Raw genomic sequence first — 144179 nt, 5'->3', positions numbered from 1 at the left:
AAGAAGAGGTCAACCATCCCTACCCCAACCACTTCCTCACCCTCAGAGGAGCCTGCGCCACCAACAGCACCTGTCGTCGCCCTGGGAGGGAACTGCATAACCGAGCAGGTTTCGGATGGTTTCACATTGCCGAGAAAAACCTTTCGCCAGCCAAAGCTTCTGGCGGCCCAGGGAGTAGAACCCAACCCAAACAGGTTTCAGGTAGTGGCCGATGAGGCAGAGACACTACATGAACAAATGAAACAAAAGCACGATACACACCACCTCCCTCCAACCGTCGCGGAGTTTCCCCATAACTGTGAGGAACTCCACAACATAATAGAAACAGCTATTAAAGGCAACAACTTTAAAGCTAAACCAGCTGGAGGAGACAAAATAAAAATATCACTCAACAATATCGGGCATTACAACACCATCAAAGACCAGACAAGAGCATACAACACTACACGTTCCCCACAACCAAAACTAGAAACAAGAACATAGTCATTAGGGACCTTCCGAGACGGCTGTCCCCCCAGGTAATCAAAACAGAATTGACTGCCCAGGGGTACATCGTCAAAGCCGCCGAAGAAATGGCAAACCTGGAACAGGCCTCACAAGGGAATTGAAGCGTCTCATATAGCTTCTCCTTCCCAAGTGGATCTTTCCACCTTCCCGTAGTGCCAGACGTTAAGCTCGGCATTTCTCGGGCCCACCCGAACGCTGCCTTGCGACAAAAGGGAAGGCTGCGACCTAGCCCAATGCGAAAGCTAGGGTGCGTGGCACAGGGGAGCTGTGTCGAGGGACCGAAGATCTGTCCCTTGGGAGGGAGGGTTGAGTGGGGCTGCTAGGCTGCAGGGGGTGTTGCTCGCTTGTTGCGATCGCTCTGTGATGGGCGGCTGCTGCTTCTCTCCCTCTCTCTTCTCGCAGGGCACAGACCAGCAGGTGCTCTGCATACCAGCGACCTTGTTTGTCGGCGTGGAATTTCGGTGCGAGTCGGCAAGGACACTTTGCCGCGCCCCTGGGTAACCAGGGCGTGTTCTGCCAAACCCAGGAGCTGGTGACATCGCCTGGGCCATGTTAGCTCGGTCCAGACCGCTTAACTACTGGGTGACCGGCCCACCACCTTAGTAGGAGTGGTTCCTTGGCCGAGAGGTTGAAGCTCGGGCTGGTAGGCGGCGAAGGACAAGAGGTGCATCCACCTCTCCGGAATGCGGACTGCACTTGCCAAGGAGCGTCGAGAGAAATCATCGATGACGGGGCCACCAAGGGGGACCAGTACGTTGGCGACAGCGTGCTGAAACCGGCAGCTCAGAAGTGCCCTTGGCCTTGGGGCGAGGTCGGTGGGCGAACTGCATCTGTCCATCCCCCCCCCCCCCCCCCATGCCAGAGGAGCCGGTCCAGGGTAAGACACGGGCTCTCATTTTCTTTCACTCATCACAAATATGGCTGGCCCAGGGTCGAGTGAATCGAGTGCGTTTTCAAGGCGAGTATGTTTGCTGTTCCTACCGCACAGGAGGAAGTGGGACAGAATGATTAGAATGTATATGAGAGACACATGAGAATTAGCCAGATCCTAGATACTAGTGTTAGAAATGGTAAGATCAGCCATGCTGCAGTCCTGGCTATAAAAAATGAACTTGCTGCCTGGGCTATCGCAAGTTGGAAACTTGAGGGGCGACTTGAAGAATTAGAAAAGGAAAATGAAAGACTAAGACAGCAACCAACCAAAACGTGTGCTTCAGTGGTAGCGCAAGCAGCCACAAAGGCCCAAACTACAAAAGAGACGATACCGAAAAAGTCATGGTGGTCTTTTTAAGACCACTGCCTCGCCAGACCATAAAAAAGATGCAGGAGATCTTTACAACCACCAGTGACTCTGCTAAAGATAAAACTAAAATTAATAACGTCAAAGCAACGAAAAATGTCGTAGCAGTAGATGTAGCAACCGAAGAGGACAGGGACAAAATTCTGAAAAATCCAAATTAAACAAAGCGCAGTTTTCCGATGACCACTGCAAAGTCCCCTCTATGGTTCAGTGGCACTCAAGACGACAGAAGGGAAAAGGAAGAAGAAACGATCACGGCACTGCAGCTTGTGGTCGGTAACAGCAAGAGAACCCTCCCCCCCATCTACTCTGCCGGAGGGTTTTCTCTGCCTCGTGATGACTGGGTGTTGTGTGACGTCCTTAGGTTAGTTAGGTTTAAGTAGTTCTAAGTTCTAGTGGACTGATGACCATAGATGTTAAGTCCCATAGTGCTCAAAACCATTTGAACCATCTGCCGGAGGGGCGGAAGGTACAAACATTGACATTACATTAGTAACGCTAAATCTTGCCACAAAAATCACAGACTGGATAGAGTATGGGACAGGATAATGACAAGCGACCACAATTTAATAACCTTTACTATAGAGGACAGGGAGTGCCACTGGGATGTGGGGTGGGAGATACAGCTCAGTTACAATAAGACAAACTGCAGCCGCCTGGCGAGGGGATGCGACATCCCGATATTGCCCGATGGTGATGAGAACGTGGAGGAATAGGCCGAAGAACTGGTACAAGCAATTACCAGGGCGGTACAGGCAGCTGTACCAACCAGGAGGAGAGCTGTCGTGACCTCCCCCACTCGATGGTCTGCTGAACTAGGGCACATGTGCCAGACTGTAAGGAGGGCGAGGAGGTATTACTAGCACAGTGTCGTCTGGGGAGAAAAGCAACGATGGCTGCAAGTTTATAGAGAGAGCAAAGAGCAATTTCAACAGGAGCTCAGGGCAGTCAGGCTGAGGAGTTCGGAAAATTATGTGCAAAGCCAATTGGCTACTGACCCTTTGGGTGTCCTGTATAAACCTGTAAGGGAAAAAATAAGATCACCTATGGCGTTATCCACCGTCAGGGACGGGGACCAGATGACGGGCACTTGGCGGGAAACTGCCGAAGTCCTCCTCCGGGTTCTGTTGCCTGACGATTGAGAGGAAGACAATTAAGAAGAACAGAAAACAATCAGAAGAGAAGACCGAAGGTTCTATGAGAACAACAACATGATCTATCCCTTCTCCGAAGAAGAGGTAGCTGTCCAAATCAAGACCCTTAAGAGGGGTAAGGCTCCTTGCCCAGACGGCAATACTGTGGAAGTGGTACAATTCCTCGCCCCCCAGCTGGTGGCACCTCTCACTAAGTTGTACAAGTTGTAAATTCCCAGCAATTTGGAAAAAAGAAAATTTAGTAATAATCAAAAAGGGTCTAGAAAAAGATCCCACAGAAATTAAGTCAAACAGACTCATCTGTTTATTGGACCTACTGGGCAAACTTTTTGAGAGGTTGCTAGCAGACAGACTGACAGCACACTGCGTACTGTGCGGGATGAGTGACAGACAATTCGGTTTCTGGTCTGAGCTATCGGCGTCTGACGCAACTGCCATGGCTACGGATGTCTCTGCCCCACACAAGTATGTCGTCGGCATCATGATGGATAACAGTGGCGCCTTTGACAGCCTGTGGTGGCCCTCACTCTTCTCCTGCTTGCGGTAGAAGGACTGCCCAGGGCCTCTATATGGCTGTCGTAGGAGCTGTTGTGAAGATAGGGAGGTCTGGCTACCTGTCCCTAGCCGCAAAGTCAGTAAGAAGATAACCAAAGGATGTCCTCAGGGCTCTGTCCTGGGACCTCTCTTTTGGGATATCAATATGGAGGCACTTCTGGAAGACCTAAAGAAAAGTGACGATGTGCTAGAGGTCACAGCCTATGCTGACGAACTCCTCCTGCTAGTTGGTGGATGGAGCCATGAGGACTTAGAGCCCAAAGTAGAGAGAGTTATAACTATTCTGACTGCGTGGTGCCACAAAGTAAAAATGACAATTGCGCCTAGTAAGTCTACATATTTTTTACTCAAGGGTAAACTTGCTACAAATCCAATCATAAGAATTAACGGCTCACCTGTTCTTCAGCACCGTGAGGCCCGATATCTAGGTGTAGTCATCGACGAGAGGTGGAACTATACATCACACATTAATACCGTATCACAAAGATCCCTGGTATTGCTAAACAACCTTATCAGAATAGGTCACAAACGTTTCCATCTGCCACCTGACCTAATTAAGCTTTACCAAAATAGCATCCTAATATCGATAGTAGGATATGGATCATGGCTCTGGGCATACAGGCTCATGAGCGTCATGCCTGCCATAGCTGTAAGAAGGGTGCAGCGAAATATGCTCCTGCGTCCAGTAGGAGCATATAGAACAACTCCTGGTGGAGGGGGGGGACGTCTAGTGCTAATGGGGATCTGTCCACTAGATATCAAAATTAGGGAGCAAGCTGCCTGGTATTGGCTGAAGAAGGAGAGGAGGGAAAAAATAATGGAAATAATAGGGGTTTATGTTGGGGACAAGCTTGAAATAAAAAGGAGAGGATTAGAACTATGGCAGGATCAATGGAATAATGTGGAAACAGGACGCAGAGCTTATGAGCTTCTGCCAGATACAGAGGAACGTTTAAAGCTCACATACCTCAGACCTACGAGAGGACTGCTGCACTTCCTTATCCGACATACCTGTGTCAGTTTGGAAAGCGGGCTGCACCAACGTGTGACTGTGGTGCTGTGAAGGGTACTCCAGACTATGTGATGCATGAGTGCCCCCTCTTCGATGACACTGCAAACCAGCTCAGACAAGAACTTCCAAACAATGATATGCACAACCTGCTTAGGCAAGAGGACACATTCAATGTCCTTAATAAGCTTTCAGGTGAGATCCTTAGGGAATTTCTGAGGAACAACCAGTAAATAACCACACCGATTTAGACTCCGGGCACCTTCCCTGTTCCGGCGGGGCCTGCACTTGGCCAGCCTCTTCGTGGCTGGGATCTGCCTTGCCTTGGATTAGGGAGGGGAGGGTGTGCATTATCTACCGATCAAGACTCTCACCAAATTAGACGATAGATATAAGAAATAGGTTAGTTGTAGAAAGGTAGGATAAAACTTGTTAGCATAGCACTGTAGCCAAACTAAGTCATCGGCCAGCCCAGTGCCAGGCACGCCCACTGGGGTTAGCTTGGTGGGTAGGGCCAACAGAACTAGGTTTATAGATTACTGGCACACCTGTAACGCTACAGGTAACATAGGTTTAGTAGAACATGTTAGATGTATCTTAATAATAGGATTCAGAGAAAGATATAAAATAACCAACACTTAGACATAGGTAGAAACTGAACAACAGACGATTAGAAATCGCTTTAGTGGTAGAGCAATTAAGAAGTACTTACCTGTAGTGTAGAAACAAAAGCTGCAGAAATCTATAACATGAAATTAGGACCCACTAATGTATTTAGGTAGTGGGTTAACATGTATAATTACAACAATTCTGAATAAAGAAAGACTCTCCGTTCCCGCAGCATTACAGGCTGATTAGCCTCTTGACAACTCTCAGCAGCCACAGAAGGCTTCAACCACAGAGGCTGCTGTGGGATAGTGCTACTACACGTAGCCAAAACCTTTGACTCTAGTATGGCACAGGGAGCTACTCTACAAGTTATACACACAAGGGTTCCCCAGGAGCAAATCAAAAGATATCTCAAGGACAGAAATTGCTCTGTTGAAGTAGGGACAATCACCTCCACCAAAAGGCGTATCCGTGCTGGGGTGCTGCAGGGATCGGTTCTGGGACCCGTTTTGTACAGCCTGCACACTGCAGACACACCAACGGCCCCCTGCTGCGCACCGCACAAAATGCAGATGACACAGCCTTCCACACACATAATGCGAGCAAGGACCTGGTCATCTGTAAGCTACATGGTTTTAGATGACACAGAAGCTGGTACATCAACGTCAACACTGAGAAAACACAGGCTATGCTGATTAGTCGAAGGCTCGGAAGGCGCGCACTCCTCAACCCCCTCCCCACCCCACTCCAACTTCATCTAGACGGAACCCAACTCCCCTGGCGCAGAATCACCAAGTATCTTGGCGTAACCTTTGACTCTCATCTGACGTGGAGGCCCCACGTAGACGAGATCTACGGGAAGGCCTGTGCCAGAATGTGCATCCTATACCCAATCCTCAAGACAACCAGCTCCCTTCCCTTCTCTGTAGGGGTGAATGTGTATCAGGCACTTATACGGTCGGTAATGGAGTATGCATGCCCTGTTCTGGGGATATGCAGCGAAGCAGTATCTGGACAAGCTCCGGAGGATTCAGAACCACGCCCGCTGGAGGGTACTGCATCTACCTCTGGGATTCCCCACTCACGATCTACACGCCGCAGCTAAAATCTCCTTTCCAAAACAGCTTTTCCAAGAAATGGCAAGGGTCTTCTATGAGAGTTCTTCCAAATCTGGAAAGGACCTCATTCGCTCCCTGGGTCTGTATGACATGTCCTGCGACAAGCACAAACGCCTAATGACAATCTTCGACGACTAAGTCGAAGGGAAAATCCCTATCTCCAAATCCTAATCTTGTACCCTCCCCTTAAAATCAAACACCTCGCCAACCTCAGGCAACTACCAGACACACACAGAACGTTCATCACGTTACACAGACATCCAAAAATTATAGAAAAAAATCACACACCCAAACAGACACTTGGAATAGAAGCCAAGAGGCTACAAACTTCTCAACACACTTCCCCAAAGAGGGGAAGTATCAGATGAGAATGATGATGATGAATTTTCGAAAATGCCGTTTTGGCGGTTTCACACCGAAAAGGAGCAGGAGAGCAAAGTATCAGAGTTTTCCTCGCTGCAAGCCATATTAAACACGGTTCCTGTCTTTCTTTCCGTGTTCGCAGTTAAATTATAGGACATAGGTTCCACCTTTTTGCAAAAATACTGAAATCCAGCAATCCAGCAATTGTCTGTACCACAAACTTAGCGTTCTCGCATCCCGCGCACCGGGTCCCGGGTTCGATTCCCGGCTGGGTCAGGGATTTTCCCTGCCTCAAGATGACTAGGTGTTGTTGTGTCGTCTTTCTCATCATCATTCATCCCCATTATGGTCGGTGGAAGGATATGGCAAACTGCCTCCGCATTCTGGAAACCACATTATTTAACATGTTAAAGGAACTTTACAGAAAGGCAACACAAAAAGCTAAAGGAGCTTACACACACACACACACACACACATTCAAACACCCACACATACATCAGAGAAAAGCAGAAAGAGAGAGAAAAAGTAAACAAAATTCAAATTCGGCGCCAAACTCTCTCGGGAACAAATGAACGCCGACGGGGTTAGGAAACACAACATAGTGCTCAACGCATTTTGCGAAGCGAAAAAGCGTTTATAAAAAACGAAATTACACAAAGTACATTAATAAGTGTGTTCAGTGTCCTCAGGACAAAAAAGAAGAAGGATCAGTCACAAAAAAACGTGAGTAAAAAAAAATATATACGCAAACCGTTTTGCCACGCCAAAACCACGTTTTTTAATCATCAAGGGATGTGGTAGCACGCCGATTAAATTCACGCTTGTATCGTTCGGTTTGCTGATGATAAGCTGACAGTGCAGGACAACATACAGATGGTCATGCAAAGCTGTTGTTGTTGTTGTTGTTGTCATTGTTGTTGTTGTTGTCTTCAGTCCAGAGATTGGTTTGCTGCAGCTCTCCATGCTACTCTATCCTGTTCAAGCTTCTTCATCTCCGAGTAACTACTGCACCCTACATCTTTCTGAATCTGTTAATGTATTCATGCCTTGGTCTCCCTCTGCGATTTTTACCCTTCGCGCTCCGCTCCAGTACTATAATGATGGTTCCTTGATGCCTCAGAACGTGTCCTATCAACCGATCCCTTCTTCTAGTCAAGTTGTGCCACAAATTCCTCTTCTCCCCAATTGTAATCAGTACCTCCTTTAGGTGTAGCGTCTTTGATTCATAATCAAAACGTCTTCGGTCCCTGGTTCGAATCCCGCCGCTGCTTAAATTTGTATTAATAATCACCACTGGCGGCCGAAGACTTCCGGCATAAGAAGTCAGCCTCACTCTGCCAACAGCCTTGTCAAAGAAGGCGGAGGAGCGGACAGAGGTTCAGAGCACTCCCTTGTCCTAGGAGTGGGAAATTGCCCCTAAAGGCGGAGGAATCAGCAATGATCAACGACATGAGGATGCTAAAGGCAATGGAAACCACTGCATTAAAGACACGTAACGTGTATCCACAGGACATGTGGCCTGTAATTGAAGAAGTGTCACGATGATCTCTCCATCGGCAAAAGATTCCGGAATAGTCCCCCATTTGGATCTCCGTGAGGGGACTGCCAAGGGGGAGGTTACCATGAGAAAAAGATTGAATACTCAACGAAAGCAGAACGTTCTACGAGTCTGAGTGTGGAATGTGAGTAGCTTGAACGTGCCAGGGAAACTAGAAAATCTGAAAAGGGAAATGCAAAGGCTCGATCTAGATATAGTAGTGGTCAGTGAAGTGAAGTGGAAAGAAGACAAGGACTTCTGGTCAAATGAGTATAGGATAATATCAACAGCAGCAGAAAACGGTATAACTGGAGTAGGGTTCGTTATGAATAGGAAGGTAGCTCACAGAATGTGTTATTGTGAACAGTTCAGTGACAGGGTTGTTCTTATCAGAATCGACAACAAACCAACACCGACAACGATAGTCGCAAGCTTAAGATGAAGAGATAGAGAAAATTATGAGGATATTGAAAGGGTAATACAGTATGTAAAGGGGGAAGAAAATCTAATAGTTATGTGGGACTGGAATGCTGTTGTAGGGGAAGAAGTGGAGAAAAAGGTTACAGGAGAATATGAGCTTGGGACAAGGAATAAGAGAGGAGAAAGACTAATTGAGTTCTGTTACAAGTTACAACTAGTAATAGTGAATATTCTGTTGAAGACTTACAAGAGGAGGAGGTAAACTAGGAAAAGGCCGGGTGATACGCGAAGATTTCATCATTGTCAGAGAGAGATTTCAAAATCAGATACTGGATTGTAAGGCATACCCAGGAGCAGATATAGACTCAGATTACAGTACAGTAGTGAAGAAGAGTAGGCCGAAGTTTGAGACATTAGTCAGGAAGAACCAATACGCAAGGAAGTGGAAGTACTAAGGATTGGCGAGATACGGTTGAAGTTCTCTAAAGCTATAGATAGCGCAATAAGGAATAGCTGAGTAGGCATTACAGTTGAAGAGAAATGGACATCTCTAAAAAGATGAATCACCGACGCTGGGAAGGTGGTGGTGGTGGTTAGTGTTTAACGTCCCGTCGACAACGAGGTCATTAGAGACGGAGCGCAAGCTAGGGTTAGGGAAGGATTGGGAAGGAAAGCGGCCGTGCCCTTTCAAAGGAACCATCCTGGCATGTGCCTGAAACGTTTTAGGGAAATCACGGAAAACCTAAATCAGGATGGCTGGAGACAGGATTGAACCGTCGTCCTCCCGAAAGCGAGTCCAGTGTGCTAACCACTGCGCCATCTGGCTCGGTCGTTGGGAAGGGAAATGTAGGCATAAAGAAACCATGAGTAACAGAAGAAATACTTCAACTACTCGACGAAAGGAGGAAGTACAAAAATGTCCCGGGAAACTCAGGAATACAGAAATACACTCCTGGAAATGGAAAAAAGAACACAGTGACGCCGGTGTGTCAGACCCACCATACTTGCTCCGGACACTGCGAGAGGGTTGTACAAGAAATGATCACACGCACGGCACAGCGGACACACCAGGAACCGCGGTGTTGGCCGTCGAATGGCGCTAGCTGCGCAGCATTTGTGCACCGCCGCCGTCAGTGTCAACCAGTTTGCCGTGGCATACGGAGCTCCATCGCAGTCTTTAACACTGGTAGCATGCCGCGACAGCATGGACGTGAACCGTATGTGCAGTTGACGGACTTTGAGCGAAAGCGTATAGTGGGCATGCGGGAGGCCGGGTGGACGTACCGCCGAATTGCTCAACACGTGGGGCGTCAGGTCTCCACAGTACATCGAAGTTGTCGCCAGTGGTCGGCGGAAGGTGCACGTGCCCGTCGACCTGGGACCGGACCGCAGCGACGCACGGATGCACGCCAAGACCGGAGGACCCTACGCAGTGCCGTAGGAGACCGCACCGCCACTTCCCAGCAAATTAGGGACACTGTTGCTCCTGGGGTATCGGCGAGGACCATTCGCAACCGTCTCCATGAAGCTGGGCTACGGTCCCGCACACCGTTAGGCCGTCTTCCGCTCACGCCCCAGCATCGTGCAGCCCGCCTCCAGTGGTGTCGCGACAGGCGTGAATGGAGGGACGAATGGAGACGTGTCGTCTTCAGCAATGAGAGTCGCTTCTGCCTTGGTGCCAATGATGGTCGTATGCGTGTTTGGCGCCGTGCAGGTGAGCGCCATAATCAGGACTGCATACGACCGAGGCACACAGGGCCAACACCCAGCATCATGGTGTGGGGAGCGATCTCCTAAACTGGCCGTACACCTCTGGTGATCGTCGAGGGGACACTGAATAGTGCACGATACATCCAAACCGTCATCGAACCCATCGTTCTACCATTCCTAGACCGGCAAGGGAAGTTGCTGTTCCAACAGGACAATGCACGTCCGCATGTATCCCGTGCCACCCAACGTGCTCTAGAAGGTGTAAGTCAACTGCCCTGGCCAGCAAGATCTCCGGATCTGTCCCCCATTGAGCATGTTTGGGACTGGATGAAGCGTCGTCTCACGCGGTCTGCACGTCCAGCACGAACGCTGGTCCAACTGAGGCGCCAGGTGGAAATAGCATGGCAAGCCGTTCCACAGGACTACATCCAGCATCTCTACGATCGTCTCCATGGGAGAATAGCAGCCTGCATTGCTGCGAAAGGTGGATATACACTGTACTAGTGCCGACATTGTGCATGCTCTGTTGCCTGTGTCTATGTGCCTGTGGTTCTGTCAGTGTGATCATGAGATGTATCTGACCCCAGGAATGTGTCAATAAAGTTTCCCCTTCCTGGGACAATGAATTCACTGTGTTCTTATTTCAATTTCCAGGAGTGTACAAGTCGTTGAGAAATGAAATAAATAGGACATGCAGGGAAGCTAAGACGAAATGGCTGCAGGAAAATGTGAAGATTTCGAAAAAGTAATGATTGTCGGGAGGACAGACTCATCATACAAGAAAGTCAAAACAACCTTCGGTGACATTAAAAGCAAGGGGAATAACATTAAGAGTGCAACGAGAATCCCACTATTAAGTGCAGAGGAGAGAGAGCGGATAGGAGGAAAGAATACATTGAAAGCTTCTAGGAGGGGGATGATTTGTCTGATGTGTTAGAAGAAGAAAAAGTAGTCGATTTAGAAGAGATAGGGGATCCAGTATTAGAATCAGAATTTAAAAGAGCTTTAGAGGACTTAAGATCAAATAAGGCAGAAGGGATTGATAACATTCCATCAGAATTTCTAAAATCATAGGGGGCAGTGGCGACAAAACGACCATTACGTTGGCGTGTAGAATGTATGAGTCTGGAGACATACCATCTGACTTTCGGAAAAGCATCATCCACACAATTCCGAAGACGGCAAGAGCTCACAAGTGCGAGAATTATTCCACAATCAGCTTAACAGATCATCCATCCAAGTTGCTTACAGGAATAGTGTACAGAAGAGTGGAAAAGAAAACTGAGGATGCGCTACATGACGATCAGTTTGGCTTTAGGAAAAGTAAAGGCACGAGAGGAGAAATTCTGACGTTACGGCTAATAATGGAAGCAAGGCTAAAGAAAAATCAAGACACGTTCATAGGATTTGTCGACCTGGAAAAAGTGTTCGACAACATAAAATCTTGCAAGCTGTTCGAGATTCTGAAAAAAGTAGGGGTAAGCTATAGGGAACAACAAGAGGGAATAATAAGAGCGCACGATCAAGAACGAAGTGCTCGTATTAAGAATGGTGTAAGACAAGGCTGTAGCCTTTCGCCCCTAGTCTTCTATCTGTACATCGAGGATGCAATGATGGAAATAAAAGAAAGGTTCAAGAGTGGAATTAAAACTCAAGGTGAAAGGTCCGCTTGCTTAGCTGGGTGGTAACGTGCTCGCTTCCCATGCAAGTGGGCCCAGATTCGATTCCCGACTGGGTTGGAGATTTTCTCCGCTCGGGGACTGGGTGTTGTGTTGTCATCCTCATCACCGGCGCGCAGGTGATCTAATGTAGCAGCCCAACTTCCCCGACCAGAGGCCTCCCGGCCAACGATGCCATACGCCCATTTCATTTCCATTTCAAGGTGAAAGGATATCAATGATACGATTCCCTGATGACATTGCTATCCTCAGTGAAAGTGAAGAAGAATTACATAATTTGCTAAAAGGAATGAACAGTCTAATGAGTAGAGAGTACGGATTGACAGTAAATCGAAGAAAGACGAAGGTAATGAGAAGTAGTAGAAATGAGAACAGCGAGAAACTTAACATGAGGATTGATGGTCACGAAGTAGATGAAGTTACGATGTTCTGTTACTTAGGTGGTAAAATAACCAATGACGGTCGGAGCAAGGACGACATCAAAAGCAATGGCAAAAAAGGCATTCCTGGCCAATAGAAATGTACTAATACCAAATATCGGCCTTGACAATCTGTTCTGAGGGTGTACGTCTGGAGAACAGCATTATATATGGTAGTGAAACATGGACTGTGGGAAAACCGGAAGAGAAGGGAATCGGGGCATTTGAGATGTGGTGCTACAGACGAATGCTGAAAATTAGGTGGACTGATGAGGTAAGGAATGAGGAGGTTCTGCACAGAACCGGAGAAGAAAGGAATATTTGGAAAACATTGATAAGGAGAAGGGACAGGATTACAGGACATCTGTTAAGACATCAGGGAGCTGTAGAGGGCAAAAACTGTAGAGGAAGTCAGAGATTGGAATACACCCAGAAATAATTGAGGACGGAGATTACAAGTGCTACTCTGAGATGAAGAGGTTAGCACAGGGGAGGATTTCGTGGCGGGCAGCATCAAAGCAGTCAGAACACCGACGACAAAAAAAAAAAAAAAACACCACATTTCGAAAGCTTCTATTCTCATCTTGTCCAAGCTACTTACGGCTCATGTTTCACTTCCATACATGGCTATATTCCATACAAATACTTTCAGAGAAGACTTTCTGACACTTAAGTCTACACTCGATGTTAAAAAATTTCTCTTCTTCAGAAACGCTTTCCTTGCCATAGCCAGTCTACATTTTATATCCTCTCTAGTTCCACCATCATCAGTTATTTTGCTCCCCAAAATAGCAAAATTCATCTACCACTTTCAGTTTCTCATTTCCTAATATAATTCCCTCTGCATCACCTGATTTAATTCGACTACATTCCATTATCCTCGTTTTGCTTTTGTTAATGTTCATCTCTCATATCCTCCATTCTAGGCACTGTCCATTCCGATCAACTGTTCTTCCAGGTCCTTTGCTGTTACTGACAGAATTACAGTGTCGTCCGCAAACCTCAAAGTTTTTATTTCTTCTCCATGGATTTTAATTCCTACTCCAATTTTTTTCTTTTATTTCCTTTACTGCTTGCTCAATTTACAGATTGAATAAGATCGGAGACAGGCTACAACCCTGTCTCACTGCCTTCCCAACCACTGCTTCCCTTTCATATCCCTCGACTTTTACAACTGCCAAATGGTTTCTGCACAGATTGTCAACAGCCTTTCGCTCCCTGTATTTTACCCCTGACACCTTCAGAATTTGAAAGAGTGTATTCCAGTCAAAATTGTAAAAAGCTTTCTCCGAGTCTACAAATGCTAGAAACGTAGGTTTGCCTTTCCTGAATCTATTTTCTAAGATAAGTCGTAGGGTCAGTATTGCCTCTCGTGTTCCAACATTTCTACGGTGTCCAAACTGATCTTCCCCGAGGTCGGCTTCTACCAGTTTTTCCATTTGTCTATAAAGAATTCACATTATTATTTTGCGTCCGTGACTTATTAAACGGATAGTTCGGTAATTTTCACACCCGTCAACACTTACTTTCTTTGGGATTGGAATTATTATATTCTTCTTGAAGTCTGAGGGTATTTCGCCTATCTCATACATCTTGTTCACCAGATTGTAGAGTTTTGTCAGGACTGGCTCTCCCAAGGCTGTCAGTGGTTCTAATAGAATGTTGTCTACTCCCGGGGCCTTGTTTCGACTCAGGTCTTTCAGTGCTCTGTCAAACTCTTCACGCAGTATCGTATCTCCCATTTCATCTTCATCTACATCCTCTTCCATTTCCATAATATTGTCCTCAAGAACATCGCCCTTGTATAGACCCTCTATATACTCCTTCCACTTTTCTGCCTGTCGGCCCTCAGTAGCTGAGTGGTCAGCGCGACAGAATGTCAATGCTAAGGGTCCCGGTACTATTCCCGGCTGCGTCGGAGATTTTCTCCGCTCATGGGCTGGGTATTGTATTGTCCTAATTATCATCATTTCATCCCATCGACACGCAAGTCGCCGGAGTGGCGTCAAATTGAAAGACTTGCATCGGGCGAACGGTCTACCTGACGGGAGGCCCTATTCACACGACGACCTCTCATCTTCATGGGCACTCTGCAAATCACATTTAAGTGCGTGGCAGAGGGTTCCTCAAACCACCTCTCTGCCATACCTTCTTTGCTTAGAACTGGTTTTCCATCTGATCTCTTGATATTCATACAAGTGGTTCTCTTTTCTCCAAAGGTCTCTTTAATTTTCCTGTAGGCAGAATCTATCTTACCACTAGAGATATATGCCTTTGCATCCTTACATGTGTCCTCTATCAATTCCTGCTTAGTCATTTTTCACTTCCTGTCGATCTCATTTTTGAGAGGTTTGTCTTCCTTTTTGCCTGTTTCATTTATAGCATTTTTATATTTTCTCCTTTCATCAATTAAATTCAATATCTCTTCTGTTACCCAAGGATTTCTACTAGCCCTCGTCTTTTTACCTACTTGATCCTCTACTGTCTTCACTACTTCATCTCTCAAAGCTACCCATTCTTCTTCTACTGTATTTCTTTCCCCCTTTCTTGTCAATCGTTCCCTAATGCTCGCTCTGAAACTCTCTACAACATCTGCTTCTTTCATTTTATCCTGGTCCCATCTCCTTAAATTCCCACCTTTTTGCAGTTTCTTCAGTTTTAATCTACAGTTAATAACCAATAAATTGTGGTCAGAATCCTCATCTGCCCCTGGAAATGTCTTACAATTTAAAACTTGGTTCCTAAATCTCTGTCATACCATTAATTAATCTATCTGAAGCCTTCCAGTGTCTCCATACCTCTTCCACATACACAACCTTCTTTCACGATTTTTAAACCAAGTGTTAGCTATGATTAAGTTGTGCTCTGTGCAAACAGGCGGCTTCCTCTTTCATCCCTGACTCCCAGTCCATACTTATCTAACGCTTTTTCTTCTCTTCTTTTACCTACTATCGAATTCCAGTCCCCCAAGACTATTAAATTTTCATCTCCCTTCACTATATGAATAATTTCTTTTATCTCATCATACATTTCTTCAATTTCTTCGTCATCTGCAGAGCTAGTTGGCATATAAACTTGTACTACTATAGTAGGCATGGGATTCGTGTCTATCTTGGCCACTATAATACGTTCACTATGCTGTTTGTAGTAGCTTACCCGCACTCCTATTTTTTTATTCATTATTAAACCTACTCCTGCATTACCCCTATTTGATTTTGTATTTATAACCCTGTATTCACCTGACCAGAAGTCTTATTCCTCCTGCCACCGAACTTCACTAATTCCCACTATGTCTAACTTTAACCTATCCATTTCCCTTTTTAAATTTTCTAACCTACCTGCCCGGTTAAGGGATCTGACATTCCACGCTCCGATACGTAGAACGCCAGTTTTCTTTCTCCTGATAACGACGTCCTCTTGAGTAGTCCCCGCCCGGAGGTCCGAATGGGGGACTATTTTACCTCCGGAATATTTTACCCAAGAGGACGCCATCATCATTTAACCTTACGGTAAAGCTGCATGCCCTCGGGAAATATTACGGCTGTATTTCGCCCTTGCTTTCAGCCGTTCGCATTACCAGCACAGCAAGGTCGTTTTGGTTATTGTTACAAGGCCAGATCAGTCAATCATCCAGACTGTTGCCCCTACAACTACTGAAAAGGGTGCTGCCCCTCTTCAGGAACCACACGTTTGTCTGGCCTCTCAACAGATACCCCTCCGTTGTGGTTGCACCTACGGTACGGCTATCTGTATCGTTGAGGCACGCAAGCCTCCCCACCAACGGCAAGATCCATGGTTCATGGGGGGAGGAAAAGGTTAATTAGAAAAGCAATTTATGCACTGATTAGTAACAAAGAAGAAAAACTATGATAAGTGGTACATACCATAGTTGCCTACAAATATACGAACATCATCAGTTAAGTTAAAAGGGAATAGCAATGTTAAACTATGACCCTGACTAATTTGTAACTAAATTAATACCTTTCTTCAATCTCTTCGTCATCTGCGGAGGTAGTTGGCATATAAACTTGTACTACTGTGGTAGGCGTGGGCTTCGTGTCTATCTTGACTACAATAATGCGTTCACTATGCTGTTCGTAGTAGCTTACCTGCGCTCCTATTTTTTTACGCATTATTAAACCTACTTCTGTATTACGCCGAATTGATTTTGTACTGCAAAGCTATATAATGTAAAATCACAGTAAAAAGCAAAACGAACAAAAACTTGCTTTAGGTCTCACTTTATTAAGTATGTTCCCTTTTTACAGTTTTCAATGAACAAATCCCACTGATGATGGCACAGAGGTACTGAAACATGTTTGGGTAAAAAGAATAAAAATTCTTTCTTGCCAGTAGGCCGAAACTATACCCTACAACAAAAATTCTTCGCTGGATGCCACAGCAGACGAACTTGCTCGTCGAGAGGACAGGAGGAGGCAATTCGCGAGTTGGCAGACCACACCATGCTATCGTGCGACTCCACCTGCAACCTCACCGTGCGTCTTCATGCGCAAACGATGTGTCACAACAATGGCGTACGAAATTCGCACGAGAAGGCAGCCATATCGGTTCAGACTGATCAGTCAGTCACCTTTCGGCCATGATTTTACTTTTTGGCGTTCTATTCCTCTTTACTCGCTCACATTCCGAGACAATCATCACCAACACTTCAGTTTCACGTTTAGCAGTCAGTTAATACATATTCTTGTTCGTTCAGTCTATTTTATGGGAGCTTCTCCAGTCCTTTTCGTCTTGAGATCCACATTTATCACTCGCTCATATGTGTATATGCACTCATTCTCCCGCGGTGAAGTCGTAACAATAAACAAAGGTTGAAAATACCACCTCAGTTGTAAAACCCCGGCGATCAGGGACCACAGCACAGCTACGATACCTGAAGATGGGCTTATAACAGTCCGAAACCGGTCGCGTGAAAATAAAGAAATTTACAACTGGAGCGGTATTTTCAACCTCTGCCAAAATGCTCATTTGCGGATGTTATTCCAAAAGAATTGTTTGTAACAAAAAATTTGCGTGTATTGTTACCCTTGTTTCGTTATAGTAGCTGATGGTCTCTATCACTAATGAGTAATTATTAATGTTTAATCGGGCCAACAGCTGCAGCCTATGTGTTAGGGCCAATTCGTTCCTTCCGTTTCCGTGTGCACAATTTCTTTACACACACCTGGACTATAGTGGGGGACTTGCATCTTGAAAGGGGATACCCAGTGCATGTCAGTGGCAAAATAGATTGACTAGAGCCATACCTTGGTTGCACCTTGCGAAAGGAAAATCCTCAAAGCAGAAATGACGGGAAGATAATAGCACGGGTACAAATGGATGAAGAGGGAGTAAAATTCCCGAGGAAGAAAGCAGTTTCTATACAGTTGATTTCATTTTCCTTACTATAATAATTTTGAAAGATCTATGTTTGATGGCTTTTTACGTTTGTCCACATATGAATTCTTTGTAGTAAGAGTGTTGAATTTTTTTGTTTACCCACAGATTAGTTCTATGCAGAAAAAGCAATGGTTTGGTGCGCCGCAGGTTAACTAATGGAATGTAACTGCTTGATTTGAAGGTTTACTATCTTCTTGGAGAAATAGCATGACAATTCTGTCACGATAATAATAAATTATGAATGCTGTAGTGTATTAGACGGTTATGGGAGAGCAGATAGAAGCGTAACTGCGGCAACATTTCAGCTATGAACGGAATTTGAGTGCTGATGTATCCTAATTTTGCTTGTAACGCCTGTCTGCAATAAAAACTGAATGTATCCCCATTTATTGCAGAGATGTATAGGGATTTATGATATAGTTTTGGCTTTTTTTGGCAATTTAATGATTATTTAATACTGTTAAATAGGGTAGGTATCTCAGTTGGAAATTGGAAATTTGTGGTAAGTTCCTATGGCACCAAACTGCTGAGGTCATCGGTCCCTAGGCCTACACACTACGTAGTCTACTCCCTAGACTTACAAATTACTTAATCTAACTTAAACTAACTTACGCTATGGACAACACACACTCCCATGCCCGAGGGAGGACTCGAACCTCCGACGGGAGGAGCCGCGCGAACCTTGACAAGACGCCGTAGACCGCACGGCTACCACCGCGGCCATCTCATTTGTTTTATAAAGCTAACAGGGTAAAGCTAGTGAGAAGGAAGTCTGTATTTTTTGTATGTTTATTAGAGCAGTATGCGATATTAGGATTGTTTTTTGTATGTTAGAACTGACTAGGGAAACACATGAGTGAGAAGGGATTGTCTTTCTCTCCCCCCCCCCCCCCTCCCCCCCTACATGGTCGACCAACGGAAGCCGGAGTGGCCTATTATGGTGACGAGTCAGAAGAGCGCGCCTGCCGATTTAACTAGGGCTGTTTATAAAATATCGCTGAATCGATAGATTTGCAAATAAAATGTTATATATCGACATTAATTGTCCCTTGGTATATCGATATCGAGAAGGCAATATCGAGTCCTAATATTTTTATTTTGTATCACGTTTTTTTCGCGATTTTCAGTAAATATTTGAAATTGTTCTTTGGAAATTGTAGTAGAACATAGTTTTAGTTTCACTGTGTGGAGGTGTCTTACTACTAGTTGAGCTTTCATCTCGTCCTGTCTTTCTCTTTGACTGTGTGAAGAAAGTATATGTGACACAAAAGTCCGATAGCACTGAGGTTGGGGGGGGGGGGGGGGGGGGGGAGATTGGTTGGCGGTGTGTATGGAATAACAAGATTTCCGTTATGAAGAAATAGTACACCATTTGCATTAAGAAACAATTTGTAACTCAACAGGCGTGCTATTTCTTCACATTGGCATTCTTCAAGGGCAGTTGATGAAAATGGAGAGCAAAAATCTAAATGACGAGATCGGTCTTTGCGGTGGGCGGAGACGTGTGACGGGAAATGGTGACGTAATCGGCGCTCGGCGCTACCAACAGAAACTACAACGCTTAACTGCACCACGCAATTTTGTCACTACGACTGCTGTGTCGCTGGCGTTTGCAGAGATGAAAAAACAGGGTTGTCGAGATGAAGTGTTCCGGAGAAATCCGATATGTCACTAAACCGAACGAGGGACCCATCGAACACCTTTCATTGTGATACTTACTTGTAGTTACCATTGTTAGCAAAGTGGTTATCGCCAAGCGTGAACGTCCATAGTTTTCCTTTCAATTCTTGCTCTAAAGCGGATAATCAGTTTGCTAGTTTGTTCATTTACAAAATATATAATTGTAAATCGGTACTTAATCAAGAAGCTGTTAAACTGTCACTGTATTTACAATGTGCAGCCGATATTTTTATAGGCCGTTACGTCAATATTTTTTCATTACATCGAGCGCCTATGAGGATATTTATTTAAATATCGATATATCAGATTCCCGATATTTTTAAAAATATCAACAGTCCAAAATGTAACAGCAATAGGCGATCTGGAAAACTCTGTGCAAATGAGAATGATTCTTGGCTGGTTTCAGTCCACGTGTCCCCGTACATCCACAGAGCTGCGTGACAACCTATTACCCAGTACAGCACATCATTAAGAGGCGGAGTTGTTTACGCACGACTCTGGGCGATGCTAAGCACCTCAGTTTGAAATCTTTATGAAAACAAGAATAGTAAAGGTAAGCACCCATGAGCTCCGGGCAGGACTCAATTGCTACACACTATAGCATAAGAAGAGTCAACACCTGAATGCCGGTACCAGTATCAGGATTAAGTATGGTCTATTCTGTCATTAGTGGAAGAGAGTAGCCTGATGACGAGGTGAAGACAGCTTCCTGGTGCCTGTAATGGCCATTATCGAGCAGAAATCACAGCGGCTGACATGTCTCATGTGCCTGTCGACATTGTAAGTAGGCTGTTTAGGTTTTCTTATTGGTAACGCCACATAGCGCTCTGTATGGAAAATCACTGGCTGTGCTGTGCGCAGTCTGTGGCTGGTTTGCATTGTTGTCTGCCATTGTAGTGTTGGGCAGCGGCAGCTGGATGCTAACAGCACGTAGCGTTGCGCAGTTGGAGGTGAGCTGCCAGCAGTGGTGCACGTGGGGAGAGAAATGGCGGAGTTTTGAAATTTGTAAGAATTGATGTCATGAACTGATATATATATATTATGACTATAAAGGTAAATACATTGTTTGTTCTCTATTAAAATCTTTCATTTGCTAACTGTGCCTATCAGTAGTTAGTGACTTCCGTAGTTTGAATCTTTTAGTTAGCTGGCAGTAGTGGCGCTCGCTGTTTTGCAGTAGTTCGAGTAACGAAGATTTTTTGAGGTAAGTGATTTGTGAAACGTATAGGTTAATGTTGGTCAGGGCCATTCTTTTGTAGGGATTATTAAAAGTCAGATTGCGTTGCGCTACAAAATATTGTGTGTCAGTCTAAGCACAGTAGTGTACAATTGTTAAAAGGGGACGTTTCATATGGTGACCCTGCCAGGATACCTCACTGGAATTTTCTGATTTTTTTCTTGTAGTTTGTGTAGTCAGTGTAGCCTTTGTTTATTGCTAGCACGTAATCATAGAGAGAATGTCCTTTGTAGTTGCAGTCTTTCATTGTTGTACAGTAAAACAGTTGTAGCATGCATGTAGAGTTGCACCAAGTATTTCGCAGCTGCGCTTGCAATTAACTAGATATTATTTTCTATATTAATGTATTCTCTTATTTTTGCTCTTCAAATTGTTTTTTTCTGTGTTGTCGTGTGAAATATTGTGACAATAATGGTGTGTGAAAAACGAATACTAGGCTCCAAAGTAAACTGAGAAATGACAGTCAAGACGAAAGCAGTGTGTTAGCGCCACCAAGTAACGAATTAACTAATGTTCAAAGTAGTAATTTGGTAATCGTACATAGGGAAATGGAGCGGGCTGCAAACAATGGTGTAGACAGTGAAATAAGTAGTGAACAGGGAACAATTATCGATCGATCAGTCGGCAACAGCTCGCCTCAGGATTCCGAAATGACAGGACACATTCTTGCAAATACTGTAGATTCAGGTTTTGCGTCCTCACCGTTTTCTCAAATAAGTCAAGACACATTTTCTGTTTCTCAAACTGCGAATATTGCCGGTTCAAATGCATTGCCGAATAGCACTAAGGAACATGTTTCAGACACCAGTGCATTGTTATTACAATTAATGCAACAAATGGGACAAAAGCTTCAAAAGTTAGACACAATGGAACAAAATCAGAGACAAACACAGCAAAAGCTTCAAAAGTTAGACACAATGGAACAAAATCAGAGACAAACACAGCAAAAGCTTCAAATGTTAGACACAATGGAACAAAATCAGAGACAAACACAGCAAAAGCTTCAAAAGTTAGACGCAATGGAACAAAAGCTTCAAAAGTTAGACTCAGTGGAACATACACTTGAACGAACACGTGAATATTTAACTACTGAATTACATAAAATCGAATCGAAATGTCAAAAAGTCTGTAATGACGTAAAAACACAAATTTGTGAGCATTTCCAACCTATTTTTTCGCGATATGAAAATGCATTACAGAATCACGAAGCAGCCATAAAAGAACTGCAAACTATTGTTCATGAAAATCATGAGACCTTGCAAGCTAAAATTGACTCAGTTGCATCTACCGATTCGGTTACGCAACTTGCAAAAACTCAAGAAAACTTAAAGGACACAGTAGATACTCTGAAAATTGGTTCAGAAAGACACATGGAGGACATTAGTTCATTATCAGAGAAAGTAGTTGAACTTTCGGATCAGCTAAATAATTTATCTACGAAGGTAGATGATAATCTGAATGACACAAAACCGGTAGTCTTTAATGACACAGAAGAGTTCGAACAAATTAGGAAATTCAAACAAAATCAGAATCAAATTAATACACAACACCAAAGAGAAATCCGGGAAGTACAAGATCAGATGACACAGGTAATACAAGAATTACGTATTTCAGAGGACACTCGCACTCCAATACGGGAAGAGGGACATAAAAATACGGAACTGCCACAAAATAATAACACAGGGCACTTTGGAGATTATGAAAGAAATTGACAAAGTACACCGAATTTTGAGATGGAACCGCCGAAACGACGTAACAATGACCGATATGCGACCCGCCGACACGATGATTTTGACTATAAGCTGTTCATTACTACACGTAAATTCAAAACATTTAAGAATTCTGGCAACGACATTCATCCACAAGCGTGGCTCCATCAGTTCTCTCATTGTTTTCCTCCCAACTGGTCACTATAGCACAGATTAGAATTTATGTGTGGCTACTTAGAGAATGAACCAGCTGTAAGAATGCGATCGGTCATTCACGATTGCCACAGTGAAGGAGAATTTTACCATGCCTTCCTCTCAGCATATTGGTCCCAAGCCACACAAGACCGAGTAAAACATGGCATCATGATAATGAAACATTTCGAACAATCTGAATTTTCCAGTCTTGTGAAATATTTTGAAGACATGTTGCACAAGAATCAGTACCTGTCAAACCCATACGGCCCGTCAGAACTCATCCGCATTTGCTTAATCAAATTGCCTGAACATTTACGGCATATTATTTTGGCAGGCCGTTGCAAAGACGACATTGAAGCTTTTCAGAGACTCTTACAAGAATTAGAAATTGACACTGACAATCGCGGAACGCGAAAACAGGAACACAACAATTACAGGTCACATCCGTCGCAATTCCGCGATGAAAGAAATAATAACTGGACACGACAAGGCTATTCTCACAATACAAATCGTGACCAAAACAGACACCACCCGTATGACAACCGTTGGCAGAGTAGTAATAATTACAGGGAAAGGTCACCTCTCCGCGGTAGTGACTATCACAGAGACAATCAGAGAAACAGACAATATGGAAACCAAAATAATTATTATCAAGGGAGACAGAATAACTTAAGATGCAACGGTCCAGTTACGATTCAGGGAGAAATTCTCCACCACGTGACCGACAAGAAATTAATTACAGAAATTACCGACATGACGACAGACGATATGATCGTAACGACAGACCTGAATTGCATCAGAACTGGCGAGCTTCAAACAGGGTAGGGCCCTCTCGGCATGGTGAATTTTTAGAAGTTAGGTCTCCTATTGCCAATAACGGCGCGCGCCAACAAAGAGACAGACAATGACTCGCACCGCAGGCAGCCGCGTGCGCCCGCTGGCTCAGAGAAAAATAACAGAGACGCTAACCTTCAGAAAAAATTTTAGCATTCCGTGCCGACGTATACAACATGATAATTACTTGGAAGCTGAAACTCTGCGCACTAGAAAGGATAAATGATTGCACCACATTTCACATATAAAACCGTTTATTGAAAGATAATCTGCTTTTTAACTTTGTCTTTGCCATAAAATTTTTCACTTCACGCTACTAGAACAATTTGTCGCACTTAGAAACTGTTAACATGTGCTATGTTTGAAGTTTACTATCCAGTCTAGAACCTACGGAACATATTTAGACAGTATTTACGAGTGCATTGTTATAGTGAACAGACATCACAGTGTTATTGCGTGTGTACATTCTTGCTTGTTAGTTGCACGATTACGTAACGACTATAAGGCTCACATACTTAGAACATTTACCAGTACTGTTAATGAGGTTTTAATGCAACATTTTGGTTCAGTTGAAAAGACATTCTTTATTTGAAGTACTTTCTGTGAGATTAAAGATGACTTAGCGTTTGGTTTCTTTGATAGCTACACGATTATATCACGACGCTACTAATGTGTGACACAATTTACATTGTGCTTTTGCGGTGTATCTGTTTTATATCTGCATAGTTTTTCTGAATTCTTCTGGAAAGGAAAACATGTTTTAGTAGTAACTTTGTGGTATAGATACAATGAGACAGCCTTTTCTGTAGCACAACAATACGTTACAGTACAGTACTTACTTCATCACGGCAATAAGCGTGGTAACTACGATATCTATACGCAAAGCATTTCACTTTTCGTTTATCATGAGGTAAGTACATTGACTTCTGCAGAACTTAGCTTTCGGAGGACAATAACTACGACACTTCCACAGAGATTGTCTTACAGCAAGAAGCACATTTAGCGCTACAGGACACACATTAATCCATTTATTTTTCAACATATTTGAATTACAAAGAAATTTTTCCGTGATACATTTCATTCCATTGCTGTAATCTGTAACACCTGAGGATATAATTACATTAATCCTCAGGGGGGTACACGCTTACTTTGTGTACCATGTGTGTGGCAAGCACAAGGAGCCCTAGCTAATATGGTATTTGCTTATACAACTTTACACATCGGTACCATATTTCTCTAACACATAAATTACACAGCTATCTGGTCATTTAACTGAGAGAAACAAACATTTATTTTACTTCATCAGTGACAGATGTTTATGTAATTACACCGTTGGATAACGTCACACTTATGAAATTGTATTTGTCTGTACTTTGTGAACTGTTCATATTTTTTCGGAACCATTGTTATACTATGAGAGCTTTGAATGATGTATTTGGTATGGGATCATGATTTTTAAAGTACGTTTGAGGTAGATGACACTTTTGACATGAGCAGAGAATTTTTTTAGGTTTTGAAATTAGTGCAGGAAACTACGACGATTTTGAGAATTTGACTGAGGTGTTATGATGTTGTTATTACGACAACGATGTGAATTATGCTGCTGAAGTATGTTTAAGCTGATGATATATGAGTTATTTGGTTATGCTACATATCTGTTATGATGAAATATTGAAGAAGTGTCGACGAATACGTATATGTGTAATAAGGTAAGGAATAATGAGTACTGGTTAGGGACTCTGGTTTGTGAAAAAGGATGTTGGAAACCGAGAATCGTACTTTAAGATTTATGAAATGTGTGTATATGCGTGAATGTATCACTATGCTGGTGAAAAGTTTTTGGACACTATTACATTTAAAGGATTTTGTTTCTACAGATTTCTAACGCAAATTCTCAACCTGTGAAAATATTTTTATATGAGACTGTCACTGTAGCGGAAACTGCTGTCATAAATATTTCGGTAAGAAAGTTAAGTGACCACCTGCACGTAATGCGTCGTGGGCACCCAGCTGCGCGACAACCACCTGACAAAAAGAAAGCCATTAGTTTGTGCCTTTCAGAGACGTTTTGCCATTCGTGCACCCAGGTTCGTCGTTGAGTACATCATCGCAGGCGCTCCTGTCTGTGATGCAGCTTCAAGGGTAACCGCAGCCATGGTCTCCGAGCTGATGGTCCATGCTGCTGCAAACGTCGTCGAACTGTTCGTACAGATGGTTGTTATCTTGCAAACGTCCACATCTGTTGACTCAGGAATCGAGACGTGACTGCACGATCCGTTACAGCCATGCGGATAATATGCCTGTCATCTCGACTGATAGTGAGTGATTTAAAATGGAATGATCATGTAAAGTTGATCGTCGGTAAAGCAGATGCCAGACTCAGATTCATTGGAAGAATCCCAAGGAAATGCAATCCGACAACAAAGGAAGTAGGTTACAGTACGCTTGTTCGCCCACTGCTTGAATACTGCTGAGCAGTGTGGGATCCGCACCAGATAGGGTTGATAGAAGAGATAGAGAAGATCCAACGGAGAGCAGCGCGCTTCGTTACAGGATTATTTAGTAATCGCGAAAGCGTTACGGAGATGATAGATACACTCCAGTGGAAGACTCTGCAGGAGAGACGCTCAGTAGCTCGGTACGGACTTTTGTTAAAGTTTCGAGAACATACCTTCACCGAAGAGTCAAGCAGTATATTTCTCCCTCCTACGTATATCTCGCGAAAAGACCATGAGGATAAAATCAGAGAGATTAGAGCCCACACAGAAGCATACCGACAATCCTTCTTTCCACGTACAATACGAGACTGGAATAGAAAGGAGAACCGATAGAGGTAGTCAGGGTACCCTCCGCCACACACCGTCAGGTGGCTTGCGGAGTGTGGATGTAGATGTAGATGTAGATGTAGTGATACGAGGCCGTTGGGATCCAGCACGGCGTTCCGTATTACCCTGCTGAACCCACCGACTCCATATAGAGATCGCTATGATTTTACGTTTGGTGCATATTACATAATATGTTGCTGTGTATGAAATTTAGCTAACATAGTGAATTTTTCGTAAGGCTTGGGCAGAGGTGTCCATCTGTCACGAATCCCTAGAACAATGATGGGACGTAGCAGACAGACTTGCCATCGTGCTGCGCCAGCGATAACGCCAGAACGTAATATCCACAGCATTCCTCATATTTCATAAACGCTTTCAGTTATCGAAATGAGCACGCAAAGAGAAGAGTATTTATTATCTACCTTGTTATTCCAGTAACTACAGAGGTTTTCGATGAACGAATGTCATTTTTAAGGACCATTGACAGCTGGTGAAACTAGAAATGCTATGGATTTTGGAACGACGTAATTGAAGACATTACACGTTTTTTTTGTACCGAGTGTGTGGTTCTTCGTAAGGTACTGACCTTACTTTCCTTCTCTCGCAATTGTGTCCACACAACAGGTTAGTGAGGTGGGACTGTGGAAACTCCTCCATCTTTTCGCAAAAGAAGCAAGTTTTAACATGACAACCAGAGAAATGTGTGGGTTTTTCTCAAAATTCGTCGGACGTGATGCTTCTCTGAAAGTTACAAATGGTTAACAAGCCAGGTGAAAATAAACCGCTGCATTTTCGGCAGGATATTACGAATGAGACATTTCGCAGTTGGACAACGTTGTTGTAGTAAAACTTGAAGATGTGATATAGATTGAGGTCACAAAAACCGTGGAGCTCCTCCTAAATTCGTGTCGGACCTTGGTTCAAATGGCTCTGAGCACTATGGGACTTAACTTCTGAGGTCATCAGTCCCTAGAACTTAGAACTACTTAAACCTAACTAACCTAAGGACATCACACACACCCATGCCCGAGGCAGGATTCGAACCTGCTACCGTAGCGGTCGCGCGGTTCCAGACTGAGCGCCTAGAACCGCTCGGCCACCGCGGCCGGCCGTGTCGGACCTCCTTTTGTCGAACGTAGTGAGGCAACTCGATGAGGCATGCACTCGACAACTCGTTGGAAGCCCCCTGCAGATATATTGCCTCTATAGCCGTCCACAACTGCGAAATTGTTGCCTCTGAAGAATTTTGTGCATTAACTGACCTCTCGATTATGTCCTATAAATGCTCGACGGGATTCATGTCGAACGATCTGGGTGGCTAAATCATTCCCTCAGGTTGCCCAGGTTGTTCTTCAGACCAATCGCAAACAATTGTGACCCGGTGACGTGGTTCATTGCCATCCATAAAAATTTCGTCGTTGTTTGGGAATGGCTACAAATCGTCTCCAAGTAGCCAAACCTAACCATTTCCAGTCAATGATCGGTTCAGGTAGAACAGAGTACCCAGTACATCCCATCCAAACACAGTCCACACCATTATGGAGCACGACCAGCTTCCACAGTGCCTTGTTAGCAACTTGGGTCCAAGGCTTTGTGGAGACTGCGCCACACACGAAACCTACAACTCCTACCAACTGAAATCGGGGCTCATCTGACCAGGCGACGGTTTTTCAGACGTTTAAGGTCCATCTGATATCGTCACGAGCCCAGAAGAGGCGATGCAGACGATGTGTTGTCAGCAAAGCCACTCGCGTCAATCGTCTGCTGCCATAGTCCACCATCACTGTCCTGACGGATAAGTTCGTCGTACTCACCACATTGAATTCTGCAGTATTTTCACGCAGTGTTGATTGTCTGTTAGCACTGGCAACTCTATGCAACCACCGCTGCTCTCGGTCGTTAAGTGAAAGCCATCACTCACTGCGTTGCCCGCAGTGAGGTGTAATGCCTAAAATTTGGTATTCTCGGCGCACTCTTGACTCTGAGGATCTCAGAATATTGAATTTTCGAAATGAAGTGTCCCATGCGTCTAGTTCCAACCACTATTCTGCGTCCAAAGTATGTTTGAACTCCCGTTATGCGTCCATAATCACATCGGAAACCTATTCACATGAATGACTTGAGTACAACTGACGGTTCCGCCAGTGCACTGCCCTTCACACCATGTGTATGCGACACTACCGCCGTATGTATTTGTGCACATCACAGTCACATGATTTTTGTCACCTCGGTGTACATCGTCGTTCCACGAGTGAGCCGTCTTTTTGCACAGATACAGGGTACAACATGACGATCTCTAGCCGCCTTCCAATGTAAATATGGCTTTTAGCGCCGTAGCCTCCAAAGATATGTTAGTCTCGTCTTCAACGCAACTCAAGCAGAGAGGCCGCATCTTTATGGGAACTAGAATCTGCCGGGAAAGTAATGAATTCAGAAGGAATGGCTGTGGCCTATAGTAAGGGACGAACTGCAGCATTTGCCTAAATTGGAAATGAGAAACCACATATCACCATTTTCATTGTTGCCAGCAGACGGGTACGAACCAACTCGCCTCCTGACTCCAGGAATTGCTACCCTCGTCGATGGCAAATCTGGAAAAGCTATTTACTGTGTATTGTTTTCAAATAAAATAAAATTCCTCACAACAAAAGAAGGAAACCTGATATTGCATGTTTTTCCTTTAATTTTGCATGTTCCGTCATTTGATAGTGTATGAATGCATGCGTATGTGAAGATTTAATTGTGCAGGAAATTCGTTGCTCAATTACCAGAGCGTAAACACATTTTGGTCAAATTGGGAACGAGTAGTCAGAGTGAACAAATTCAAGCAGCCCGCTGAAAAAATCCTTTAGAAACGAAAGAGCTGTAGAACGTGCTGTCATCACATACCCATTGCGCTATCAACAAACCCTTCGCCATCCTTTCGTATCCGAACCGGTTTTCATAACTGAGTACCGCCCTGCTGACCAGATTGGGCGATGTTTTGCCGTTTGGGCCAATAATGATAGAATTTTGAGCAAAGTTTTTAAAGAAATGCAACCATCGTCGTTAGGGCGATATTTTTATTGATCAACGTGATTTTTGGGCGACACAGGCAAATCCAAGAGTACTTTTATGTACTGATTTTACTTTAATGTTATTTGATATGATCTTTACCGCTCCGCTGTCTTGTGAATTACTAGAACCTCAAAGATCTGTAGGTCTCCAAATAACGACTCCTGCTACAGATCGATAATTAGTCTATTATAATAGTGAGTACGTACTTTTAACTTATCGTAACGCTAGCGGACGTAAAAAAATCAGCTTTCCGCTTATTTCTTGTTACAAACTTGTCCAATTATCAGAACAGCACACAGAACAAAAACATTAAACGGCATCACTTACGTTAAATTCAACTACAAGCAAGTATTGAACTGACTAACAAAACAACTGAACTCAACTGACCAACAGTGTACAATAGTTCATCTTCCCTAAGGTAGGAATAAGGAAAGATAATAGTGCTATCGATGTGTCGATAGTTTGAATCTATCGATGGTGTTGTTGACTATCGTTAGTGCATATCCCCTTTGACTGAAAATTACAACGTAAAGGGCGAACAAAAGGTTTTCTTTAGAAGGCCATACAGTACAGAATTAAAACGCCACTCAGCCAAAATAGCCGTGGGCATTGAGGCAATTGTCCCACCCAAGCGCCGGGTTTAAATACCCGTTTAATACACCGTGCGATGCTGTGTAGAAGTCCGTAACTGCCTGCTACACATCCTTATCCGTCAGGAATTATCCTTCCTTCTAGGCCTTTTTTACGGCGTCAAAGGTGTGACAATCGCATGGGAAGGAAAAAAAATGGTTCAAATGGCTCTCAGCACAATGGGACTTAACATCTGAGGTCATCTGTCCCCTAGACTTAGAACTACTTAAACCTCACCAACCTAAGGATATCACACACATCCATGCCCGAGGCAGGATTCGAACATGCGATCGCAGCAGCAGCGCGGATGCGGACAGAAGCGCCTAGAGCCGCTCGGTTACAGAGGCCGGCTTGCGCATGGGGAGAGATCAGAATTATAGGGTAGGTACTCTAGTGTCCCACAGTTAACGTGGCATATCTCATGCTTAACGACACATTGAGTGTGGGGACGTGCGTTATCATGGAGCAGCGGCACCCGTTATCATACCATTCTACTGCAGCAGTTTTTGACAGACATGCTACTCCATACACATTCTTCGTTCTCCTATGGCTTTCTGCTGGTGTTTGTCCTTCGACAGCGAAGAAAAGAAAAACAGCACGTTCGTCCCGTTTGGACGCATTTGGTAATAACTTCGCCCCAGTTCACGTTTCCGCATGTACCGCAAGTACGTCGTAAAGACACCAATGCCACACTAATCCCTTGCCTTCATTTCGATGATTACATACCTTCAACAGAGTCGCACTATGTTGCACATACGCTGTAGCAACGCCCTAGAACGGAAACTTTCGATCGCCCCTTTTATCTTTCAGCTTTTCACTTTCACTACACGGCAACTAGATGTTGCGTAATTTAGTTTAGGTGATTCGCAGGGGGGAGGGCGGATACCTTGGATCCCCCCTCCGGCTACATCCTTGATAAGCGAGTATGCTAGTTAAGCTACGTTAGTCATTCTTTTAACAATATTTACTGCCAGGAATATTTGGAAATTTGTGGTAAGTTCCTATTGGACCAAACTGCTGAGATCATCGGTCCCTGGACTTACAAATTACTTAATCTAGCTTAAACTATCTTACGCTGAGGACAACACACACACCCATGTCCGAGGGAGGACTCGGACCTCCGATGGGGGAACCGCGCGAACCGTGGCAAGGCGCCAAAAACCGCGCGGCTACCCGGCGCAGGATTGCCGGGAATAGTGTTGCAACCAGACTCCACTGTCGTCGAAACACCTGCAGCTTACTTGTAGGCAAGTATTCACCTGACGCTCACGTGTAAGTCTACAAAGAAGAACTGCATGCGGAAACAGAATGGGTGATGATCCTTGTGATTCTGAAAACGGCATACAGATCAACGAATGTTTCGATGGAAGAAAATGCCGATGCAAGAAGAGTTTGCGTCGACTTGAAACGAAAAGCAAAAAGTGTAAAAAGGAACTCATCATTGATTGCAAAAACATACTTGAGGTTTCGCTTTCAAAAGTTAATGGATTGAAAGAATACGAAGCTGCTGAACTCTGCAATGAAGATATATCTCACTTTCATCATCTTGTGACGTCATTAAATAAAATGGAACAAGATAAGTTTTTGTTAAAATTTCTTAATATTTCTTCATCCCACAGCAGAGTAGTAGACACCCAGAGTGCAAAAAGCAAGAAAAAGGAATGGTGAAGCAGGGCCTGTTTGTGCTGCCACTTTCCAAGGAGTATTTGCCATGTCAAAGGGTACATTATCCCATCTAGCAAGCAGGTTCCACGAGGAAGAAGGCTGCCAAAGGGTAGAAGAGCAAGCAACAAAACAGAAAAGGATTATATGCAAGAAACTATTGTCATTAAGAATAAGATAAAAAATATGAATGCAGGGAGAAACATCATGGTAGAGGGAAGCCTATGAGAAGTTATTTTCCTTCAGATCTTAGTCAATAAAATGTTCAAGAGATTTTGAGAAGAAATGAAAAATTTAGGACTGGATCAATGCTCCTTAGCAAAATACAAGCACATATTTTACAAACATTTCAATCTATCATTCAGAATACCTCATATCGATACGTGCTCTACTTGTAAGGTTGCTGTAATGGAAATAAAAGTAGAAACATGTCTGCAGAACAAAAATAAACTACGAAGTAGACACAGATTAGATAAAATTCGTAAAAAGCTGTTTTATACTATAATGAAGGAAGATAATCCAACTGTTATTAAGATTTGATTTGACGTGCAGCAAAACCAGCCTATTCCAAAACTATCACTGAGTGAGGTTTTCTATGCTAGACAAATATGGTTATACAATCTGTGCACCATGATCGATATTAAGGAGCAGAAAAAGGAAAGTATCGTTTCCACACCTGGCTGGAGACAGTGTCCTCTAGAGAATGCAGTCAAGCTGCTTCAGCTTTGCTATATTTTCTCTCTGAATTAGATAATAATAAAAAACAAAAGATGGCACCCAAACTGCGCACCTATTCTCAGGATCTTGCTGCAGCCAAAATAAAAACAATTGTATGATGGCAGCGCTCACAAAGTTCTTGGAAAAGAGCACTAAATTCAGTACTCTTCGTCACTTGTTCCCTGTTCGTGGCCATTGATACATGCCTCCAGAGAGACTGTTTCGTAAAACTGACAAGACTTACAGCATAATGTCTCCTAAAGAATATTATGATATTTTATAAGAGCAGGGCACTCTCAAAGTTTTAAGAACAGACTGGATCGTTAAAAATCTAAGAGACAGTACACAGAAAGTACTAAAATCTAAGCTATCAATTAAAAATTATCAGTCAACGGTGTCATCTCGTACAACAAAGCGAAGAAAATTGGCATTGTGTCAGTAAGTGATAAATACTCTCGAGACCCAGTACAAGCTGACATCCTGAGACGAAGGAAACCATGTCATCCGACAGTAAGCAACGAAAAGAATTACAATGTGTCCGCCTTGAAATTCCAGATGATGCAAAGGAGTTTTACAAAGACGCCCTAGACAAACAATGTATAGATGTAAGAGGGAAAACTTGTCAGCAGCAATGTGATTGTAACGTGTAATACTGTTTGAGTTACTCTTTCCTTACTTCATGTGGTATTGATAATAATGACCTAAGCTAAAAAATTATGTTAAAATATTTATTAGTACTATTACTGCATAATGCCGCTGTATTTCTGTTATTTTCGTTTGTATTCTCAAAGTTAAAAACTATATATTAAAAAAATGTTATGTATAATAATAGGTGAAAATATGTATTTTACAACAATGTGGGCATATAATGAACACTACAGAACATAAAACAATTAGTTGTGGAAAAAATACACGGAAGTAAAGAAGGCAACGTAACTGATACCAGCAATGATTGTAAGCATTTGTCAACTTTTGGAACAAAAAAATTGGAAAAATCACTGCTTATCTCTATTCTTCATCATACCACTCTTCATTTCTAGGTCACCACGTTTACCCCAGTATTTCATGTGTTGTCGTGAAAACGGTCTTTTTAATGGAATCCTTTTGTTTGTCTTTACGGTCTCTGCCACCTTTAGTTTACAGCTCCTGTCTCAGTCTGTTCTAACGCTCTTGAGCTATATCTTCCAGTTATTCTATATTCCATTTCCTTATTCGGGTACTATTTCCTTTGGCAGCTATGGTGGTTTCTGCCTCTTGTTGCCCCTGCTAGGTAATGATCAGAATCGAATTAGCTCCTCGGAAAGTGCGCACGTCTTCCATATCAGATGCCCACATCTTCGATACCAATGTGTGTTCTATTTAGTTTGCTTCATATATATATATACTTTTCCCTATTAAAACATCCTTCTGTTAATTGTTTTCAGAATACAATTTGAAATAATTTTTAAGTACGAAATTCAACTGTTTTTATTGTCTGATGCGATAGTTTCATTGTTAATTAATCCTTCGGAACACTCAGATATTAATGGAACGTTACCATATCCCACTTCGAAGGTATTAGCAATATAACTTCCTACTGTGATTACTCTAAATGAGCACATTGCTATGGAAATCTTTATAATATGAGGAAATTGTCAGACTATCATACTTAAATATCACCTGCAGATGAACATTCATCGTAATGTGCATATTCCCAACAGATTCACTGGCAATATACTTCCATAATACGGAATTTATCTAGTACCTATCTCGTAAATATATGGTCATATAGAAATAGACATTAGACCTACGACATTAATTCCTTATTACACTACGTCTCGATATTTTTTAGCGCATGAAGCTCCTATACTGGTATGGTAACTGCAACTATACCTTTGCGGTAGTTACCACTAACATTAACACTTCCTCACCTGACGTATTTCCAGGACGTCAAATCAGGCACCTTTCAGCAGTCTAATTTGAAACTGTTATTTTATTGGGGTACCACTTTCGGCGATTTACTACGCCATCTTCAGGCCCCTTGACGGAATTGTAGAAAGATTCCAACCTCGGTTCCGGTCAAAGTAGGGACCAGCATTAAAGTACTGGTATCTACAGATTTCTGCTTGATACAGCGATCACTTTAACCGTGCGCCGCGGTGGCCGAGCGGTTTTAGGCGCTTCACTCCAGAACCGCGCGACTGCTACGGTCGCAGGTTCGAGTCCAGCCTCGGGCGTGGATGTGTGTGCTGTCCTTAGGTTAGTTAGATTTAAGTAGTTATAAGTTCTAGGGGACTGATGACCTCAGATGTTAAGTCCCATAGTGCTCGGAGCCATTTGAACCATTTGAACTTCAATCGTCCTGTATCCTGTATCGCTGTGTCAATCAGAAATCTACAAATGCAAGTATTTGAATGCTAGCCCCTACTTTGACCGGAATCGAGGCTGGAATCTTCCTACACGTCGGTCAGGAAGCCTGAACATGACGTAGTAAATTCCCGAAACTGGTAGCCAAACAAAATAACAATCTGGAAATTAGACGGATGAAAGGTGTTTGATTTGACATCTGTACCTAACAGCCGAGTCCCGCAACCTTCTCTGAAAAGATGAACATTCAGAAACTTGACGTACGTCTATTTGCACCCGTAACACGGCAACTACAAGAGCGTGCTGAAAAACAACACCTCCGATTTTTAATGCGAATCTCTTAAAACTTTTTAAATAAAACAAACTTTATTAGTATTCTACATCTTTATTTTTCATGTCGACTCTGTTTCTCAACACAGTCACCCTGGCGATGAACATATTTCTCCCAACGAGAGATCAGTTTGTTGATACGTCACTGTAGAACACTTACTGAAGCCAGAACCTCACCTCCGCTTGCACATCCTGTCAGGGTGGCCGAGCGGTTCTAGACGCTTCTACATCTACATACATACTCCGCAATCCAACATACGGTGCGCGGCGGAGGGTACCTCGTACCACAACTAGCGTCTTCTCTCCCTGTTCCACTCCCAAACAGAACGAGGGAAAAATGACTGCCTATATGCCTCTGTACGAGCCCTAATCTCTCTTATCTTATCTTTGTGGTCTTTGCGCGAAATGTAAGTGCGATTCACGAAAAGAACGCCTCCTTTCCTCTAGAGACTCCCACCCGAGTTCCTGAAGTATTTCCGTAACACTCGCGTGATGATCAAACCTACCAGTAACAAACCTAGCAACCTGCCTCTGAATTGCTTCTATGTCCTCCCTCAATCTGACCTGATGGGGATCCCAAACGCTAGACCAGTACTCAAGAATAGGTCGTATTAGTGTTTTACAAGCGGTTTCCATTACAGATGCACCACATCTTCCCAAAATTCTACCAATGAACTGGAGACGACTATCCGCCTTCCCCACAATTGCCATTACATGCTTGTCCCACTTCATATCACTCTGAAATGTTACGCCCAAGTATTTAATCGACGTGACTGTGTCAAGGGCTACACTACTAATGGAGTATTAAAACATTACAGGATTCTTTTTCCTATTCATCTTCATTAATTTACATTTATCTATATTTAGAGTTAGCTGCTACTCTTAACACCAATCACAAATCCTGTCCAAGTCATCTAGTATCCTCCTACAGTCACTCAACGACGACACCTTCCCGTACACCACAGCATCATCAGTAAACAGCCACATTGCTATCCACCGTATCCAAAACATCATTTATATAGATAGAAAACAACAGCGGACCTACCACACTTCCCTGGGGCACTCCAAATGATACCCTCATCTCCAATGAACACTCACCATCAAGGACAACGTACTGGGTTCTATTACTTAAGAAGTCTTCAAGCCATTCACATACTTGGGAACCAATCCCATATGCTTGTTTCTTAGTTAGGAGTCTGGAACCGCGCAACCGCTACGTCGCAGGTTCGAGTCCTGCCTCGGGCATGGATGTGTGTGATGTCCTTAGGTTAGTTAGGTTTAAGTAGTTCTAAGTTCTAGGGGACTGATGACCTCAGATGTTAAGTACCATAGTTCTCAGAGCCATTTGAACCATTTGAATTCCTGTTTAAAGAATGACGATACTGCACAGTATTCTAACTTTCATTTCATAGATATCCCTACTCTACAGGGTTGTAGACTAACAGAATCATCAGCAATAAATGAAATTTCGTGAGGAGTATTCATCATATTGTCAGCACTGTTTCTGTGGAAGTAGTTCAAGTGATACTTAATATCTCTGCTTGTCCTACAAATAACCAAGAAAGCAGATATGAACAGGTTGAAGAGGAATCACCATAACAGCGTTCAAAATATCATAGGGGTGTAGGTCACAGACAGAAAACCGCTTAGAAATCGGGTCTCCTTTTTCTGGAAGGAACGTTTAAATAATCTGAAAAGGGAAAGATCCACCTTCGACTTCTGACGCGTTAAACAAAGGTTGGGTTTACGCCACATAAACCCCCAGAAGGGCTCACCAATTTGCTGACGGGTCTCGGTCCACAAGCAACGTAGCTGCACCGAATCAGAACATGAAGATTACGACCAGTAAATATGAAAGGAATAGGAGAATTAGGTGGTGCAACAAGGAGAGGCTGCCCAGTCCCATGAAGTTTCGAGTCTTACCGTGCAGCAAGCACTCCAAATTCTTCAGCCAGTGCTCGAGCTGCGTCATAGGAATTGTCTCTCTCCTGGTGAATTGTCTAAAAGATTTTGTGGAGCATTTAAACTGATACCCCTACAAGATTTAGAATGAGCACAAAATGAATAACCAAGACAGGCTACAGCGCCGTGATTTCGACTTTCCTTTTTCGGCAGATGGATGACATGTGGCTGGCGAATATTCTTCAGATGGATGAGGCACTTTTTACTCTGTACAGTGCCTTGAATACCAGAACTGTCGCACATAGAATTCTACTTCGCCACATGTTGTGCGGGAATATACAGCGCACTCACCTTACGTGAATGTGTGGTGTAGTTCCATGAGCTCTTTCATTCTCGGTCCAGTTTTCTTCACGGAGAGGGTAACTTGCAGGCCTGTAAGGTGTGCAGTGACATCTGCAAGCTGTAAGGATCTCCTTGTGTAACACGTAATTCCAACTTTGCAGGAACGCAACTGTGCCCACACAACTACACACATCAAAAAAAGTTTTGCAGTATCCCAGTTCCCAGAACTCCTGAAGACAGACGTGGACTGGGATATTGTATCACAGACACAGTCCCTTTGACTGTTCAGAGATGTCACTAAACGCGACCAAAGATGTAAACAATCATGCGTGATTAGCGCCAGTTACTCGGAGGGGTCCGACAGCCGATCAGTGGCAGTCATTCCACCAGGAAGGGGGTACATGGGTCGTGTTGCCTGTAGCTCAACCATGCCTAGATGGTCAATATCGCGGTCCGATCTAGTCTGCATTGTTACTTTGTGCCAGAAAGGGCTATCAACAAGGGAAGTATCCAGGCATCTCGGAGTGAACCAAACCGATATTGTTCGGACATGGAGGAGATACAGAGAGACAGGAACTGTCGATGACATGCCTCGCTGAGGGCTACTACTACCGCAGTGGATGACCACTACCTACGGATTATGGCTCGGAGGAACCCTGACGGCAACGCCTCCATGTTGAATAATGCTTTTCGTGTAGCCACAGGACGGTGTGTTACGACAGAAATTGTGCGCAATAGGCTGCATGATGGGCGACTTCACTCCCGAAGTCCATGGGGAGGTCCACCACTGCAATACCGTGCAGCACGGTACAGATGGGTCCAACAACATGCCGCATGGACCGCTCAGGATTGGCATCATGTTCTCTGCACCGATGAGTATTGGATATGCCTTCAACGAGACAATCATCGGAGACGCGTTTGGAGGCAACCCGGTCAGGCTGAACGCCTTAGACACACTGTCCAGCGAGTGGAGCAAGGTGGAGGTTCCCTGCTCTTTTGGAGTGGCATTACGTGGGGCCGACGTATGCAGATGGTGGTCATGGAAGGCGCCGTAACGGCTGTACAATACGTGAATGCCATCCTCCGACCGGTAGTGCAACCATATCGGCAGCATATTGACTAGGCATTCGTCTTCATAGACGACAATTCGAGCCCCCATCGAGCATATCTTGTGAGTGGCTTCCTTCAGACGGCCGTTGTGGTCGAGCGGTTCTAGGCCCTTCAGTCTGGAACCGCGCGACCGCTACGGTCCCAGGTTCGAATCCTGCCTCGGGCTTGGATGTGTGTGTTTCCCTTACTTAGTTAGGTTTAAGTAGTTCTAAGTTCTAGGAGGCTGATGACCTCAGACGTTAAGTCCCATAGTGCTTGGAGCCACTTGAACCATTTTGACTTCCTTCAGGATAACGACATCGCTCGACTAAAGTGGCCAGCATGTTCTCCAGACATGAACCCTATCGAACATGCATGGTCTAGATTGATAAGGGCTGTTTATGGACGACGTGACCCACCAATCACTCTAAGGGATCTACTTCGAATCCCCTTTGAGGTGTGGAAGGGATCTACGCCGAATCGCCTTTGAGGTGTGGAACAGTCTGGACCAACAGTGCATTGACGAAATTGTGGACAGTATGCCACGACGAATATAAGCATGTATCAACGTAAGATGACACGCTATTGGGTATTATAGATACTGGTGTGTACAGCAATCTGAACCACCACCTCTGTAAGTCTCGCTATATAGTGGTATGATATGCAATGTGTGGTTTTTCATGAACAATAAAATGGCCGGAAATAATGTTTATCTCTATTTCAATTTTCTGTACAGCTTCCGGAACTATCGGAACCGACGTGATGCAAAACTTTTTTTGACGTGTGTATTTTCATGCACATGTCGCTTGTCAGGTGAAAGATTTGCTTCAAGAAATCTTCGGTAACGACCTCATCATCTCTAAACAATTTCAAGATGTGTAGGCTTCCAGATCCCCAACCGAAATCGATGTGACCTCTGGTTGTGCGGGTATCCGAAAGATCGTGTCTGTCCTGATCTGAAGGATAGCATACGACGACATGTCGCTGTGATTACACCAGATATGCCGCGAAGAACTGTCGACTGAGTCATGTTAGGATGCAGCATGTTGCGGAGTCAGGAGGCCACAGTCTACTGACCACATATTGTAACTTGTGACCATACTCTAATAAACGTGCCAGAACTACCGTTATGTGTTCGAGTATAATGACTTTTCTGAAGACTAGAAATCTATTCTGTAGGAATCAGCATGGGTTTCGAAAAAGACGATCGTGTGAAACCCAGCTCACGCTATTCGTCCACGAGACTCAGAGGGCCATAGACACGGGTTCACAGGTAGATGCCGTGTTTCTTGACTTCCGCGAGACGTTCGATACAGTTCCCCACAGTCGTTTAATGAACAAAATAAGAGCATATGGACTATCAGACCAATTGTGTGATTGGATTGAAGAGTTCCTAGATAACAGAACGCAGTATATCACTGTCAATGGAGAGAAGTCTTCCGAAGTAAGAGTGATTTCAGGTGTGCCGCAGGTGAGTGTCGTAGGACCGTTGCTATTCACAATACATGTAAATGAGCTTATGGATAACATCGGAAGTTCACTGAGGCTTTTGCGGATGATGCTGTAGTATATCGAGAGGTTGTAAAATGGAAAATTGTACTGACATGCAGGAGGATCTGCAACGAATTGACTCATGATGCAGGGAATGGCAATTGAATCTCAATGTAGACAAGTGTAATGTGCTGCGAATAGATAGAAAGAAAGATCCTTTATCATTTACCTACACTATAAGAGGTCAGCAACTGGAAGCAGTTAATTCCATAAATTATCTGGGAGTAGGCATTATGAGTGATTTAAAATGGAATGACCATATAAAATTAATCGTCGGTAAAGCAGATGCCAGACTGAGATTCATTTGAAGAATCTTAAGGAAATGCAAGTCCACTGCTTGAATACTGCTCACCCGTGTGGGATCTGTACCAGATAGGGCTGATAGAGGAGGTAGAGAAGATCCGAACGGAAAGCAGCGCGCTTCGTTACAGGATCGTTTAGTAATTGCGAAAGCGTTACGGAGATGATAGATATACTCCAGTGGAACACTCGTCAAGAGAGACGCTCAGTAGCTCGGTACGGGCTTTTGTTGATGTTTCGAGAACGTACCTTCACCGAGGAGGTAAGCAGTATATTGCTCCCTCCTACATATATCTGGCGAAGAGACCATGAGGATAAAATCAGAGAGATTACAGCCCACACAGAGGCATACCGACAATCTTTCTTTCCACGAACTATGCGAGACTGGAACAGAAGGGAGAACCGATAGAGGTTCTCAAAGTACTCTCCGCCACACACCGTCAGGTGGCTTGTGGGGTATGGATGTAGATGTAGATGTAGATGTAGATATAGATCGTTCCTCTTCTTTTTCTGAAGCCACACCACTTTCTGCCTCCTTACAGCATCATATTGTTATGTGGTGGCAGAAAGTGGAACTATTGTGTTTCGGCATTCTCCATTAGAACACGATGTTTCAGCGTCCTGCGGTGTATACGTCCCAGACCAACACTCGGAACACCGCCAGTTTAATTATAACCATCAGATATATTACTTATCTCTGAATCGAACACAAGAAGAAATTACTCTTCATTTGATTATTGGAGGCTATGATGATTTACCAGAAAGACAGCAAGATTTATTCATATACTAGGACAATGGACAGCAAAGCTTTTATTTTAGTCAGTGCGAAAACCAGATGGAAATAGTCAGATGAAGTATGGAAGAAAATTAATCAGAAATTAAATGCCTAATAAAAGAAATAAACCGTGTTGCAATGAACTATAATTGCGATCGTGGGAATAAATTACGACAGAAAGATCCGTCGTTATAGACTGTACCAAGAGACGACGGTAGATCGCGGGACAAGAAGAACCAGAAGACTGAGTCGAGATTGCTAACTTTTGATTAGCTAGTCCAGTCAGATAACGAAAATTAGGGGAAAAGATTCGTGTGGCCGCAAATCTTTTACAGTGATAGGGGGAGTGTAATGAATAACACGACCAGCGGGGCGTGAGCGTGGGGATTGGGGAAGGGCGTTAAAGGTCGCTTTTTTATGTTTCTTTTTTTTTACTGTCTAGAAGAAGTGCGGCTTCTAGCAAGAGTGTTTTCTAGTCCAAAATTTAAGCAAATTAAATTTCCTAAAAAAAAGGCCGTATTCGTTTTTTCTCTGATGCATTGCAGGGGATGGAAAGCGCAACGTACTCCAACGTGTCATCTGCGGTAATTCGGGTAACGCTGTCTCTTTTGAGTGAGTCATACATGTACAGAAAGTCGGTGCTGGTAGGCTCCCACGATTACCTGTCAATCGTGATACCCAATGATCTGGTGATACCTAACTACACTCTGACCCTTAGAAAAGGAGCCAAAGCATGCAAGAAAATTAATTGTGTGTTTTGCATTGTGTCTGTGCAAAACATATACTGAGAAGTTATAATAAATAAATATTTTTTTCTCGTTCTGTTATTTTGTTACATTCATTATATTTACTACTAACACATTACATTCAAATGTTATATTTATTTCAACATAAATGTTTTATGGGTGTCTGTATGATCTTTTGCTGTAAGAGGGCCTGTTTCGATTATCGAAATTAAACAATCGAGCGGTAGTGTTTGTGGCGTAATACGCCAATTGTTGAGGCCGTGGTGTAGTTTTCGTGAGTGGAGACATGTATAAATGAATATGCACATTACAGCAGTGTGAATTGCAGAAAGATAGTGATTACTGTTGTGTAATTTGTGAACTGTGCGCCGCCCTTTTATTGGTGGATGAACTATTAACAGTTTTTGCGTTTGCAATGGACGTAAATACGTGGGTCAGTGGTGAAACAATGCCTGTGCACGATAGTTGGATTTGAATATTTTAAGCACCATGATTTGATGGGAATAAGCCTTGAACTGTGTCTATCACTTATTGGACAGAAACTGTTTCTCGGATGTCACGGAGTAGGACATTGTGTATACAAATATGGGTCAACTACGTAAATATGGCTGTGTGGCGGATTTCAAACTGTGCCCACTGGAACTGCGATCCAACGACATCAAGTTCAATACGACTGCTGCCGCAGTACAACATTATTATTACCTGTACCAACAACAGGTACAACATAATGCATCTGGACATTGCGGGTGTTTTCAACGCAAAATCGTCAAATACCACCATCGAGCGCCATCGTCACCATGCTATCCTGTAATCCTGCAACGAAATGAGGTAGGACTAAGGTCTAAGCAGGGAGTTTTTGAAACAGATTGCTACTATATAAGACCAGGCTCTCAGTTGCAAAAAACCTCGTGTATTTGTTCCTGTTGTAATATTGCCTTTGATCGACAGCATTGTCACCACAACAATATGAAAGACATAATTCAGCATATGTTATTGAATTTAACGTATACTAAAATTCGGAACAAAGTGAGGAACTCGTATTCTTTAGTTTGGTCCAAAAAGTTCTTTCCTCGAGATAGGAGGCTACCAAAGATGACACGGTGGGCGCTTTTAAATTTTTTTTTCCAAAATTCGTCTTCAAACTGGTATGCGCAGTGTCCTTTGGAGGGCTGTATCTCGGAGCAAAATTTTTTTTGGAGAAAATAAAAAAATTACTTGTTCTTTACTTAGTTCTTCCTGTTAACATGCTAAATTCAATAACATCCAAGACTATGAAGGTAAGATTTTTTTCTAGCTTGCCTGAACTGATATCTCTGGAAGAAATCTAGATATTTTGTTGTTTTTTTTTTACTTGAAAGACAATTGCTTTATGATTACAAAGAAATCCTCCATTTGGACTTAAAGTTTTTTAACTGTAGAGTTCTGAACTTCTTAATAATGTATGGGAAAAAAAATTATTTTCACTAATGCCAATCAAAACCTTGTTTTTTTTCTGTTGATTAGTACCATATAGTTCTACATTTCCAGAAAAAGGAGAGCTTCCACATACAGATTGTACAGGTTTTTTTAAACAATTGAAATTTTTCTCATAGAGAAAACCTGTTTGATTATCATACTAACAGGTATTATTCAAGAATGTTTGCCTATCGAAGCTACGGGCTCCAAACTATAGATATCGCAAGTGGATCCTAAATCGATCAGGGGACTGTGGTGGCGGGCGTTGTGAGCACGCTTATAGTGGTCACTACAGCAACGACAAAAGAGTGTTACTAAAATTGTTGTAATAACAAAGGAAACGACTTATCTCACTCGTTGTCGTCATGAGAAAGTCCATTTGATGTGTATGCTACGGCAAGTTTTCCCTGGATAGACTCGGCCAGTGTCATGCATCCACGAGGATCTCCTCAGCATGGATCTATGGAACGAAAAACTAATTTAATCTAATCATGCAAAAATATTGGTAGAACATGACGTTTCCGACAAAAATTCTAACTATGTTCAACATTGCATCAGCATGGAATTAGATTTTTCCACGTGAGGCAATCGGGAAGAAACGTTAACTATACCAGTCATCCCACTCACTACCGTCTTAAATCGTTTGGGTTTTCCTAGCATCTCACAAATAGATTACTACAACGTCAGCCATCACAGTCGTGTGATCGATTTGAGTCGCATGTTCAACAACTATAGTTTGGAGTTCGCGGCTTCGATAGGCAAACATTCCTGGAATTACCCATTATCACATAACAGGCTCACATAAGTTTGGAAGGTAGGAGACGAAGTACTAGCAGAAGTAAAGCTGTGAGTACCAGGGGTGAGTCGTGCTTCGGTAGCTCATGTGGTAGAGCACTTGCCCGAGAAAGGCAAAGGTCCTGAGTTCGAGTCTCGGTCGGGCACACAGTTTTAATCTGCCAGGAAGTTTCATATCAGCGCACACTCCGCTGCAGAGTGAAAATCTCACTCTGGAAACATCCCCCAGGCTGTGGCTAAGCCATGTCTCCGCAATATCCTTTCTTTCAGGAGTGCTAGTTCTGCAAGGTTCGCAGGAGAGCTGTAAAGTTTGGAAGGTAGGAGACGCGGTACTGGCGGAAGTAAAGCTGTGAGTACTGGGCGTGAGTCGTGCTTCGGTAGCTCAGGTGGTAGAGCACTTGCCTGTGAAAGGCAAAGATCCCGAGTTCGAGTCTCGGTTGGGCACACAGTTTTAATTTGCCAGGAAGTTTCAGGCTCACATAAATCAAAACATAGCGTTATTTAACATAATTTTAGTTTTGAAAAATGAGTAAGAGACTCATTTTTCAAGTATTTTAAATAGTTCCAAAAGGTATGTGAAAGGACCATATACTTAAAGATTTCAATTGAAACAACTTCCGTGCACTCTGTTTTGTACTGAAATTAGCCAGTCAATGAACTAAAATTGTGTTCCATTGCTTCAGTATCTTCCTTTGAATCTTCAAAACATTGTGAACAGGAAGTGAGTACTGGTGGTGTTGTTGCTGTCCTTCATTTTGAAACCTATTTCCAGCAGCTGGTCCAAGTGGTAGCATAAAGTTCACTACAGTTTCGTTTAACTCATAACTGGTGTCTATAATCTCTGCAATCCACCTGTCACATTCATACACACACACCACAGTTTCTTCTTCTCAGGTTGTGATTCTGAATATTACCCTGCTATTTCTGAGGTGCTGGCTAAACGAACGATATTTCTTATTTCTTGCTCTTTCAAGTGAGCGTATTATGAGTTTGCCCATCACTTTGAGTCCAAAAATGTGTGGTCTGAATTCCTGTCACAGGCGTAGTTTGTTTGGTCCATTCTTTTTTCTGCCCACAGAATTCTTCGATTTTCTCTTTGGACAAAAGAATGAGCGCTGTGGATGTGTAAGATTTCACGCCTCTGCTAAAATCCTCAGCATTCTTATTTGAAGCTGTATTTGGTGTGGAAAGATAATGTTTTGTAGCATGGTGCTTCAGCAGGCCTCCTATACTGTCATTAGGCTCCCTCCCGTGACCAGTAGCACTGTATACCAAGTCAGTTGGTACAAGCTACTTACTCAATTCAAACAGCTGGTAACGATTTTTAAAATGACTAGGAGCAGCATCTGAAGTAATGACGATCTTCTCTGCCCCTGTTTGCAGTCGAAGAATTTTGCGCGTTGCCAGTGAAGTATGTGCTGAGTCATGTCCTGTTTCACCACTTATAACTGCAACACTTGTAGTCTTGTTTTGAAAATGTCACTCTGGGATATTCCTTCTATAGTAGCACACAATTATGATATTTACAAGTTAAAAATTTGGTAATTTTTATATATTTTTTGAAAAGGCTGGACTTTTTACTGAATGGCAATAATGCCTTTCCTCCATAATTTGTAGCCATTTTTATAATTCCATGTTTTTCATGTGATAAGAGTGTGAATTTTTGGAGATTTTGGACCTGTATTTCAACTATTTTGCAGGTAAGAGGTAGCATATGGTTATTTATATTGCTGTTGTGCACCCTAATGTATTGCATAAAGAGTATAAAACTGAAGTAGGTAAATTGTAGGTTGGGGTAAATAATGTAATACAACAGCATGAACTTTCATGTAACTTGAGTCACATTCATGTAATTAAGTTTTTATGCCAAGGTAGATGTTAGAGACAACTTTATCTTGTTCCATAATTTACTTCTTAGTGTAAAAAATACCAATACTAAAAATTTCACAATGTCAACCAATATTGTAAAAACAGAAAATTAAATGTGTAATGTGAGTCATGTAATTGAGTCACAGTTCTGCCCCAAAAACCCAGCAGAAGCAGAGACAAAAGTTTTTATAGTTGAGTCAACATAAGCAAGGACTGGTATTAGAAGAAAGAAGAGCTAAAAATGTGGAGAGAGAGAGAGAAAACATAGGCAACATAAGATGCAAGATCAGCAACATAGTAAAGAAAGTTTGTTACCGTACAAGTCGCATAGCGCTCTTGATAAAACCATGACTTCAGTGCTGCAATTGCTTTCATTAACAACGTATTTCCAGCTACACCTGAAGGTGGGTTCAATCTGGTCCGATGAACCTGCCTTTGTATATTACTGCTGCTGTACTGTCATTTTAAAATATGGAAATCTATAGGAACTTATTTGCTAGATCCTATGGTAAAGGAACCATAGACAGTATTGATGCATTTGTGGAACAGCTAGTGGGGAATACAGTAAAAAAGTGAATAGTAGGTGACACATCAACTTTTGCTCAGGTAGCTGCAAATACCACAACAGGTTTTTCACATAGCGTGATGAAATTCAAGAAATCACTGTGAAACTTAATCTGGTTCAAATATTTTCTTCTTCACCATCAGTACCAAACAAGTATTCAGTGCTTTTGCTACAAGAAAGAAGCACTACAAACATATCTGCTGTCTCCAAAGAATTTTGCTTAGTTGCAGATCATGATACTAAAGAAACTATAGAAAGTATGAAAATTGGAGACTGGTGGACAAAGTGGACTATGACAGTAAATTCAATGCTGGAGAAGTATGTGCAGTTTTGGAAATACTTACTTGATCAGCGAAATGAAGTGTGGCAGTCACTGTTGGACATGGCCTGTAAAATATGATGAAATTATAAGGAAAATTAATCCACTTGATGTTGTCAATGAAAGAGGATATGTTCAGTTCTCTTACTTTTAATTGAATTTACAGTTTATTTTCCCAGGTGTCATGCTCTTATAATTTTTCATAGTGTTTGAAAAGTGAAATGTTAATGTTAAGTTTATCTTATTTGGCACATAATTTCAGATTTTCATTTATCTGCTTGCAGGAAAAAGTTTTTTCAGCAAAGTGTTTTAGCAAGTAACATGAGTCAAGTAACATTGAGTCACGCACATTTTTCAATATATTACACATGGTATAAATATTTTTAGAAGTCTGTAACTCTGTCATTTGAATGCCAACTTAATATGCATTTTCTGTGGTGAAAACCACATCCATACTCCTAATAGTTTGAGGGCACCTAAAATGCATGTTAGGAATAGGATGTCCCAAATTTGTAACATGAGCCACAACATAAATTGCATTCATATTCTTTAATTTTAATGCTCTTCCCTGCTTAAACAACATTTCAAGGTATTTGCCTAAATAACACAATTTATAATGATGATTTACAAAAGAAAATACGGGTTTATAGATTGATAACAAATCAACATAATAAAACACTGATTTCAAAATGTAACGTGAGTCACCATCAAATCTTCCCTTCTGTAAAAATTGAAACCTGGTCATTACTCTGATGATACAATTGTACTTCCTGTAGGATATTTACAGACCAGTTCTCAGCAAAATTACAGTGAAGTACTAAACATATTTCAGTTCTTCAGCCTATACACACTCTTTCTTCTGTAATGTGTTGTTGCAATTTCTTCATGTGCTGGTGAATTGCTGCTTTCACTGACCATTTACCAAGTTCATCAATGAAACTGTCAAAGGCTACAGTTTTCTGGATTAGTTCATTTTCCTCCCATGTTGCATATGTAGTTTTTGCAGAGTAATCTGCTATGTCTTCCAGGCCAAGTGTCTGTAAAGACAGTCCTCTCTTTCCAGGGCTTGAAACAAAGAAGTCTCTCACTTTACGTCACAGGCTACTAATGACTTCACACACCTAACTAAGGTGTCATATGTCATGTGCTCCAGTAAGTTCTTCAAAGTTACCACACAAAGTTCAAAATTTGTGCAGTACCCACATAAACAAACATCTCTAAGTGGGTGTGGAACTACCCACTTCGGTCATAGTGCATAAAATTTTGATCTTCCAGTATGTGAAGATGTAGCTTATATATTTTGCAAAAGTTTCTTTAATACTGTGAGTCATGTACCTCTTCACTTTCACAACCTTTTGACCTTCAACTGTTACTGTTATAGTGTCTTTTTTGTTGGCACTCTGGCGAGAACAGTCCCATTTCTCTTCCAGATAAAGTGACTTCATTATTTGAACTTGAGCTGCTTCTACAGGATGACCATAATAGGGATCTGGTCTTTCAAAGACTTCTTTCACAGACCTCACATTTCTTGATTTGTCTACCATGTACTTTGATACTGATGGAACATGGTTCAAAATTGTTTTCTTTGAAAATATCAGTGGAATAATAATTAAAACTTGCACCTTCTCACTGTAGGATGCACAATATTCATCAGCTGAATTGATATTTGTGAAAAATTCCTGACAAGAGGTGCAAGAGTGCTTTGGTTCATTTTCGTCTGAAGATGGAATTTCTACTTTGAACAGTGTGGTCAGTTTAGCTGTAATGTATTCATCCCTAGCATTAGTAGTTTCTCTGAGTTTATGACTCGACTTCAGTGACCACCATTTCTTAACAAGATTGACACCTACCTCTTTAGTTGACTGATTCAGGGTACTCAGTTCTTCCTCTATTGATGCAAAATCTGCATCATCTGTACTATGGAAGACTTCATCTTAGTCAGATACTATCACTGTTGTTATTCTGTCAAAATATTTAGAACACAAAAAGTCGTCACTGGAAACATCTTCACTTTGAAACAGTCTTCAAATGAGAACACTTATTCTCAACCTGAACAAAGTCTGTTTTTTTGTTTGTGTACTATATCACTTTTATGGATATGAAAATAGTCAGCACACTTCACTCTCCTGTGGCTCCAGTCACAAGACATTTCAAACAGTCCTTTTTTCAAAACACACTGCATGCAACTGTGTCAACTGGCAAATTTCTCACAAAAATACAGAACTCATTGGGTGGTCTTAGAAGTCTCTTGAGCAAACAAATTTGCATTGAACAACTACAATACAGAGACCTGCAATGGACAACCATGACAAAGAAACTACAACAAAGTGTTAGAAATATCTACAAAAATGAAAGTGAAAAGAAATTACTACAACAAAGAAACTGATAAGAAATAACTGCAACAAAAACAATGGAAATAAACATTGTAACAAAAAAATTGGTAAGGAAAAACATGAATGAAGTCATACATTACCCTTGGGAAAAAAAGAAATAAAACCAGTCCAACTTAAAAGTGGAAGCTCTTCTGTACTGAGGATATAGTACTGCATGGTACTAATCAACTAAAAATTTAACTTTCCTCGATTGGCATTTTAGGGGGGGGGGGGGGGGAATAAGAAAAAAAACACTGTAAATTTAAAAAAAGATTCAAAAGGTGATAGTAAAAGAACTTTGAAAGATATGTCCAAACAGGTAATACCATTGTAATCATAAAGCAATTATCTTTTGAATAAAAAAGACTTTGAACAAAATATCTAGAACTATTACAGAGATACAGCAGTTTAAATTTTTTTCCAAAATTTGCATCTTTAAAATTGTGTGTTCAGTGTCATCTTTGGAGGCCTGTATTTCAGGACAGGAATTTGTTTGGAGAAAACAAAAAAATTTGCGGTTCTTACTTACTCCTGAATTATATGCTAAATTCAATAATATCCGAGACTATGAAAGTAACTCCCCTGCCTCAAGTGATACGGATTATACCAGTGGTAGTAGTAACAGAAATAAAGCTGCAGTGAAAGAAAAAAAAAGAAAATGGGCTGCAGGCTAACTTAAATAACAGAAACCCAATTTTGTGTTAGAAGTCAGCCACCTTGAAAACTTCTATACTATTTACTACAGAGCAGGAGAAATAATTTTCAACACTTCTGACCGAGGCCTTGTGCACTTGTCCCTATTATTATGGATAATTCAAATTTTTGGAGAAATCACTCTAATCACTTCACCAGGAAAATGTTTTCCTTCACATGTGACAGTGGCCCATTTCTGAGGTGCAATATTTGGAACAACTTGCACAGAGGCGTTATGTCACTACTGTTTTAAATTCTGACTCACCCAAAGAATAAACTTCATGTATTCTTACTCTTTTTTTTTTTTATTTTGTCTCTTTCTGAGTACAACACGTAACTATTTCAGGTGCAGTTCTTTCGCAACCAGTAAATGTGCATGTCATATAATTAGTCTGAAAAAGTGGCTGGACTGGACTACGGACACATCTGACATTGCCAGCTACTGACTAGACACAGTCAGGTCATTTTCAGATACTGATTCTCTTCTTGCAAAAATAATGGAGATATCTCTTCATTCTTCTTTCACACAGTCAAAGAATTCCTCTGGATTAGAAATTCTTTACAGATGAGACTTCATACATGATCAAGCCTTTCTTTCAACATACCCATCAATTCTATTCCCACCAATTCCATCAACTGCCCCTTTTCCATGGGATGTTGCAAAAAAGTGCCAGTGGTGCTCTGTACCAAAGTCCTTTTTTGAATAGCATAATGGGCTCTTGATAAATTTATTTTCAAAATTTTCCATTTTAGAAGACAGATTGTTTTTAGGTTGGGTAGTTTTTCTTATAGATTGTATGTCACATTGTGCAAGGCGGTCCAGATTGCATATTTACCATGCTCAGTGTGAAAACTAATTATTGTAAAAGGTTTTGCTCCTATAGCAGTCCAAGCACAAGCAGTGAAGATAGACACAGAACCACCTCAGGAAACAAATGAGTAAATTTCTGCAAAATATATCTGCAGAACACATTCCGTTGCACTGGTATTTGTCTTCTTCTTCATGAATTCTACAGTTTGTACTTAAACAAGAGTGGTTTTCTTGAATAATGGAATCAGATCTTTATCATTTTTCCTCTTCCACTGCATTCATTTCACTGATTCTTGGGTCATTCCACATCAAAGACACCAATATTTAAAAAGTGCCTCCACTTGACCATCTCCAAGTCTAATAAAATTTGGTGTAAAGTGTCTGTATGGTCTTTGGCTAATCGTCTTCATATCACATATGTTGGTGTAAATGTGCAAGTTTGCAAATGCTTTTTCAAAAGTTATAGCAGATATTTGGTCATTTACTTTAAAATTCATAAAAAAAGCACTGCACTTCATCTTCAGGCCACGAGTGGCCTACCGGGACCATCCGACCTCCGTGTCATCCTCCAAGGAGGATGCAGATAGGAGGGGTGTGGGGTCAGCACACTGCTCTCCCGGTCGTTATGATGGTACTCTTGACCGAAGCTGCTACTATTCGGTCCAGTAGCTCCTCAATTGGCATCACGAGGCTGAGCAACAGCGCAATGGCGGCTGGATGGTCAGCCATCCATGTGGCGGCCACACCAAATAGCACTAAATTCGGTGATCCCACGGGAACCAGTGTATCCACTGCAGCAAGGACCTTCAAAATACATAGACAGCTTTTTATTCTGAATCACACCATGACAAAAATTAGTCACACCTAAATACAGATAGAAGCCTCTAAAGTGGATAAAAAATTTATCATGCCATTCTGAGAGTCAAGATTTGACCAACAACTGCTACTTTTCATATTAACCAATCACACCAAAACTTTAAATGGTTATTCCTACCTATGATGTCTGTATAAGGATTAAATTAACATTGGATGCTTATATGGAAAGATACACATCTGCAAAGTTTGCCAAAATTTTCTACATGCAAATTTATGTGTAATTTTTTTTTTTTTTGGGGGGGGGGGGGGAGTTTATATCTCAACTGTGTCTTGTTCAATCCCTCTTTTCTTGATACATGTGGGAAGAGCATGCTTTAACCTTACAAAGCTATATTGATTAATTTCTGGATCTTGCATTTTGATGAGTAAGAATACCTAAAAAAATGTAGGGAAAATGTATCTATGCAAATAAGAAGTGTTATTACGTTATTTTACAGTATAGAATATAAACATAATAAAATTTCATAAAATGCTCTAGAAGAACATAATAGAATGCTATGTTGCTTTAGAACGTGTTAACCCTAAAATGCATGGTGGTGCATATATATGCATTGCCACTCAGTTTCCATCGACATTATAAAGCAGCACTATCCTTACAGCAGTGATACACTGCTGAACCACTACTTTCAATTGTTGCTTTTGTTATTGGCAATTTTGACGGTTTCAGTCGTCTGTGCAGTGTAATCTTTGGCGATGACATTGTACAATCTTAGTATTGATTATTTAGTGTTTGAATATTGAACCCCGTTATGGACCAAGGTATGTGATTTTAGATCTTCATGTAGATCATTCTTATTGCTAGAATTGATACTATGTATTGAGCTATTAGTTGGAAACAGAGATATGTTATTGCATTAAATTTCATTAAGGAATAAATATAGGCCTACTGAATATAATACTTAGTATCCTAATCATTTGTCAGCAGATTGTCGAAATAGGTGAATACAGTGCGGTAAATGAGAGCGGCTAATATTTACAGAATTAACACTCTGTCAGAATGAAACATTGTTATGCACTATTAATAAATTTATCAAACACAAAATACCTAATCTTGACTGTTGTGACCAAGTGCTGTCAAAGCTGAAATCTAACAGACATTTTTACCTATGCTGGCTTGACAGTCTCAGTTCAGATATTTGTCTGTAGAGTAGAAAGAGTTGCCTATCAAAAAGTCTTTCAAACTTCGTTTAAATCATGCTTTATCTGAAACCAAGTTTTTAATGGTTGTGGGAATTTATTGAAAGTGTGTCTTCCTGAATATTTGGCCCCTTTCTGGACCAAGGTAAGTGATTTTAGGTCTTTATGTAGCTAGTTCTTATTGCTAGAACTGAAACTATGTATTGAGCTATTGGTTGGAAACAGAGATGTGTTACTGAATTAAATTTCATTAAGGAATAAATATACTGAAAACCTGTGGTTAGAATACAAAGTTCCTTGAACAGGTTTCCACATGATGTTCTTGAATTTACACCACAAATTATTCTTATTACGTGCTTCTGCACCCTAAAACCTTTTGCTTGGTTTGATTAGTTGCCCCTGAATATGATCTCATATGACATGATAGTATGAAAGTAAGAAAAGTATGCAATTTTTTTTATATTTATATCTCCTACATCTGACATCATTCTCACTGCAAATACAGAGTTGCTTTCGCACTTAAAGTATTTCTGTGGTATACCATTCATAACCAAATTTATAATCGAGTTGTAATTCCAGAAATTTAACACTGTCAACCTCTTCGATCTGCATGTCTTCACATGTTACACATATGCTGGAAGAAAATCTTTTACAGGTACTGAACTGCATATAGTGGGTCTCAAGTTTAATGACAGTGAATCAGCTTTAAACCATTTATTAATGTCAGTGAAAATTTGATTAGCAGCTATTTCTAAATCTGTACTTGACTTGCCATGTATTACATTGTTTCTATCATCTGCAAACAAAACAAACTTAGCATCTGGCAATGTAACAGTTGAGAGGACGTTACTGTACACATGCTCAAATACAAATGGAAGACTGCCAAAACTGTTCATTGAAGAACTTAAAGAGTAAGCTTCAGACTTGAAAGCAATTGCAGTAAAGTGTAAATTTTGAGCCTGGCCCCAAACAGCTCAACTATTGAAAAAACAGTTAAAGAATTTGCCGTTTCAACTACAGTGGTGAACAAGGCTAGGAAATTATAGATGGAAGATGTGATTTTGGTAACACCTGCAAACAGAAAAGGGAAAAAGCTGAATGATGAACTAAAACAAAATGTCTTCACTTGTTCTGAAGATTTTGTGGTTTTTTGTTTATACCAGGCAAAAAGGATTGTGTTGCAGTAACAACAATTGGAGAAAAGATTCACAAGCAGAAACATCTGCCCCTTTGTAAGATGAAAGAATGTTCATTGTCTATTGTAAACAATATGGAAATCAACTTAGCTTCTCAAAATTTTGTAAGCTCAGTACAAAGTGATGTACTACAGTTGGTGCTTCTGGGTCACTTTCGATATGTGTATGTGCAGTACATAAAAAAACCAACATCCATCCAAAATGACTACAAGGATTTGATGGAAAAATTGTATGCAGTTTGGAATCAGAAGATCATATGCTGCAATGTTGTGAGGAATGTCCAGGAAAAATGCAACTAGAGGCTTTTCTTGGAGAGGCTTTTAAAAACTATGACTCTGAGGGAACAATGCAATACAAGCAATTGGTCCATACACACATTAGAGACATGTTAAGAGCTGTTGAAGATTTCACGCTGATTTTGAAAATTACCTGATTAAGAAGCTATCACTTTTTGCCAAAACACCATCTAGCTAAAAAGAAATCTTGCACAAAATGAATTAATTATATTGATGGATTTTGCTGAGAATTATTTGTTTGTTGTTCAAAATGCTGTGCAAGGATTTCATTGGAAGAATAGTCAGATCACATTACATACCGTTGTTGTCTATTCTGGTGGCAAAGAATGCCAAGAATATTAGTATATGTATGATCAGTGACCAGTCATGATACCATTGTTATCCATGCCTTTCAAATAAAGTTAATAGCATATTTAAAGACAAAGATTGAAAACATTAAGGGGAGTTGGAACGCCCTATCCCGACAACGTTGAATTTAGTGAGTTGGCTTCCCTGTATTTCAGGAATCACTGTAGCCATTGACACAAAACTTGTACAGAACATTAAACTGTATGTTCTGGGTCTACTGAACTACAATACTTGCATTTCAGCCACTGCTTTCAGAAATATTTTTTTTTAATTACACGGTTAAAATTTTGTGTACTTTTTTGTATATTATATTAAATAAATTTTAATTATATATAGCATTATGTTCTTCTTTTAGTTCAGTGGAGTCAGGGTATGTATGTAATTACTCCCTGAAATTTTTAGTACTCTACTTGAAGTGGTTTCTGAGATTAGGGAAAAATGCAACAGAAAATATAAATTTTCAGGAACAGCTTGTAAAGTTCCAAAAGACTGTAACTCAATATATGCTTAATTTTTCATTTTTAGTCATGCAGAAGCACCTTGCACCATACTGTATATCATCTTCTTGATTTTTTTTCCAAGTTTTTTTCTTCTATTCTTCTTTCTTAGCTCTTAGTGGCCAACTGTGCTGCATACTCTGTTTCATCAATGCAAATCTTGTCCACCCATTCAAGTTCTGTGATGCAGTTTGCTCCAGGATTAATTCCCATATGCTGTAGCACTTTCACCTTACCAATGTTGCCTTCAGTAATTCAGAATTTGCCATGTCTCTGTAAATAGGTTTTATTATATTCATCACTTCTGGTGGTATGGAATGTTTATGGCTGTATGAACTGTTTGAGTACTGGGCGCTGTGGTAATTGCACCATGAATTAGGTCCAGCAGGGCAAAGGTGGTGTACTGGTTTTCCATCAGTTAGTCTGTGGAAGAAGGTAGCCCATACTGCCTGCTTCATTTTCAACAAATCTTCAGTATTATGTCTAATGGTCATCCCATAATTCTGTTGTAGTTCACCAATCATTTTGTCTGTCATCTGCATCTATGGCTTTTCCATCAGAAAGTTTCTTGTCTCTCACACTTTGTTTCAACTTACTCAACCTGGTGCCCATCCTCTTCTAGACATGACCAAGACATTCACGTTTTGTGATTATCTTCTCACCATAAGGCTGAGCAGCTATGTAAATTTTTTTTAACATTTTCAACTGGTGTAGATATATTTGAAATGTAAAATAAAATACTTCCCATGTGAGTTTATAAGTGATATATACACAATTTTATTCAGAAAATTGCAAATTTTATAGTGAGATAAAAATCTGAAAAGGTGGAAATAACTTTTTTCCATTCTAACTCCCTATAAGAACATTTGTTACTTTAGTGATGGTTCTGCTGCTCAGAACAAGAATTTCAAAAATTTCGTCTTTATGTCTGCACAAAAAGAATTTTGGCATCACTGCTGAATGGAATTTCATTGGAACAAGCTGCGGTAAATCACCTTGTGATGGCATTGAAGAAACAGCAAAAAGACTAGCAGCCCGTGCTAGTCTGCAGAGACCCTTAGATAGCCAAATATTGACACCTTATGATTTGTTCAAATTCTGTGATGATAGTAATCCAGGCATAAATGTCTTCTATGTATCAAAAGAAGAAACATAAGATTCAGCCAGATCAAGAAACAAGGTTTGCCATGGGACACACAATATCTGGAACAAGAGAGAATATCATTTTAACCCAGTTTATTGTAATCATCTTCTAGTAAGCAGAGTTTTCAGTGATGCTACAGCATTCGCAGTTGATGCCTTTAAAGCAGGTGAAGAAATTCCAGAAATCTCAGTTGCAAGGTTACTACATGGGCAGTGTGTTGCATGTGTGTATGACAATTTTTGGTGGGTTGGAAACGTGTGTGAAGTTTCACATGAACAACAAGATGTCCTCCTCAACTTTACACACACACAAGGTTCTGCTCATTCCTTCCACTGGCCAACTGCTAAAAAGCAACTCCTAAGCAACATATTTTCATGACTTCAGGAGAACCATCAACATCATCATCAGGTAGACAATACAGTCATCCACAATCTGTCTTCACAAAATTTTAAAACTGTTTAAGCAACAATAGAATTGACTGTTTAGTATTTTTTTCACAAATTTTCTGTGTTGTGTATTATATTTATTTTTATGGTATGTGTTAAATTAATGTTTGAAACTTATTTAAATACTCGAATAAAAATATTAATTATTGGACTTAATGAGCCAAATATTTCTCTTTTCAATCTTCTCGAAGTGCTAAAATAACAACTTTTGAAATTTATTCGTACGCACCTAAATGCAATTACCAGAAATCAAACAATATAGCTTTAGCATGCTCTTTCCAGCTGTGCCCCCCCCCCCCCCCCCCCCCCCACAAAAAAACTGTAAAATTTGCACATAGAAAATTTAGGTCAACTTTGCAGATGCATATCTTTACATCTAGGCATTCATCACTAATTAAATTTGATCCATACATAGACATCCTAGATGTCAATAACCGTCTGAAGGTTTGGTGTGACAGATTCATACGAAAAGTAGCATTTGTTGGTCAAACCTTGGCTCCCAGAATAGTATGACAAATTTTTAGCCACTTTAGAGGCTTCTATCTATCTTTAGGTGTGGCTAAGTCGCCAGTTTTTGCCATGGTGTGATTCAGCATAAAAAGTTGTCTATGTATATTAAAGCAAATGACCAAGAAAAGACTATCAAACTGGCACATTTGCACCAACGTATGTGATGTAAAGATGAGTAGCCTCTCAACTGCTGAAGATACTGGACTGAAATTTTGTACATAACCATCAAGGACCTTAACACCAAATTTCATTTGATTTGGCGATGGTTGAGTGGGGACCTCTGGTCCCCTTGACGTAGTATGAATGTCTTGGTCAAGGTCTATAGTCTACTAAGTGGAATGGGTGATTTGAGTGAGTTGTTAACATAGGTTTTATACACCTTCAGGGAGAAACTGATAAAAATCACAGGCATTGTCACAAGTATCACAATCTCCTAACATAAGGTACTCTTTCTCTATGTCTCAAGAAACAAGAAGATGCAAGTGTCTCCCCCTACAAGGAAAGTTTATGTGCATGGTAATTAAAGTTAGTCTGGTATTGGCTATCACACACATTATGTATCTGAAACAGGCAGTACGTACTTTGGTTGAAGCTGGTAAAAGAGAGACTTCTTTATGCAACTCCTGTCTATTGTTTGAAGATTTCATATGCCTCTTTAACAGTAAACATCTTATATATCTTCTGTTGAACCTCATGTTTCCCCTTCCCTTTCCTGCTGATCATGCAGTAAATATTATTTTTAGGATACAAATCACGAATCACCTGCTTTATTTCTTCAGTGATCCTGGGCTTGCTTCATTTAGTTTCTTTGGCAGTTGACTCTGAAAACAGAAAATTGTTTATTTGTTAATTCTGTCATATGATTGTGGAGTACTTTTTTAAAATTACTCTCCTTTTTTGTAGGACTCATTGTCAACCCTGACTGTATTCTTTTTACGGCCTTCCCCATGCTTCGAGAACACTTACAGGACCCTAAATTTGTAACTGTACTTGACATTTGAAAAAGCCATCATGTTGAAGACTCCACACAAAAAATATAAATAAATAAATAAATAAGTAAAAGTTGGTGAGGCACTGTTTCTGGTGCACTTTTCTGCTTGCTTTTTAAATAGATATTTCTGCTTTCTAAGTGTTTCGCTCTCTGTTTTCATTTTCAAAGCTTTCTTGTTCTTTAAAACAGCCTGTTTTTCCTTAATCCCTGCTGTTTTCATTCTTTCTCAGCCCTTTTTCAAATATTTCCTTTGACAGACCTAATGTGATTTCAGACAATTATGATAAAGATTTGATCTCACCTTATCCTTCATTTTTTTCACTTAAATGAGACCAATTATAGCACTGTTGAAAAAACTAGATTTATCATCAACTTGTAATCAGCAAACCTATTATTAATTTTGACTAAGGTTTTACACGTAATTCCATATTAACACTTCCCAAACAGCAAAACTCATTTACGGCTTTTAGTGTCTCATTTCCTAACCTAACTTCCTCAGTATCACCTGATTTAATTCAGCTACATTCCATAATCTTCATTTTGCTTTTTTGATGTTCTATTTATATCCTCCTTTCAAGACACTATACATTCCATTCAACTGCTCTTTTAAGTCCTTTATTGTCTGTAACAGAATTACAATATCGCGAGCAAACCAAATAGTTTTGATTCTTTTTCCTGGATTTTAATTTCCATTCCAAATTTTTCTTTTGTTTCCTTTGCTGCTTGCTCAGTGTTATCAAACAACATCAGGGATAGGCTACAAGCCTGTCTAGCTCTCTTCTCAAGCACTGCCTCCTTTTCATTCCCCTCCATTCTTATAACTGCCATCTACAAATTGTAGTCTTTTGCTCCCTGTATTTTACTCCTGCCACCTTCAGAATTTGAAACAGAGTATTCCAGTCAACATTGTCAAAAGATTTCTCGTAATTCTAGAAATGCCGTAAACATAGGTTTGCCTTTCCTTAATCTATCTTATAAGATAAGTTGAGGGGTCAGTATTCCTTCGCATGTTCCTACATTTCTATGGAACCCGAACTGATCTTCACCGAGGTCAGCTTCTACCAGTTTTATATCTATCTGTAAAGAATTCATGTTAATATTTTGCATCCATGGCTTACTAAACTGATAGTTCAGTAATTTTCTCACCTGTCAACACCTGCTTTCTTTGGAATTGGAATTATTATATTCTTTTTAAAGTCTGAGGGTGTGTCATCTGTCTCATACATCTTGTACACCAGGTAGAAGAGTTTTGTCATGGCTGGCTCTCTCAATGCTATTAGTAGTTCTAATGGAATTTTGTCTACTCCTGGGGCCTTATCTTCACTCAGGTCCTCCAGTGCTATGTCAAATTCTTCACACAGTATAATGCTTCCCATTTCATCTTCATCTACATCCTCTTCTATTTACATCTGAATCTACATGGATACTCTGTAAATCACATTTAAGTGCCTGGTAACGGGTTCATCAAACCACCTTCACAATTCTCTATTATTCCAATCTTGTACAGCATGTGGAAAGAACAAACATGTATATCTTTCCCTGCAAACTCTGATTTCCCTTATTTTATTGTGGTGATTGTTCCTCCCTATGTAGGTCAGTGTCAACAAAATATTTTCACATTCAGAGGAGAAAGTTGGTGATTGGAATTTTGTGAGAATATTCTGTTGAAGTGAAAAATGCCATTGTTTCAATCATGTCCAGCCCAAATCCTGTATCATTTCTCTTCCATATTTTTTGATAATGCCTTTCTTTGAACTTTTTCAATGTACTCTATCAGTCCTGTGTAGTAAGGATCCCACTTGGTGCTGCAGTGTACTAAAAGAGTATGGACAAGTCTAGAGTAGGCAGTCTCCTTAGTAGATTTGTTACATTTTCCAAGTGTCCTGCCAATAAAATGCAGTCTTTGGTTAGTCTTCCCCCTTAAAATTTCCTATGTGTACCTCTTGATTTAAGTTGTTTGTAATTGTAATTTCTAGGTATGGCCATGATATTTGACTGATTTATGGTGTAACTGAAGTTTAACTGATTCCTCCACTCATGTGGATGACGTCACACTTTTCATTATTTAGGGTCAATAGACAATTTTTGTGCCATTCAGATATCTTTTTTAAATCGTTTTGTCCTCAAGTACATAGCCCTTGCATAGACCCTCCATATTTTCCTTCCACCTTCCTGCTTTTCTTTCTTTGCTTAGGACTGGTTTTCCATTCTAGTTTTTGACATTCAGGTGGTTCTCTTTTCTGCAAAGGTAGTTTGTATCTGTCTTACCCCTAGTGATATATGCGGCTATATTCTTACATTTGTCCTCTACCCACCCCTGCTTAGCCATATGCATTTTCTGTCTATGTCATATCTGAGTTGTTTGTATTCCTTTTTGCATGCTTCATTTACTGCATGTTTATATTTTCTCCTTCCATCAATTAAATTCAATATCTCTCCTGTTAGTCAAGGATTTCTACTAGCCCTCATCTTTTTACTTAATTGATCCTCTGCTGCCTTCACTATTTCCTCTCTCAAAGCTACCCGCTCTGCTTCTACTGTATTTCTTTCCCCTGTTCTCGTCAATCGTTCCCTAATGCTCTCTCTGAAACTCTCTGAAACCTCTGGTTCTTTCAGTTTATCCAGGTCCCACTTAAATTCCCACCTTTTTGCAGTTTCTTCAGTTTTAATCTACAGTTCATAACCAATAGACTGTCATCATTCCTATTTACTTTATTCATTGTTAAACCTACTCCTGCATTACCCATATTTGATTTTGTATTTATAACTCTATTCACCTGACCAGAAGTCTTGTTCCTCCTGCCACTGAACTTCACTATTTCCCATTATGTCTAACTTTAACCTATCCATTTCCTTTTTCAAAATTTTCTATCCTTCCTGCCCTATCAAGGCATCTGACATTTCACACTCCCAAGTACGCCAGTTTTGTTTCTTCTGATAACATCGTCCTTAGTAGTACCTGCCTGGAGATCTGAAAGGGGTACTATTTTACCTCCAGAATATTTTACCCAAGAGGATGCCACCGTCATTTGACCATACAGTAAAGCTGCATGCCCTCGGGTAAAATTACGGCTGTAGTTTCCCCTTGCTTTCAGCCATTTGCATTGTCAGCACATTAAGGCTGTTTCGGGTTGATGTTACAAGGCCAGATCAGTCAATCATCCAGACCCTTACCCTTGCAACTACAGAAAGGATTGCTACCCCTCTTCAGGAACCACACATTTGTCTGGCCTCTCAACAGCTACCCCTCCATCGTGGGTGCACCTACATTACAGCTATAAGTATTGCTGAGGCATGCAAGCCTTCCCACCAACTGTAAGGTCCGGGGTAACTTCATTATCTCATATAAATCATTCCATCTGTCAGAAGCAGCATGCCCCATCCGCATTGTTTTTTCATATGTAAACAGTTTGAACGAAAATATAATTATACACAGTTCAGTAATTCTTGAGCGTGACTTAGTGAAATAAAAGTATTTATTTACTGTCAAAAAATTAAGCATTCAAACATAATACAATGCATGATTTTAGTGAGGGTGAGACAGCTTTTATTGTAAAAGATAAATCTAATACTAAAGAACTTAGGACATGCTTACAAATTCTCGTGTCTTCTAGATGTTTAGTAGAAAAACTGCCCTACTGAAACAAATCTGCCAATGGACTGTTTGTCAATAATGATGGGCAATCATGCCAACTTGACGACCTACTTTCTATTGCTACCACCCATGAGTGTAATTTATCTGTGTTGATGGTGATAAACAAAAAGAAAAAAAGTTGCAGAATGTTTCGAACCTCTGCGTGTAATTTCAGTGCCTTAGGATTTCTTGAAGCTACTCAGCCATAACTTCCAGATTTTTAAATTGCCCTCATAGACTCATTCACTCATGGAAACATAACTTCTAAAGAGTCATCTGAGACTATGTTTTCCAGACCAGTTGTTTGTAAAATGAATCCTGGTCGTTCGGGAAAGCCACTGTAGGAATGTTTCTTACTTAGTAACAAGCAAAGTTACAGTCACATAAACAGGAGGTTGTCATGTAGCTGGACTAAGACAAACAGCCTCAGGTAAACCAGCCAGTTACTTGAGACATGAATGTACTAACCAGGCACACTGGTGGGGGTGAGGTTGGCATGCTATGGTGGCTGTTGTGGACAGGGAGGACAGCATCTCATGCACCCTGTCAGTGAGGAAGAGGTCAGCATATGATGGCACCACTGTCTGTATTGGGGCTGGGAGGTGAGCCAGCCAGCTGTTATAAAGAATACTATCGGAGACCCTGTGTAGCTGCTCTGTTAGACTTTGAAGTGACACAGGAATTGAGAGGGTTGCTGGACCCCACAATGCCCAAGGGAAAGGAAGATCTGGATGCACTGCATCTTGGAAGAGGTGAGTTGTGTCACGAGGTGATGTTGGAGTGTCTTGTAGCAGTTGGTGGCTGGGGCAACGAGATGATGTCACAGACTTCCATTGTGTATGCAGGCTCATGCTGGCTGATCACCATGGCAAACTTTGTGGTGTCCTGGGAGATGCTGCAGTCAGTGAAGACATGGTCTGTAGAAGAAAACCATAGGTGCGAGTCCCATGGGTTGAAAGGCAGCAGATGAGCCATGGCATAGCTGGACAGATTGGTGGCAAGGGCAGTGGATCAGATGGTGGCTCTTTGAGACCACGACGAGCATTGGTGGCTGAGGACGGGGCTGGTGCAGGTATCAGTGTGGAGTCCGGTGTCAAAAGCTGGGCTTCTGGCAGTCGTGTCACCGCGAGTTGTGCATACATGTCAGCGTTGGTGCAGTCCAGTTCTGTGAGGCACTAAGTCAGCTTGGAGATAATGTCATGCACCACTGGCATGGCAGCTGCATGTTGTGGGGCATTGGTTGGGCTGGTGGCAGCAGCTATTGGTTGTTAGGTTGCACAAGATGCGGCGAAACATGTGTAAAGGAATTAATTCATGGTGCGAAGCACACTAGCATCTGTAGCACGCAAATAGAAGTTCCTGTCTGCACACTTGCGGGAGTTGGAGTGTGCATCTAATCAGGTGAGGCGTCCAGTAACATGCTGAAATAGAATATTAAGTTGACTGAGTTCATAGTTGAGTCACCAATGAAGGAATGTTCCTTACTTTATTGAACGAAGTAACACGCAAAGTTACAAACATGTGGCTTGAGTAATACATACTGTTTCAGGTTCAAAATGTAAATCAGTCACTCACTCGAGATGCTAATGCAGTAGCCAGGCATGGTGTGGTAGGTACGGTGGAGATTGAGAAATTGTTGCCTTGGCCCAGTGTTCACTGCACAATATCTGCACTTACAATACCCGCACCAAGACGTGTGAAGTGAAATTTATAGACTGCACAGGAGCGCGATGCAAAAACACATTATCCTCAACAATTGCATCCCAGGTGTAAAGATGGTGTGGCACAGGCATCTTGCAGTCTCACTAAAGCACCAGTGTCAGGTGCATCACCACATTGCCAGTTCCTCATGGTGTGGGTGCAGAGCAGCAACCAAAGTGGACGCTACAGGGGACAGACAGAGTGGTGAAACTTGGTTGGCAGAAGCCTTGCTGGGGCAGCTATTTTCTGGACCAGTAGTTGACTGCAGCGGCCCAGATTGACAGACGTGAATGGAAGTACTGTGTGAGGTGTGTAACTCGCTGCCTTAGTAGGTGGCCATAGCGAGTTGTGAGCATACAGAGCTGCTAAAAAATCTGTGCATCACCGTATTCTTAAAACAAATAACTCTCTTGCTGTACATCACAGACTACTTACAACTTCTCACATCCAAGAAATGTCTCATATTTATGAGTCACCATCATGATGCAGGAAAAATATGATAACAGCTTATTTTTTTTTTTAAAATGCTATTTGCAATTCTGCCAAAATTGCAATGAGAAATATTCTTCATTTGGGGTGACTAGTCTATTATCAGATCATCACAGATGTCATAAGTGTCGAAACATAACACAAACAGTACATTTGCAAACAGTTATCCGAGTGCTGTTGTAGCAAGAGGACTGATAATATATTGTAGATGATTTTGCACATGTTACTCATGATTGTCAATGGTGGCTGTTTGCAAACATTATGATTGTATTGTGCTTCAGTACTTAAAATTAAGGTGATGATTTGATAATGGATGTCGTGTCCGAAACTCGTCACTGCAAATGAGGGACCTTTATCATTACAACATCAACAGAATTACTGATAGTAGTTTTAAGGTGTCATATGTCACATGTTCAATTAAGATTCTTCAAAGTTATTGTCTAAAGTTAAAATTTTGCACAACATACACATAAACAGACCTTTGTATGCTGGTGTGAAACCACACACACATTCATAATATTTTGATCTCCCATTGTGAAATATTGTATATTCCTTCTTTTAGATGGAGAATGTTTCTTTAATACTGCAAGTTGTAGATCTTTTCATTTTAACCAATTTTTATGCTTCAACTGTTATAGTGATATCGTCTTTGTCGTTGGCTTTGGTGGAAAACGGTTCCACTTATCCTCCAGACAGAAAGACTGTGCAATTTGAATATATGCTTGTCTTACAAGATGACCATAATAGCGATGGTTTTCCGAACATTCCCTTTGAAGATCTCACATTCCCTTTTTTTTTGTCCAGCATGTATTTTGGTGCATATGTAATATGGTGCAAAATTGTTTTCCTTGAAAAGAACTCTTGGCTAATTGTTATAGCTTGCATCTTTGTAAGATGCACTCAATTCAACAGCTGAACTGATGTTTGAGAAACTTCCTGTGGAATTCTGCAAGTTTCCTTTGGTCCGTTTTCTTCTGAAGAATTTCTTCATGGAATTTCTACTTTGAAGAATGTGGTCAGCTTTGCTATGGTGTACTCCTCACAATTTCAGTAATTTCTCTGCATTTTCTTGATGCATACAACTTATGACTTGACCTGCTGACCATGGTTTCTTGTTAGGACTAACACCAATCTCTATAGTTGGCCAATACAGGGAATGTTCTGCTGACATGATAACTTGATGATTTTACTAGTGCTGCCAGGAGTTGAAAATAGCGGCACTAGTAAATATATTCATTTGTCCCTATAAATATGTTTATTTATCTCTGAGCACTGCCAATGTTAAGCTGCACCTAGACATGAATTATTACTGTGCACATTGTAAATGGCAACAATGCCAGGACTGCAGAAAGCCGACAGCACTATCTTTACCTCATCGCTCCTCTCCTTTTGGTAGTATTAATGCGGTAGTAAGGTAAGCCTGATGTCTTTTCTGACAGCCACCATGCAAATCATCAACACCACAGATGCAAATTCTGCACCATGGTAAACATCTTCATGTTCAGTTGCTGTTATTGTTCATATTATGTCAGTGCATTTAAGAACACTGAAAGTCACCACTGAAAACAACTTGATTTTGAAATAATCCTGATATGAGCACACTTATCCCTAGCCTGAAGAAAGTCAGAGGACATTTCAACAAAACACCCTACAACTCAATGAGCAGAATCCTCACAAAATCTCATAGGCACTACTGGAACACAGATTTGTTAAGCTGCTGTCTTCGTCTATTAATAAAAGAATTGTGAATTCATGTGTCCTCCCTTTCATATGCTATGCCAAGCATAGTGTTATGTGAGTGGTCCCAGATTTGCTACAGTAAAATAATTAACTGTGAGCAACTGGAATAAGCTGACAACTGCAATAAGAAACAGCAATAAAATCTGCAGTAAAGAAATTAGCCATGATTAACATTTCTTATAAAATCTGTTAAACTGAAAAGTGGAAGTCCTCCTTTCCAGAAATTTATGGTATTCAAACGTTTTGGGTTTGGAATTTTTTGGATAAAGTTTTTTTGTGTAATTTACAAATAATTCAGGAAGCTAAAGCTAAAGCAAGGGAACTTTGACGCATATACCCAAACTAAGGAGGTCATTGTAACTATGAAGTTATTCTCTCCCTCTCCTTTAAAATAAATAAATAAGTAACTACAAAAAAAATTTAAAAACAGGACTACAACTGTTCCACAGATACAGCGTTTTAAAATTTTTCCCAAGAATTATATTTGCGAAATGGAACATCATTGGCGGCCCTTACCTCAAGCCAGGAATTGTTTTGTCTTACATTGTAATAATTCAACAACATCTGAATTGATACAAATTATGCAACAAAAAAATATAGTGATTACTAGAATGAGATTTTCACTCTGCAGCGGAGAGTGCGCTGATATGAAACTTGCTGGCAGATTAAAACTGTGTGCCCGAACAAGACTCGAACTCGGGACCTTTGCCTTTCGTGGGAAAGTGCTCTACCATCTGAGCTACTGAAGCACGACTCACGCCCGGTCATCACAGCTTTACTTCTGCCAGTATCTCGTCTCCTACCTTCCAAACTTTACAGAAGCTCTCCTGCGAACCTTGCAGAACTAGCACTCCTGAAAGAAAAGATACTGTGGAGACATGGCTTAGCCACAGCCTGGGGGAAGTTTCCAGAATAAGATTTTCACACTGCAGCGGAGTGTGCACTGATATGAAACTTGCCCGTGAAAGGCAAAGGTCCTGAGTTTGGGTCTTGGTCGGGCACACAGTTTTAATCTGACAGGAAGTTTCATAGTGATTACTATACATCCCTCTCCAATTGCTGTCTATTTGTGAAATTATGTCCACAGATACTGACATTCATTCAATGAATTTACCGTGTTTGCGGTTTTGATTTCTCACATGATGAGTAAATAATTTTGTGAACTGTGAAAATTTGTAAATCGCCATGTAATGCATCTGAATGCGTCATAATTGTGCTTTGTTCTACTTGGTTGAGAACTGCACCATTTGCTGTATTTGGGATTGACAGCTGGTATTCATATTTTTGATGTTGGTTTGTTAACATGGGGTGTGTATATAATATTTCAAGTTACTGAGTACATTACTGTGTTCATGCATAGTGTTCTTATTATCCAGCAACATGGGTACAGTATAAACGTGGCCACTTTATTTAACACCAGAGACTGATATATAATTTTTGATCCTGGTTTAACCTGTTTGAATAAAGGTACAATACAAGTTTTAGTGTTTTTGAGTTGCACAGTAAATTTAATTTCATTCTTTTCATTTTACAATGCTGCATGTGAAATAATCACTCTTATTAACATATGTAAGCCCATTCCAGGTAACATAATCACCCTGGAAAAATTCCTGTGGTAGTTGGTATTAGAGCAACACTTTTTTTTTTAGATTGAAGTCCGCCGTTAAGTATACCTGCTTAAAAGAAGTCCCTCTAACTAGGGGATCACCTTGAGAAGATGTCATGTTTCCAAGTAGAGGAGGAATTAGCATATTTTGCCAAAATATAAGAGGTATTAGAGATAAAGTTAGTGAACTGCTTATAGATGTTGACTCTGAAATTATTGGTGTATCGGAGCACCACTTAAATTATTTAACTATCCAGGGGTTTCCTTTACCAGGATACAGGTTAGTTGGGTGTTTTTCAAGGAGTTCCTTGCGGAGTGGGGGAGTGGCCATGTATGTAAGAAACAGTATTCCATTTGAGTCCATAGACCTATCATGACACTGCACTGAACAGATATACGAATGTTGTGCAGGGGCAGTTGAATTTAGTAAAACTAAACTTCTAATTTCTGCTCAAGTTAGAGAGGGTCGTTGATTCACTTTATAGGAAGTACCACAAATTAGTTATATGTGGTGAATTCAATATAAATTTTGTGTATGATGGTGCTAAAAAAGGATATTGGTAGTTCTCCTAAATTCATCTGATCTGATGCAGATTGATTTTTTTCCAACTAGGGTACAGGGGAACAGTGGCACAGCCATTGACAGTATTTTTATTCATTTTTCATTACTAGATGGTCATTCTGTTCGTAAAATGGTGAATGGCCTTTCGGACCATGATGCACAAGTTTTAAAACTAAAAGGCTTTTGTACTCAAACAAATGTCACATATAATTACAAACTATGTAGGAAAATTAATCCAACAGAAGTAGGTGGGTTTTTAAACCTCATCAAGGAACGAGAGTGGCAGGATGTTTATAGTGCCAATAACATAGATGACAAATATAATTATTTCCTTAACATATTTCTCTTGCTCTTTGAGAATTGATTTCCATTAGAATGTCCTAAATTGGGTACTAGCTGTAGAAGGCAGCCCACGTGGCTGACTAGTGGGATAAGGATATCATGTTGAACAAAGCAAGAATTACATAAAAAAGTTAAAACTAGTCACAATCAAGCTACAGTAGCCCATTACAAGCTGTACTGTAAGGTGCTTAAAAATGTTATTAGGAAAGCAAAGAGTATATGGTATGCAAATAGAATAGCTAATTAACAAGATAAATTTAAAACCATATGGTCTGTTGTGAAGGAATTGTCTGGTCAGCAGCACAAGGTTGACGATATAAAGTCAATTTGTAGTAAAAATATTTCTTTTCTGAGCACTGCTTGTGAATTAAATAAAAATTTAATTTCGACAGGGAATCATATAACTCTCTTGGAAAATGCCTTTCCGAGATTGGAGTTGGAAATATTCCTCTGTGATACTGACAAGGGGGAGATTGACTCAATAACTAAATCACTGAAGACTGTCATGGCTATGATGGAGTGCCTAGCAGAATATTAAAGTACTGTGCTGCACATGTTAGACATGTATTTAGTCATATTTGTAATTTTTCCATTAGGAATGGTCAGTTTCCTGAATGATTAAAGTACTTAGTAGTTAAGCTGCTTTATAAAAAGGGAGAAAGGGATAATGTAGACAATTTTAGACCTATTTCTATGCCATTAGTGTTTCCTAAAGTTATTGAAAAGGCTGTGTATATAAGGATAATTGATCATTTTATATCACACAGTTTGCTATCAGATGTACAGTTCAGCTTTAGAAGTAATTTAACAACTGAAAATAATAAATTCTCTTTTCTCTGTGAGGTATTGGATGGTTTAAACAGTAGGTTTTGAATTTCAGGCATATTTTTTGATTTAACTAAGGCTTTAGAGTGTGTTTATCACAAAATGTTGCTCCAGAAATTGGACCATTATAGAATATGGGGAGTAGCTCACAATTGATTGACCTCGTACTTTAACAACAGACAGCAAAAGGTCATTATTCAGTGTTGGGAATGGCTGTGATGTGGTGATGTGGGGTCTGAGTGGGGTACAGTCAAGTGGAGGCTGCCGCAGTGATCAGTGTTGGGGCCACTCCTGTTCCTTATTTATATAAATGTTATGCCATCTAGTATTACAGGTAACTCTAAAATATTTCTGTTTGCCGATGACACTAGCTTTGTAGTAAAAGATGCTGTGTGCAACATAGGCTCAGTTTCAAATAGTGCAGTTCGTGACATGAGTTCATGACTTGTAGAAAATAAACTAATCACAGCAAGACCCAGTTTTTACAGTTTCTAACACATGATTCAACAAAACCTTATGTTTTAATTTCACAGAATTGGCATATGATTAGTGAAACTGAACAGTTCAAATTTCTGGGTTTTCAGTTAGATGCACTGCTGGCCATTAAAACTGCTACACCACGAAGATGATGTGCTACAGATGCGAAATTTAACTGACAGGAAGAAGATACTGTGATATGCAAATGATTAGCTTTTCAGCGCATTCACACAAGGTTGTCACCGGTGGTAACACCTACAACGTGCTGACATGAGGAAAGTTTCCAACTGATTTCTCATACACAAACAGCAGTCGACCAGCGTTGCCTGGTGAAACATTGTTATGATTCCTCGTGTAAGGATGAGAAATGTGTACCATCACGTTTCCGACTTTGATAAAGGTCGGATTGTAGCCTATCGCGATTGTGGTTTATCGTATCACGACATTGCTGCTCGCATTGGTCGAGATCCAATAACTGTTAGCAGAATATGGAATTGGTGGGTTCAGGAGGGTAATACGGAACGCCATGCTGGATCCCAATGGCCTCGTATCACTAGCAGTCGAGATGACACGCATCTTATCCACATGGCTGTAATGGATCGTGCAGCCACGTCTCGATCCCTGAGTCAACAGATGGGGACATTTGCAAGACAAGTTTACAACATCATGATGGTTGCATCAGTGTTTGGCGGCATCGCAGTGAACACACATTGGAAGCGTGTATTCGTCATCGCCATACTGGTGTACCACCCGGTGTGATGGTATGGGGTTCCATTGGTTACACATCTCAGTCACCTCTTGTTCGCATTGACAGCACTTTGAACAATGCACGTTACATTTAAGATGTGTTATGACCTGTGGCTCTGCTCTTCATTCGATCCCTGCGAAACCCTACATTTCAGCAGGGTAATGCACGACTGCATGTTGCAGGTCCTGTACAGGCCTTTCTGGATACAGAAAATATTCGACTGCTGCCCTGGCCAGCACATTCTCCAGATCTCTCACCAATTGAAAACATCTGGTCAATGGTGACTGAACAACTGGCTCATCACATATGCCAGTCACTACTCTTAATAAACTGTGGTATTGTGTTGAAGCTTCATAGGCAGTTGTACCTGGACACACCATCCAAGCTCTGTCTGACTCAATGTTCAGGCGCATCAAGGCCGTTATTACGGCCAGAGGTGGTTGTTTTCTGGGTACTGGTTTCTCAGGATCTATGCACCCAGTTTGCATGAAAATGTAATCACTTGTCAGTTCTAGTATAATATATTTGTCTAATGAATACCCGTTTGTCATTTGCATTTCTTCTTGTTGTAGCAATTTTAATGGTCTGTAGTGTAGTAAGCTGTCACAGAAAGCCCACATTCAGGATCTTGTTCAAAGACTTAATGCTGCCATTATTACTATTCGAACTGTATTTGAAGGTAGTGATTGTTCGACACAAAAATTAGTCTAGTTTGCTTATTTTCATTCGCTTATGTCATATGGTAATATATTTTGGGGTAACTCTCCCATTCTAAAAGAATATTCTTGGCTCAGAAACAGGCGGTTCATACAATAAGTTGTGTAAGTTCACTAAGCTCTTGTTGATCCCTGTTCGCGAGTCTGAGATTTTGACATTGGCCTCTCAGAATATATATCATGTACTGTCATTTCTTGTTAACAATATTAGCTTATTCCCAAGAGTAAGCAGCTTTCACTTAGTTCGTACTTGCCAGAAATCAAACATGTATTTGGATCACACTTCCTTAACTCTTGTGCAGAAAGGTGTGCAGTATACTGCTACATCCATTTTCAAGAAGCTACCACAAGAATTCAAAAATCTTAGTAGTAATCCATGCACTTTCAAATTGAAACTGTAGAGTTTCCTCACGGGGAACTCCTTCTATTCTGTCGAGGAATTCTTTGAAAAATTAACCTGATTCTTGTTGTATTGTTGATTGCATTTACTTAAACTTATGGCTTGACTTTTTTCAGTTTCATAAACATTTTATTTTATATGTTATTACTTTTATGTTGTAATTTCATGTACTGAAACGTTCCATGACCTGGGAGATTTGCTCCTCAATTTGGTTCTAAGGAGCTTGATATGTAAATAAATAAATAGGCCTAAATATATAATGAAATTAGGTCATTTGATTACTATTTACATTTATGTTGACCATTCTGTTGTGTTATCAAGTGAGTGTACAACTTCCAAGATCCTTGATATAGGACTTCTGCGTGAAGTGCATATATCTACTTTACAAATATTCTCACTGTTCACTTCTGCTGAATAATCACTTCATTTATTTTACGTGCACTGCCAATATCTGCTAATCTGCTGTAATACTTCAATGACTACATGTGCAAATACAAAAAGCAATGCATTTGTTTATCACCATACAAATATGCATACTAGATTCAGCGTACCACAATACTGAAATGTGGGCCCAATATGTAGCAACAACTGAAAATTTGTACTAAACTGGGAATAAAAGCAGGATTTTTAGCTTATGGCTAGCAGTCACCTTAACCTTTAGGCTAGCATAACATACTCCAGATCTTACTCAAGCTTTCATTATCGCTAATGTAGGACAGGGTAGATTGCTACTTACCATAAAGAAGACATATTAAGTTGCGGACATGCACAATTAAAAGACGCTTACACAAAATTTTCGGCCACAACCTTCATCAGCAAAAGAGAAGTACATACTATTCATACACTCAAGCAAGCACACCACACACACACACATGAGTGACAACTCTAGCAGCTCAAACCAGAATGCAACTATCACAATGGATGGCAGTAGCAATCTGCAGGGGGGATGGGAGCAGGATAGTAGTGTACATGTGGGGGGGGATAGAGGAATGCTGTCTGGCAGTGTGTGCAGAGACTAGAATGCCAACAGGTGGCATTTCCCCTCATACCCCCAATCCTGCCAATATCCCCAAGAACTGGCCACAAATGAGTGGCCCCCCTCGTCACCCAGTACCTACCCGGACTGGGGCAACTGAACCATATCCTTTGCCAGGGCTTTGATCACTTATCGCCATGCCCTGAAATGAGAGACATCCTATGCGAGATCCTACCCACCCCTCCTGAAATGGTGTTCCATCACCCACAAAACCTCCACAACATCCTAGTCTAACCCCATGCCTCTCCCAGTCCCAATCCCTTTGTCACAAGGATCATATACCTGCAGAAGACCCAGGAGGAAGACCTGCCCAGTCCACCCACCCAGCACTTCCTATCCCAGGCCTGCCATTGGTATGTCTTACCCCCATCAGGGTCTGGGGGACCTGTGAAAGCAGCCATTTCATTTACCAGCTCTGTTGCAACCATTGCATGGCTGTCTATATTGGTATGACTACCAACCAGCTGTCCCTAGGATGAATAGCGACTGCCAAACTGTGGCGAAGGGGAAGAAGTCCACCCTGTGCCACAACATGCAACTGAGCATAACATGCTTGATTTCAATGGCTGGTTCACTACCTGAACCATCTGGATCATCCCCTTCATCACCAGATTTTCTGAATTGTGTAATTATCCCAGTCTCAAGCTGTGGTAACATGCTGTCCCCACATCCTACACCGAATAGTTGCCACCTTTCACTTCTATCATCTTCTCCCCATTCTCGTCTTGCAGCCTCTTGTTTGCTGCTCTCTGCCAACACATCTGCCCATCATTTCCCGCTCCTGTCCTTTTTGCTCCTTTTTTCCATGGACCTCCCTGGCCCATAATCTCCTGATGCTGCACCTGTTGTCACACTCCACCAGACATCGTTATGTACCTCCCCCCCCCCCCTTACACTACTCTAAAGCCCATTCTCTGCCCCCCCTCCAGATTGCTGCTGCCATCCCACATGATAGTATCATTCTGAATCAAGATGACAGAGTTGGTACTCATGTGTGCATGAGGTGTGCTTGCTTGTGTGTATGAATTGTGTGTTTCTCGTGTGCTGATGGAGGCTGTGGCTGAAATCTTTGTGTGCCCGTCTGCAATTTAACATGTCTTCTTTACAGTAAGTAGCGATTTGTACCTTTTCCTACATTACAGATATTCCTACATTGAGTTTCCATTGTTTCATTATCACTGACATTCCGCAGTTTTCAGTTGCCTCTGCATATTCATTACTTTGCTGGTTCATAATATCTGAAAAGTTTGCACTGATATCACTACATGCCATTAGATCTTCAGTGATTTCAACGCCATCCACTTAATCATTCCATTTCAGTGCATTTAATTCATTTCACATTACAATATGACATTCTAGAACTTACGTACCAATTTATAATATTCTTTTAGAATTAAGAGCATACATACAACACCACAGTGTTCCAACATTGCTTCAGTCTGTACTCCATTTTGACCCACAATTGTCCCAAAGTGTCTGCCTTGATGTCACTGACAACTATCATGATATGTCTTTCTTTAAAAGGACATCATGTTTCCTTAAACTTCTGTACCCACCCATAAATGTTGTAGTGGACCCTTGTTAAAAGTGGTCCCTAATTTCCAATGCTTTGCAATTACAGACTCATTTGTGCAGAATTTCATTGTGCCATACTGCTTCTAAGTTTGTTTGACATCTCTGTTGCTGGAATAACTGTTTTTTCTTTTCTTTTTTTAAAAAAAGCTTTGTGAGTTTCTGTATCTGCAAATATTACAGCCTACCTCAATACAACCATTTTTTACAATTTTTATCATTTTTGAATAATCCTGTATATATTTTGTGACACCAAATGTAAAACACTTTTTTAATTATTGAAATGTACTGATCATTTGTTAATTAAATGTTTCTCTCTTTCTGCAGAGGAGTACTACAGCTACTGCTGAGTCGTCATGTCACAGGTATTGTGGCCACCTGTCAAAAGTCTGAATAACCACTTTTTGCAGCATTAGACAGGAAGAGAGTTAGTGAGGTTCTGTAAGGTACTGACAGAGTGGTGGAGCCAAGCTGACTCCAGTGCTGTGGCCAGTTGCACTAGGTTCCTTGGTGGAGGATCCAACAGGAGCTTTATATGAATATGAGGGATACTGCACTATTCATTGGCAGTGCTTGTAGGTAAGTCTGAAGCTGAGGATTATAGTATTATCTTTTATTATGACTCAGTTTTCAGCAGGACCATCACATTATATTAGTCATGTACTTGGATTTCATGGAAATGAGTCTTTATATATGGAAGCAAGTACACTGTGTGCGGGAGATGCAGACAAGTTGATGACATTAGCAGTTAATCATTTTTAATTAATTTGTTTTAGGATAGGGTTTGGTTATCATCGCATGTAAAATTTTTATTTTAATATCACCACAATTATTTTGTCAATCTTAAAAGTTAAAGCAAAAGTGTTGTCACGCCTCATTAACTGTTGTTATTTATCCTGGACATTTTACTGTGCACAAACGACAAGCAGATTGCAGCACTGCAGACTTGCATTTGTTAGCTGATGGCAGCACTGCAATAGTAACACTGCATGCATGCATGATGTTCTTTGAGGCATACTGCTTTCTTATTGTTACAGGAGAGACGAAGGAGAAGTCAGAGGTGAGGAAGAAGAGTGTGGACAAGTTCAAGGAATCCAAGAGGAGAAGTCATTCCAAAGATTGAAGAAGATGAAAAATATCAAGCTGTTTGGAGTAGCTTTATATGCTGCTTTCCCCAGTTTTCCATCAACAAAGCATCCTGGTTAGCTTGTAACAGCCGAGAGTGGCAGATGAAAAGCTTAGCAGAGCTTTGCAGCAATACCTCTGAATGGTACTGTCTTATCATAGCCCTTACATTCTATGTGGCATTGTTCAGAGATGACATATCAGTTAGCACAGTTACATTTTAATATAGTTTCACTGACATAAATTTAAAAAACAGTTCCTCCATATTGAAACATCGTTCAGTGAAAATTCTCCTTTAATAACTACCAAATTACTAGAACTCTAAATTGTGTTATTTTATAATTGTTGGTCCAAAGACACAGTAAACAATCCATTCAAGTTGATAATAGTGAGTTGCAAATGACCGAAAGAAGACAATGGCATGCTAATGAACCAGTCTGTTTGGTTAATGATGGTTTAACATCACAGCAAATCAACAAAGTATATCTTATGAATATAAATGCAAAGAAAAAAATTGATATTAAAACAAAGATAGTTGCTCTGCTCTGTTACATCATCCCCACCTGGTTAATCTCCAGCAGTACACCAATCTGTACATACCTCTTAACATTTATTTCATCTGGGGTGACAGTTTAGACTAGTTGTCATAGGCCAGTTTGTAACTTTTGTACCCTGCCCTTATGGCACATGTGGTAGGGAAGGACATCATCTCGTAGGAGGACAGTGTCTTCAGTCTGGAACTTCAGTAATTTTTTTCAGCACTTCCAGAAGTTGTCAACTTCCTTCTGATGGAATATAAATTCCTTGACCAAATCAGAAGCGTTTCGTGGCTTACACACTGTGGGTAGCATAGTATATCTATCTCCATCAAATACACTGGTTAGACCTGCCTCAGTCATGCTGCAGCACCCTAGAATTTTGCAGAGGTATCATTTTGTGGAGTCAACCATCTGCTCCCACCATCTTCTTTACCAGCTGCATATAGTTCTATAAATTTCCATGTGATGCCGTGTTTTGAGAAGAACTACCATGTTCTATCAGCAGATACAGCAGTCCAGACTTTTGCTAGTTCATGATCACCTGTATGAAATGTTTAGGTATTATCACTGTAAGTGCTGTGTTTCAAGATGAATATGTGAGTTTTAAGGCTTTGCAACATTTATTACATTCAACTTGCAATTATAAATAATACAACAAATGAAAGAATTACTTAAACTGTTTGCCTTACAAGTATTCAATGCGAGTACCATTCATCACACATCAAGTTGATAGGCAAGCTCCTCTAGAATCATGCTTAGTGTGTCACGAGTAATTGTTGCAACAGTGCTGTTTCTAAAGTGGGATAGATTAGCTGATAGCGGAGGCACACACACATGATCCTTTGTGAACTCCAAAGGTGAAAAATCAATGTTGTCAGATCGTATGTAAATGTGGTCATGCAAAACAAGTAATGTTACCCAGCACCTTACCAGCAATCCAGTGGACAGGTACAGTCAGTCTTCTTTCTTTTCTCCACAATCTTCACACTCCATCTATTCTCAGCCTCTGTCTTGCCTCTGCTCCTATGTGATTTATTGTGAGGGTACTCAGGCAAGTGGCAGTTTGCTTGGCCAAATTATAGAAGTCATCTGAGGGATTATCATCTTGAGGTCCGATGCTGGCAGTTTCTACACCATATTGGGACTGCTCACTGAGTTATGCCAGTGAGGCAGTGCACTATCTTACTGCCATGAAAGTTCTGTAGTTCTGCTTCTTCTAATTGAGGGAAGAGCTGTAGCTGTGGTGCATCAAGATAAAGAAACATCAGTTAAAGTTGCTTCCCTGAAAAAGGAAGATTCATAAATATTCTGTTGGGATATGGCACATAAAATATTCAATTTCGGGGAATCTCATTGCAGCTGTACCATTTCATGGGGATTTGTTGACTTCCAGATGAGTACATCATGTGTGTTCCCATTTCCATTTACATGTAATGTTGATTCATCACTGGAGACCAACTCAATCCAGAAAATCTTTATCTTCATGCAGCAGAATTTTGTCTGTATTATTTAGAACTTGTAATAACTGCAAATGATAAGGACTTAGTTGTAAGCATCTACTTAAAAGTCTCCACACAGGTGTTGCTGGAATTGCTGATCCATGACTAGCCTTTCGAACTAATTTTTTGGGCTATATGTGACAGACTCTCACTCATTCTTCAGTCACTCTTGGTGATTCTATACTCTTCCCTTTTCACACAGATATACAAACAAAATTATTTCAGTTACTCTTTCATTTGATGTATTGTTTGTATGTGTAAGTTAAATTAATAAATGCTAAAAAATAAACCAATAAAACGAAACTATATTTAATAATGAAAATTTAATTAACATATAAAAAAGTTACATAGTTAGCACTACACAAATTAAAAAGAGCCATCATATTTATTGAAGGCAACATTTTCTGTCACAAGAATTTATGTGTTAACTTTTCTTGCAGTATAAGAAAAACAGCTAAAAAACATTTTAACTTCCAGAAAAAAATGTTAAACTGGATGTGAAATCACAGTGACCAAGAATTACAGTTAGCCCTTTCTGAAAGCAAGCAGAAATTTATAGATCTTCACTAATCTCTCAAATCTTTTCTAAATTATTTCTTAAGTTTGACAACAAGTGGAGAAGATTCTCTCAATGCATGCAGTGCTGGCAGCACAAGAAATAAGGCTTTTCACAAAAGTAATAAATCTCACTGGTAAGTTTCTTTTTTTGTTGCTGTTTTCAGGTCTGTTGTCTTCCACCATTTTTTTTTTAGGTGAAGCTGTGTTAAAATTGCATCCAAAAACATGGTTGAAGGAAAAGAGTCAGAATGAACAATACTAAAAGACACAACACTTGCAGCCCACTCTGGATGCATCTCTATTAGCCAATTTTTTGCACCTTCTTCTTGCTCAGCAGTTAATCTTGTCTCTCTGAATCTTGGCTCTAACATATTAGCAAGATAGTGAAATGGTTCTAGTGCTGTTACTTTCATTTTTAAATTATGTTTTTTTAGAGTTCCACACCAGGATTTTCTAAAATATCTATCCACAGTTCAAAAATATCTGTCCAAAAGAAAGAAAAAAAAAACAAGTTAACCAAATGTTTTTTTTCTCACCTGCACATAACACAGGTTTTTCTCAACCCTGGTTACAACCGAGTTGAATAAGACAATATTAAACACTGCCCATTGTTAATTATAGGGGTTCTGCTAATTCTATTCTAGAAACCTCAAATGGCTTGTGAGATTTCACAACTACTGCTGTAAATACGGTTTTCATTAGTTACATCCTGATTTTACTTGTTATGCCTCTGCTGGTACTTGACCTGATTGTTCCAGAGTCAAGAGTTAACCTAGATGAACACCTCTGGCATAAGGGGATTCTGTAGTTGCAATTCCTCAGTTTTACCTTACTGTTATACTGGAATATTGTACTTAAGTATTTCCCCATTTCAATAATTTTTGTTTGAGGTTGTTAGGTGCCGTATTTGACACCTTTAATTCCACTAGTGAAAAGTCACTGATGCCATAAAGGAATCTTTTTGCCCTTCCACAGCATGAAATTTTGGGTAGAACTTGTGTATAGAGTTTCATGAGATGTATAGAGTCTTATGAGAGAGTCAGAGGAAATCAACATTGTGAATGTTGAAAGTACAGGGAATAGTTAGTTTGTTAGTATGGAGTTAATCTGCAGATTTTGGCATATAACCTTTTCTTCATGCCATGTGCACATTGGCATATGTAACTGAATTAATTCTACTTCAACTTTGTTCCTACCAGTATTAACAGGTACCACCGGTATAGTCTATGAACAGCAGCATTGAGTTAAATGCAGTTTCCTGATAATCATTATAGAGATAAGTATTCCTAGGGTCTTGATGTTTACTTCCATGATAACTATAAATGGCCCCATCTCCCCCAAGTCTTTAGATTTGCAACCTGAAACATGTACAGGATCAATACTTGCTATGTAACTTAAGTGCACTGGTTGCCATGTAATTAAAATATGATCATTCATTCATTTCCATGTCCAGTCAGCATTTCCAGGAGGTAGCAACTCTAATGGCCTTGTTGTTTCCCTCAGTCAGGTCCTGTGTTGTGCAGAGTTGTTAAAGTTGAGGACAAATTGGCAGGTGGGTCGTGTCTTGTGTTCCGCACTCACAGGATATATCTCCACCAGCTGGAAGAATGCCCCATCTTTGCATGTTTGTCTTGCAGAGAGGAACGCCAACCATAAGACAATTGAGTGATCTCCAAAGAGGGTAGGGCAAGTAATTTCCATGAGCTAGTTCTTCCTTTACAGGGATATTAGGTGGAAGCTTGCTCTTTCACCTGGTGATGCAGTTAGACTGTGGTGTTCACTCTAGTGGTTGAGTCTTGGCAGTGAAGCTCTTTCTTGACTTCAGCCTGATGATCATGCAATGGATGTCAGAGATCATAAGTTTGCTTAGCCCTCTCTACCTCAGCAGCAACATCCCTTCTAATAGTGGGGTGAGCTATTCCAACAATCGTGTAGATTTTATCGACTGGAGATGGCTTCATACACCCCAGCAATATTCGGATGGTCTCAGTGATTGCAATATCAACCTGTTTGGTGTGAGTGTATGCACTCCACCCAGGTGTCGCATACTCTGCAGTGGACACATGCAAAGAAAGAGCTGAAATTCTCAGGACAGGAGGACTTGCTCCCAGGTAGTGGATGTGAGCTTCCTCAAGATGATATTCCATGAACTAACTTTCAGCCTGGTGTAATGGCAATGTTTCTTGAAGGACAGAGTTCGGTCAAGGGTAACACCTAGATACATGATGTTGAACAATGCCTTGCCATATAACGTTCAGTGCCAGCTGAGCTTCTCTATTCTCCAAGTGAAATGTGCACACCTCAGTCTTGTTGGGATTTGGCTTTAGGTGATTGGCTTTGTAGTAGGAGCCAAGCATATCTAGCACAGAAGTCAACTTTTCCTCTACTTCTACAAAGGTCTTTCCTTGAGCAGCCACTGCAGTATCATCATCATAGATGAAAAGCCTGGAATTTTCTATTATGGGCTGGTCATTAGTGTAAACACTGAAGAGCACAGGGACGAGCACACTGTCTTGAGGTAAGCCATTCTTTTGTATGCGCCATCTGCTCTTCTTACCACGGAGAGAGACTTTGTCTCTTCTGTTCTGCCGGAGAGTACCAATAAGGGATGTTAGTTGGTAATCCTTGGTGAGTTGGTAAATTTTCCTCAGCAACTTCCTGTGGCTGATAGTGTACGCAGTTGTTAGGTCGACAAAGGCAACTCCTTTTATCTTATTCTCTTCAAAACCACCTTCAATATGTTAAGTGAGGTAAATAGAAAAATCTTGTTCCTCAAGTTCTAACTAACTGACAAGGGAAACTCTCCATCACATCCTCTCAGATTGAGTGGTAAGAGTATCCAGTGGATAGTCCAGACAAAACAGAACACAGATCAAGCATGAAAACAAGAAGAAGGTGACTGATCTCTGGTGAGAGGGGGGGGGGGGGGGGGGGGGGGGGGGGAAGGAACAGTGAAAGGTCCAAGGACCAGGAAGTGCAATAGAAATCAGCATGAAGCAACAGTGGCGTTGTCGTTAAGGAGTCACTGTGTTGAACTGCCATACAGGTGAGCCGTGTTCAGACCTCCCCCGTGGTAATCCTCCCCCCACCCCCCACCTCACCCTCGGTTGTATTCAAATTTGTGACTGAGTCATGCTTTAACGTCTTGCAAGAGCAAGGTGTAAGGAAGAGACCTATAATGACAGTTGATTATGCACAACTACTATATTAGCAGCCAAAAGAAAGTGGCTTTTGAATGGGAACTGCAAACATTTGAGAAAAAGGTGACAAGTCCACTGAATCCTCTACTGGAAACCACGTCTAGTGTGTCATACATGGCATTAGTGACAGTACACGCGTCATTTGATTGGAATCTCTCTCCAATGCACCTCATTTGTATGCCTGGTGGAAAACATAATAGTTTGTCACATAAGCAGCAACAAATGAATGTAACAGTTTCACATTCACACTGTTTCTCTGTTCTCTGTCAAAACATACGTTTTTAATATATATGAAGTTGCATTCTGTTTTTGATGCGGGAATTCCTTTGATGTAACATAGTTCACACCTGTTTATTTGTTGTTTTCATTTCTGTGAGATTTCTATGTGGTATCTCACCTGTTCTCACTATTCATCAAGTTTTCTTGCGACGGGAACATATTCTTACAATGCGACTCATATTCTACGACCAGTGTATAGCATGACAACTACCAAGACTACAGAAAGAGAAAAAACATTTCAGTGACCATATACCATATTTATTCAAATCTAAGCATCACCTGAAAAATGAGACTCGAAATCAAGGGAAAAAAATTTTCCCGAATCTAAGCCGCAGCTGCAATGATCTTTTGTCAATAAGTATGTCATTTATTAATCAAATTAACTAATATTTGGAGGATATACTATTTGGACAAGGGTACATCTGTTGGCGTTGTCAGTGCTTTGAAATTTGAATTTTTGATTTTTGGTGTTATGCTGGACGCGTGTACTAGCCTCACTAGGTACACGCGTCCATTAGCTAGTGGGGCCGAGCCCCCTAGGACCCCGGTCCAATGCTGTTGCAATGTCAAGATGTGTTTATGGAGTTGCTTTTTCGTCGTTCAAGACAGACAGTCTACAAGACCATCGAGAACATCGAATTCGCTACAACAGCTGGAGACAAGAAGAACCGCATTCCAGTTAAGTCTGTCGCTGCCCAAGCCCTGCTCGATGGACCAGCTGTGTTCATTAGTTGCAGACTTAATTTTAGTCTTGATATTAATGATTCTTTTGGTCATGGTAATGGATGGTTCACCGTAGCTGTTGTTCGAGCTGTACCTCCTCCTCCTCCTCGAACAACAGCTGGTCCATCGAGCAGGGCTTTTTCCATGTTCCATTATAGCTTTTTCTTTCTTATGCAAATCAGCTACATTCATCCAGCTACATCCTGGTACCTCTATTATAGGATCCCTTTTCATCCTCTTTTCCGGTACTATAGCTCCTGCATCATCAGTTTCATCTTGTCCTTCTCTCTTCAACCAGGTTTTTGTACCTTCTATGAGTTGCTCTTGGTTTGCTAACAGTATGCATGAGGTTATATGTGACATCAAAAGCTCTTTTCCTCTTCCATTGAGAATGGGCCATTTGGGATGCTTCATGCCAAACGTCGGCACAATAGTTTGGTTGTATATTCTGCTGTGGTATAGAATTTGACTGTGTGCTTCCATTTTATGTAAAAGCCAATAGGGGAGTGAAAAGTTTTAGACCACACCTCCAAATTGAAACAACATTGGTCCAGTGTAACATGAGACACAATTTAGGTCGAATGGATGAAGATACAGTAGTTTGGTTCGGGTCATAAGCTTAACAGTTAAGCTTTACCAAGTAGCCATTGCTATGTGTCAGGTGCTCCATCCGTATTTATACGGATACCCTTCCTTCTTCACATGCTTCGTCTACTTTGAATCAATTGCTTATTTTGCTTTGACCTGATAAGTGCCGTTCTTTTTGTTATAGGTGTTTACGTCACTCTAAGCTGAAAATGCATTATTGTACTGTGTCATGCACTGTTTCTCACATTCATATAATGAGTGTATATGACTTGTTGCCGCTCGTGGCTTGGCTTATTTTTGTGCGGGCTACCGCGGCTTACAAGAAAGAAAGAGAGGAATTGTCTCATAAGCGAAACAATGGCAACAGACTGCTATTTGTTGTTACATTTTTTGATAATGATCAACAGGAACCAAATAATAGACTCTGTATGATAGAAGATGTTCTGAACGAGAGTTTAGTGAAAATGTGAACATGACTCATCCACTTTTACAGTCCAACACCATGGTCACTAAACCACAATGCTGCTGCGATTCACTTACCTTTAATATTGCACTTGACCTGTTTGTTGTTTCTATTTTACCTTTTTTTTCAGAGTTCAATACACCTTCTTCCTGATTTCATGCTTGATATTTGCTGAGATTTCGATGGGCTCTCCACTGGGCCATCTTATCACTAAATCTGAGTGGTGTGCAATGGGAGTTTCCCCTGTAATTTTTAATTAAAGCAAAAGAAAATATACTTGGTTGGTTTTTCCTGGGTATGCAGTATTGTAAAAAAGAGATTTTAACTTCCTCACTCTGCAAATTGTTTTAATTTTTGAGGTAAGAAGATAAAAAGAATCTTTCTAGAATGTAATTATTCAACAGAAAATTCTAATGTTTCCAGACATAAGGTTTGGGGGGAGGGGGGGGGGACAATAGTTCTCGAGTTATGTATAGCAATTAAACATAAGAAAATATGAAGTATGAACCCATTCAGTGTGAATCTTAATTCCGTCTGTTACTGAAGAAGCATATCAATAGATATATTTTAAAGGTGGTTGTATAATGCACTCTAGCGAGAAGTTTACACATATTGATTTAGATAGTCAACCACCAGAAAAGTTACATAATTAGCCCTCTTCCAGGTAGTAACTACTCTTTTACGTATTCTAACAATATTGTGAAAATAATAGTTTGCTACTCACCATATGAAGGAGATGTTGAGTCGCAGAAAGGCACAACAAAATGACTGATGTACATTTAAGCTTTTGTCAAAAAGGTCTTCTTCCAATGTAGAAATACACACACCAGCAGAAGATACATATGTTACCACACTCTCTGGCTGCTGTGGTTGGACTTTTGTCTATTCTGGTTTACATCCAATTCATTTCCAAGAAACTCAAAAGAATCTTGGTTTGCCTTTGTTATTATAACAACTGAAGCACAAAATTGAAAAAGACAAGAACACCATTCTAATGCTTTAGACGACAACAAGCAATGTCTCTCCCATAGGTTGATTTACTTGGTATGCACAACTGATCTTCTTCTCTGGATAGCCGGCCACGTTGATCTCCAAAACCTTCTTCTCCGAAGAATAATGCTGGTTAAGGGAATTTATCAGACTCTCTCTCTACTCTTGAAATAATTTGCCCACAAGAAACAAATTCACCATTTCTCATTTAAATATTCAAACTCGCACGATTCAACCAAGTTTTCAAACATTAGACCCTATTAAAATACATTTACAACAGGGTTGGTTTAATAACCACCAGAAAATATGAACATGTCTTGCTTCTAGCAAGTCCAATATATGAATTACTTAAAAGTCTAAACACATTTCTTCCTTTGTTCTTAATAATCATCACAGTCACTAAACCAGCAAAGAATAGCTCTTCTCTAGACGTACACTGCTGCATCCACATTTTGCTCGTGACTGTTTTTAGACTTGCACACACAAACATGCAATGCGCATTATGTCAGATTTGTCTCTCTCACACTTATATTTAAAATATTGTGGGTTTGAGATAGAGAAAGTTCAGTCATGGTATATTTCACAAGAAAAAAACCAAGTGGTTCAAGAATTTATGTAGAAATTCTCAAAACACTACGTATTCCCACCCTCAGATCGAACACGTGATATTTTATATATCATCATTATGTACATTTATATGACATATAATAACAATTCATATTTTAACAGTATACTTTGTTCTTTTAATAACCATAAATACCCTTTTTCTTATTATTTAGCTATTTCTTATTTTTTAATTTTACTTCAATTATAAAATGTGAATATTTCAATCAATGTTGGAGTTACCTATTTCAGTATCTAAAAAATCATGGGGACACTTGAGTACTTTATTCTAATTCCTTGTACTGTTTTTTCCTTAGTACATACTAGTATCATTATTTACAGTAGTTTGTAGTCTGGAGGAACTCTGGGCAAATGAAAGTGTTCTTTTTGACCCTTGTAAGTTCACATAAAACATAATAAAGCTAGTGGTATATAGAATTCAAACTTGCCAGAATAATTCCTATTAAATGTGTGACTCCTGTCATGATACTGTCCTTTTCCCCTAGGATCAGTACCTATACTTCACATGTGGGTTGACCCTACGAGTGCACTTCCTCCTTCCATTCTGGTAGATACACCCCTTTATAAAACATCCCTATTCATCAGGCCACAGGTTGTCCTATTTCTATGTAGGTACGCCTGCCCTATATCGTTAGCAAATGTCAGGTATGTTCCCCTTATCCTTAATGAGTAGGCCTAATGGTTCCTTGCCCTAGTATACATTCTTATGTACACTATAATTAAATATTTCATGGTAAAAATAAAATCTATTTTACACTACACTCTCACTTCTTAGTATCTCCTCTAATACCCTATTTTATTCATTCAGAGGTTATTATAATATTCAAAGTTACATTGTGTTTATACAGATAATAAAAACAAAGATATTAGGGTACAAATTTTTGCTTACAACTTTTCCTACAATGTTCCATCTGGGGACATTCTCGCTTGATGCTCCAACAGTATTGAGCCATCATACTGACATCACATCTTCCTTGATACCTTGCTTCCATGACCTTCAAATCTTGGTGGAATCGCTCACCCTGTTCATTGCTAACAGCACCAAGATTTTCTGGAAAGTTAGCATGATGGATATGTAAGAAATGCAGTTTGATTCACATGTTACAGCCAAACTCTTTAAAGCTCCCTAAGAGTTGTTGAACAATTTCAATGTAATTCTGGGCTAGTGTATTTCCTAGAAAGTCCTTGACAATACCTTTCAATGCCAACTAAGCATTCTTTTCAGGCACGGTCGTTGTTTCTATGAAATGTTCATCTTTAATATGTTGTCGAATCTGTGGCCCATCAAAGACACTAGTCTTCATCTTCTCATATGACAAGCTAGGAAATGCCAAAATGATATACTTAAAACAGTCCCCTTCAATTGACAGAGTTCTAATAAATTGCTTCATGAGACCTAGTTTTATATGGAAGGGCAGAAATATAATGCTTTTTTCTGTCAACAAGTGGATGATTTACAATGTTTGTATCACCAGGTTTCAAGTCAGATCTTGGTGGCCACTTTGACTGTACCCAATGCTTCTCACGAGCTCTGCTGTCCTACATACACAGAAAACATGGATACTTGGTATATCTGCATTGCTGGCCAAGAAGGAAAGAAACCATTTGTAAGGTCAACACAGATGATTCATTGGTGCAAGTTATATTGCAACACATCAGGGACCTTCTTTATGTCTTTGTATTTTTCATGCAAGAAAACTGGATGGCCTATTGGGACTGAACCATATAAATTTCCACTGTGGAGGAGAACACACTTCAAGCTACATTTTGAGCTACCAATAAACAATCGCCATTCAGTTGCATTATAGTCTGAAATTCCTGATTCCTTCATTAAACCAGGTATGTTGTGGCAATACACAAATCCATAAGCACTCTGAAAGAAATTCACTTTCTCTCGATCGGAAGTAGATGATTTTATCTCTTTTTTCTAACAAGTTTTTTGATGCAGTCTTGAGGCTAGAAGTTCTGATGATTTTTTGGATAGTCCCAAATCCCGTACCAAGTCAATTAACTCATGCTGATTGAATTCTTTATGAACTGAATCATTATGACCTTTAAAATCTTCATCACTGCGGTCACTTCAATTTTCGCCCAATGCATCTTCTTGTATTTCCAAAGAGGGTAATTCCTGAAACACTGGCAGTGGAATTTCAGCTGAAGACGGCACAGGGTGTATAGCTGACTTTAAAAGTAGGGTAATCTATTTTATATTTGTCTTTTTGTTATATCCTGACGTTTTTACTATACAAAAGTAACAATTACTGGAGTGGTCTTTAGGTTCTTGCCAAATCATTGGTATTCCAAATGGAAGTTTATTGCGTGTTCCTTTTGTCCACATTCTCAAACTCTCCATACACCACTTGCAGACTTTGTGAGGGGCGCATGATTTATCTTGGTCATCAATGTTTACTTTAAAATAAGCAAAATAGGCTTCCCTGACAAAATTAGTGATGTTTGTCCATTGACTGGGAATTGTAAAACTGCCACATATATAACAAAATGAATCAGGGCTGTTTAAACACTTACAAAGCGAACTACCAGCGGCAGACATAAAGAAACTTTGTTTATGTACAAATAAGAAGTAAATACTGCTAATCTTGTGTAAATACAAATTCTTGCACTATGTGCTGGAAACCGGCTTCACTATATCCGAGCAACAAGTACGCCTGTTTACTACAGTGTCTCAAGTGTAACTGACCACATAAGCCAAGGCAAAATGAATCTAAAGCTGTAGTACAGTGTCACTATCCCCTGCAGTCACCACTGGTTTAAGGTTCACCGACAGAGTTCGGCACGGCTTTCTCTAACAAAGAAGTTACCTGTCAGAAGCGTAATCGCATGTACAACAAATGTAGAAACAAAACTTGCTGTGATAGGAAAAACCTAATTACAGTTTTAGAATCAGCATGTTCATTTACCTCTAAAACAGCCTAAGAATCGAATCTAACAGAAATTAAGTTACAAATTTTTCCCCAGTGTTATCTTAACATTCAGTGTGAGGACGATATTCTCATAAATTCAGAAATTATTTTGAAAGTTATGTGCCAGGTATGGTTCTCCCTACTTACTCAGAACTATGTGACAAAAAAGGGTTTCTAGACACCTTTCAAGAAAACTATTTTTGGAATCATGATTCATGTTAATAGAATATACAAATTTAATTATGTTGATTTTACCCAGACTTCTGTCCACAGATTTTCACAGAAAACTGGTGAAGAGATTACTTACAAGGACTAATTCCGGCAAAAATAAAACCTAACTACACGCAGAGACCATGTTGGCTGCTGTCGACACTACAATCAAAACTGTGGGAGAGAACGGCTGGCTACGCAGATTTAATCTCCCTTATTTCACGGATAATATGCGTACCAATTCCCACGTCTTGTTGCCACCTAGTAAAGTCAGGATAAGTTGAGCGCAGGTAGAGGCACCCCTGGAATAACCGAGGAAAATACAATCAAGATTCCTAGTGGGCACAACACTCTTAACAACTGAAGATGACACCGTGAAAATTCCTAGTGGACACAACCCTGCAACAACCTAGGACAATGCAGTCACATATCAGGAGCAATTTTGGGTGACGTAATCACAATTTCTCACTGGTATGTTTCTTTAATATGTCCTTTACATTGTACTTTGCTTTTTCTGACCCAGTTGTACGATCCATTAAAAATAATATCTTGGGATGGATTATCATCTGAACCCAGTATAGTCCTTCATACTTTTGAAAAAACTTGTGTGTCTCTTTCTTCAGGGCTGAGCTCTGAAGATGCTGTTTCACAAGGACTAAGTCATTGGCCTTGTAATGTGGTTCTACAGCTTTCTCATAATGCTTACTCACTCTTTGTTGTGCCAGTTCAACTAAATTTCTAGAAACTATTTCCTGATTCAGTTCGTAGTTTACAGTAAGTTGTCCAGGCCAAGTAAAACATTTAATGAGAGGGTCTCCTACAAAAGGTTTGCTTATTACTTTCAAAGGTGTTCTTCCAGATGATAAATGTGGTAATGCATTTAAAGTAAGTTAAAAGTCATTAATTTTTGTTGCCCATAAAGTATGTTTTTCATGGCCGTAGGTACGGCACAATTTTCCAATTTCTTTCATCACTCTTTCACACAGATTTGAGGATTGGCTGTAGTTGGATATTAATACTTGATGAATATCTTCCCAAGTTAGAAATTCTTTAAATTTGTTACTGACAAATTGTGGTCCATTATCTGTGAGAAATCGTTTTGGTTTTCTCACCTCCAGAAAATTATGTTGCAAACAGTGTATGACCATCTGTGTATTTGCTCTTTTGATAGGATATAACTTAACATATTTTGACCTGCACTCTGTGCTGACCAAAATGTATGACACTCCTACCTTTCCTTTAGGAGCCGGTCCAAAAAAACCTGCTGCTGTAAGATCATGTAACAATTTAGGAATAATTGGATATATTTTGTATTTAACATGAGTGTTACTCTCTTTCACCTTCTGACAGATTTCAAAGGTGTTAATTAAAGATGCTACTTGATGTCCTAGCTTCTTAAAATAATAAACTTATTCATATGAGCTATACACTTCTTTATTCCAAAGTGTCCATATCCTGTATGAATATATCATATAATTTCGTCTTCCCTTAGCTTCGGAATGCAAATGCGCCAACATTGTGATGTTATACTCTCTCCAAAACAAATTATGCACTATAGTTTTCCACTTTCCTGCCTGATTAGGAGGTAAGAAATTACTGATACATGTAGCAAATATTTCTGTAAAATAGGGATCATGTTGGATGCTTTCTGTTATTCTTTGGGCCATCTGTTGTACTCTGGTGTGCTGGTATTCTACTGTCATAAAATGAATTGCAAAAATTACACCAGGTCCATCCATACGTTATAACTCTTTCATGCCTGCTGGTAACCTAGGCAAAGCGTTCAGTACAATATTCACTGGACCTTTTACATACTGTATCCTAATGTCATATTCCTGTAGGAACAACATCCATTGCATTAATCTACTATGTAAAAACCGACTACTCATTAAAAAGATAGCGCTTGATGGTCTGTATAGACATGGATTTCTGACCCCATACTAGTATTTGGAATTTTTGGATACTCAGTACTATTGCCAATAGTTCTTTTTCAGTAGCTGTGTCGTTTAATTCATGTTTATTAAGACTGTGGCTACCAAAAGGTACGGATCTATGATTTACATTATCTACACTCCACTCTCCTTGAAAAACTTCTGCTGCGATACCATAATCAGATGCATCAGTTGAAATTTTAAATGGCTCACTCGTACTTGGATGATGTACTATGGGTGATTCTACCAGTGCTCTTTTCACATTTTTAAATGCCTCATTTGCCTCTTTATCCCAAACCCACATTATTCTCCTATCTTAATAAATGTAAAATTCTTGGGTCATTTAGTTCTTGACCTCGTATACACCGTCTATAGTATCTGACCATTCCTATAAAACCCTTCAACTGTCTTAAATTTCTAGGGAGTGGACATTCTTCAATAGCTTTTATGCGCTCAGGATCCGGTCTAATCCTCTGTACCTCTACAATATGCCCTAGAAACTTAATTTATACAATTTCATTGTATACCTTTTTCTTTAAACTTTTTCAGGCTCTTACTCCAGGTTAGACAATGTTCTTCCCATGTAGCTGAGATTATGAGGATATCATCTACATATATTATTAAATCCTTCAATAAATCTCTTCCTAATGCCTCATCCAGAGCACGTATAAATACGGATACTGAGATATTTAGTCCGAACAGTAACACATTGAAATGATGCAATTTACCATCAAACAGAAATGCTGTATACTACTTTGATTCAGGATGTAGCCTAATTTGCCAATATCCCGTCGTCAGGTCTAACGTGCTAAAAAATCTTGCTTTTTCAAATTTGGATAGTAATTCATTGAGATTTTAAACATGGCCGAAACAGCAACTGTTGAAACTCTTCACGGTAAATGATGACAGCCAAAACAGTTGCAGGAAAAAGATTTATTAAAATTCTTGAGCATGGTTTCGGTATTTTATATACACCAAATTCGTGGTTAAGAATTTTAATAAAAAATATAAATATACCGAAGCCGTGTTCAAGAATTTTAATAAATCTTTATCCTGCAACTGTTTTGTCTGTCATCATTTACTGTGAATAATTCATCACTGTTAATTGGTCAGTCTCGTTCTGTCTCTATATGCTTATTCAATGTATGCGTGTCGAGCACTAATCGTACACCTACTGCAACCTTTTTTACCACTACTAATGGGTTATTCATGATGCTAGAACTACATTCTATTATACTGTTGTCAACCATTCTGTCAGTTTCCTCCATAACTGCTTCTTTCATACATATGGCTTACAGAAAAATGGAGTTTCGTCTTTGATTTTAAACTCACATATGTAATAATCGCTGATATTATCAGGACGACTGGAAAATACTACTTCACATTCCATTAGAATTTTATGTAAATCTAGCTTTTGTTTACTGAATAATATTTGAGATTCATTTACTTTGTTTTGTATGTCAGTTTGATGTGATACGTGATTTACATTATCCACCTCTCGTGACAGTCGTGCTGTAGTAGTTAATCATAAACATTGACATTCAGTTGTTTGTCTTGCAATGTAATTATCGGTTACAAACGGTATACAATGTTTACTGTTCTCTTTACCAAAACAAAGAAGACCTTCCTCAAAATTCAATATGAAGTTAAATTCTGATACCCAATCTAGGACAAATAAAACATTATTATTAATATTTTCTACTATTAAAAGTGTTTGACGAAATCTGTTATTTCCGATGTCTCAGTGCACTTGGGTTTCCTGTTTCACCACCTTATTTTTTGTTGTGGTTATACCAGCTATGTAAACTGCAGTTACAGGTAACAGCGGTAAGTAATGTTTAGTCTGCAATGTGTTAAACAACACGCTAGCAATGAGTGACACCTCATCCCTGAGTCTATAAATATGGTTAACTTCAGAAGTCTCCACGGTTCGTGCTATTATTGGTTGTGGGTTGCTGGTAGTCAAGCTTGGTTCTTCTAATAACAACCAATCTTTTGTAGGTATTTTGTGCGTGAAATTAACATACTTATTATAAACTAGGCCTCATTGTGTATCTCTACGGCCCTGGATCCAGATCACACTATGTTTGCCTAATTATTAGTATGCACTGGTTGGTTACCAAATCAGGGTAATACGTTACCACTTTGTACTCTGTTATTACTTGGCACAAATTCTTGCTAATTTACTGGACCCAAAAATCGAAGGTGGATGCTTCTTCTGATAATTATCATTGCCATTATTTCTGTTGCACTGATGTACTCTAGCTAAGTTGGCCTTATGTTTTATTGAAATTATTATTACTGTTCCTTTAGTAATTCTGATTTTCACTTTGGTGTATGCTCTCGTTGCAGTCCTTTTTATTTAAGGCATCAAGTGCATCCACAAAGGACAACAGTTCTTCCACTGTTTTCCAGCTGCTACACAAGACGTCTTTTCTTGCATAGATAGGCAAGCGTCTGATTGAAATACGAACTAACCCCTCTTCTTCCGTTGGCTCGTCTAAGCACTTTGCCTGTGTTAAATGCCAGTTGAAATACTTTCCCATTGTTCCCCACATATTATTGTAATACTTCAGGTCCCACAAGTTTTCCTTAAATTTCCTCTGGAAGTCTACCCAAGAAGAAAAGTTCTCAATATTTACAGTACCCCACTCTCCAGCTTCCCCTAAAAGGGACCCAACAGCAAATTCAATCTTTCTCGAATCTTCCCAGTTCTTCGGCAAGGCTTGATTACATCATTTTCAGAAAATGAGTGGGATGCCCTTCCCCATTTGCCTTAAACTTTTGGCTAGATAAGCCTGAATTGGCCCCCCATAGTAAATCCATCATTACCTCACTAGTCAATACCGCATTGGGAGCAGTCATTCTCTTATCTACCTTGTCTTGAATAAGTTTGAATTCCTTCCATAATTCATCCATACCTTTCTTGGTATCATTGAGTTCAGAAGATAAGACTGGAGATAAGTTCTCGGAGATTACTCTCGTGGCAAATTTTTGGTCAGTTATTTCCTCTACTTGTTCCTCTACACTACTTATATTTATTAAGTCTGAGGTTGCTAGTTTCTATTTTAATTTTTTTTCCATGTTATCTGCTTGAGTGTTAATGCCTGCAAATGGCGATTGGGCTATTGATATTAACTTATCCTGCTTTTCAATACTATCTCTCAAATTGTGCAGCTTTTGCTTTACAGCATCAAATGTAACATTAATACATTTTGAAATGATCCTAACTTCTCACCAAGTTCAGATTCTACATTATTACATTTATCTTCAATGTCAACTCTAACTTCTTTGTCAAATCCTGAAATTGCTCATTCTCTCTCTGATTAAAGTCAGTTAATTATGTGACTGCTTAAAGAACTAGTTAGTTCACCTTTCAAATCTATTTTAAAATTAATTGAGCATTTAAAGTTGTATTTAGTTCCTTTCTTAAAGAAGCATTTTGAGCAGCTGAATCTGTCCTCTGGTCACCTGTTTCCAATTAAAATTTTGATCAAATTCACTAATTCAGACCAGTATGGGACCCCCACCTCCTTACTCACTTTCATTGCCATGGCTGGTTCTGAAGTTTCTTCAACTAACTGTATGTTTTCCGTTGTTTTTCCAATTTTAGATCTAGTAATCATTTAAAAAAATTCTAAGTATAATAACTACACAAATACAGTCTATTGAACAGTTTCTTTAACTTTATACTCAAACAATTATTGTTTTATGCTCACCCGACGTAGAGTTTTAGGCTGCGTCAGTGAGCGGGTGTGGAATCAGCACTGGTGAACAGCAACTGGTGCCTGTGTCTTTGGTTGCTGGTTTCCACATTGGCTTCGCGGAAATGTGTGTGGGAGCTGTGTACTCCCCACACTGGATCTTCTTAGTTGAATTATTCTCGTCGTATCTCTTCTTAGTCTAATACGTTAGGGTATTCTTTATGATCTTTTAATGTTGTTACTTCTTTACACCTTTAGCTTTGCTACATTCACATATTTTCTTTTTTGGTTGATTTCTGTGCTAAATCAACTTTCTCATAACAGTTTTCTTGCCTTGTTATACTTGGCTACTATGGCAACATGCAACATCCACTTTTCTCGTTTCCGTCTCTAAATCCCGTTTTTTTGGGTCCTTTTTCACAGGTTTCCACGTTCTAATGCTGTAGACGACAAGAAGCGATGTGGAGCTGGTTTGCAAACTTGCCGCCTCTCTCCCGTAGGTATCCACTTGGTATGCACAGCTGATATTCTTCTCTGGATAGCCGGCCACATCGATCTCCAAAAACTTCTTCTCCGAAGACTAGTGCTGGTTAAGGGAATTTTTCAGGCTCTCTCTCTACTCTTGAAATAATTTGGTACTCGAGGAATACTTTTAGCCATTTCTCATATAAATATTCGAACTCATGCGAGTCAACCAAGTCATCAAACATTAGACTCTATTAAAATACATTTACAACAGGGTTGGTTTAATAACCACCAGAAAACATGAACATGTCCAATATATGAATTACTTAAAAGTCTAATCTCATTTTTCATTTGTTCTTAACAGTCATCACAGTCCCTAAACAAGTTAACAATAGCACAGGCTCTTCTCTAGACATACACTAAAACTCTATGGATCGTACAGCAGGTACTTGTCAGACACTGTTTGGTCACCGTGTCCACTTTTTGCTCGTGACTGTTTTGAGACCTGCACACACAAACATACAATGTGGTGTAGGTCGGATTCATCTCCCTCACACTTCTATTTAAAATATCATAGGGTTCGAGACAGAGGAAGGCCATGTGGTTCTAGGATTTACGTGGAAATTCTCGAAGCACTACACCATGTGGTCTTGTAAATGAATTTGGCAGTGGGAAGAAATGCAAAAGAAATTTCTAAAGTACATTCATAATACATTTAAATATACTATTTTGTTTGTTTGTTAGAGGTACTTGGTTTTGTGCACCATGTTCAAGATGATGATGATAGATGTTGAATATGTAAAGAAATCCTTATAACTGTTTCACAGTTTGTTTTAGCATGAGATGGTAGGCAATGAAAACATTGTAACTCCATCTGTCTGTGAAAACTCCGAATTCCAATAATCAGTAACTCCATAATCAAAAGGTATTCGAAAGTGCATGGATTTCTCCAACCTGTCAATAATTAGGCTTCTACTATACAGATACACATGTAGCAATTTTCTGTACCACTTGATATTATTTTTTAAGCAACCATTTTTGCTTAACCTGCAAAATTTAACAAAATAGAGTTACAAGATTTTCAGTGATTAATGGTTGCAGTTTATTTTGTTCCTTATGTGGGATTTGATATAAAATTAGATAACATCTGTCTTTGCAAATATTCTTTGCCATGAGTTTTTAAGGTAAAATAATCAATTTATGGAATTTACTAGCAGTTGGGAGGGGGGCAGTCATTTAGGAGGTGACTATTTGTACAATTCTGCCAAAGGCCCTCTGCTTTGTAAACCATGTGTAGCTACTTAGAGACTCATCCATAGAGAAGAAGACAATTAAATGGTGTTGTGGTTGGTGTTCTTGTTTTGCAATATGATGTTTTTGTGGATCTAATCTACTAGGTTTTCAGAAAACTGGAGGACCGCTAAATGTTAACCTCATGTTTAAGTTTTTTTGGCACAAGGCTTTGTTAACTCTGGAAGCAGGGCCTTGTTTAGTATCTACAGACCCATGGTCAGACCCTGTACGTTAGTCCCCACTAGCAGAAATTTTGTGATAGCTAAACTGCCAAAACAGCATTGTAGATCAGTTTTCAAAATAAAAGCCTATAATACAGAATTTAAGATTTATTGTTGTATAGTATTTTAATATAAAATTTAGGATTTAATGACTGGACGAGCTTAAATATTATTCATATCCATACAAAAATCATTACTTTAGCTTTGAGACAAAAATGTTGAATAAACACATTGCTATTCATCATAAAGAAGACTTGTCACATTGCAGGCAGGCACTATTAAAAGACACTTACATAAAGCTTAGGGTCACAGCCTTCATAAATAAAAGAGAGACACCCACCATGCACACACACAAGCAAGTACACCTCATGCACACATGACCGCCAACTCCAGTATCTCAGGTCAGACTGCAGTTATCATATGTGGTGCCAGCAGCAATCTGGAAGGAGCAGGAAGGGGATAATGGTGTATGGATGGAGAGGGAGGGAGAGAGAGAGAGAGAGAGAGAGAGAGAGAGAGAGAGAGAGAGAGAGAGAGAGAGAGAGAGAGAGAGAGACAAATGTTGTCTGATGGAGTGTGAAGGGACTAGACTGCCAACATGTATAGCATCAGGAGGTTATGGAGCATGGAGGTGGGAAAAAGGAGAGGAGCAGGGAAAGATGGGAAAAGGCTTTGGCAGAGGGCTGTAAATAAACAGGATGGGAGATGAGAAATGGAAGGAGATGATAGGGCAGAGGGGGTGAAAACTGTTGGGTGTAGGGTGTGGGAAGAGTATGCTAATGTAGGTGGCACAACATGCAGCTGACCATAACACTCTTGATTTCAATGGAACAGCAAATGTCACACAAGAGAAGGACATCATTGGACAATAAACATGAAAGAAGTCATGTTACTTGGCATTGTAAGGATAACTTCCATCTGCGCAGTTCAGAAAAGCTGATGGTGGAGGGAAGGATGCAAATGATTCAGTTAGTGAAGCAGCCATTGAAATCAAGTGTGTTATGTTAAGCTGCATGCTTTGCAACAGGGTGGTATGGGACGATCTACTTTGCTCTTGACCACAATTTGGCGGTGGCCACCCTGTGGCACAACATGCAGCTGACCATAACACTCTTGATTTCAATGGAACAGCAAATGTCACACAAGAGAAGGACATCATTGGACAATAAACATGAAAGAAGTCATGTTACTTGGCATCCACATATTGAAACTATTAAAATGAATTGTTGAGAGTCTGTATATGAAATACAAAACAGATTTGAACTGTAAGCTCAATTTGCAAAGTAATTATTTAATAATTGCAATAGAGTATTCACTTCTTAAGCCTGACCAGAACAGTCATTTGTTTGGATTTGTCCTGCAGCTTACGGAAATAGAGCTCGTTTTCTAAATTTTATAACATTGCTGGTGCATTGTCTTCCACATCAGATTGCTCCACATATTTTCTTAAGAGTTTGTGGGCCTTGTAGTGCCTGAAAGAAGCTCACTTTCTTGGAAATTCCTCCATCAGATTCAGCTACCTCTCTTCCGTGCTCTCTAGCACCACAATTAAGCCTGATACGCTCATTCAGTATGTGGTCTACAGAGTCTATATCACATATGTTTAAATTTATGTCACACAAAACACACTGAAATCTAAGTCTGCTGGTCACACTGCATCACAGTATTTTACTTCTTTTTTGTCTAGAACATTAGTCACATCAATATAGTCTCCTTCATGTGCCAAAAAAATCACATTTCCTAAAGCAGTTTTGTATTGTGGTGGGGCTCATCCTATTCTAAGCCTCTGAAATAAAGCAATGAGGAGATTTTCTTCAGCATGGATGCAGCTCCAATTAGTCCTCTGTCAATCATCCCGCGACTGCTTTCTGCACTAGCTGCTTCCAGTAATTAAATTTAAAAGCATGAATAATCCCAAAATCTGGAGGCTGCAAGTGGCTAGTGCAATCTTGGCGGAGGGGGAGGGGGGGGGGGGGAATAATATTACTTTAATGTTTCTTAGCATATCAAAATTTTTCAAATGTGCAGCACACTGTTTGATAAATAGAATGATTTTTCTTTTTTTGGCCCCCATTTGACAATCTAATTGGACGAGGAAAAAACTGGAAATTTGTGGTAAGTTCCAATGGGGCCAAAGTGCTAAGGTCATTGGTCCATAGGCTTACACACAACTTAATCTAACTTGAACTAACTTAGGCTAAGGACAACACACACACACACACACACCAATGCCTGAAGGAGGACTTGAACCTCCAACACGGGTAGCCACGCGCACTATGGCAAGGCACCTTAGACCGCACAGCTACCCCATGAAGCAATTGGATGAGGAAGTCACCAAAAATTTTCAAAGTCATCCAGGAATTTGAATTTGCTGTGTATTTTGTCGGCAATTTTTTAATACTTTTTAGGCAGCGTGTTTTTTTTGTGTAAAAGGTGAAAGTTTCTGTGAGCCATCTGCATTGCAGCACAACAAAACTGTGAATCTGTTTTGACTTAGTGCCACCATGACAGTTATCTCCTTTTCTGACAAGTTTTCTTTGGCTACAGATTATAGAACAATCCTGTTTCATCTGCTTTGAAAACATCTTTCATTTCACAGCCCTCAATCAATTCCATCAACTCACTTTTCCACTCACAAACAGTTTTTTCATTATAGCTTGCACTTTCACTGCGTAATGTTTTGTAAACTAGACTGTGTTGGTTTTCGAATCAGTCTATCCATCCCGGAAATTATCAATTCCCAACAGAACAGCAATATGTAGGGCCTTTTCTTTCAAGATAGTACTGTCTATGGCAACATTCACGGTGTGGGCTTGCTTCAACCATGTCACAAGAATTGATTCCAGTTCTTCAAGTGGCAGTGACTTTATCAATTTCCTGTTCTTAGAGGAAGAAGATCCACGGTGGCAGAAGCTCTTATGGACTTCACGTTTCTTCACAGTAGTATTTAAAGACATCACTGGAATTCCAACATATGCTGCCAACTGTGCATGAGGCCCTATACTAGAGTCAACTTCTTTTAGTATCTGCATCTTTTCTTTTAGCGAAAACTCTGTGATTTTATTGAAATTATTGTTGACGACCGAAACAAAATTTTTCACCTGCATGACACAAACACATGCAGCAACTGCATCTACAACAGTGATGTTGCAATAATTTTTATCCTGGTATTCACTGTTTGTGGATTGTTTGGGTCAGGGTAGATTTTCTTATAATTTTGGGATTTTTTAAAATCTCATCCACTGAGAAATAATGAATAAAAGTACTGCACATTATAGTTTTCTGCTGCAAAAACACAAAACACAAAAAAAAGATAATTGTAATAGTGTATCAGAGGTTTATTAAAGTCACTGCACTCCCATGTTAATAGATACCACCAACCACATCATAATCAGGAAAACATAATAGAAATAGGTGCATCAGAAACTCAATGTGTTATTGCAAACATTTCTGTCTATTGGATTACAAACTATGCTTGCAAAATAAATTCAGCTTTAAAGTGAGTGGTGGCTGTACATCTCTGCAGATACCGTTCTGCTGATCCTTGAGATTTAACGTTTAGCCAGTATTAAGTTCATAATTTTGGTTTTCTGTAGACTACTCCTCAGCAGGTGTACTACATCCACAATTTCCAAAGCTTAATAGCATAAATGTTGGTGCTATTTGTCAAAGAATGAAAGTTTACACTTCGGTGTGTCTTACGTAAGTAATAGAATTACTCAAAATATGATACAATGAGGTAGACTTTACAAAAAGGAATTGGTCCGGATACAGAAATTTTCAGCAACTACAAGCTAAAATGCCTTTGTCAGTTTTGTAAAATAAGTTAGGAAATAAAGTAACTTTATTCTATGCACTGTTATGACAGAAATAAAGTATCAGGGAAAATATATAATATCACAGCAGCTAAGTTGTTAAACCATAAGCATAAAGGCGGACATCAGCTGAATGACAAACTTTGTCACCATTGTTGTTATTGTTTAATGCTCTTCTTACCAGCTTCATATGCTCATATGCTCCTCCCTAACAAAGTGTTATTTTAAGCTTGATGAAAGGAAAAACGTGAAAAATGAGTTCACTGCCCAAGTTGATGTCTCAGTCTTATTAGAAGTCAGCTCAATGAATTTCCATACACTGTGTAAAATGTAAATTTAGAAGAAAGCTCAGGTACTACAGTTTCACTTTATGCCTCCTATATTGCTGCCAGACAATCTTTATGATCCACAATGTGTAGTGCAAAGTATATATGTGGGTATTGTGTGTAGTTGTTGCAACTGTATCGTGTAGATTTGAACACGAAAGTCTTTAAGATGTGCTACCACAAAACCCTTGTTGTATTTCTGTGTGGCATCACAGCCATAGCACGTGACCTGCATGAAAAATATTTTTTCAGCATGCCAAAAAATCGTTTCACTCCTACCAGCACTCTCATTGAAGCCAGCAGATGAGCTCATTTTGTGTGTGTTAGTGTAGTGTGGTGACTGCACTGGCTTTTGGGTGATTTAACAAGTCACAAGCAATAGAGAGCTGACTAGATAGAAATAGCTGACTTTTCCTTGATTCTGGCCGAGCATCTTCTTCAAGACTTAGTGTTTGAATTTAAAAGATTGATGATTAATATTGTTGCCGAATACAGTACATTGGAGATATATGCAAAAAGATGAGTCTGAGTTACAAGTGGCACAAGAAAAGGTGGCCCCTTCGTCATGTATAGGCTCAGTCCAGAACACTTAGCTTCAACTGTCTGTCCCAATTTTCCATTGCTGCCGCAACCTAGCAGTAGTTGTATCATAATTCCATGGTGAAGCTAAACTTTGCAAGTTGTGTTGGCAGTGCTGGTCATGGATTACTTCAGCATTTCCTCTATCCCATCTCCCCTCTCCACAATGACCTAAAATATTCCTTTAACTCTGCCAGTACCCACAGTGTGAACCATCAGTCTTTTGTGCCACTTGTAACTTGTTTAGTCTCATCAAAAGGAAGAAAATGGGACAAAGTTAAGCAAGATGCCTAGTAAGAACATACACTATATGATCAAAAGTATCCAGACAGCTGGCTGAAAATTACTTAGAAGTTCGTGGTGCCCTCCATTGGTAGTTCTGGAATTCAGTGTGGTGCAAGCCCCCTCCATGAAAAACACCACCACACCATAACACCACCACCTCTGAATTTTACTGTTGGCACTACACACGCTAGCAGATGACGTTCACTGGCATTCGCCATACCTGCACCTTGCCATTGGATCACCACATTGTATACCATGACTCGTCACTCCACACAACGTTTATCCACCATTCAATCATCCAATGTTTGTGCTCCTTACACCAAGCGAGGCATTGTTTGGCACTCATCAGTGCGATGTATGGCTTATGAGCAGCCGCTTGACCATGATATCCCAAGTTGTCTCATCTCCCGCCTACCTGTCATAGTACTTGCAGTGCATCCTGATTCAGTTTGGAATTCCTGTGTGATGATCTGGGTAGATGTCTGCCTATTACACATTACGACCCTCTTCAACTGTTGGCGGTCTTTGTCAGTCAATAGACGAGGTCGGCCTGTACGCTTTTGTGCCTCTCGTGTACAGACGTACGACACAAGTGTCACCCAATCCCCCGAGCATGTTCGAAGTCCATGAGTTCTGTGGTGCGCCCCATTCTGGTTTCTCACATTGCCTAATGATTACTGAGGTTGCTGAGATGCAGAACCTAGCTGTAGGTGGCACCACAAGCCACCTATATGAGAAAGGTATGTTGTTGGGTGTGTTTGGATACTTTTGATCACATAGTGAAAAAACAAGGTAAATCTTACTAGGAAGAAATATACAATCTGGGAATTTTTAGCATTTATAACATAGATGTTCTGCGGTATTGCCTTTTGTTATCCTGACCAGTCGAACCCTAACACTGCAGATATGTTTAAGCTGGAAACAATGAAAAAGCCAAATGTAAAAGCCCTGTTTCCTGAAGAGAAGATTTACAACACTTCTTCCTTCTCATATTTACCTTAGTACCTGTTATTTTTATAATTTGAACATGTGATATTGGGTATTTCCCTTTTTCATTATTATTTCAAAAAATTCCTTATTCACCACACATTTAGGGTAATTTACTTAGGGAGTAGGACATGCTCGTTCCAACACATAAAAGGCCCAACTGCTCACAAAGTCGATGTTATCGTTAACATTGTTTGGTTACAAGAAACTAGTCAAAGAAGGCGACCACGATATCACAGAATACTCTCCTTCATAGAAGTGATCATTAAGTCACTGTACATGGCCCTTCACACTGAAATCATTGAGTACACTCCACCACAGGAATGATCACTGTACACAGTCAATCGCTCTGGCAACCAGTGAATTCTCTGCACATATCACGACCACTGAAATCACTTTACACAATCCCTCTCTTGTGCACAAAATTCATCGTAATAACATAATGAACCAACACACTCTGCTGTGTGCCTATGTGGGTGCACATTATATGTGAGTCCTGCACAGCTGCAGTGGTGAGAACACATCAGATTCCTGTGCTCCATAACCCTGCTGGACACTTCAAATTTTCCACACAGTGGGACAAAAATACTGTTGACAGAAACTTCATCCCACACTCACAGCCTCTATCTATAGAAGCCCTTTATTTATATTTTTATGTGGGGTGATCTGCCCACGAAGTATCAGTACTGTATTGTTGTCAAACCTGTAATCTCTCGGATTAGTTGTCTGTCCTGGTAGAACTGTGTTGCATCCTTTGCTGTAAGAACACAGCTTGGCCATAATATCACAGTACTGGGGCTGGTCGTATCAGGCAACTGCTGATGACAGGTGGTGAAAACAGCGTATTTACACTGAGTGCTCAGTTTGAAAGAAATGTCAGAGACCATAAGACTATAGGGAGCAGATAAATTAAGTGCATGAACATTATACTCTGAAAATAGTTTGTACATTTCTGTGATCACATTATATCTTTTATTACGTCATGAAGTTCTAAACTCTTTAAACCATTTTCACTGCATGTATAGTACTTCACTATGCTTATTCTTTTGGCACCACAAATCACAGCCGGTGTTTCGCATCATCAAGTAGCCTCTGAAAAACATTTACCCTAGGTTTATATATATTTTCTGACATCTTTTTACAGAAATTTTTATGTCTACATTATGTCTTTTATTGTATTACAAAGTTCTGAACTCCTTAAACTACTTTCAATGCACATTTTGTCTTTCACTATGCTTACTCTTCTGACTCCACAAACCAGATTTGGTTTTTGGCTTAGTCAAGTGGCCTCCTCCACTGTGTTCTGTCCTTGGCATCTTCTTCCCTTGCTACAGCTGACCTTTACATCTTTGTTTTTGGTATGTCTGTGGTCTCTGTCCTTCGTGTTTCTTCTGACATCACTCTTAATCTTGATCCCGCCTATCTTATACAGACATGGCTGCTCCATGTCAATCTCATTCTGCAACATGTAGTTCATTATATATCTAACTTAGCCCTCAGTTCTTTCTTATTTGCCATTCTCCTTCCTCACAAATTGATATAAATGTCTTCTGCACGATTTTATCCTCAACAACCTTTGTCTTTCTCTTGTTTTACTTACCTGTTCTCCATGCTTCTGTTCCTCACATTAATGCTGATTAACGGTAGATTATAATTTTGGTTCTGCTTGAAAAACAAAATGTTGTTGATAGTAATTTGTTGAATGAATATGATGTTACATATGCAACTTCGCTCTTTACTTAGGTTTCTTATTTCTCATAATTTCTGCTGTTTACTACCATCCCCAGATATTTATTTACATCTAGACCAACTTATCTTGCTTTGTCAAATAGCTTTTTTGCCAGTACTTTCATGTGATTAAGTTCTTCAGCCATCAATGCTACATCAGCTGCAAAGGCAAGTGCATTAATTTTTATTCTTGTGCTGATTCCATCTTCTACTTCTTGCTGCATCCAGTGCTTCTTGTATTATTATGCTGAACAAGAGTGGTGGTATTCCATCTCCTTGTCAGATTCCAGATCTTGTATTGTTATGTTGAACAAGAGTGGCGATATTCTATTTCCTTACCAGACTCCAGACCTTATGCTGAAAGCCTTAGAACATTCTCCTTCATTTACACTGTCCCTTTCGAGTCTTCCAGTGTAACTTTTATAAGATTTGTATGCATCTTTGGTATACAAAATTTCTACATTTCCTCCCACAGATATTCCCTCTCATGATAAAATAATAATGTGTGCCTACATTTGCTGCTCTTGTAGTTTCACATTCATTACACTGGTTTTCTACCTGTGGTCTGCCAGGACATGGTCAAATTCCTTTTTTTTTTTTTTCTACCATCTGGTGATACTCAAGGTGCGTTGTGGCTCCCCTTCCTAGGAAAATATTTTCCAAAATCCTGAGGTGGGCTGCACTTGCACAACTAAATAGTCTCACTCTTTTATTGTTACTTTCTGCATGTAAGCATTTTATCCCTGCTATCCCCCCACCCCCCTTCCAAATGGTCTCCCTCCCAACTCTAGCACTGGCATTTCCAACAATGAGTTTCTAACACTTCCTTGAACGACAAGAGACAATGCTGTGTTGGGTTGCACGACTCACATCTCTTCCAGTTGACTCTACGTTGTGCGTGTAGACGATCCTCTTCTTTGGGTCATCAGCTATGTTGCTCTCACTGTTTAATTCTTCTCCGAAGACTGTACCAGATTAAAGGGAATAATATTAACCAACTCTCTATTCTTGAAATAAATCATGCACTCATAGAACCCTTTCAGTTCAACAACAATATATTTTCATATCTCATCCTCAAAGTAACAATTATTCTGTACAAACTACACCCAGCCTATTGGTTCCAACGTAAATGTCAGAATTGACAAAACACCCATACAATTACATATGTGCTGCCTCATGCAGAGCCGAGACGTGAAGTAAGAGTCTCTTTCTCTGTAACAATCCTCATGACACTACAAACCACGAAATCTTATACAAACACTCTTTGACTTTTTGATATAAACTCTAAGGCACTGCTGATAACCACTTGTTGGGGCAATTCATCTGATGGATCTCCTGGCTTCTCATGACAGCTGTCCCTTCTGCACGCACAGATATGTTTGGTGCAGTACAAATGTTTTTTCAACCTCATCATTAAACTATCAGGTGTTTGAGACGGTGAAGAGCCATGTGTTTCTAGAACTTACCCCAAAATTCTCGAAGCACTACAAGCTTCGTGTCATATCCTAACGTCTTACTTATTATCTCTTTGAATATTTCATTCTCTGACACATAAGTTGAGGCATGTAGCATAACTATTGTTGTTTTTGTTAATCTGACTCTTAGTCTCTTAACAGAATTCTGTCATTAATTGGTTGAAAATCAGTTACTGCCATGGGTATTCATTTACTGACCATGAATGTAAGTATGCCAACAATGGAAATTTTTAGCTGCTATCAACCCACATAAACTGATCTGAACAGCAAATTTTTACTTGTGGCAAATACAGTTGGATGACCTCATAGGCAAAGTGGCAAATGTGTTTGCTGACATGCAAGTGCTGCAGATTACTCAGATGGCAAAGTTCCTGAAAGTATATAAAAATGACAAGGTGCGGATCCGGGGCAGTGTTGGAGTAACCACAAATGGGCAACATTCTATGTGTGTGGCAGTGACAAAGCATCCAATCGTACAGGATGGCATCACACTGGAGAGGATATCTGTGTTGGCATCAGGTGATTCAAGTTTGAAAACTCAGTGCAAGTTACCCGGATAAAGGCAGTGAAGCTGGAGGCAGTGGCAGAGGAAACTAAAGTGGGCTAGCTTGGGGTTCAGCTCCGCAAGCAGCAGCAGCAGCAGGTATGGCAACATCTCGGATACTTCGGCTGCAGCATGAGCAGGCACTGTACTCCTCTTTTGTAAAATTTGTATTGCACATTGAGTACATTTTCTGTTTTTATTATTATTATTTGGATTTGAGTCTGATAATGCGTGCTTTGTGACGGAATTGTGGCTCGTGTATTACATGTCTGCCTTTAATTAGACATTATTTGTGGTTCGAAACATACCATGTATTACTCTCGAGTTAACTTAACACAGTTGTTATTATGAGATTGACAGTCATCTTGTCTACCCAGTCATTAGTGTAAAGTAACGATAATGATTTTATTAACTCAAAAATGTAGTTATACATAGTACACATACTCAGAAATAGTTGCTAAAACTTTTTTCTCGTTTATCCCATCATGACACCAGTCAGTCGATTCCATCCTGGAAGAAGCTAGTAGGCTGCTGTCGGATCCAGGCCTTCAGACAGTCACACACTTCGTCGTCCGTTGTGAAGTGATGTCCGCGAATAGCTTGTTTCAGAGGTCTCATCCATGGTGATTCTGCATTTGTCCAAGGCTAAAGCCTTCACTTTCACAACCATTTCTGGTGTGATGAAATGATGAGCTACGAGCATGGTCTTCCAGTGACTTGTGCCCTTCAAGGAGTCGTTTGTGCCATTCCACAACACTTGAATGACTCAGGCTGTACTCTCCAAACACAGCCTTCATCTGTTAATATGTTTCACAGCCTCCAACTCTCTCCGCCACCAAAAATTGAATCACTCCTCATTGTCTGCATGTTCGGTAGTGGACAATAACTTGTGTGACCACCTTCTCTTCAGTGTGAAACCACAATGGGGCTATGCAACATCAAACGTTGCGCAGATGTCAGTCTCTTTACCAATAGATCACGCCATCATACCTGCAGTTGCATGGTATTGTCTTACGTGCAAGGCAAAGGTAGACGCACTGAGCAGGTTTCATTTGAATTAACCTTATACATCTGTATACATATTTCTCAGGTTACTACACAATGCTTGGCGGAGAGTACCTTGTACCATTGTTACCTTTTCTGTTTCATTCACAAATGGAGTAAAGGGAAAATGACTGTCTATAAGCTTCTGTACAAGTCTTGGTTTCTGTTATCCTATCTCCACATTTCTTGCGCAAAATCTGTGGTAGTGACAGGTGGTGTGTGACAATGACAGAAGCTTATTTGAACAACGTAAGGACATTTGAATGAAAAATCTTGCAAAACATTTATGGGCCTGTGAAAGAGGCAGAGAGTTAGGGAATATGGTACAACCAAGAAATCTAGCAGTTTATACAAGGGAAAAATATAGTAAAGTTTTTTATATTTCAAGGAATACGCTGGTTAGGGCATATGTAAAGGACAGCAGATGGTAGGATGCCCAAACAAAAAAGAAAGGCAGACTGCATTCCACCACAAGAAAAGACTGCATTCCACCACAAGAAAGGGCTGACCAAGAGCTAGCTTGTTTGCACCTTGTGCTAGATAGGCAGACCTTACCAAGGTGAAGACCCATGTGTGGAAGAGAAAAGCAGAGAACAAGGATGTATGAAGGTAAAGAAAATTTGTCTAAAAGACTAATCCCAGTCTATTAAAATATATACAAGCCATTTCATATAATCTTGGGATGAAAATCCATATTGTCAGTGTAGGGCTTGGAAATAACAATAAAATGTGGCTTCAGGGTTGCAATTTCTGTCCATTTTCGTAACAGTAGGCCTGACAAAATAACTGCACTCAGTTTTATGCATTTCAACACTGAAAAGTTGTGGCCCTGTTGGTGCTTAAGTTTACAAAGCATATATAATAACACAAAGATAAGTTATACTTATAAAGTGTATCTTAAAATTATAATGTAACTTGTCTTACACAAATGCTTCCTTGATCCTTTTCCTTATGCTGTGATGACACATTTGCAAAGTTTTCCAGTCACGATTTCTCCCTATCTTCTGTGAATTAAAAGTCAATAGTGCCGTGTTTCCATGCCTTTTCTTTGTTGGCAATGGTAACCCTATCAGGTTTGCCTTCTATTGTGTTTTTATACTGACTCGAGACAATTTTCAGCATTAAATTTTTATCAGTTCTGAAGGCATTTGCAAGTGTACCATCTGCTCATCTTTCTACACCCTGATGATGTGACACCTTCCATAATAAATACTTGTGTATCTAAGATGTATGATAAAAATCTGCAGTCATAGTGTGATCTTATTTTTTACCAGTGTTGTTAGGAGTTTTTTTTTTGTGACAATTAAGTTCAATACTGTACCACATTTGAGTTCATCCCAGTTTAGCATTACACAACAGAATGGATTCCTGAAATGAGCTCATTTTCTGAACAAGGTCAAAATTTATCTCCAGTAAGTGACATTTATGCAGTTGGTTTTTACAGTCAGCCATCTAGAGTTGTTACACAGATGCAAACAGCATCGCTTCACAGCAGTTTTTTTTATCTCAAATGTTATATACAGGTGAATTGAATTACTAGGAATAGAGGTAAAGCTTTTGTTTCTTTCCCATGATTGTGATGATATTCCTGTAGGAGGAGAGTTATGTATGTACATCATTTGGTGTTAACCTGTATATTTAATGTCTCCATTGTATTAAAATACAATCTGTACATCAACACATCATTTGTTGATATAATTGTTAGCAAGCTTCTATGACAGAGTCTTTTTTTGCTTCATTATTGAAAATTCTATTCTCCCCATGCAATGGAGTAGAGTAGGCTGGTCGTTCTGTATAGCTGCACTTTAGCCAAATAACATTAAAAATATATCCATAACTTTTTTTCAGAAGATTAAAACACAGATGAGGATGGTGTGCCTGGTACTATGATGATAAGTGCTTCAGGCAAGTCCTTTGAGTTCAGCATTTAGTGAGTACTGTGAGGGTAGGAAAGGATGGAGGGACGGTGGGTGACAGGACAACTCAAAAGATGGATTGCTATGTCTGTGAACCGAGGAGGGACCAGGATTGGAGGTGGATGCTGAGCTGGCAAGTGTAATGTGTATGTGGGAACTGGAATGGCAAGATGTAAGGATGGGTCAAGAAACTGGGGGAGGTGTTGAAATCTTGAGCTAAGGAAAGAGTATGGGAGATAGGGCTGTAGCAGGTGATATGCGTAGATGTGAGGACAGATTTTAGGATAAGGAACAGGGAGCCTGTTAAAGTTTCCTTGTGACAGCTAGTGTGGAAATGGAGAGAGGAAACGATACATTGGTCTAGGCACAGAAGAGAGGATTCGGGAGGCATTAGGCTTTTGATTATCATGTTTACCAAATTTGTGAAGCTTTTCATGGATTTGAGGTGATCATTTATTGTGGTAGCTGTACCATTGGTCCACCAATTTGGTCACATAATCTTTGGCAGTAATACAACACAACAGAATAACCATGGGCCCATTGAATACCATGAGATTGCTGCCCAAGTCATAACCAAATGCGTGCCATTTGCAATGTAATCTCAGCCAGAAGTAGGAAATACTATGAAACAATACTCATCCAGCCAAAGGGCATTCTCCCATTGCTCTGTAGTTATGGCTTTGGCATAACATTTTCTTGTTACGGATATTTCAATCACTGGTGAGTGGTTTTAGGATTCCGACTCGCCCGGCGATTCCCTGGTTCTGGAGCTTCCTTCGGTTGGTTTTGGTGCCGATAGGGTTTGTGAGTGTGACATTCAGTTCTGCATCCTCTTATTTTATGTCACAATCCTCTTCAGTGACTGTTTGTCATGACCGCTCAACTGTTTGTCATGACTGCTCAACGCACTTGTTCATCCACATTGAGGCTTATTGGAATTAGAATAGCAGTGTATGTTCTGTATAATTTTCAGACAACAAAGGTCATTTGAATGTTATCCAGTACATATACTGCTACCCTACTAGCAGATGATGTTTTCTGATTTCTCTAGGTGTGCTATGTATATTCGATATGGTGCCTCTTCAAACACCAAACACTTTGGCTACATTGATTATGGAAACACCCACTATACAAGCACCAACAATTGCCCCACGTTGCAGATTCACTCAGATGGAGCAACCACATAATAATGACAGGAGGTGGGAGTACTGTTTTCCTGGTGCTATGGCTAATGTATTAAATTTGATACATGACATGACAGAAGCTATATTTCTTCTCCTAATATTTCCATCCTACACATTTCAGCCATCTTCAAAGTAAGTCAACACCGAACTGAAGCTACAGCACTTGCTCCATCGTAAAAATTTGAGGATTGCACTACTGCACATGTGGCCACAGATACACAGAAGTACCAGAGATGTTGACTGATGGCAGATATGTATGCATAAACTAAATCTGTGGCTATGGGATCAATTCATCTAGGATATCAAGGTCCTTGTATTGACTGACCACACAGCCACAGATTCGGTGTATACCTACTTCTCTGTAACCCACAAAATGTTCACTCTTTCTGCCAAATTGTAGAGTGGCACATCTGACATCTCGCCACATTCTGCGTAGAAATGGAACAGACTGGCAAACCCATGAAGTTCACACTATCATTCACTGTTAGGGGCTGCAAATCTTCCATTTTTGGAGTGTCATATGGCTTCCAGCAGTCATGTATGATTGATGTACCATAGTGGGCCATCTCCTTGATTATTCTTATCAAGCTTATCACACTTTCACAGGCAGAAGGAAAGCTTTTCTAGACCCTCACCAAATTCTACCGAACATTTACTTTCCAATCAGTTTACAACCTTTGCCACATTTTCTTTTCCTAAATTTTGCCTCATCTGTTTTAGTTTGAAACACATTGATTACCAATGAAAAATTCAATTTGTAAAATATTTAGAATGTTACACAGAAGTTTCGTAAGTACATGTAAGGTTTCAGTGTTCATTAGCGATTTGGAAAGCATTGCACACAATGGAAAAACGTCTGTGATTTTGTTCTGTTTTTGGAACTCCTTTCTTAAGTGACATAGGTTTTCTTGTACTTATGTAAAGATTACATTCTCCTTTCTTGAAGATAACATTCTTCATTCTGGAAGATATTATTAGACATAGCTGTAGGTCATTGGCACACGACGCCCAGTTGGTACACACTATCCACCAATCCAGTCAGTGAATCAGCTGTGAGACTTAAGGGCTGAAACTTAAATCACTCTCCGGGCTGTGAAGTCCAGGCTGCAAGCTTCCGTGATGTCTCGCCTTGCCGAGTGGCCATGAAAAACTAGCTTCAGCTCACAAAATCCACACATAATAACATCTATAAAGCAGTGGATCGCACTACTTTCATGCTGCTTTTTAGTTATCACTGTTAATGTGCGTGCTGTGCTAAGCAATGTATAGTCCAGCTCCTATTCGACATTTTGTTAATCATTTTATGCTAATTACAGTCTTGACAGTTTTGCACCTTGATTTTTCATGTAAGTCAGTGTTTCTGGCGATGAACGTACCTGTCTGTTTCTTCACAGTCTGCTTTTTCAGCTTCTGTGGTGCTCGCTGTATCAAAGGCCGTTTGGAACATCAGCTGTTGAGCACTGCACAGGCATAGTCTATCCCACAATTTCTGACACTGCATATATTTTTCCACATGCAATTTTTCATCTCTCAGGTCTGGCTTAAATATAGTATTATTTATTTAAACTGTTATTACATGGACGTCTTTCCGTTGAATTTGAAAGTTATGTTTTACTCATGCAGCGTTCGTAACTCACTGGTAACAGCACTAGAATGTTTTACCATTTCCTTAACGATTTTCGCTCACACACATGGCCCGTATAGAGTATGTAGTTCACACAAAAATCAAATAAATGTTCTTTCTGTGTTGTACTTTTTGTGATCCTTGTGCATATTGTGCACACTCAAACACTGATTTCCAGTCTATATCATTGTTTTACCCATTTACTTTGAATATGTTGTATGAAATTTTGACTTTGATGCATTCATACATATGGTTCGCTTCGAAATTGAATTTTTGCAAATCTTTAACTACCTTTGACGAAGTCCAGAAACATGCTAGATGGCAATGGCATATGGTGGATGACTACCTTTGACGAATGTCCAGAAACATGCTAGATGGCAATGGCATATGGTGGATGACATATTCAGGAACAGGAATGGCAACAGATAGTGTTTCCAGATGAATCCAGGTTCTGTTTGAAAGTAATGGTCGCATTTTGGTTTGCTGCAGAAAGGGGAAGGGGTATCACAGTAACTGCATTCGCACAAGATGTACAGCGACAACTAAAGGCCTTATGGTCTAGGGTGCTATTGGGTACAACTACAAATCATAGCTGGTGCAAGTCCAGGGTACTGTGACCAGTAAGATCAATGTGAACGACATTCTATGACCGACAGCCATACCCTTTTTACGCAACACTCCAGACGTCATTATTTGGCAAGACAATGCATGACCACATGTTGCTGCACAAACATGTGCCTTCTTGGCTCACATGATATCAGCCCTTTTCCCTGGCTTGTCAGATCACCAGACTTGTCGCTAATCGAAAATGTGTGGGATATGGTGCATGCATGTTGAACCAGTGCCAACATGCTCATCCAATGAACATTGGAATCATGTGAATGCAGCATGGATGACTATACTGCAGGACGCCATTTCGTGCCTTATATCGATCGGTGCTATCATACATGGAACAAGTTATCAGGGCCCATGGTGGACCTACTAGGCAACAGGACACATATTGATCTGAGGTGACTGAAATGTTAATCATTTCTGCAGAACATACTAGTGTAGATGTCCTGTGAATATGAACATCATTTGTAAGGCATAGTGATTATATTGTGTAGCTGAGCGTACAATAAATACCACTTTTTGCTTTGTTTCATTATAAAAGAGGCTTTATGGTGAGTTCTGAGCAACACTAGGTCCCCAGTTTGATATGTTTGTACACTGGTAACCTTTTTGTGAAACTTATTCTAATGTAGCCTAGTATATTCTGTAAGGGCAATTAGAACATGCTCTATTTTAGCTTGTTGTGTTTGATCATTCCTCGCGATACAGATGGTGTGAAATCAGTGGAAGCACCAGGCAAATTATTCTATTTGGTCTCAAATTGAGCACCATACTCAACGCATTTTGTCTGCTTATTAGAAGCATAGGTTCTGATGCATCAGTTAATTTCTCTGAATATTCTCTCCATTGGGTTACAACTAGGTCCAAAGTGTGAAATTAAATATGTTTAATGTCATGTTTTTGCCTGAAACCTTTCCATTTCCACCGATAAAGTAGGAAGCATTATCTGACAATACAGCAATTGGTTTGCCCACAGAAGGTATGGAGTGATTTTGTTCATAATAGAAGTTGAGGTCAAAGACTTTACATCTTAAGATGTTTGCTAAAAATGTCGTACGCTTCTGTTAGCTGTTGGTATGGGTCCTGTTACGTCAAGGGCAATGAGTTGCAGGGATTGAGGTGTTACTGGATATAACTCTGTTTAACTGCAAATATTTATAACTCTGTTTAACTGCAAATATTTAGGGGTTTCGCTTTCTGGCAAACAACGCAAGTTCTTAGTACCGTCTTTTCAAGTTAAGATATTATCAATAGGGAGCTATTTTGTTAGTACAGTTAGTGACACAAAAATGACCCCAGGAGTTGTGTGTATACTGGATAAATCCTGTAGGCTATCATTACGTATACATACCCACCATTTCTCCTTGTGTATGCTGTGTCTAAAGAACAACACATTCCCCCTGTATCCGATACTGCTGGCTTAAGGCATAACCATTACCTGGTGTTAATGGCTCACATGTTTTTCCACGAAGGGTCTGCATCTTATAGTTCGCATATATCCCTGCACATGTTCAGGTAACGTTGCATATAGATAGTATCTTTGACCAGCATTACCTCATATACCGAAGATTTCTCCACCTTATCAACGAATTCAGAAAGCCCCAATGTGAGCCTAGACAATAAACCTGCAATTTTATTATTGTGGCCACTGACATGTCATATTTCTAAATCATAATCCCGTAATGATGATGTCCAATGAGACAGTCTGGCATGTGAATAGCTTAAACGGCAACAAAAAGCTTAATGACTGATGGTCATTAAAGACTTTCACATGCTTGCCTTACACATGAGAGTGGTACTGTTTAAAAGCCCACACTACTGCTAGAGCCTCGATTTCCATAAAAGAATATGCTCTTTTGCACTCCTCAACATCCAGCTTGCAAAACCAGTTATCCTTATCTCATTCTTGCCTGACAATTCATCCACTTGGACTAGACACATGTCCATTGTAAAAGTCCTTTGTCATATCTGGAAGTTTTAATATATTTGAATTCACTAATGCCTCCTTCATTCTGTCAAATGCTGCTTTTCATGCATCAGACCAGTACCTATCAGCATTCTTTTTTAGTAAGTCAAGTAAAACATCATTATTTAATAATTGCTCTGGTAGAAAACACTTGAAGAAACAGGCTAATCCCACAAAGGCTTTTAATTGTCTTTTGGTTCTGAGGTAGGAAAATTTCCTGATTCCTTCTGTCTTGTCTGGTTCTGGCACTATTCCACTAGATGAAATGACGTGTCCCAGAAACTTGCTTTCCCTGCATCCAAATTTGGACTTTTTCAGGTTAGCCGTCACATCCACATTTGCAAACTTCTTTCACACTCTTTCAAAAAGCTGTAGGTGTTCTTGCCAAGTACTTGTGGCAATGAATAAATTGTCCACATACACCATGACACGGTCTAAGAGCTCCGGTACTAACAACGTATCAAGTGCGGCGATGAAAACTCCCGAGTTCACATGTAGACCAGAAGGTAGTTTGTTAAGCTAGTTACTTATACCCACAAATATGAGAGCTATGCATTTTCTAGATGACTCTGACAATGAAGTCCACCACTAGGAAGAATGCGTGTGTATTGTGGTTAGATGTTATGTACCATAGAACTTTTGTATCTCTCTCTTCTTCAAGGTTTTCTGGCCCTACCCACACTGGCATAATTACTTTGCTTATATCCTGGGTATCCAACACCAGGCAAATGCTTCCATCAGCTCTCACAGCAGTGAACAGTCGACTGCTATATGGTGAGGATGATGGTTCAGTAATTCCGCAGCCTAGCATTTTTCTGATCTACTTCACCACTCCTTCCTTCTCTGTCCATGGCACAGTATAGGTAGCATGGCAGTATGTCTGGTGTTCATGAACTTGAAAATGATAGGTGTAACCACAGATAACACCTCATTTCTCTGAATATATATCTCAATAATCATTCAATATTTTAGAAAGTTTTTCGTGACAATATTCACCACATATGTCAATAGTCTTAACCATTTCAGATGCTCTCTTTTCTCCTTTGTCTACCAGCCAACAGAGTACACATGAGAGGTCGATCCTTGCATCCCTCTCATGCAAAAATTCCCAGCCCAAGATGACATGCACCGACAATTTATTTATAAACAGAAAAGTAGATCTGTAGGTTTCTTTTCTCAAAGCAGTACATTGGCAGCTCAGGATAAAGCCAATTGAAAGAAACACCTTCAAATAAACTATGAATCCGTAATGGTTGAAAGAAAGCTGGTACAGTACAATTACTTAAATATAAAACTCTTAATAAGCAAGATGTTGTGGGGGAAAGGGTACAGTTTTGAATAAGAATACAGGGCATGAAACACACATGAGAACATAAGGTGCTCATTTCAACAGACTGCCTGAATCCCTCACACTACAACACAAGTTAACACACAACAAGGCAGCGCATTACATCAGCTGGTCGCCGCGTCCACGAGGCACTAAAATATTTGAGGGCCAAGGAAGCTGCGGTGGCTCAGTTATGTTCATCCATTACCTGCGTCTACTTGTGAACTCATTCCAGCAGATCACTGGTAGGAAAGCCGAGCAGAAACCTACCGTACTGCAACTCGCACCAGGCTGCGTACAATGTAACTATTCCAAGAACTGAGAAAAGGTCTTAATTTTGTATGAAAGGCAGAAATACTGGCAAAACTTTGGAATATTCTGAACCTTGAGATGTACGCGTTCACTTCCACAGTCATGCAAAAACTCTTTCACTCACGTTATCAAGTTTATGGTAACATTCTTCCTGAAATCTGAACAGCGACTAACCACGGATTGTTCTTAAATGAAAAGGCTTGTCATACTATTAAGCTTTTAGTCACCAATCTGCTCCATAACCACATGGAATTACTGTCTTTTCACATACACAAAATTACGTAAAAGATCTGTACTTTCTAAAAAATAAACCAGAATAAATATGCCTTCAGTTTAGATCTTCTTTGGTGTTCATGACAGTAACATTGAAAGGCTGGGCTCCGACTCCCTTAGACTGCTTTAAGCATTCTATATCTCCAAGAGAAAAGACTTGCAAAGAATGTTCACTTCCATTTGGTCAGATTTCTTTAAGGCCAATAGAAAAACATTATTTGCCTAAGTTAGTGCGCACTTTTCATAACTAACCAATCAACAAGTAACACATTTTCAAACTCTACTTTTTCCTGAAATAAATATTTAACATTCTGATGTTTTGTTTATATTTAACATTATTAACTATTTTCATTTGCACTCGAACGAGCTTTCCTTTTGCCATTAACTTACTTAACATATTATGATACAAACTTCCACATCATCTGCATTCACACTGTCTTAAAACTTTTTCGCACTAGTTCATACAGCATTCATCTGTAGAAAAATGTTCTACATATTTACTTAAGACCACATTCATGCACCATTCACACTATTAAATGCATATACAAAACTGTACAAACATAAATAAACAAAAAAGCCATCAAGAAATAAAGACAACAATTCACAAAAACATTCTCTTGACCTGTTTCTTGGATGTTATTGTGCACTACTAGACTCGGGTGGTCAAAATTCTTAACTGTTATAGTTCTTTCTGTTTAGTCCTGTACGCTACTGTCCTCCAGCAGATGAAAATTGGAACAGCATACTAGACTGAACCCACTTCAGGCCACGCATAAGTCATTCTCCCGATACACAGGCGCTAGACAGGAGACTGAAAGCAGTTTAACAATTAGAAGTGAAGCCCTTACAAGAACATACCTAAGAGTAGCAATTTACCTTTAACTCTAGCACAAAGATCTCTATTCAGGAAAGAGAACATGAGAATTAAAGACTGCCTCAAGCTTTAATCACCTGTCTAGTTAAAGTTATAATCAGAGGCTTAGCGACAAATAGAACTGATAACTGTCAGGCCACCAAGGCAATTGTTGATATATATTGCAATAAGGCCAAAGGAATGAGCTTACCTCTGCAGAACTGGCAATAACCAGATTCCCATGGCCATTAGCTGCTTAAGCAACAATTTGACAAGGAAGTGTATAACACCATTTTTATACGTATGAGACATTCAAGATTTAAATACACTACACCACAAATAAAAAAAAGGCAATTGATAAAATAACCAGTAGCACAAAATACAACTAGTAAATTTAATTGACTTTAGACTGAGGTGTTCATATGGTTAACTAAACATTTCAGTTCAGTCAGAAAAAGAAAAGGGTGGTCACCGGCATTTAAATAAAACAGAGCAACCCTCAAAATAATCATGAATACAGTAAAAGAATAAATAACATTGGTTATTTATTAATGCTAGTTAGTTAACTCTCTTTGGAAACTGTAACTGAACTTGAGGGGCCAAATTACACATGCAATAAACAACATAGAAAACCACCCTTTGATAAGTACTGAAAGGCACAAAGACACAATTAATAAAAAAATACCAATAAATAAAAAGGGGCTCAATCAGAAATTCAGCCCTTTGGGAAGCCAGCAAGAGCAGCAAAACCAAAAGCCCTCATAGTACACCAACTGTGCATGAAAGGTCCAAAAGGCCAAGGCAAGTTCATTATTGTGAGAGAAGCACTAAATACGCAGTTGCACACAGCATTGAATCACCTGAATCACAAACCAGCGTACGTCAAGACGAATGTAATTCATACAATCCAACACTGTCTGACCCAAAAATTGCAGCAGGCGAGAAAAGCTAAGGCCGTGACCAAAACAAGCACACGAGAAATACAGCAGCCACTGGTTTTCTGCACTCTTGATGAAAGAGCAACAGTCTTCATGAGCAAGTGGGCAAATGACACACACAATGCTTCTCACACAATGAGTCGCGTGGACTTGTAGCGAGGACTACTTGTTGCACTGGCTTCCTGCCACCCCCTCGATGCACCACCAGAGATGTTACTTCAGAAGGAGAATCGATACACAGAGGGAAATGTGGCACTGTAGACACAGGCCACTACATAAGGCAGGGAAGAATCAACAAGGAGCCGTTGCTATGGCTCATCTTCCACAGCTCTTCTTTTATGGTTTGCCTCATATCTTTGGTGATTTCATCATTTTTTACCTGTTTTTGTTGTGTGTTTTGAGCCAGATGTGTTAGCTACAACTGTGGTTAGCTGTTTTACCATTCATAGGAGATGTTTGGGGTGTACTTCTTTCCATTCAAATACTTGTTAAGTCCTCCTTAATGTGACACGTGTTAGAGTTGGCACGAGTGTCCTGTACCTTTTTGAATCTCATGGCAAGCTCCCTGTCTTGCTAGGCTTAAGCTTCATTTGGTAGGCTTAAGCTTCATTTCGCTGGTTAACCAATTGCTTATCCATAAACACTCATATTTCACCTCTTGCCTTTTCTAATCTTTCTAACTTTTTGTCTATCTCCTTTTCTAGAAGCTCGTGCCCTCCTTTTCTAGAAGCTCGTGCCTCCTTTTCTAGAAGCTCGTGCCTCCTGACCTTTTCTCGCTCGAACACGGCAAGAAGTTGTGTTTCCCTCATTATTTGTGTCTCATCTCTTCTGTATTCTAAAATGCCTACTTTTCCTGTGTTTCCTTTGCTAACAATTCCAGTTTTTGGAATACCATAGAAAGAAAAACCACCTTTGGTTTTTGCAGGTTGTGCCACATCAGCTATCACTGCCCCTTGCATTGTAATAAGTCCTACTATCAGACGTAGTGCGTATGTTTTCTCTCCCTGTCAGGGTCAGGAGAACTGCCTCCATTATGACCTGTTGTTACCCAAGTTGGGATTTCAGCAGTCATCACTGAGCTCAAAATTTGACTACCCGTATCATGAACACTATCCTGTGACTGTGGATCAGGTATCTCCTCGATGTCAATGTATCCTAATGTTTTGGCCTTACCATTTCCCTGAAAGACTACACAGAAACAACTTCAGATACACACGTGGTTCACATAGGTCTGACAGTGTCTGTAGATTTCTTCAAGAAAAACTGTGGAACAAAGAACTACACCGCACTGTCACTCATGAAATCGTAATGTCTATGATGGATGATCATTAATAAGGAATGTTGTAATAATAGCAATGACAATTCTTAAGCAACAAGGGCTTTCTTTAAAAAATATTTATTTTCTGATTACATTGAATAAATGCCTGAAAGTGGAAAATGATATTAAACTTGAATTATCATGTAGCATGTTGTAACTGCAAGTGGTATACTCACTCTGTATCACTGTTAACAAAAACTTTATATGCACAGTTTGGGCAATGCAACTCCCAATAACAATAAAGAAATACAGTCACTGCAAAATACATTCAGCCACTTAGGCACTGAATCATCTGGCTCTGTTGAAAAATGACAACTTTGGTGCCTTTGCTCATAACAAATAAATTAATTTGTCTTACCCCTAAAGCAGCAATGGTGGAATGCGATGTATTGTTGTCTCTCCACAGAAAATATGCTAGCTACAGGCTCAGCAGTGTGCAATGCTGGCTATAATACTTGAAATGAACATGATATTATAACATTTATGATAAATTGAACTTATTTTAAAAATATGCTTTTCAAAGACATTTGAGAAATGAAGTTAACAACTAATTGATCCATAAACAATGTGAGTTATACAGCAAATATTATATAACCTCACTAAAGGGGCATAAATACAAATCATCAAATTATGTGTAGCTCTGTTAACAAATCATAGAAAGATTACAAAAGTGAAATATCTAACTAGCCTTTTATCAAATCATTTTACGTATATTATTCTTGGGTTACTCAACAATTAGGAATCATCAGCCACTCACATATACTAAAGTGCTGCCAAAACAAAAATCATAATTATTTGACATCTTTACCTTGCTTGCATGAAGACTTTTGCTTCCATGTTCAACAGTGTTGACATACCTACATTAATCTAACACTTGGTGGCTTCACGCAGCATACCACAAAAACTGCCCACTCTTTCGTATTTTGCTCACAGACACTTACCTACAGCTGAGTGCCAACCACTCTCCAACTCCAACACTACAATCTCAGACCAGAAGCAGTATCTTTGGGTCTCGGTTGTACGCAATCAGTGATCCACATCATAAAGTCTATCTGAGACATACCTGATTTATAGTATTCTACTTTCATTTTAATTTACATCAATATTATTGTAATAATTCTTCTGCCACATGTCAGTGTGCCCCAGTAGGCTCCTTTCACAACCCTTCAGCAGGGTTTAACAAATTTGGCACATATTTGGAGGTACCTTATACAACAAATGTGTGGTAAATTAATTTCATACACTAGTATAAAACATAATCCGGTTTTATTATTAGTAAATTGTCTTAGAAACAAGGTTGTTAACAAATAAATCATATAAGGCAAAATCAGTATACATTGCTAATTGTCCAGATAATGGTATAGTATTGGGCAAGGGAAAGGAAGAGTCATGGGTGAAGCCTAAGAGCATGTTGAAGTAACTGCATCATAAAGTCCATTTCTTTTTGTTTTGTGCAGGTTCTAGGAATGATTAGTGACCAATGTGGATTGCATTCAGTGTACCAAGACATCTGAATTCCATATTGTTTTCCTCAGTTATGTGCAGATACAGTAGGCATTTGGCAACAAATTACCAACAACTATATTTGTCAATTATCACGTCAGTAATGTGACAACCAGCATCATCAGTGCTCTTCATAGTAAGAGATTCTTTTGAGATCCAAACAACGTATATAATCACTTATGTTGAAGTATGAATACCAGTGGCAAATTGCTCCAAGACCATAAACATTGGTAGAAGACTGGATAATGAAAGGTATGTAAAGGTAGCTAAGGTAAGGTAGCGGAACATGACCATTTCTACTACGTCAACATTGAGTAATCTATCTGATCAGAAAAAGTTCATTATCCTAATGATATTACATACCAGATGAAGCAACAATGCTTTACATCAGTGTGAATTGGCAAAACTGAAAGTGAACTCTGTATAAGACAAAATCAATAAGTGTGGCACCAGGTTGCCAATTAGACATAGAATAACCTAACATGACAGGGAACATCATTGGTTCATTATGTTATACTGTGGCTCTCAGTCGCCTAGTGTATGCAGTATTGTGATATAATTACATAAGAAAACCTAACACCAAAACCAAGAATTGAACGGCTCCAGGTGGGCTTCTTCACAAAATACATGCAAATCTTGATATTTTAAACAATTTTACAGAAAATATTAATCAGAGGCCCAAACTGGCTTTCCTACTCACATAAGTGCTAATATTAATAGCTATAAAGTGATTGAAACTCCAAGTGGCCTAGTACCTGAAATACATGCAGATCTCAATATCTAAAACAATATCAGTCAGAGGCTCAAAGTGGCTTTCCTACATACATAAATTCTGGTATTAATAGCTGTAAAATGATTGGCGCTTGAAGTGGCCTAGTACATGAAATACATGCAACTCTTAATATCTAAAACAATTGAGTAGAAAATATCAATCAGAGGCTCCAAGTGGCCTTTTTACACACATAAATCCTGATATTAGTAGCTAAGAAAGCGACAGAAATCTTCTTTGTGGCCCACAGAGACCTAGTTTGACATGAAATAAATGCTCGCCTTAATAACAAAAAATGTGAAAGAAAACATCTTTCTGGCTCAAAAGTTTTACATAGGATAAACATCAAAGCTGAGAAAGTATCATAAAATATTATTTACCTGTAACTTTATATAACTCAGAGGTATATGCACATTTCATAATGAGAATATGTAACTTGAACAAAGTGCATAAATAGCAGTATTATTTAAAAGTATGGCTCTGTATGGTCTGTATGATTACATATTAGACAAATACAGGGTGTTCCAAAAATGACCGGTATATTTGAAACGGCAATAAAAACTAAATGAGCAGTGATAGAAATACACCGTTTGTTGCAATATGCTTGGGACAACAGTACATTTTCAGGCAGACAAACTTTCGAAATTACAGTAGTTACAATTGTCAACAATAGATGGCGGTGCGGTGTGGGAAACTCTATAGTACGATATTTTCCACATATCCACCATGCGTAGCAATAATATGGCGTAGTCTCTGAATGAAATTACCCGAAACCTTTGACAACGTGTCTGGCGGAATGGCTTCACATGCAGATGAGATGTACTGCTTCAGCTGTTCAATTGTTTCTGGATTCTGGCAGTACATCTGGTCTTTCAAGTGTCCCCACAGAAAGAAGTCACAGGGGTTCAAGTCTGGCGAATAGGGAGGGCAATCCACGCCGCCTCCTGTATGTTTCGCATAGCCCAAAGCAATCACACGATCATCGAAATATTCATTCAGGAAATTAAAGACATCGGCCGTGCGATGTGGCCGGGCACCATCTTGCATAAACCACGAGGTGTTCGCAGTGTCGTCTAAGGCAGTTTGTACCACCACAAATTCACGAAGAATGTCCAGATAGCATGATGCAGTAATCGTTTTGGATCTGAAAAATGGGCCAATGATTCCTTTGGAAGAAATGGGACTGCAACATGGGGCTTTTCGGTTCCCCATATGCGCCCGTTCTGTTTATTGACGAAGCCGCCCAGGTAAAAATAAGCTTTGTCAGTAAACCAAATGCTGCCCACATGCATACCGCCGTCATCAATCCTGTGCACTATATCATTAGCGAATGTCTCTCGTGCAGCAATGGTAGCGGCGCTGAGGGGTTGCCGCGTTTGAATTTTGTATGGATAGAGGTGTAAACTCTGGCGCATGAGACAATACGTGGACGTTGGCGTCATTTGGACCGCAGCTGCAACACGGCGAACGGAAACCCGAGGCCGCTGTTGAATCACGTGCTGCACTAGCTGCACGTTGCCCTCTGTGGTTGCCGTACGCAGTTGCCCTACCTTTCCAGCACGTTCATCCGTCACGTTCCCAGTCCGTTGAAATTTTTCAAACAGATCCTTTATTGTATCGCTTTTCGGTCCTTTGGATACATTAAACCTCCGTTGAAAACTTCGTCTTGTTGCAACAACACTGTGTTCTAGGCTGTGGAATTCCAACACCAGAAAAATCCTCTGTTCTAAGGAATAAACCATGTTGTCCACAGCACACTTGTACATTGTGAACAGCACACACTTACAGCAGAAACAGGACGTACAGAATGGCACACCCACAAACTGCGTTGTCTTCTATATCTTTCACATCACTTGCAGCCCCATCTGTTGTTGAAAATTGTAACTACTGTAATTTCGAAAGTTTGTCCACCTGAAAACGTACTGTTGTCCCGAGCGTATTGCAACAAACGGTGTATTTCTATCTCTGCTCGTTTAGTTTGTATTGCCGTTTCAAATATACCGGTCATTTTTGGAACACCCTGTAGAATCATAGAATCAAAGTATAGCATTGTGTGAGTAAAGAGGCAATATTTATAGGTTGTGTAGCACCCTCGGGGCTTACATAATTTTCAGCCTATTAAATGAACTATATCTCTAACAATGCGCATATCTACAGGGAAGGATATGGGAATGATTGATAAGAGCAGTGCACTTTATCTGTAAAGAAAATGATTAATAGTCATTCGTCATTCGTCTTGAGTCAAGAACTACTATGGCCAAAGCAAAGAAAAAATGTGATTACAGTATATGCAAGCATAAAGAACAGACTACTATGTGCAATATAGCTCACTGACTAGATAAATGTAACATGTCACAGTAAATCATGTGATAAATATGCAAAGATGGTGGTGAAAATAGTGGAATCTGTAAATGTGATTATTAACCTGGAGGGGAAAAAGGCACTCGTGCATGCTAAGGTAAGAAGGCAGTCTCATATGCAGTCTCATAAGTAATGGTGAAAAAATGTTTTTATGTATAAAGCTTGTGTGACAGTCTTCCACAATTTCTTCCAATCATGTGGCACAAGGTAAGACAGATTTTCCTAGAAAGGACACACTAATGTTTTTGACAATATGTGAGAGTGTTAAAGTATGTGTACAAACTTCCCACTTCACGTTAACGAGATGACTTACTTGAGATGTTCGGCTGAACTTCCTTACTGGTTAGCCTGCCACTGCAAACTCTCTTTCTCTTCTTCTCCGAAGTATGTTTCTAGTTACTTAAGTAGAGGTACAAAGTTTCATTTTCTTCAACTAACAATGTATATTTGAACTTCAGACATATTACAACATCCCACTCTTCACATAAATAGGTACTGTTTCGTAAGTCTCTGATATCTCCAAATGTTAGAAAAACAAAGTTAATTTACATATAAGACAATGGTAGCTTATACACCATGCCCATTCTTTACGTGAAGCAAAATACTCATCTTCCCCTTAACAAGGCTAAGGCAAAAGTTTTTCAATGGTTCTTTTTCAGCTGTTCACGTTACTATAACAGTGCTCAAAACACAATTAGAACAGAGTAGCATAAACACTCCATAGTTCTTCTCTCCACTTTCCCTAAACTTCCATGGATCGACCGACAAGTACTTGTCAGTGCAGTTGGACCGCCGCGTCTGCATTCTGCTTGTGACTCATTTCCAACCTGCCCACACACACGTGACACACAGTGACTCGCACTCATATCTAAAATATCATGCGTTCGAGATGGTAGAAGGCTGAGTGGTTCTAGAATTTACGCAGAAATTCTAAAATCACTACATAACCCTCCCCCCAAGTCGAGCATTCGATATTTTATACATAATCATTATGTACATAATACCACACATGGTAACATTTTAGCAGTATACATTTCTTACATATGTTTATGTGTACATGTTATTTTATTCCTACTTTACTTTGATATCTAGACCTGAGTATTCATTCGTGATTTAGTAAGCTTGACTAGTATTTAGGAATCGTGAGACTTTTTCTTTATTTCCAATCGTAAACTTAAGGTGTTCATAACACTTCAGTATTCTATTTTCTGTTCTCATTCTTTGTACTAGGTTGTAGCTTGTAGTTTGGAGGAACTCTGGGTGGAATGAAAGTGTTCTTTTGACACTCATTTATTTATATGAAACATAATAATGCTAGTTGTGCATAGAATTCATACTTTCCAGAGTAATTCCTATAAAATTTTGTGACTCTCATCATGATACTGTCCCCTTTTCCTAGGATCAATACCTATACCTTGCCTTTAGGTTGGCCTTGTGAGAGCACTTCCTCTTTCCATTTTGGTAGATATGCCTTTTATAAAACATTCCTATTTTGTAGGCCACAACCCCCCCCCCCCCCTTATCCTTTCTGATTAGGCCTCACGGTTCATTACACCAGTATATTATAATTAAGTATTTTCTGGTAAATCTACAAATCTATTCTACACTGTGCATTCACTTTTAAATACATGTTTTACTACCTAGAGCCCTCCTCTACTTCTCAAATTCTATACTCTCCATAGAGAATATGTCTACATACACTATTTAAGTACCACTATCTTACAATCCATCAATTCCTCAGAGTATTGATTGTACTGACTTTTCTTAAATGACTATCATAATCAATTCCACTCTAGCTTACGTTCTCTTTCTTTGCCCATGCCTCTTCCTTGTCTAACCCCTGCTCACTACTGCTTTATAGTTATTCCACTGACTCACATGCTTTTGTCTCTCTTTGTGCATGAGTTTATCTCCAATATTCTTGCTTTATATACATGTCTTTGTATATATACCTACAAACAAAGAATGTGTATTTTCTATGTACACACATTCTTTCCCCTATCACATCTGGCGGTTCTCATATCACAACAGGTTTCTAGTGTTATTTTCAATATTTGTGTATTAGGCTATTCTTGTGTGTATGTGGATGTGTATTCATTTAGTCTGATTCTTTGGCCTTCTCATTTAAAGACGTAGGTTATTAGAAACCACAGAAACAAGGAATGACTTCAGCGATAGAAGTTTGTAAAAATGGAAAGAGGGAAAAAATAGATAGGTCTGCAAATTAGAAGTAAGAAAAGAAAAAAAATAGATATGGTTGCTAAGATCGAAGAAGAGAAAGGAGATAGCCCCAAAGACAGGAAACCCTTCCCACCCTCCTTCCCCAGGATCCCTACACCTCAGATATTTGAGTGAGGCGCCAGGGGAAGTTTGGTGTTAAATCATCTCCTACAGAACGGACATTCCCTACCTTCACCCCTGAGGTCCCCGAAGGAAATCTTAGCAACCCTACGGAAATGGCAAATGGTGAAAAATCAGGCACACTTGTTTGTGAGGGTTGCCTGAAAGGTGTGATGTGTGTTTTGTGTTATCCATGGTTTATATGCTCTTGTAAACCATGCTTTTATCTACAATACTTACAAAACCTATACAAACCTTCCTATTACATCATGTCTCATAAAATGTATAAAATACTCTATACACAATAGAAAATTTATACCTCTGGTATCACAGTTGTTTCATTAGTCACCTTATGTTATATTATCCATAAATATAATAATCTATTCAATTTTTTATTGTCTAGATATAACTTCTTTTCAGTGATTATCTTAAATTAGAGTCTATTTTATTGTCATATCTGGTTTTCTAAGTAATAAGGTTACAGGATAGTTATAGATGTTAGGAATAGATGACAGAATAGTTTAAGATTTTAAGGGAATTCAGTGCTGGAAAACTGTTTTGTAAGAGACACCAAAAGCAACTTGAGATTCAACGATTGTCATTCCGCTCGTTAACTCAGAACATTAACGTCCCTGGGGGACACACAATTTCACATCTTTTACATTGTACTTCCCCTTTTCTGATCCAGTTGTGGGATTTACTAAAAGAAATGTCTTAGTATGGATCACCGTTTGTACTTGGTATGGTTCTTCATATTTTTGAAAAAACTTAATGGGTCTCTTTTTTCAGAACAGAGATTTGAAGATGTTGTCTTATAAGAACCAGGTCATTGACTTTGCGCTGAGGTTCTACAGCCTTTTCATTATGCTTATTTACTCTTTGTTGCGCTTTTTCAACTAAGTTCTTAGCAACTATTTCCTGATTCTTTTTGTAATCAATACTTAGTTGTTCAGGCCAATTAAAACATTTAATTAGAGGTTCTCGTATAAAAGATTAATCTATAACTTCTAAAGGTGTCAACTCAGTCGATGGATGTGGTAATTCATTTAGGGTGAGTTCAGAGTCCTTAATTTTTGTTGCCCACTTAGTATGTTTCTCATCACAGTAAGTATGGCATAATTTTCCAGTTTCCTTCATTAATCATTCACACGGGTTTGATGATGGCTTATAATTGGATATTAACACCTGACTAATACCTTCCCATGCTAGGAATTCTTTAAATTCGTTACTCACGAATTGTGGTCCATTATCTGTAAGTTACGGTTTTGATTTACCTACTTCCAGAAAGTATTGCTGTAAACAGTGTAAAACTGCCACTCTTAGATCATGTAATGACTTAGGAACAATAGGATACATTTTGTATTTCACAGGAGTATTATTCTCTTTCACTTTCTGGCAAATTTCACAAGTTCTTATCAAAGATGCTATTCTGTGCCCTAGCTTCTTAAAATAATAAAACTTATTCATATCGGCTATACACTTATGATTCCGAAGTGTCCATATCCTGTATGAACATACCACACAAGTGCATCTTCCATTACCTTCGGAATACACAAGCGCCAATGCTGTGATGTTACGCTGTCTCTTCAAAACAAGTTATGACTTGTATAATTTTCCATTTTCCTACTTGATTAGGAGGTAACGAGTTCTGAATACACATAGAGAATATTTCTGTAAAATAGGTATCATGATGGATATATTTTCTGTTATTCTTTGTACCATTTCCTTTACTCTGATGTTTGGGTATTCTGCTGACATAAAATTAATGGCAAAAATAACGACAGGTCCTTCCGTGCATTTTAATTCTTCCGTTCCTATGGGTAACCTTGATAAAGCATCGGGTACAATTTTCTCGGAACCTTTTATGTATTGAATTCTCGCATTAACCTACTGTGTACTAATCGACTACTCATTAGAAAGGATAAGGCTTAATGATCTGTATAAATGTGGATTACTGATCCCAATACTAGTGTTTTAAATTTTTTAATACTCCACAAATTGCCAAAACTTCCTTTTTGGTTGCTGTATAATTTAGTTCATGCCTGTTTAGGATATGACTTGCAAAAGCTATGGTTTTGTGTTTTACATTATTTGGAGCCCACTGTCCTTGGAAAAGTTCGGCAGCAATACAATCAGATGCACCTATTGACAACTTAAATGTAATCGCCCATACCCGGATGATGTAATGTGGGTGATTCTACAAGCACTGTTTGTCGTTTTCAAACACATCAGTTGTAGAATGAGATTTTCACCCTGCAGCAGAGTGTACGCTGATATGAAACTTCCTGGCAGATTAAAATTGTTTGCCGGACTGAGACTCGAATGCGGGAGCTTTGCCTTTTTTGGGCAAGTGTTCTACCATCTGAGCGACCCAAGCATGACTCATGTCCCATCCTCACAGCCTTACTTCTGCCAGTACGAGACGAGGTACTGGCAGAAGTAAGGCTGTGACGATGGGGTGTGAGTCGTGCTTGGGTAGCTCAGATGGTAGAGCCCTTGCCCGCAAATGGCAGAGGTCCCGAGTTCGAGTCTCTGTCCTGCATACAGTTTTAATCTTCCAGGAAGTTTCACATCAGTTGTACCTTGATCCCAACTCCATGGTACTCCCTTTATTAATAAACATAAAATTCTTGGGTCATTTAGCTCTTGCCCTCGTATGTACCATTGATAGTATCCGGCCATATCTATAAATTCTTTTAACTGTCTTCCATTTTTTGGGTGTGGACATTCTTTGATAGCTTTGATGCGTTCAGGGACTGGTCTAATTCCCTGTATCCCTACAGTATGACCTAAGAACTTAAGTTCATGGACCGCAAAGTACGATTTAAACAGTTACACTGTAATACCTTTCTCTTTAAACCTTTTTAAAGTCTTGCACAAAGTTAAACAATGTTCTTCCCAAGTAGCTGGTATTATAAGGATATCGTATACATATATTATCAAATTCTTTAATAACTCCCTCCCTACTGCCTCACCTAATGCTCGTATAAATACAGACACAGATATTAAGTCCGAAAGGCAATACATTCAAATGATACGATTTACTATCAAACAGAAATGCTGTATACTTTTTAGATAATTGGTGTAACTTTATTTGCCAATATCCCGTAGTCAGGCCCATCGTGCTGAAAAACCTTGCCTTTTCAAATTTGGTTAACAATTCATCAACATTAATCAGTCATCATCACTAATCAGTCTGCCTTTTTCTGTCTCTTTATATGTCTATTGAGTGTATGAGTGTCTAACACTAATCGTACACCACCATCCCCTCCCCTGTAGCTTTCTTTAGCACGACTAGAGGATGTTTCATTACGCTGGAACTAGTTCTATAATATTATTATCAATCATTTTGTTGATTTCCTCCCTAACTGCGTCTTTCCAAATCATAGATATTGGATAGAGCTTACAAAAGAGTGGAGTGTCATCTTTGATTTTAAATTTACAGATGTAGTCGCTGATATTACGTGGAATATCGGAAAATACTACTTCATACTCCATTAGAATTTTATATAAATCTCTCTTTTGTTGATCGGTTAATATTAAGGACTTGATACCTTTGTCTTATATGTCAGTTCGGTGTGATACATGATCTACTTTATCGATCCTTGGTTACAATTGTGCTGTAACTGTTAATTGCAGACACTGACACTGATTTATTTTCCTATGGAGTTATCTGTCACAAATGATATCCAACATCTACTATCCCCTTTATCAAAACAAAGAAGATTTTCTTCAAAGTTTAAGGTAACTTTAAACTTTAATAACCAATCTAAATCCAATAATATTTTCTACTGTCAACAGCGTTTCACGAAATAACATGTTTCCAATACTGCAGTTCACTTGGGTTTCGTATTTCGCAATTTTGCTTTTTGTTCCTGTTATTCTGACTATGTAAACTCTAGTTACTGGCAATAGTGATAAGTGCTGCGTAGTCTGTAATGAATTAAAGAATGCTTAGGGGATGAGTGGTACCTCAGTCCCTGAATCTATAAATATGTTAGCCTTGGAATTTTCCATGGTTCATGCTGTTATACGTTGTGGGTTATTGGTAGCTAAGCTTAGTTCTTCAAGCAGCAACCATTCCTATGTGGGTAAAGTGAACATACTCAAATGGAACAAGGCTTCCTAATGTATCTCCATGACCTAGGCCCCAACCCTGGATGCAGATCGAACCACGTTTTCCTCATTACTCCTAATTACAGGCTGGTTAGCGAAACGAGATTTCACATCCCCATTTTGTGTTCTATTGTTACTCGGTATAAATTCCTGAGCAGTCACCGGTCCTAAATTTGAAGGTGGATGCTTCTTCTGATAATTGTCATCATACTTTTTCTTATTGCTTTGTTGAACTCTCGCTAAGTTAGCCTCATATTTTTTTTCTTTTTCTTTCTTTTCTTTTTTTTTTTTTAATTATTCCCTCTACTCCTTTTGTAGTTTGGACTTTCACTTTGGTGTAAGTTTTTGTTGCAGTACTTATTTAATGCATCAATGTCATGAAGAAAAGGTAACAACTCCTCCACTGTTTTCCAGCCACTACATAAAAATATCTTTCCTCGCGTAGATCGGTAATCGTCTAATTAAAATTCGCACCAATCCTTTCTCTTCCATCGGCTTATCTAAATACTTTTCCCATGTTAAATGCCAATCGAAGTACTTCCTCATAGTACTCCAAATGTTATTGTAATATTTTGGGTCCCACAGATTATATATTAATTTTTCCTAGGCACTTGCAGACCAATACTTCTCTTTAAATTTCTTTTGGAAATCTTCTCAAGAAGAAAAGTTCTCAGTATTTATGGTCCCCCATACTGCGGCTTCCCCCAACAGGTAACCCACAGCAAATTCAATCTTTTTAGAACTATCCCAACTTTTCGGCAAAGCTCGGTTAAACCTTTTCAAGAAATATGTCATATGTACATCTCCATTGGGCTTGAATTCTGGGAATTGTCTCGACACATTCCCTGAAGTTATTCTCTCAGTGACTTTCCAAACTAGTTTCTTCAACTTGTTCCTCCAGACTACTTACATTTACAATATCAGAGCTTGCTATTTTCTCTTTGAAGTTTCTACATTTTCTGCTCGTGTACTTACACCTGCGATTTGCGAGGGAATGACAGGCATTAATTCGTTCAGCTTATTTGCATTCGCTTTTAAAGTATTCAGTCCCTGCTTTACAGGATTAAACTTAACATTACATACATTTTCAAAGGATCCTAACTTTTCATTGATTATGTTAAATTCCAACTTTTTTGATAGATTTAGGAAATTATCATTCTGTTTCTGATTAATGTCAGTAAGCATTTGATTTACCTGAAAGGTCAAGAAACTAGTGAGTTCATTCTTTAAATCAATTTTTAAATTATCCACTTTGTTATTTAATGCATCAAATTCAGTCTTCATAGCACCCATGCCTTCGCATAGATCACTAAATTCTTTACTTTGTGAATCGACTTTGGCATTTAAATGTCCAAGTTTCACTCTGGACATTCAACTGAGCATTTAAAGCTTCAATCTGGGTAACCAATTTAGAATTTACTGATCTAGTTTTTCATTTAGAGTCGAATTTTGAGTTTTGATTAAATTTGCTAACTCAGATCAGTCAGGCACTTTCTTAGTAACTTTTACAGCCATGGGTGGTTCTCGAGTTTCCTCTATCAGGTCTAGTGAAGCAGGGGATACAGCCCGTCGGCTTTGACAAATAATGTCATAATCGGCCAGAGAGCATTTATTACACAGATGAAAGAGCTGACAAGATTGTTCAGAAACAAAGGAAAACAATAGACTAAAAATATAGTTGACATATATCAAGGCAAGTAGTATTTTCACGTTAAGGATATCGTGTGTTTGTATCGTATTATTTCTGTGGAAAGTGAAAGGGAAAAAATGGATGGAAATATTGGTAGCATAGAATACCTCTTGTCACATATATATATGAATTGTAACTAGAAACTTATTCGAACTGTATTGCTTAACTGCAGTGCGGGATACAAGTTTAGCGTACGCTGGTTTCTTCGTTTTCGTTAGCATTAATATCCTGTTGTTCAGTTGAACTATATAGGTCAATTGAAGCACGGGACACAAATTTTACATGTGATGTTTCTTTCGTCTCCGGTACCACAAATAGTCTGTTCTTACGTAGATAGTAGTACTACCGACGGCGGAAAGATATACGTACATAATAATTATATCCCGTACTTCAGTTGACTATATACTGCTAACGAAAACGAGGAAATTGACGTACGTTACATTGGCAACCTGTACCTCACTTGAACTACACGAAGAGGCAATAAGACGACACATACACAATTTGTGTCCGTACTTCACTATAGGGTACAGCTTTTTTTTTTTCGCCTTCGATGCTAATAGTATCGACTGAAAGTTGTAGTTTTCATCGCAGCAGTGACAATAGAATCCCATTCTTTAGTTGAACTATACAGCTATACAGAACATTTGTATGCTGCTCTCCGGTTGACATATATAGGTAAATCTCATCAGTGTTACAGACATTGTACTTTTCGAACAGGTGGTGTCAGTGTAAAGGTCAACTGAAGGATGGGATACAAATTTTAGTTGTGTCGGGCGTTTCGCCTTTAATATTGCTAGTGCAGGTTCGAAAAAATCGTACTGATACTAGTGCTGGGAAACAAAAGAAGAAAAACAGCTGCGAAATTTCTGTCGCGCACTGGAGTACACAAAAACATACGTAATTGTGTAATACAACAATTAAATACGTAAAAATATTCATATGCAGTAAAAGAAGAAAATGGAAAACAGCTTACCACACGGGAACTACTTTAAAGAGCCGAAACTCGCCTAGAAAGACATCAACAAAAATCACATACACAACAAACAAAACATTACGAAAACTCTCTCTCTCTCTCTCTCTCTCTCTCCCCCCCTTTCTCTCTCTCACACACACACACACACACACACTCATATTCACCCCCGCCCCCCATTCTAATGTGATATTAGCTAAGATATTTCGGACGGTACATTTGCTCAACACATTTAAACGGCCAGTATGTTTGGGGAGTACTACGCCTTCATGAATATTCGACTAAGTGACTTTGAAGTGTGGAAAAACGCGTTTACCTTTCCTACAAAAGATTTCACAGCTAACCAATAAACCTCTATGCTGAAACTTCCTGGCGGATTAAAACTGTGTGCCGGACCGAGACTCGAACTCGGGACCTTTGCGTTTCATGGGCAAGTGTTCTACCACTTTTTTTTATTTTTAATCTTATTTTGTTCTATATTATTCGTTGACTTTGTTCGTGGCGGACGTCTGAGGACAGTCGTTTAGGCTGTTCGTTGATCTATTCACTCAGTTTTTTTTATTACATAGGGTAGCTAAACCCTCTGACCGAAAGCGCTGCGCTACCGTGCCCGCAGCACTGAGCTACCCAAGCACGACTCACACCCCGTTCTCACTGCTTTACTTCTGCCAGTATCTCGTCTCCTACCTTCCAAACTTTACTGAAGCTCTCCTGCTAAGCCATGTCTCCGTAATATCCTTTCTTTCAGGGGTGCTAGTTCTGCAGGGTTCGCAGGAGAGCTTCTGTAAAGTTTGGAAGGTAGGATACGAGATACTGGCAGAAGTAAAGCTGTGAGGACAAGCCGTGAGTCGTGCTTGGGTAGCTCAGTGGTAGAGCACTTGCCCCTGAAAGGCAAAGGTCCCGAGTTCAAGTCTCGGTCCAGCAAACAGTTTTAATCTGCCAGGAAGTTTCATATCAGCGCACACTGTGCTGTAGAGTGAAAATCTCATCCTGGAGACTCCCTATGCTATTTATGCAAGCCCCTGTGGATAATGATCTTTTCCCCTAAAGCGCTATATTATGAAGAAAAACCATCTGAAATTACAATGGAACCCTCTGCAACGTGATCTTCAGTTGAGCTGACCAAAGATCCTTCCTTCGGTACTACTTAAAACGCTACATTGACACACTCTTACACTCTTGACCTGAAACTACAGCCCTCCCCCCCCCCCCCCCTCCCCCAAACCCATAATCCCACCCGAGGTTCCCCCCTGTTGTACTTCCTTTAGCCAAAATGCGACTCGTCAATTTCGACCATAACGCCCCCCCCCCCCCCACCTCCTAAACGGCCCCCTATATTTCAACCTCCCTACAAAAAGAGTACCAATCCACAACCGTACGCTTACTCACACGACATTCATGGACACACAGCCACACAGGATATCTCAAACACGAACAGTACTTGATTTTCATAATGTCTCTCAAGGCGAGCTTAGATTTTTCGAACCATGTCCCTCGTCTAATGGTACGCCAGTACGGCGACGAGATGCACTGGTGAGACGCATATGTTGGCCACACTCACGACATCGAACGTACTCAGCAATGAGACCACCACCACCACTCCGTCTACAGGCCACAAGTGGCCCATCGGGACCATCCGACCTCCGTCTCAGCCTCAGAGAAGGATGCTGATGGTGGGGGGGGGGGGGGGGGGTCAGCACACCGCTCTCCCGGTCTTTTGATGGTATTCTTGACCGAAGTCGCTACTATTCAGTCGAGTAGCCCCTCAATTGGCATCATGGGGCTGAGTGCACCCCAAAAAATGGCAACAGCACATGGCGGCTGGATGGTCACCCGTCCAAGTGCCGGCCATGCCCGACAGTGCTTAACTTCGGTGATCTCACTGGAACCGGTGGATCTACTGCGACAAGACCGTTGCCAAAATGTAATTTAACAGTACCAAGTAAAAAGTTAAATCGAGCCATATCGCAGACAAATGCTTGCACAAGCGTCCCTATTCTTGGTACACATACTAAAGAACACACGCGCTTGAACACTTGCACAAGCATACATAATCGAAATTCGATCAAGCATCAAGCTGCTTATTCAGTCCTGATGCTTTCACAAGTTTATCCTACATGCTCTTAAGCACGCTTGCGCAAGCTTGCCTGTCAAGCATGCAGTTACATGTGGGGCCGTCTTAAGGTAAACGACCTTCTTTAAGCGTAATATGACATCACTGGCCGAAGCAGAGAGTTTTGATCGGACCCTGCTCTAACTCCAAGTACTCAGTAATGAATAAAGGCTAAACCAATACCTCGAACATTGTGTGCTGAGGGCGTCAAACATTGGTTACGGTTTAATTTCTGTGTATCTTAGGATTATATTACATGTGGCTCACTGAGTTTGTGCTGTGCACTGCAGTCAAGCTCCGGCAACGTCGTTCCCTGTTCATTGGCTGACTGTGTTTTGTGACGCAGACGCGCAGAACGATCCTAAACTCGTCCGGCGTCATAAATGACGCGCACCTTAGCACTGGGGTAGAAAATCGCAAGCGTGTTATTCCGAAGGAACCATCCATGCGTCTGCCTTAATCTGTTTAGAGAATCCACCATCAACCAGAATGCGAGTGCTGTGTGTTACCACAACGCCTACTTCTCGAACTAAAATAAACAATGAGACCATGTTATCCCATTAATCTGAATTGTTATGGAATCGGCAACTGTGGTTTCAGGTGGTACTAGCGACGGCACCGTAGTTGCACAGCTTGGCAGCCAGATGGTATCCTACGGACGTCACGTTACGGCGATGCCCCCGCGCCGACTGCAATGAGACCACACATTTGCAAAAAAACAAATCGTGGCCAACATGTCTTCGTCCATAGCTTGTAAATCATCAAGGTTCATTGCAACAGACAAATCCGTTCCAACAAATGAAAATCAGACACTAAAAATTGTTCTTCGATAAGAAACTAATAGCCAAAATTACCTCAATTTCGCATCGGAAACCAAGTGCAAGTGTTCGCTGCTTTGCAAAGTGCGAGTGCTAGCCTACCTTACAAACTTCAAAATCGGTTGGAAAACGTGGAGGCAGGGATGGTTTCAATGGAGTCTCTGTCCCTGGTAATCCTCGTCCCTCCGCACCAGCTCAGCAAACCACAAAATACCACAACACCATCGACGCAACGTGTTCACTTTACCGTGCACGGAGAAGCTGAAATACCGCCAGGAGGCTAGTGAGCGCCTCGAGTTGCGATTCAGCTCTAACAATCAGTCAGTGGCGATGTCCATCGACGCAACAAACGCGTTAAATTTAAAGTGATGTACTAGCACAACACTCCCGGTGCAGTTCGACGAAACGGACTTTCGATGAAAGGCAGTCCCAAAATAAAAGACTCTTATATGAGTTCACAACATATCACATACTATGCTAATGTTATATCCCGTGAATGAAATGCGAACAGCCAAACCACACGCGAGTAGTGACAAAGTCAAATTCCTATGAATCCGAAGTCCTAAAATTAGATTTAAGCTTAGTTCTTAGACTAATGGGTATTTATATTGTTTGTTACATGTAACGTGTGTACGTAACGTGCGAGTGAGACAAGCCCGCCAGAGCTGATGAAAGTTTTCTACTCGGAGAACGCAAATTAGCGATCCAACTAACCAGAATGCGAGTGCTGTGTGTTACCACAACGCCTACTTCTCGAACTAAAATAAACAATGAGACCATGGTATCCCATTAATTTGAATTGTTATGGAATCGGCAACTGTGGTTTCAGGTGGTACTAGCGTCGGCACCGTAGTTGCACAGCTTGGCAGCCAGATGGTCTCCTACGGACGTCACGTTACGGCGATGCCCCCGCGCCGACTGCAATGAGACCACACATCTGCAAAAAAACAAATCGTGGCCAAAATGTCTTCGTCCATAGCTTGTCGTAAATCATCAAGGTTCATTGCAACAGACAAATCCATTCCAACAAATGAAAATCAGACACTAAAAATAGTTCTTCAATAAGAAACTAATAGCCTACATTACTTCAATTTCGCTTCGAATGAATTAGAAACAACCAATTAATTTAATAAAACTGCATGAAGAACATTATCAGCAATACGAAGCGATCGCTTTTAAAATCACATTCAGTTATTTTAATGTACAATGATACCGCTTATCCGGAACACAGAACTGTTTTATTATCTATGGTTCGAAGTAAAGACATTGCTATCAATGAGTAATGTATGACGTCATTGGTGAAAGCCGACGACTTGTTTCCCCTGCTTCACTAGACCCATGATGTCTTATAATAATAAGTTGCCCTCTCGTATGAGGGTTGTGTTTGGTGGTGAACTTCTTAAGCTATACATCAGTGTTTGTTGTGCAGGTTATCTTACACTTTAAAGAGTGAAGTTCGTTATCAAATACTTATATTTTATTTTGTACTAACTGTCCTTGCTGCTTCGCTCGCATGTCGGTAAGTAAGGTAGTAATCTTGCGAGATGTCTGTGTATATAGTGGTGTAGAGACGTTAAAATATGTGTGCAGTGGCGGTACCTCGTTCCACAGATAAAGATAAGATTCTCTGTTTGTCGTACAGCCTTTAAACGACGCCGTCGTTGTGAGTGTTGAAGTATGTTGGAAGCTATTAGTCTAAAATGCGACAGACCTGTGCCTTTTCTAATGTTTCTGTAGCTCTTACGGCTGCGTGACGTTCTGCATCCAAGTTCCAGAGGACATGTCATTGCTCTGACGTTTGTTGGGTTCGAGTAACTTCCGTACCTTAAACTCCCTTGGGACTAAGCACTAAATCAGACTTAGGTTTGCGAGACTTATAGTAATACTTTTAAATATGTTTCCCGGGCTTGCCGTCCAATTGGTTGTTTTATCTCCACAAAAACTCTCCAGCTGTGCCAGCTGGTGTAGGAACTGAATACCATAAGCCCGGCGCCCAATAACATAGGATTTGCATTGTCACGGAATAATCTGTAGGCACCAAGAGTCGCTAACCATTGCGCCAGCATCGTCTGCGTGCCACTAACGTACCCCATATTTGAAAATGTTAGTTATAATCAAAAAAATACAACTTCCTCAGGCTTCAATCTATCTTCATGCCAAATAGCACCGAAGTCGGTAGAGTGATAGAGTCGTGAAAACGTAATTGAGTTACTTTCCCAATTGATAATACGGACGCTGAGGCTTGTAGGGCTACAAGGCCCACTTGCTTGCATATATGACGTGGGGTATACATTTGATGAACTTGTAATTTACATTTATCTTCTCGTTATCGCTGCTGTACTCTCTACAAATTACCAAATAAATAAACTTGAATGAAAAGAGAATAATATTTATTGAGTCTCAGTAATGAAAAAACAAGAGAATAATGATTTTCAACTAATAACATATACCGAGTTCAAAGAAAGCTCTGCTCTCGCCGTAAGGAAAAGCGCACGAGGCAGCGCTCCGAGCGGCCCGCGCGCGAACCTCCTTAGTATTATTGGCGATCAGCTGATCGCGACCGTTGAGACCCAATGCGACGTTCTCAGTACGGTGACATGATCCCTCTGACGAAATTACATGTCCCAAGAAGGTTATCTCCGGTTTGTCGAATACGCACTTTGACACGTTGTGTACCCTGGGCAGTGAGGCGTTCAAAAACTTGAACGAGATGCTGTTGATGGGCTTCTATAGTCTCTGAAAAAACGAGAATGTCGTCCAAATAAAGCGAAGCAGTGCGGTAAACCTCGTAGCACTGAGTATTTTCGCTGCCTCGTCTGTGCGGCGTTTCTGAGGCCACAGCTCAAGAATAAACTCTCAGATAATACGAAAGGCGTGATTATTGCAACGTCTTTTTCAGCCACAGGGATTTGCTTATACGCCTTAGCGCAGTCAGCTACTCAGAAAACCCGTGCCCCACTTGAGGCGTGATTGTAATCCTTGAAGTGCGGTACCGGGAAACGATTCGGAATGGTTCTGGCATTCAAATCGCGGTAGTCTCCGCATGTCCACCACGCACCGTTCTTTTTGGGTACCAGGTGCAGAGCTGAAGCCCAGGCGCTGCTAGATGGACGTATGATACCCTCGGCCAATATTGTATCGATCTCGGCTTTTGCTACAGCTTGCCTGTCAGGGCCCAAGCGTTGGGGCTACATGAAACTTGGGGGAGGGCTGCTGTTGTGTTAATGAAATGAAAAGTATCGTGACATACCTGGTGAGGCCTTGTGAGCGTAGGAAACTGGGGGAGTAGACCGGCGAATTCGTCTTCTGCTGCCTGGATGAGCTTGAGGTCGCAGCTGGCAGCGGTCTTCAGCCCGATGATAGCATCCCGTAAGGAGGGGATGGCAAAGTCCGGAAGCAGGTGGTGGTGGGCCAGGAGGTCTACTCCAAATATTGGTTCCGCCACGACGGCGACGACCAAGTTCCACTTCATTGCAAGACGCGGGTCTACTGAAGCATCGGAATCCGTCGGCTTTGACCAATGACGCTAGAATTTGCCAAGGATCATTTATTACACAGATGTAACAGCCGAGAGGAGTGTTCAGAAACAAAGGAACACAGGAGAGAAAAAAATATGGTAGACATATATCAAGGTCAGTAATATTTCAACCTTAATGTTCAGAGTATCATGAATATCACTTGTTTGCGTCCTAGTACTTCTGTGGAAAATAAAGAGAGAAAAAAGGGATGGAAGTAGCGGTAGCGCAGAATACCTCGCGTCACATATGAGTTGTATCTCGAACTTCAGTCGAGCTGTGTAGGTTAACTGCAGTACGGGATACAAATTTAACGTACGTCGATTTCGTCTTTTTCGTTATCATTAGTATCCTGTTGTTTAGTTGAACTATATAGGTCAATTGAAGTACGGGATATAAGTTGTACATGTTTTGTTTCTTTCGCCTCCGCTGCCACTAATAGTCTGTTCTTACGTAGATAGTAGTACTTCCGACGGCAGAAAGATATACGTACATAATAATTATATCCCGTACTTCAGTTGACTATATACTGCTAACGAAAACGAGGAAATTGACGTACGTTACATTGGCAACCTGTACCTCACTTGAACTACGCGAAGGCGAAGAAGATGGCACACATAAAATTTGTATCGCCTACTTCAGTATGGGCTACAATTTTTTCCCCTTGGATGTTAATAATATCGGCTGAAAGTAATAGTTTTGCTAGCGAAGACAAGAAAACCAATTGCAGTGAAATTTGTATCCCATTCTTTAGTTGAGCTATATAGGTCAACTGAAGAATAGAATAGTAGTACTAGCGAATGGGAAATAACGACATTTATGACATGTGAATTATGCATTTTAATTGACCTATGTACGTCAGTTGAAGAATAGGATACTAGGGCTACAGAAGACGAAAAATTGCGCCATACGTAACATTTGTATCCTGCTCTTTATTTCACCTATGAAGGTAAATCACATCAGTGTTACATATATCGCTCTTTTCTTCTACGTAGAACCAGTATCCAACTGAAGTACGGGACACAAATCTTACGTGTGTCGGTCTTTTCGCCTTTAGTGGTGCTAATCGTACTGATACTAGTGCTGGGAAAGAGAAGAAGAGCAACAGCTGCAAAATTTGTATTTCGTACTGCAGTTGACGTAAACATACGTAACGGTGTAATACAACAATGAAATACGCCAAAATAGCCAAACGCTGTAAAACAAAAAAATAGAAAACTGAACTTACCACGCGGAAACTCCTCCGCAAAAAAAAAAGCTCGCCCAGAAAGACATCAATAAAAATCACATAACCGCACACACAAGAAACACAACATTAAGAAAACAAACAAACACACACACACACACACCACCCCAATCTGAAATTAACTGACAAATTTTGGACGATACATTTACCCAATACGTTTAAGAAAACAGTTAAATGGGCAATATGTACGCTATGCCCCCATGAATCTTCATCTAAGTAACACTGTAGTGTCGAAATGTGTCGTTTCCCCTCCCTACAACTGATTTTATAGCTGACCAATTACCTTCTATGCTATTAGTACAAGCTGCAGTGGTTAAAGGTCTGAATTAAGTATTGTGTTTAAAAACAAGATGCTGATAACCCCTATTCCCCAAATCCCTATATGAAGAAAAACCATCTGAAATCACTACAGAACCCTCTGCAACATGATCTTCAATTAATGTGACAAAAACTTCCTTCGTTCGATTAGGAACTACTTTAAAAACTACATCGTCACATTCTTGACCTCAAACTACAGCCCCCCAAACCCATAATCCTACCGGAGGTCCCCTCCTGTTGTACTTCCTTTTGCGAAAATGCGACTCGTCGATTTCGACTTTAACACCCCCCCCCCCCCCCTTCCCCATCGGCCCGCATATGAATAAGTCGTGAGTACGCCGAGTAGACACAGACATCGAACATAATCGGCAACTAGACCACACATTTGTAAAAATCGAATCATGGCCAACATGTCTATGCCCATAGCCTCCTTAAAATCGCCTTGGTTATTGGAGTTGGTAAATTCATACCTACAAACCAAAATGAAAGACTAAAAATTCTCCTAAAAGAAAAAAAAAACTATTAGTCTAAATTATCTCAGGCTCGCTGAGAATGAAATTAAGTACCGAATGAATTGCAAACAACCAGTTATTTATTTAAATCAATGCAAACGAAAAAAATGTTACGCTATATCTACCGCTCTCTTTTAAAAGCACATTCATTTTTTTTTAAATGTACAATGATGGCGCTTATCCGCGGCAGACAACCGATTTATTATCTATGGCTGGAAAGTAAAGACATTAATATCTATGAACAACTTATGACGTCATTGGTCAAAGCCGACGGGTTGTATCCCGTGCTTCTGTAGACCCCAAGACGCAGTCTCAGATACAGATCCGCATGTTGTGTACCGTATGTTTGATTGATGGGGTCTAGTTTAGCAAGGGATCCAACCCGTCGGCTTTGACCAATGACGTCATAATTGGCCAGAGAGCATGTATTACAAAGATGAAAGATCTGAGAAGAATATTCAGAAACAAAGGAATGCGAGAGAAAACGTGTACTTAACATATATAAGGGCCAGTAGTATTTTCACGTTAACGATATCGCGTGTTCGTATCTTAGTATTTCTACGCAAAATACAATGGAAAGACATGAATGAAATATATTACTAACAAAGAATACATCGCGTTACATGTATGTCAATTGTATCTCGAAACTATTTCGAACTGTATTGCTTACGTGCAGTACGGGATACAAGTTCAGCGTACGTCGATTTCTTAGTTTTAAGTAGCATTGCTGTCCTGTTGTTCACTTGAACTATGTATCCCCTGCTTCACTAAACCGTAAATGAAACACCCGATATATATTAAAAGCTCATTCGAAGTGTGTTGCCTAAGAACAGTACGGAATACAAGTTTGTCGTAAGCCGATTTCTTCGCTTTCACTAGCATTACTGTCGTGTTCTTCACTTGAACGACGTATCCTCCACTTCAGTAAACCCTAAATGGAACACAGGATACAAATTGTAGATGTGTTTTTCATTTCGTCTCCGCTATTACTAACACCCTTTTCTTACGTACATATCAGTATTACTGATGACAGAAGGACCTACGTCTGTAATATATGTATACCAAACTTCGGTTGACCTCTATATATGTACACTGGTAACAAAATGGTGGAAATAGACTTAGTTACATTTGTAACCTGTACCTCAATTGAACTGCACGGAGACAGGAAGACGACACATGTACAATTTGTATCCCGTACGTCACTATGGGGTACAGATTTTTGTTGCTTCGTAGTATCCCATTCGTTTCATGAGCTATATATCTGTGCGCAACATTTGTATCTTGCTCTTCAACTGACATATATAGTGTCAGTGCGAAGGCGAAGTGAAGGACGGGTTACAAATTTTAGTTGTGTCATGGGTTTCACAAGTACACATTCGAAAATGTCGTGCTGGGAAAGGAAAGAAGACCGACAGCTGAGAAATTTCTGTTACATACTTCACAACATGAAAATACACATAATGGTGGAATGAAACAGTGAAAGAAGCAAATGGAAAAGTGAACTTACCACACGGAAATATCGAGGAATAACCGAAGCTCGCCTAGTCAGACAGTAACGAAAATCACGTACCCACTCTCACAACATTATGCATTACGAAATCTCTCTCTCTCTCTCTCTCTCTCACACACACACACACACACACATTCACCAACCCCCCACCGCCCCCAATGTGGAATTAGCTGAGATGTTTGGGACGGTACATTTTACCATCATGTTTAATAAAACATTGAAACGGACAATATGTCCGCGGAATACTTTGCCTCCACGAATACTCATCTAGGTGCCTTTGAAGAGTCGAAATCTGACGTTTTCCTTTCCCTATAAGAGATTTTTACCACTGACCAGTACATCTCTATGCTGTTAGTGCAGGTGTCTGTCGATAGAAATCTAAATTCAATGTTGTGGTTTACTACTAGGTGTTGGTAACCCCAATACCCTAAATCCCTATACGAAGAAAACCCGTATGAAATAACAATAGAACCTTCTGCATCCTGATCTTCAATTAACCTAACTAAAAACTTCCTTACTTCTCTTTGGTACTACTCTGAACACTACATCATCACAATGCTGACCTGAAACTACTGCCCCCCACACCCATAATTCCACCGGAGGTTCCCACCTATTGTATTTCCTCTTCCCAAAGTGAGATTCGTCAAGTTCGACCATAATGCTTGCCCCCTATATTTCATATATTCCCCACAAATTTCCCTACAAAACGAGTACCAGTCTACTACCGTACGCTTACTCACACGACATTCATGCACGCACAGCCGCACAGGATATCTTAAGCACAACAGTATGTAATTTTCATTATGTCTCTCAGGGCGAGCTTAGATTTCTCGTTCCCCTCCTAATAGAGCGCCATATCCGGTCTCTGCTGCACCTCCATACAAATAAGTCGTGGGCACGGCGACTTGATACACTCGTGAGGTGCATATGTTCGCTGCACTCACGACATTGGACGTATTCCGCAATGAGACCACACATTTGCAAGAAGCAAATTGTTGTCAACATGTCTTGGCCCATGACTTATCTTAAATCGTCAAGATTCATTGGAATAGACAAATCCATTCCTATAAACGAAAATAAGACACAAAAAATTGTTCTACAATAAGAAACTAGTACTCCAAATTACCTCACCGTTTGAAAAAGAAACAACCAATTAATTTAATTAAATCACACGATGAATAATTTAAGGAATACCAAGCGATCGTTTTTAGATTCACACTCAATTATTTTCATATACAATGATAGCGCTAATCCGGATCACAGCACTGTTTTATTATTTATGCCTCGAAATGAAGACATTACTATCTATGACTAATATATGACGTCATTGGTCAAAGCCTACGGGTTCACTAGACCCGAATGATGGATTTGTTGGTAATTTCCAAGAATGGTTGCCTATCGAAGTTGGAGGGTTACAAACAATACATATCCAACGTGCGATGGTAAATCGATTATGGAAGTCTCGTGGCCCGCGTTATCAGCATGTTCCAAGTTGTTACTACAGCAACGACAAATGAAAAGCGTTAGATAAGCAGTTGTAAATTCAAAGGAGACTGCTTACCTTACTCGTCATGGATATCGGTTCAGCGGTTGAGCCATGAAAATGGAACAAACAGAGTTACTTTCGCATTTATAATATTAGTATGGATTGGCATGGATTAAAAACGTTGAGGATCGTGCACAAGCATTGTATTCTGTCTGTTACCCGCTGTTGCACTCGCGTATCAGTGAAATGAAATGTTCGTATTGCCTTATTGGCCAGGAGGCCCGTTTGGGATGTTGGGGAACGCGGTGCAAGTATTCTAATTTGACGCCACTTCTGTGAATTGTACGTCGATAATGACAAAATGATGATGAGAGCGTACTTGCGCGGGAACTGAATCCGGGAACCCACGCTTCTTAAGTAGCAAAGTTATCCGCATGACCGGGAGATGTTCCAACAAATAAGTTGTAAGAGGCGCATGATGCTCAGCGGCCAGAATGTGACTGGTTTGTGAATGATATTGGTATGGGTGTATGGATTAAATATGTAGACTATTGTATAAACATTGTATTCATTACGTTGAATCGTATTATGTAGAACA

At 40.1% G+C, this 144179-nt stretch overlaps 1 long non-coding RNA gene and 1 other non-coding gene across 2 annotated transcripts; both read left to right on the top strand.

Moving 5' to 3' along the window:
* Window positions 1–41936: 41936 nt before the first annotated feature.
* Window positions 41937–75533, top strand: LOC126272730 (uncharacterized). Its single transcript, XR_007549255.1, has 3 exons — window positions 41937–42535; window positions 74203–74454; window positions 74913–75533. It is a non-coding gene; the product is annotated as an uncharacterized LOC126272730 (long non-coding RNA).
* Window positions 75534–132914: 57381 nt separating this feature from the next.
* Trnas-uga (transfer RNA serine (anticodon UGA)) lies at window positions 132915–132988 on the top strand. The gene has a single exon. It is a non-coding gene; the product is annotated as a tRNA-Ser (tRNA).
* Window positions 132989–144179: the final 11191 nt, after the last annotated feature.

The sequence above is a fragment of the Schistocerca gregaria genome, chromosome 5 (genome assembly GCF_023897955.1).
Source record: "Schistocerca gregaria isolate iqSchGreg1 chromosome 5, iqSchGreg1.2, whole genome shotgun sequence".
NCBI lineage: Eukaryota > Metazoa > Arthropoda > Insecta > Orthoptera > Acrididae > Schistocerca > Schistocerca gregaria.
Note: the sequence above shows the minus strand (reverse complement) of the source record. Positions and strands in the feature narration are given on the sequence as shown.